The sequence below is a fragment of the Centruroides vittatus genome, unplaced genomic scaffold (genome assembly GCF_030686945.1).
Source record: "Centruroides vittatus isolate TY-2023 unplaced genomic scaffold, ASM3068694v2 contig_941, whole genome shotgun sequence".
In the NCBI taxonomy this organism is placed as follows: Eukaryota; Metazoa; Arthropoda; class Arachnida; order Scorpiones; family Buthidae; genus Centruroides; species Centruroides vittatus.
The window spans coordinates 394056-530009 of NW_027122625.1; the positions used below are offsets into that span (position 1 = coordinate 394056).

The 135954-nt window shown below is 32.3% G+C and overlaps 12 protein-coding genes and 1 non-coding gene across 17 annotated transcripts; 7 read left to right on the forward strand and 6 right to left on the reverse strand.

The window, feature by feature from the left end:
• The first annotated feature begins 265 nt into the window (after nucleotides 1–265).
• On the forward strand, nucleotides 266–12612 carry LOC136984932 (adhesion G-protein coupled receptor G6-like). Of its 2 annotated transcripts, none has more exons than XM_067282073.1 (22): nucleotides 266–300; nucleotides 378–425; nucleotides 1930–2121; nucleotides 2201–2282; nucleotides 3988–4151; nucleotides 4530–4718; nucleotides 4790–4996; nucleotides 5074–5358; nucleotides 5437–5611; nucleotides 5692–5876; nucleotides 6411–6512; nucleotides 6802–6929; nucleotides 6998–7123; nucleotides 7184–7290; nucleotides 7358–7742; nucleotides 8042–8203; nucleotides 8285–8409; nucleotides 10546–10808; nucleotides 11456–11525; nucleotides 11599–11795; nucleotides 12233–12342; nucleotides 12416–12612. In XM_067282073.1, the coding sequence occupies exons 1-22, from the start codon at nucleotides 282–284 to the stop codon at nucleotides 12536–12538; spliced, it is 3444 nt and encodes a 1147-aa protein (XP_067138174.1). In that variant the 5' UTR covers nucleotides 266–281; the 3' UTR covers nucleotides 12539–12612. The 2 variants fall into 2 exon arrangements, with proteins under 2 accessions (XP_067138174.1, XP_067138175.1); XM_067282074.1 differs by having other exon boundaries at nucleotides 8042–8161.
• Nucleotides 12613–21105: 8493 nt separating this feature from the next.
• LOC136985001 (uncharacterized) lies at nucleotides 21106–33068 on the reverse strand. 2 transcript variants are annotated; one of them, XM_067282166.1, is made up of 26 exons: nucleotides 32969–33068; nucleotides 32584–32904; nucleotides 32323–32506; nucleotides 27271–27473; nucleotides 27076–27180; nucleotides 26902–27006; nucleotides 26647–26832; nucleotides 26495–26576; nucleotides 26267–26424; nucleotides 26005–26196; nucleotides 25717–25929; nucleotides 25207–25494; nucleotides 24955–25126; nucleotides 24698–24882; nucleotides 24522–24612; nucleotides 24319–24457; nucleotides 23578–23718; nucleotides 23419–23513; nucleotides 22939–23350; nucleotides 22552–22719; nucleotides 22360–22484; nucleotides 22030–22292; nucleotides 21890–21959; nucleotides 21625–21824; nucleotides 21443–21552; nucleotides 21106–21369 (listed from the first exon to the last, which is right to left on the reverse strand). In XM_067282166.1, exons 1-26 carry the CDS (start codon nucleotides 32979–32981, stop codon nucleotides 21220–21222), a joined length of 4371 nt encoding a protein of 1456 aa, XP_067138267.1. In that variant the 5' UTR covers nucleotides 32982–33068; the 3' UTR covers nucleotides 21106–21219. The 2 variants fall into 2 exon arrangements, with proteins under 2 accessions (XP_067138267.1, XP_067138266.1); XM_067282165.1 differs by having other exon boundaries at nucleotides 24319–24446; nucleotides 24511–24612.
• A 102-nt stretch (nucleotides 33069–33170) lies between these two features.
• On the reverse strand, nucleotides 33171–35466 carry LOC136984937 (uncharacterized). The gene is made up of 6 exons (XM_067282082.1): nucleotides 35064–35466; nucleotides 34932–34991; nucleotides 33909–34085; nucleotides 33743–33824; nucleotides 33483–33649; nucleotides 33171–33388 (listed from the first exon to the last, which is right to left on the reverse strand). The coding sequence occupies exons 1-6, from the start codon at nucleotides 35077–35079 to the stop codon at nucleotides 33171–33173; spliced, it is 720 nt and encodes a 239-aa protein (XP_067138183.1). The 5' UTR covers nucleotides 35080–35466.
• A 287-nt stretch (nucleotides 35467–35753) lies between these two features.
• Usp39 (ubiquitin specific protease 39) lies at nucleotides 35754–53805 on the reverse strand. The gene is made up of 14 exons (XM_067282178.1): nucleotides 53669–53805; nucleotides 51628–51691; nucleotides 50692–50786; nucleotides 48309–48445; nucleotides 48140–48236; nucleotides 44656–44711; nucleotides 44343–44568; nucleotides 42171–42316; nucleotides 40271–40316; nucleotides 36832–37055; nucleotides 36687–36748; nucleotides 36482–36623; nucleotides 36314–36400; nucleotides 35754–35960 (listed from the first exon to the last, which is right to left on the reverse strand). The coding sequence occupies exons 1-14, from the start codon at nucleotides 53751–53753 to the stop codon at nucleotides 35931–35933; spliced, it is 1497 nt and encodes a 498-aa protein (XP_067138279.1). The 5' UTR covers nucleotides 53754–53805; the 3' UTR covers nucleotides 35754–35930.
• LOC136985012 (zinc finger protein 488) lies at nucleotides 53669–77107 on the reverse strand. Its single transcript, XM_067282179.1, has 7 exons — nucleotides 77001–77107; nucleotides 76269–76395; nucleotides 74916–75171; nucleotides 68783–68945; nucleotides 68452–68665; nucleotides 66834–67854; nucleotides 53669–53839 (listed from the first exon to the last, which is right to left on the reverse strand). Exons 4-6 carry the CDS (start codon nucleotides 68936–68938, stop codon nucleotides 66977–66979), a joined length of 1248 nt encoding a protein of 415 aa, XP_067138280.1. The 5' UTR covers nucleotides 68939–68945; nucleotides 74916–75171; nucleotides 76269–76395; nucleotides 77001–77107; the 3' UTR covers nucleotides 53669–53839; nucleotides 66834–66976.
• Nucleotides 56044–58019, forward strand: LOC136984938 (uncharacterized). The gene is made up of 3 exons (XM_067282083.1): nucleotides 56044–56681; nucleotides 56860–57177; nucleotides 57254–58019. The coding sequence occupies exons 1-3, from the start codon at nucleotides 56044–56046 to the stop codon at nucleotides 58017–58019; spliced, it is 1722 nt and encodes a 573-aa protein (XP_067138184.1).
• On the forward strand, nucleotides 65549–66529 carry LOC136984940 (salivary glue protein Sgs-3-like). The gene has a single exon (XM_067282084.1). It carries the CDS (start codon nucleotides 65549–65551, stop codon nucleotides 66527–66529), a length of 981 nt encoding a protein of 326 aa, XP_067138185.1.
• Nucleotides 77108–82114: 5007 nt separating the features above from the next.
• On the forward strand, nucleotides 82115–82231 carry TRNAL-CAA (transfer RNA leucine (anticodon CAA)). Its single transcript has 2 exons — nucleotides 82115–82152; nucleotides 82186–82231. It is a non-coding gene; the product is annotated as a tRNA-Leu (tRNA).
• A 1766-nt stretch (nucleotides 82232–83997) lies between these two features.
• LOC136984923 (bone morphogenetic protein 10-like) lies at nucleotides 83998–88957 on the reverse strand. Of its 2 annotated transcripts, XM_067282063.1 has the most exons (5): nucleotides 88793–88957; nucleotides 88585–88702; nucleotides 85192–85332; nucleotides 84611–85119; nucleotides 83998–84548 (listed from the first exon to the last, which is right to left on the reverse strand). In XM_067282063.1, exons 2-5 carry the CDS (start codon nucleotides 88664–88666, stop codon nucleotides 84315–84317), a joined length of 966 nt encoding a protein of 321 aa, XP_067138164.1. In that variant the 5' UTR covers nucleotides 88667–88702; nucleotides 88793–88957; the 3' UTR covers nucleotides 83998–84314. The 2 variants fall into 2 exon arrangements, with proteins under 2 accessions (XP_067138164.1, XP_067138163.1); XM_067282062.1 differs by lacking the exons at nucleotides 88585–88702; nucleotides 88793–88957 and adding an exon at nucleotides 85439–85705.
• Nucleotides 88958–89542: 585 nt separating this feature from the next.
• On the forward strand, nucleotides 89543–106588 carry LOC136984995 (microsomal triglyceride transfer protein-like). Of its 2 annotated transcripts, none has more exons than XM_067282157.1 (19): nucleotides 89543–89768; nucleotides 92170–92196; nucleotides 94219–94409; nucleotides 95290–95517; nucleotides 95719–95835; nucleotides 95913–96058; nucleotides 96398–96486; nucleotides 96563–96639; nucleotides 96721–96881; nucleotides 97875–98037; nucleotides 98250–98360; nucleotides 98592–98804; nucleotides 99791–100005; nucleotides 100555–100652; nucleotides 104093–104214; nucleotides 104293–104487; nucleotides 105459–105613; nucleotides 105717–105887; nucleotides 106350–106588. In XM_067282157.1, exons 1-19 carry the CDS (start codon nucleotides 89726–89728, stop codon nucleotides 106492–106494), a joined length of 2667 nt encoding a protein of 888 aa, XP_067138258.1. In that variant the 5' UTR covers nucleotides 89543–89725; the 3' UTR covers nucleotides 106495–106588. The 2 variants fall into 2 exon arrangements, with proteins under 2 accessions (XP_067138258.1, XP_067138259.1); XM_067282158.1 differs by having other exon boundaries at nucleotides 94222–94409.
• A 227-nt stretch (nucleotides 106589–106815) lies between these two features.
• LOC136984998 (uncharacterized) lies at nucleotides 106816–109384 on the reverse strand. The gene is made up of 7 exons (XM_067282160.1): nucleotides 109342–109384; nucleotides 108934–109038; nucleotides 108741–108858; nucleotides 108621–108670; nucleotides 108486–108548; nucleotides 108181–108339; nucleotides 106816–106969 (listed from the first exon to the last, which is right to left on the reverse strand). Exons 1-7 carry the CDS (start codon nucleotides 109342–109344, stop codon nucleotides 106889–106891), a joined length of 579 nt encoding a protein of 192 aa, XP_067138261.1. The 5' UTR covers nucleotides 109345–109384; the 3' UTR covers nucleotides 106816–106888.
• Nucleotides 109385–115873: 6489 nt separating this feature from the next.
• LOC136984997 (peripheral plasma membrane protein CASK-like) lies at nucleotides 115874–117540 on the forward strand. The gene has a single exon (XM_067282159.1). It carries the CDS (start codon nucleotides 115936–115938, stop codon nucleotides 117283–117285), a length of 1350 nt encoding a protein of 449 aa, XP_067138260.1. The 5' UTR covers nucleotides 115874–115935; the 3' UTR covers nucleotides 117286–117540.
• Nucleotides 117541–130843: 13303 nt separating this feature from the next.
• LOC136984919 (glutathione peroxidase-like) lies at nucleotides 130844–133134 on the forward strand. Its single transcript, XM_067282059.1, has 3 exons — nucleotides 130844–131231; nucleotides 132388–132531; nucleotides 132605–133134. Exons 1-3 carry the CDS (start codon nucleotides 130926–130928, stop codon nucleotides 132806–132808), a joined length of 654 nt encoding a protein of 217 aa, XP_067138160.1. The 5' UTR covers nucleotides 130844–130925; the 3' UTR covers nucleotides 132809–133134.
• Nucleotides 133135–135954: the final 2820 nt, after the last annotated feature.

Sequence of the window (135954 nt, forward strand, 5' to 3'; positions counted from 1 at the left end):
TAAATTATGAAAATACTGTTATGAACAATACTGTATAACACGCGCTATAGGAACTAAAATTAAATTTCCTTGCGGTTTCATAATCTTTATTGAATGTTTATTTATTTATAAGAAATTAAAAATATTCAACCGAACGCAGTTTTCTCCATTCTCAGAAAATGTACAATCAAGCGGATTTGGTTTTGATTAAAGCAGGAAGGAAATGAATCCCCTGTCATTTATTCAGACTGCTACTTGTATACAAGGCATTTTAAACAAGATAAATATTAATATTTTAAGAAATGGAATTTAAACTGAACCGTAAGCAAATTTATTTTAATATTTACATTGCCATTTTTAAATTTATGCTTTGTAAATAAACCTGTTCTCGTCAACAGATTATATTTCGATAATATTTCTATATTATACCATTGACAATACTTCAGGTAAGTGTGAGATTTTCATTATACTTAATCTTTAATCTCGAAAACCCCAAGAATCTTTCGTACAATATGTCGGGCCCCTCCCTCATCGTGGAAAAAAAAGGCCCTCTTAGTGCCCACAGGGCGGAAAGAGTTTTAAAATATACCTTTTTATATCTATTTTCAAAAGATTATTAATGAGAATAAACGTGATATTATTAAGACTTCTTTAACATAGATGGACGAATGTGCGTTATTATATATTGCGTAACGGACAAAACAATTACAATAGATTCAACTTCAGAATAATTTAAAAGGAAATAAAGAATATTGAGTAGAAGATCAAGATCAGTAGGCTGGCTAATGGTTCCAATTCTGTTATTGGTGAGGACTGAAATATATTTGACAACACGTAGAGGGAACACAATAATAAAAGGAGGTACCACGACGGGATAGTTCGTTTGATTAAGAAAATACAACTTTATGCCACTTGCAAAATGTATGGTAAATGCAGAAAAATACAGTAATGGAAGAGCCATGATTCATCGTTTGACTGTAACAATGATTTTATCTTATTCTGAGATTAGATAAGAAAACAGAACTTCCTTAAATGACAACTAAAGCCCTAATGTTATCGTTTATTCGACAAATACAGGATATACAGTACAATACAATTAATTAAATTAAATAATTTAAAACTATCATTAAAATTTAACAAAATAAAACGAAGAAACTCACCCTCGCTTTTATAAAATTCTTTATTACAAATTATTTTAAAACATACGTTTAAATTAAATACATTTTTAAATATTAACGAAATTACACAAATTTCTTTCTTATTATTTTCTATTTATTATAATTTATTTTTATTAATTTCAATATTAAACTAGAGAGACTCGGCGACAGTCAAGCCAAGTAAGTGCGATTATTTTCGAATTTTAATAACAACTTCTTTCAATATAGTGTAATGAGGACGTCTTATTTCAAATTAACATTAAAATGATTATTAATTAAGATTTATTTACTTATTACGTGTGCAATAATGTAACATAATATGATTGTACTGGTACTGTACTGTACAACAAGAACATAATTTAGAAATGTTCACACAAAATAAAGATGTTAAAAATATTAAAAAAAATAATCGAATCTAACAGAAGAACTATCAGAAAAGCACGAATTTTAGCTTACGTCCTCATTCAAAAGTTCTGATTCTTCACAAAATCTCTGAGAAAGCGATACTGTGAAGCACCTTAAATCGGGATCATATGTGAAAATTGTTTATAAGATTGATCGGAAACGTTACTAAGTAACTTATTCCGGAGAGGACAACTCGCATTTTCTCCGGAAATATAATAGGAAATTATTAATATCTCTTACAACTTACACATCAATTAAAATGAGATTAAGTCAATCCACTCTTTAACAACATAACATCAGAGCAACCTTCTTTATTCGGTCTTTTATGATTGACAATTACACTACCTTTTACATTAAAACTGACCAGAAAAATCATTACGTTATGCAGAAAATCAATCGTTTAGTGGTTGCATGCCAGGATACAGAAAGTGGGGTTATGACATTTGCATCCGATTGTATACAGAGAGCAAGAACTGGTTTGATGCTTCCGAGGAATGTGGAAAAGGACGTGGATATTTATTTACTCTCAGTATTGATCCCGATATATCCATCCAAGATTTAAATTCTTCATTTGATTTTGGTAAAATAAATATTCCCTTTTTCTTTAGTTTTGAAAAAAAAAGAAAATGATTTTGTAAAGATATTGTTGCATTTTACAGAATTTCCAGAGATGTGGCTCGGAGGATATCGAAATATGGGCCGTTTTCAATGGTTAGCTTTCTATCCAAATATTATAAATACGTAAGTAATTTTGTTAAATTAAATAAATTATATTTTATATAAGTAAAAAATGTATAAGTATTTAATAATTTATAACATTAATGTATTGTATTCTTGAAAATTACACTCCATTTTTAATTTATATATAGAAATCCTCGAGTTGGGAATAGCCACGATTTACTTAAAATTTAAATTTAGAATATCATATATAATTTTATAATTTATTTCTAGTGTCACCAAATAGTCTTACCAAACAGTAATATGGTGCTTTAATAGAAACTGAGGCTAGTCACTGTAACCAAATATAACTAAAGCTATTACCATCCATTTTCAATCAGAAATCTGAAGGATTCAGCCGCTTAAAGTCGGGCTCAATAGGAATCTGACTCTAATTACAGTCAAATTAATTCTCTTTGGCAGTGTTGATAGTTTTTCCAAACAAATTTTATCATTTCAAACCTAAGCTTGGATTGAATACTCTATGAATATCCCAATAAGGATGGCCTTTGCACGGAGGTGCCATTTACGTGAAGTTGCCGAATTGGTGAATTAACTACTTCGAAATTAACTACTTCGAGTAAAGGAAACTAAAATACATAAACGAGAATTGATAATATTTAGTGCTTAGTCAATGAGTTGGATCCCTCTCGATAGAACAGTTCCATATCTATAAGCGTAGAGCCATGATTTCATTATTCTGTTTGGCTGAAAATACAGAGTACTGTATTTTCAGCCAAACAGAATATGTTAGCGGTTTCGCATCGCTGTTTAATTACTAAAGTTAGTGTAGTTAGGCGCAAAGAAGATGAAACTTAACAAGATTTGTCAATGTCCTTCGAACGTCTCGAGTTATCAGAGTACGAGTATTCTCGGTTGTTCATTGCCGTTTTCAGCAACGTATTGAATTTTTGAACCTAAAAATTAAAATATGGCTTCAGAAGAAAACAAAAGGGTCTTTGTGTCCGAAATGCATCCTACTAAAAAATATGATTGCGGTTAATTAAAGGCTATTAAATTTAATCTATTTGCTCCATTCCAATTTATTATAGCCATATTTATGAAGCTAATTAAGTTAATCTTAATAATACGTTGTTAGAGACTTGCATAATACAAAATCATGACGACAAAAAAATTTGATGGTAATTATAAATACAAATATGAATAAATATAAAATTACATTCATCCTTACATAATGCAGTTTATGTTATGAGCAATGGTAAATCTCACATGGAAATACTACTTTTCCTACGAGCAAAATTAATTTATTACGAACAGCTCTTGATAAAATATCACGATGAATAAATCCTCTCGTCAAATAATTATGAGCATCGAGTGATTTCTATGCCTATCTGATCCAGTGTGACAGCGTTAATTGTTAGAACCAAATAATTTACTGTCTCCATGTGACCCCTAAATCAAATTCGCCCGGGATTCGTGAAGCCATAACACGCCATAACAATCAATTACACTTTATCTAAGCAAAGTACTGTTTCTCCACTCAAGAAGATAAAACGTGAATACCAAAAGTCTGGTTATATAGAAATAAATTTAATGAAAAGAGCTGAAAATAGTTTTCACGGAGACCAATCGAATATATTTTTCTACCGGTAATTAAACCTATAAAAAGTGCTCGTAAGTTAAAAAAGTGCTAAAAATTTTTTAGCCAAATTGCCATTTTCTTCCGGATTATGTTAATTGTTTATTACATTACAACATTATATTACAGATCAAAAGAAGTTCGGATACATTGGGCCAAAGAAGAGCCTATATTAGGTAATGATTGTTTAAGTGGTGAAATGAAAGAAGGAAACCTACTAATTTACAGCAGACGATGCCACGAAAAGAAACCGTTTTTGTGCATGCACAAATTCTTCCGCAAAGAATATTTACGTAAGTAATTTGTTATCGAGACGTAAATAATGTATTATTGACAGCATTATCATTTCATTGAGAGAATTGAAATTTTCGGCACAACAGTGACGGAATCCTCTTAAAATTAAGTTGAAATATTGTAAAAGATGGTGTACGTTAGTTTTTCGTATTTCGCTGATTCACTTGCTTTGTTTCCATCGACCACGATAACCTTTCATTCTATTCAGAGACAGTATATTTAATACGGAACTGTTAACTCAATTTCGACACCAGAGAGGTTAATTTCTTAAATTCTATAAGTTATTTATTTAATCTAAATGAAAAATAATTTAATCTTATCCATCATTATCATTAAAAATGGAAACTGTAGCTAATAAATTACTGTTTATTTTATAGCACACAGGTGTCCAAAACAATGGAAGAGCTGGCCTTCCGTAAAAAACTGTTATAAAAGCACAAATAATTTAACGACGTGGAAAGATGCTGGATATTATTGTAAGAATCTAGGAGGAAGATTGGCCATTTTGCATACACCGCAAGTAAATGCTTTCGTTAAAAATTACATATCACAGCACGGCTGTAATGGTACTCAATTATTTTATTAATTCATTAATTGGTTAACAGTGCCTTAATAATAAAGAGTTTTTTTTTTCAAGATTGGTGGATCGGACTTCGGAGAACAAAACACGGATTGATTTGGGAAAATAACGAGATTGTCCGACATGTAGACTGGGATAGAAGCACAAAATTTGATTTTAACAATACAGCTGGATATTTGAAATGTAATGACTACAATATGTCGTGGTCATTAGACAATCCCAATAAGAAAAAAATGGGAATTTGTGAGATGGAAATGAATAGAGGTAACACTTATAAAAACACATCTTAATTTAATCTGTAATTATAATTAAATACTAATAAAATGAAATTCATTAAAAAGGAAGAGTGTGGACAAAAGTGGAAAAGGTTTCGGATGGTGTTTTCAAGTGTTCTTCTAATAAAAGGTTTTACAAGAGTGTTACCTGGTATAAAGATGGAATTATTGTTAGCGGAAGCCGAGGATTAATGAATATTGACGACGATTATCTAAATTTAACAGAAAATTTACTTTATACAAATAAAGTTTTAGAGAAAGGCCTACGTCAAGGTTATTACTGGTGCGAGATATACCAAGAAGATCCATTTGTATCTGTTGCATCTACTAAAATGCTTTTTACGTACAAAAGTATTTGACTTAATACAGAAATATATAATTTGTTATGTAACGTAATTTAATATCTTTTGTCAAATTTATAATTTATAGATATATGGACCTTTAGCGGAGAATTTATTTCCTTGAAGATCTTCAATCACTTGGATCCCAGCACTTCAGAATATTGGAAAGAAGCCGTAAAGATTGGAGAGAGAATTGGAAAATATCTGTTGTCGAAATTGAAATTTCAGTCAGCTGTTTATGTTCATAAACTCTCGCGTGTATCGTAGGTATTTGAATTAATACACTTTAATAGTTTCTTTAATATATTACGGCATAATTATCATAAAAATTACGATACACTAGGCAGAAAACGAAAGTAGAATTCCTAATATATTTTCAAGTTCCTACCAAAAATAGTGGTACAAAAAAGATAGATAAAGAAATATTTATGAAGAAGTTACGAAATTTTATGATCTCTAACATAAATTCAACTTTAGTAATGAAAAATTTTAAAATATTACCCGAGAGTTTGAAAATCAGAAATACAGGTAAGTCCTATTCATTTGTATACGGTAAAGTGAGCGATCTGCCGAGGGGAGATGCCTCTTCGGAGGACTTTCTACGGGAAACTGGGTCCTATTTAGGTGTTAAAAACGCGAAGAAAACTCCATGTTGGTGAAGTGCGAACCCGCGACTAACTGCCAGTGTTCAGTATCTTTATCCACTCGACCACTGGTGGGAAATTAGAAAGAAATAAACTATCTTCAACTATGTTTACTTCCGTAGCCATATTTCCATTAAAAGTTCTTTCAATCGGTTTTATTGAATGGCTTGAATTGGAATTTTTAGGGTAGGGACCCAGCTGGAGTCTGCTTTAATTAGCCGTTTTTAAAAAGTTTGACTTTAATTATATTGATATATTGATCAGCATTAACGATTCCAGGAATCCAGTTACAGGAGTCCAGATAGTATTCGAATACTTCTTAGTTACTCCGATAAGATGAATTTTTTTACCACGAAAACCTTATAGTGTTAAAAAAATCAACTTATAATCATTATAAACTATTTTTTAATGTTGTTAGATGGTTGTTTTAGAGAGATTACTGAAATAGAAGGACAGACTTTAACTTGGCCAAGAAAATATTTCGGCGAAATTGGTCTTCCCGAAGAAAATTGCGTCACGGGTAAGTTTATATTTTGTAGATTTTTGGGGCTGTAATTTTAAAATTTGCATACCTATGCAAATTTGAAAATTACTGTCCGTGCTTTTCTTAATTTCGAGATCAAATGTGGAAAGCTTAGAGCCCGAAGGCCCAGATTAACTATAAACGAACTTTCCGGTATGGAGCGGAATTCGCGTAATTTTTTAAATAAAAATATAATCAAAAATTGTACCTCGGCATTGTGACGATGCCACAGTAATTTTTCGATTTTTTAAATTAATTTTATCAAAATAATTTATTACGTATTTAGAAAAAGGAGAACCTGTCGTTAGAAAATGTCTGGGAAGTTTTACCGAGGGTACCTATTGGAGTCCCCTAAACACAACTTGTTCAACGAAATTATCAAATCTCACTTATCAATTAAAGGATTTAGCTGAGGTAAGGAAATCACTTCTGTAAGAAATAAGTACCATTGATTAAAGAATTATGTAAATTTTACGTTTTAGACTGGCAACAAAATTATTCTTCAGAGATTGAGTAGACTTACGAGCCACCCATCTCAGATGAAAGCTATAGACTTGCATTACGTGGCTCTCGCCATGGAAAATCTCGTTTTTCAACAGAATAAACAAGTACGTAGACATAAAAAATATTAGGTTATTTTAGTGTATTTACAATTATATCTTAAACAGGATCGACAGATCTCGCTTAAAGAAATCATACCGATTGTTAATAACTTAATGGACGTAGATCCTTCAATAACAATGTCGGCTCAGAGAAGAGTTAATGCTTCTTCGAGGTAACCATAAATTTAAAGTACCATTAAAGTTTTATCGCATACGTTCACGTTAACGCTTCCATTTCAGAATAACTGCTTCTTTGGAAACAATACTGGAGAATAATAAGGATCCCGTAAACATATCCGAATCAAAATTGATTGTCGTTTCATCTCCTTTGAATGCAACAGGAGTTTTGTTAACTGCTTCTGATGATACGCTGAGGCCTATAAATGAACAATTCGATTTTCTGGAGACGAAATATCGCGCAGGAATACGATTTCCGAAAGAGCTAACACAAAAGAGATCTTTAAATAATTCTTTAGTTAATTATATTGTTTACAGAAATGGCTCTCTATTTCTTACCGGTCGGCACCATAAAGCCATTGCTAGTTTTATACTTTATGCACAAATTACTGGCGAGTCCGTATTGTTAGAAAACGAAAAGATTGAAATATTCTTCGAAACTTTTCGGGTAAATATTTTGATGATAAATCTCATAGAAATGCCGGTAAATGTTACCCTAGGAGCCAAGATGGCGGCTCGTCTCTGATTCCAGCAAGGAAACAGTGGGACGCACGTTCTAACCTAACCTAACCTATTATAATAAATTACCATAATTATTAGCAACCAAATTATTAGAATAGGTTAGGTTAGGTTAGAACGTGCGTCCCATTGTTTCCTTGCTGGAATCAGAGACGAGCCGCCATCTTGGCACCTAGGGTAACATTAATTGAAATACCAATTAATATTAAATTTGGAATTTTATTATAGTTTGATAATTATAAAAATGGAAGCGAGAAGTGCGTTTTTTGGGATTATTCCTTAGATGACAGAACTGGTGGATGGTCGACGGTTGGCTGCGAATTAAGAAACCGGAGCGAAAATCATATTGTATGCTATTGTGATCACATGACTAATTTTGCTATACTTATGGTAAATTAAACATTTGTACTAGAAACCCAGAAAAAAAAATTATATTCAATTTTATCACGGAATTTTCTACCTATATTATAGGACATGGATACTGACATCGAAGAAAATGTAACTCACGGAGTTATCTTAGACGTGTTGACATATTTTGGCTGTACATTGTCTATAATTGGACTATTGCTGACATTAATTACATTCATTTTATTCGAGTAAGTTAAGTAGCGATTCTTCATTGTTAGAATCAATGTAAATTTATCAATTTTTTTAAAAATAATTTTTCAATTTGTCAAAAATTTTGCAATATTTATTTACTTTTAATATTAATCTTTTAAAGAAGAATACAATAATTGAATATTTATTATAAAAGTATTGATGACTCGAAGTTTACAGTAGGTTTAAAGTTAATTTTTTTTAAAAACTTTTTTAACTTTAAAATCTGGGAGTTTGTATATTATACATATTAGAAGTTCTTTACAGCATAAAGATGACGATGCCCGGATTGTCGAGGCCAGCGAGCTAGAATATTCTACATAGAGTGGCTGTAGCGACTCCATGTTTAAAGAAATTGAATACACGTCCGCCATTTTATTTTTAGTCAAGGGGCGTGCCATTTGTTGTGTGTAAAGGCAAACGAGCTAGAATATTCTAATTAGTTGTGTAAAAGTGTGCAAAGGAAAGGAAGAGCTTTAATCTTTAACTGAGATGGTGCGTGACAAAATGATCCTACTTAGATTTTTTTTTTTTTTTGAAAGTAAACAAGACGTTTCTTTTTTTAACCCTTTATTTCTATGTTTCTAAACAAGACAAATATAATATGACGATTTTAGTCTCTGTAATCCAAATTCTTGGTAGACAAATCTCACAGCAATTATCAATTGCTGTGAGATTTGTCTACCAAGAATGTGATCATCACATCACAACAGCAATCTCGATTACTGTTGTGATGTGTTGATTGTGGTATACTGATGTTAATGATGTCAAAAATTTGTAGTGCTTTAGAATTATCTATACAATTGTTTGTCAAAAAATTGTTTTAATAATTGGATGGTTTTAGTATGTTTATTATACACGTGTGTGAAAAGTTTCTTAAACTTGATTCCTATAAATGTGTGCAAAGTTTACCACCCTTACATATGGAAATATCATTGTAACTACCACCAACGGTTATTCACTGAAGAGGGACTGGAAGATATTACACCAGCCCGAAATGCATTTGATGTAGTCTTTACAAAATAAATTTAATTTGCCAATAAGTTTTAAATTGCTGTGAGATTTGTCTACCAAGAATTTGGATTACAGAGACTAAAATCGTCATATTAGCTAATACACAGCAAACCATTTATATATATTTTGAAGACAAAATATTCCGTAGCGATAAATTAAATGCATTTCTAAACATTCTTAATTTTACTTTTCCAGCTGTTATAAACATAATAAGGGAAAGCATTGGAATTGTCTATAAGGAGCATTAACGCTATTAAATTTTTATGGTTAAAGGTTGAAGGGGTAGGGAGATAAAGGGGTCATGTGTCATATCTCGAGAGAGATCGGACTTAATGAAGAAGCTATTCGTTATTAACATTTACAATTTTTTTTAAAAATAGAAATCATTACTAACCTCAAAATTAATGATGCAGTTTATACATATTAGTCTCTTTCACTTACTGGCATGTTTTCTTTGTCTATTTTTGATGGGCAAATGCAACATTTATTCCATTTCCCCACAATTATTAGCTCTTAGAAGGGTTTTAACTTCAACAATGTGATTCGTAACACGAAAATGTAGTTTTAATTGTAAATATTTTCACAGGTTGAAACCAAAATTTTCACAAATAAACCATAATTGTAAAAAAACACAAGAACACTACTTATATTCTGTAAAAGTAAAAACACTGTCCGAAAAAAAAAATCAACAACGCACTGAGTATAGTACGGATCAGAATAACCTGAGCACACTATAAATAAACAATCATATGGCTGAGAGTAAAGCCATTCAAGATCCTGCTTGTACTTAGATTATAAAAATATTGGTATATTGACGATTAAATACTACACTTACCACTTTAAACTCTAATCTTACCTTCTTTATAATAATTAAATAAAATCTAGAAAATAGCTAAATTCGACATGATACAATCTAGATTTAGACTAGAAAAATAGATTCTATGACAATCCTGCCCAACACGTGGCACAGATTTTAATGCTTTGACTTAAAACAAAATGGCGATCGATAGTACCCGTCGAGCTCTGTATCTAAGGTCACAACCACTTTATGCAATATTTTACAGTTTTAATAAATTAATATATTAATGTATTAAATATAATATAATATAATTATTTTCCAGAAAACTGAGAAAAGGCACAGTAAGGAAAGTTCTGTTTAATTTGTCATTATCTATCCTCTTCAGTCTGATAGTGTTTGTATCGGGTATAAATCAAGTTTCCTCAAAGATTGGATGCATCCTTGTTGCCGCACTGCTTCATTATTTATTGTTAGTTTCTTTATGTTGGATGTTAGTAGAAGCCTTCCAACAGTACCTGAGATTAGTCAAAGTATTTGATACGTATGTCCCGAAATTTATGTTAAAAGCAACAATTTTTGCTTGGGGTAAGTAAAAAATTTTTTAAAAAATGATTTTTACACTATTTAAATTTGTTACATAAAATACTTATCAGCTAGCCATTACTAAATTTATATTAATACTGAATATATACTCTACTCGAAATTTAAATATACATGGTTAAGGTTAATACATATAGAGAAGATTAGTAGTCACTCCGTCAGTAGTAGTGGAACCATGAATTTTTAAAATTTCATAATTGAATTAAATTAATGGAATAAAGCAATAGATTTGCCAAGGAGGCTGCTTCACGGAAGGGCACTCTATGGTAAACTGACCACTATTTAGGCGTTAGACACATGAAAAATACCTGGAAAATGCCATATGATCAGAGGCAAATACAGATCAATTATTAGTGTTCAACGATTTTATTCATTCGCCCATTGGTGGGCCCACGATTGGGTCATGACTTCTTGCACGCGATAGAGGACTATGAATAGAACTACCTGCCAATAAAAAACCAGCATAAAAGTTACTTCCATATTAATGTCTTCTAATTAATTCCTAAAATGCCTTTCTAGTGCCAATTGGTGATATGAGGATATAAAGAACAGAGTTTTAAATATTCAATTAAGTTAGTATGTATTTTGTAAGGAATTTTGTAGTTAATTTTTATATTATTATTTTTTTCAAGGGTTTCCTATTATAGTTTCTATTATAATCGTATCAGTTGATTATAATCTGTATTATGGAGGAAAGAATTAGTAAGTGATGATGAGCTATAAAATTCTAATTGCAGTTTTATTGCTGCAGTGGATTAAAGTAATATGATTTCAGTTGCTGGCTTCGGATAGAAGCGTTTCATTATGGATTCCTTCTCCCGGTTGCAGTCATCATGGCCATCAACATAATAATATTCTGCATGGTTATATACTCCATCACGTGTGGGAGGAAAGCCGTAAATCATAATCAATCTGAAAAGAAAATGATCCTTGCCAGGTTGAGAGCCGCAATATGCATTTTTACTCTATTAGGTAAGCATTTTCCTTGTTTGTTTATTTGTATCCGGCAACTTCATCTGCCGAGGGGATGCCTCCCGGGAGGATTTTCTTTGGAAAACTGACTCAGTGGAGTGTTATCCTGTGGACAAAAAAAGCAATTGCCTGGGCACCTGCAGGGGGCCCCAAACCAATTTTTTATAAGAAAATTTTTCTCAAAAAAATTCCCCCGAAGAAAAATGTCTGAAGTCATATAGGCATCCTAATTCAAATTTGCCTGGGCCTCAAAGATATAACGCGCCACTGAACTGATCTACTTAGGGGTTACAAACGTGAGAAAACCCAAAAAAGGCGAGGGGCGCGAATTCGCGACCAGAATGTAATAGTTTTATCCATTTGGCACCGGTAGCGTTTTTATCTGCTGATAATGTTTTATCTTTACAATTATTACAATGAATTGGTCTTGTTTTCAGGATTATCCTGGACATTCGGATTCTTTACAATTAAAAGTGCCCAATTAGTGTTTAAATACTTGTTTACCATATCCACTACTCTTCAAGGATTCATCATATTCGTATTCCACGTAAGTCTTATTTTCTAATTAAAAATACACTGAAAATTATTTTTAATTTATTGAAATATTTGAAATATTTCAGGTAGTAGACGATAAATCCGTTATGGAATTATGGGAACAATTTATACGCCGTAACGTAAAAGTCAGTATTGAAGTTTCGTATCGAACGAAAGATTCGTTAATAACTACAGAAAAAGTGTCATAAAATTTTTCTTTAATATAAAATTAATAAAAGCAATCAGTTTAACGTTGCTATTTACACTGAATTTATTTAAAATACTATAATTAAACTTGTAATAAGTGTGTATACATATTTATTCCGAGACCGTGTCTTCTTTTTATTTGTATTTATATTCACTACTAGGTGTATTAAGAGACACAAGGCTTTTTTACATCTTTATGGAAAGAACCATATGGAAGAACCAGAAATAAAGATGTAAAAAAGCCTTGTCTCTCTTAATACACATAGTAGTGAATATAAATACAAAGTGTGTATACCTTACGACTTTTACTTTCCTGGCTGTTATGTATACAATAGGGGAAAATATTGAAAAATACGAAAAAATATAATATTTTTTGAGTATCTTTAATCCTTTTCACACTACCATAGAAGTAACCTCTAATGAAAGGCTGGCACTTGATCGTTTTTAACGTTGTGGAGTTTTTACCTATTTTTTACCTTTTTTGTGAAAGAAGTTTATTCTTCTAATAACACCATTGTAACTGTTACTTTTATGGTAGTGTGAAAAGGATTAAAGATAGACTCAAAAAATATTATATTTTTTCGTAAATAGTCTAAACTTCAAATTTGAAGACAAAATATCCTGAGTCATCATTGAATATTAAAATATATATGAAGAAAAGATTTCATTTCATCCATTTGTGTCTAGTCAACGTTAGAAACATAAAATGGCGTGAAGGAGGTAATGGGGCTCAACCAAAATCAAATGATAATGAAGACATAGATGCAAGCAATACTAATAATACTTGCATCATCTGTGGAAAATTTGATAAAAACAAAGAATTGTGGTACAGATGTACTGTCTGTGCTGCTTAGGCACATTCTGAATGTAGTGGGTTTGATTCTCCAGATGATTACATTTGTGATTATTGTATTGAGTGATTAAAGTTTTTAATTTAAAGTGCTTAAACTTATCATTAAACACACAAACTATTTTGAAAACAATACATATATAAAAAACTAATAATTCATATGCAAAAACTTCAGTTTTCTAGTTTTTAAACAAACATTTCTAACGTTTTAGTTTTTTTTTCAATGTTTTTATATGATAGTTCCCATTACCCCACATGGTTGGTAATGGGGCTCAATGTAATGTTTTTTGTTTTTTATAATTAAAATAATATGGAGAGGAATACTCAAGTTTTGACACATGCACTTTATTTCTTAGAGTACACTGTTTGCACCATTAAAGTAACTTCTCACAATATTGTTAAGTTTTCTTAAAAATATGCAAAATACCTTAGGTGGGCCCCATTCACCTTCTCTCCCCTAACACTGTCTGAACTCTTTCCTCCTTCATTTACTTATTTTATTTGTCATCCTCTAACATAACTCTAAGTTATGTGTCTGTAAATATGTTGAATATGTTGTCTAAATAGTTGGAATTTTCTCTTTTTTCTCTAACAACTTATATTTGAAATCCAAGAATTAAATCTACTGACTTTTAATTTCCTTCTCTAAGCTGTTTCTAACTTTTTTGGCTCAACTTTAATCTTTCTCTATCTCATTAATAAACACAATATAAATTGTGAACAACATATATCATAGCTCTTTCCTTACTGCAAACTACAGTAATTCATCTAATATTAATAAATATATATATATATATAGACTTAACCTTGATAAACTCCAAAGCAACCCTAAATCCTAAATCTCCTTTTTTGAAACACTAAATTTTGGTTATCTTAACACATGGTTTAACATTTCTATACATTTTTATAAATTTAATGTATATAATTTTCATCAACTCCTTTTCTTCCTGATTCAGAGTTCTCGGGATCCCGCAGGCATCCCATATTAATAATGTATATATAGGCTTAACTATAAATTTTTTGACTTCGTTTTCTTGCCCTTAACGAAAACGCCCAAAAATATTTAAAAATGAACACAAATTGTAAGCAAAAAACAAATAGTCTAATCAATTTAAAGTCTAAAATCGTGAAAGTGACAGTTAATAGAAATATAAAGGTTAACGACATTTACGAATAAATAATATTCAAACCGAATTAAAATAGTATTTATAAGCAGTCCTTTAAAAAAGACAAAAAAAATATCTGAGTTAAAAACGAGAAAATTTCATATATTAAAAGAATTTCGAATGTTTACAGCTGACTCTCCCTATGCTGCAGACGCCTTTAAGCGATTGAAGCTCTCGGAGTGGCAGAAATATTTATTATGCCAGTATCGTAGCATCGTAGCATCGGAGCTATTGGCAGCGTAAGGACCAGTACATCTACTCTATACTGGTCCTTGCGCTGGATATCTTTTAATAAGCTTTAAAAATAACTAGACTATTGAATAGTAAAATTAAATATTCGAAAAAAAAGTAGAAAAAGATTATTATTAGTTGATATTCCGATTAAAAATTGTTATCTTTTTACAGTCGATAACATTTAGGCCTAACTACGAACATTACTAATCTTAAATTTAGAAAGAATACTCACTAAGATATTATATAATGTTATAATCTTATATAACAGGGGTCGCCAAACTTTTTTCACAGCGGGTCAGATAACTAAGAGAATGACGAGCGCGGGCCGTATAACCATTTTGTTCAATACAGCACACTGAATACACAAAAAATAAATACAACCAACATACAGTAAGACCCCGCTTAACGCTGCCTCACTTAACGCTGATTCAATATAACGTGGTCTGCTTGATGCCTAAAAAAAGCTCAAAATTTACGCAGATTCAAATTAATTCATTAATTCGCGGTATTTCATTAATTCGTATATAATACGATTATTCCCAAACACGAACCAATCAGCAAAAGATGGCAATTCGTCGTAGCGCTGTACTTCCCTTAAATCTGTGTTTGTTTTGTGCAATTTTGGAAAAAACATAACATCATGGATGCCATAAGAAATATCGACTTCGCTTGGCAAGAATTAACTGAGAAATGCGCATGAGAGGAGTGTGGAAGAAGTTATGGTTGAAGGTATCCAAGAATTCTCATCGAGAAGAGCCCATCGCTGATCGTTAGGTTGACAAAATTCTCAACTTAATCGATACAGGAGATGTAGACGAGCAGGATATTGGGGAGTTACTGCAGGTTTCTGGCGAGAGCCTTACCAACGACGACCTTCAAGAACTGGCAGAACAAGAAATTTATATAGAACTGAAAAATAGTGATTCTGAAAACGAAGAACCCAAAAATATTTCTCTACAGTTTTCCTTAGTAAAAGTTTCATAACAATAACCGAAATCATTGATCAAATTGTACCGAATGATCCAGATTTTGATAGGATGCCAAAGCAAACCCAGGCGTTTTGGATGCGGTCTTCTGCTACCGATATTTGCTTAAGGAAAAAAAAGCGACTGATGAAACTACACGACTTCATCGCAAAAAACAAAGAATTTCAGAAGAGCCAGACCTTCGTCACAAAAAATTAACTTTCCATTTCTGTGCGCATATGTTTGTGTGTTATTTAACATATACTGTATTATTATGCAAAAATTTATATAAAAATAACTTAAAATTATAGTAAAATTTGCTTATTTTTTGGTCGCGTGTTCCCCTATCCCTATTTACTCTATGTTAAAATGGTCTCGTTTAACGCTGTTTCGCTTAGCGCTTTGTCGTCTAGGAACGCATCCCCCGCGTTAAGCGGGGTCTTACTGTACTAGAACTGCAGTTTTTAGTCGAACGGATGTAGTCAGATAAACGCAGGAAGAGATTGAATTTTTTAAATTTACTAGCAGAATTTAAAAAGAGTACGGTATATGTTTATTCTAATATAAAAAGGTTAATGTTACCCTTGGTGCCAAGATGGCGGCTCGTCTCTGATTCCAGCGAGGAAACGGTGGAACGCACGTTCTAATCTAACCTAACTTATTCTAATAATTTGGTTGCTAATAATTATGGTAATTTATTACAATAGGTTAGGTTAGGTTAGAACGTGCGTCCCACTGTTTCCTTGCTGTAATCAGAGACGAGCCGCCATCTTGGCACCAAGGGTAACATTAACCTATAAAAACTCCTAATGAGTACAATTCGCTTATTTATTTATAATTACAGGTGTTGTATTTTAAATCTAATGATTATCAGAGTTAGCCAGTATCGAATTGCTTATTGTAATCAGAGTTTCCGTTATAGTTATCATTACCTTTATGTAAATTTACTAAAAATTCACTTAATCTACTTAAATTATCGGTTATTTATTGTTATCAGTAGGCTATACGTTAGTACAAAAGTGATAACAATGAGCGGATTCTACTGTACAGAGTGGGTGTAAAGTAATGTTACTGATAAATCGCTATAATTTCCATATTTCTAAAGCAATAATGATAAAAATTAGTTGACAAGTACCTTATATAAAATGAAAATTTGAATGTATTCCTTAAATCAATGTAGGCACAATGTAGACACGTTTTCCTCAAATCGTGATGTGGATGGGCGGCCACGTTTCTGTACAGTACGTCCTCAACCGCACCTGTGGTCATTTTAGCTTCGAATGACAATTCTCTCTATTGTTTCTGGACGGATTGTGGCATGGTCTCCCTTCATTGATTTCCATAACTTATAGCGTGCAGCAATTTGAGCTCTCTCCCGAACAGACAATTGATCGGCCATCTTTCTTTCCACTACGCATGCAGCCTCTCTCGGTCACTGCCCACATCACCGATGCAGGAATTATAAAATTCCACTAATAGTTGTACACGTACACATAAATTTTATTATTATTGAATTGTTATTGCAAAAAATTCACTGCATTTCTCAATGCCTAGTTACTTTACACCCATCCCGTATAACTCGTTTCGTGATTAAGAAATAATAGTATTTCTCCAACAATCACCTAATTTACATCCCGTGATTTGATTAACTAAATGTTTATTTTTTACAATCATATAATGCCCTTCAATTCTTTTAATAATGTTTTCTCTATACAATCTTTTAATATTTGTTTTACCGATAATTTACATTTATTATTTTTAACATGTTCGTACCAAGAAGAATCTTTATATTTCAGCCTAATGGCGGCTTCATGTTCTTTAATACGAGTTTTTACCATCCAGGACATATTAAAGATGTATAACGAATGCACTTAATATTAAAACAATTCCAGCAACGAGTTGCGTAACGTTCCGGCAAAAAATTTAAAATTGCTCGTGACGGCATCTATGTTCATAATAATATAGAATGTTTTTAAAATAAAGTGATTATTATAAAATGGCAAAATGCTTAATTTTGAGGGTAGAGACTAGTTTAAAAAACCTGTGAATGCTAATAATGAGTAAAATTGTCATTAAGTCGAACCACTCGAGGTACGATACGTGTGACCTATCTCCCCATACCCTTTACCTTTAACCACCAAGATTTAATAAATAGCATTGATCCTCCTGCTACACGATCTCCCTGCAAAATTTCAGAAATTTTCGACAAACAGGCACAGGAGTTATCAAGCTTCAAAGTGGGTAAACAAAATCGTACTCACACGCACAGAGAGAGACTAACATTCATAAATACAGAAACCTCCTGAATTTCTTTGCATTTCTCGACGTTTCGTGGTCCCGAGTTCAAAAATGTAAAATTCTTCGGGATCATTTTTTCACCAATCGCCATACTTTCCCTCTGTTACACATAACAGCCGGGAAAATAAACATACTCGAACATTAAAAAAAAAATATAATATTGCATTATAAAAATTCTCAATGGAGTTAGTTATTTTGTACAAAAAAAGGTATAGAAGAATAATTTTTAAAAACTATACAAAAAATTTTCTCTTCGAGTTAAAACACTCGATCGTTACCAACTTTGAGAACAAAGACGACTTTTAAAAATTCACAATAAGTAAATTTATTTAAACCTTTAAAACATCCTCCAAATTAATCTTGCCTTTTATCGAAGCCTCATCAGAGGAAGTGCATCAACCACTTTCTGGTGGAATTTTATACCATGTTATCTTATCCCAGCACGAATCCAGCGCCATCTCTTATCCCAGCATGCATCCAGCGCCATCTCTTATCCCAGCATGCATCCAGTGCCATCTCTTATCTCAGCGTGCATCCAGCGCCATCTCTTATCTCAGCGTGCATCCAGCGCCATCTCTTATCCCAGCATGCATCCAGCGCCATCTCTTATCCCAGCATGCATCCAGCGCCATCTCTTATCTCAGCGTGCATCCAGCGCCATCCCTTTATTTAATTAACAGAGGGAAAGTATGGCGATCGATCAAAAAATGACCCCTTTAGGATTTTTACATTTTTGGACTCTGAGACCTTGAAACGTCGAGAAATGCAAAAAAAATTCGAGGTTTTTTCTGTATGTATGGATGCAGGTGTGTTGTAGTGTATGTGAGTGGCACGATTTTGTTCACCCTCTTTGAAGCTTAATAACTCTTGTGTTTTTTGTCGAAAATTTTTGAAATTTTGCAGGGAGGTTTGTTTATTAAGAGGATTGATGCTATTAAATGTCGGTGATTTAAGGTCGAGAGGATGGGGAGATAAAGGAGGTGGTGCGTATCTCCAGTAGGGTCGGACTTAATGACAATTTTACTTGTTATTAGCATTTAGAAGTTTTTATAAAACATTCCTATCCTCAAATTTAATTTTTTTTTCTATTTTATAATACTGTAATTATAAATATAAAAACATTTTAATAATAAAATATCATAACAGATGGCGCCACACACGAAGTTTCAAATATTTCCTGGTAAGTTAAGCAACTCGTTGCTTGCATTTCTCTAACTTCCATTTCGTTTCACCGATATAACATTTTGGACGGCCGGATGGCCGAGCGGTCAAGGTGGCAGCCCACCGCTCTGGGGGACCCGGGATCGAATCCGAACGGGTCGAAAATCCCCAGGAATTTTTCGGGGGGTGGTCCGTTCGGATATGTCGGGCCCCGTCACTCACCACCCGGTCGCCCCATTGTGGGCCTGGCCGAACCCATAATGGGCCTTCTAAAAGAGGCCCTCTTAGTGCCCACAGGGCGGAAAGAGTTAAAAAAAAAAAAAGATATAACATTTTGATTGGGTGCATGTACAAATGATTCTTTATACGAAGCATTGTCTCTAAACCACAACAAAAAGAAAAAAGACGAACTTAAAACTTCAGGAGTGGTATACAAAACGAGAAATTATTTATTGTGACATGGTCACAATGCCGGAATGTAAGTTTTTAATCATATTTTTAATTTATTTAATTTAAAATATATGCTCTCCGCCTCAAATTAGTAGTGACATGTCCCTGTACATCATACTTTTCATTTAACAATAGAGTCCTGTCGATCTTCTATTAACTGCTAAATTTACTTCCACGAAAATCTTCCTTCCAATGCAAACCGGAAAATTTTTGAATTCAAATAATGTGACTTCCGGTTTGCATTGAAAGGAAGATTTTCGCGGAAGTAAACAATACAATAAATTTAATATTTCGTATTTCTTTTCATTACTCTAGATCTTATTGAATACACGGGGCGTTGCATAATCCTGGAAACAAAGGAGTCATGTTCATAGTTGTTTGTTCTTTTACAGGTAAAGGGCGGCGCTAGATGAGAAGGAACGAATTGAATTTGAATTCGTTCCTAATTTCTCAGCGCCATGATTTACTTGTGGAAAGACAAAGACCAACACAATCCCTACGAGTCCAGACTATATATTGTGATGTTTTTAAATTTAGAAAACTAATTAAATAGACTGTTTAAGAACAAAGAGGAACGAGAATTAATATACAGTATACAGTATAAATCAAAATCCCTCTCCCGTTAATTACGTATACGATAGTTTAGACCTCTTTGGTATTGAAGAAATGGCTTACGAAAGTTCTAAAAATATTTTTTAACCGATAGTTTATTCACATGACTAATTATGTCCCAATCAAATATGACAAAAGTAATGTGTTGATACACCTTATATCTACTGCATATAATATACACAAATTTTTAAGGGGGTTAATTAAAAACCGATTAAGGATGCATTCTTATCAGCAACTACAGGAAATTAGTTATCGAATTGAGTAATAATAAAAATAAATAAGTGCTTAATTATAACTAAAATCACGTGCTGTATAGAACGAAAGTTACTACATGTAACGTTTGTTAGAAATAAATCTTATCAGAAACCACATTAAGTAAAAAAGTAAACTATCAAATTTGCCATCCATAAATAAACGATTTGATAATATTTTTTTATCTGATAGAATATTAATAAACATTTAGAACCGGATGTTTAATTAATGACACTAACGTTTCAGTTTAGAAGAACACAGACAAATTCAGATATATGTTGTTATTATTATTATTTTATAATTTTCTCAAAGAAATATATTGAAAAATAAATTAAAATCGTGTAAATTTTCATCAGATTTTAAATACTACAACACTAATATCGAAATATTTTAAAACACTTTTATTTTTGTCTGCCGAGTTTATTTATAAAAATTGCAAGGCGAGTTGAAATGGAGATAGCAGTTGCTAAATCAACTATGGATGAAAGATTGGATAATATACAGCCATTCCGAATGTCGTTAGATTACCACACACGTCAGTTATGAAGTAGAATGTTTACTATAATTCGACACGATAGAAATAAACTATAAAAATTCTTTATTGAAAGGTTTCTTGTGCGTTAATGATGATGGGTAATATAAACAATAAACAGTGAATGAGATTCTTATACAACAGTAATACTAAAAAGTCTAACTTAACACTTGTTTCTGCTAATGGAATTGGATGATGTGGTCGTGTCTTTGGCAGTTGATGTGTCTCTGGTTGCAAATGTTTGCATTCCGTGCTCCTTTTTCGGACAGAAATATTCGTACCATAAATCCCGAGTTGTCTTCTCTTGAAGCACCTGTAAGGATCAGTTTATAAACCATTATTAACCATTACTAAGTCGAGAGTAATAATTAAACTGGTGTACGTACGTGGAAAACGAATATAAAGAATCCCTGAAGAGTGGTGAAGATGCTGAACAGATACTTGAATATGAGTCGTGCATCACTGATAGCGAAGAACCCAAAAGTCCAAGATAATCCTACAATGTCAATTGAATTCAATGAAGTGAAATTCAAGCGTTAGCATCAATATTACGCATATAAACGTTTACCTAATAAAAATAAGATGCAAAACGCAGCTCTAACACGTGTTATTGCTAGTTTTCGTTCGCTTTGATTAGTTCTTAATCCTATCTGGCGACCGCATGATATGGAATAGATGACTAGACAAAATATGACGATATTCGATAGCATAATAATACCAACGGGTATGAGAAATCCAAAATAGAATGGCTTGATCTTAAGCCAACAACTGAAATAACATTTAATGAATTTAACTGAAATTTTTCATATTTTAACACTCGAAATTCAACTTACTAATTCTTTCCTCCGTGATACATATTGTGATCGATGGCTAGAATTGTCAAGGTAATTAAGAGAGGAAATCCTATAAAAGAATTAAAGAAATGAATTGGAAAAATATCAAATTTATTTTCGAATCCAACAACAAAACTTACCCCATGCCCATAACGAAGCCTTCAACATGAATTTTGGTATGTAAGTTCCTATCACTTTGACAAATCTGAGGTACTGCAACACGGCTTCCACTAGCATCCAGCTGAATGATACCAATAATAAATAATGAAGCAAAGCGGCAACAAATATGCATCCTGCTTTAGAAGATATCTGATCAATTCCCGTTAGGAATACAATCAGAGTTAGAAGCAGAGAGACGGCCAAATTGCAGAGGACTTTACTTCCCAAACCCTTTCTCAACTTCCTAAAAATTGAAAATCCGTTTAACTGTTTTATAAATGAAGCCACTTCAGAACTGATTCGATACTTACTTGAAGATCATGAACGTAATTATGGTCACTAGGAGCCCAAATATAGAAAGGGTACATCCAATATACGTAATAATGTCCAGAGCTATTGCATGATTCTCTTCTTCTACGTTTCCCCCGTACAAATCCTAAGTATAGGTTTCAAATTATAAATCCGCCACAATGTAAAAGTGAATTGTAATTGCGGTAACTTACCACCAAGATGGCGAAATTTGTCATGTGATCGCAGGAGCATCTAACGTGTTTTTCGTCCTGAAGATCGATTTTCGTCTCGCATCCTTTATCGGACCAATCACCTTCACCGTTATCCATGGAATAATCCCAATAAACGCATTTTTCGGAATTTGGAATCTGATTCGATACCTGGATTAAGAATTAAAGTTAAGTATGCTAATGATGGGGTACAGAAACTCAACACATGGGTCTCTCTCGGGAGATCCGGATCTTCTATGAGAAACGTGAAGAAAACCCGGAAAGCTTGTCACACGAGAACTCGCGATCAGTGTTCAGTGATTTATTCACTCGGATACCGGTGGGCCATTCTATTTAGGATTTAATGTAATAAAAAATAAAGAAAATCACCTTAAAAGTTTCCAAAACTATTTCGATGGTCTTTTTTTCTAACAGCACGGGTCCACCCGATACATGCGCGTGCAAGACGGGTGTAATAATCTTGCTACTTCTGTTCCTGGTCAGGAATAACGAATCATTTTTATAGATTACAAAATCTATCGATGAATTTTTAAGACTCCTTTCTACCACCAAATCGGGAGGGAGAAGAATTCCAGCTCGACATTTCTCGTCCGTTAGCCCCTTTTTCCCGATATCCATAATAGGAATCGCTTTTCCTAAACTGTCACCATCGGAAGACATGACCATCATTCCCGCCATCTTTTGGTTTCTTAGCGACCACGAGTACACTATTAAATTCGGTCTCTTCTCCAGAAGCATGTCTATATTATTCTCTAAAATATTCTCCAGAGAAGCTGTAATTCTTTATAAACAAATTACGTGAGTACAGTCGTATGACGAAATAATTACTTTTTCATTCTTATTGATTACCTGGAAGAAGCATTAACTTTAATCTTGCTGGAAACTATAATTTCCGGATCCATATTCATTATGTTATCCATAGTTGAAATCACATCTTGGACATCCTGCCACAAATTAATTGTCATTTACAAGTTATTGATTAATTACGTTACATAAGAGATTACATACATTTCTCTGATGCACTTGAACTTCCGCCAGATTCTGCATAGTAATCGCCACGTAATGCAAATCAATAGCTTTCAGTTGGGATGAATCATTGGTCAGCGTTTTTAAATTCTCCGAAATTTCTTTTGGGCTAATCACGGTTTCCTACAAATTAATCAATACGGTTAATGTTACCTATGGTTCCAAAATGGCGGCTCGTCTCTGATTCCAGCAAATAGAAGAAAGGAAACAGTGGGGACGCACGTTCTAACCTAACCTAACCTAACCTATTCTAATAAGCGGCCGGATGGCCGAGCGGTCAAGGTTACCAGCCTACCGTCCTGGGGGACCCGGGATCGAATCCAGACGGGTCGAGAAATCCCAGGAATTTTTCGGGGGGTGGTTCGTCCGGATATGTCGGTCCCCGTCCTTCACCACCCGGCCGCCCCATTGTGGGCCTGGCCGAACCCATAATGGGCTTGCTATAAGAGGCCCTCTTAGTGCCCACTGGGCGGAAAGAGTTACAAAAAAAAAAAAAAAAAACCTAACCTAACCTATCCTAATAAATTACCATAATTATTACGAACAAACTTATTAGAATAGGTTAGGTTAGGTTAGGTAGAACGTGCGTCCCCACTGTTTCCTTTCTTCTATTTGCTGGAATCAGAGACGAGCCGCCATTTTGGAACCATAGGTAACATTAACCATAAATACTTCAATAAATTCATTTTCAATGTATAAAACAAAGCACAAAACATCTCAAACCTGAGATAAATTCTTTAACTTCTCGCTAATGTTTGACAAGCGACCAGAACACGTTCCTTCTACAGGGCCCCAATAACTACCGTGAGTAAAATTCCCCAAACATCTTCGTACCACAGGATCTCCCTTCTCTAAAATACAAGTTTAATTAATAAATTAAATTCTAATTATATTAATAATGAATTAATTACTCGCCTGTTACACAGCTTTCGTTTGCAATTGTAAATTTTCCAGCCATGGTCTCGTTCCACGTTAGATTCGTTCCACCCACGTTTGTCGTTTCTCTGTTGCATTCTCCTAATATTTAAATGTAATTATGAAGATATATTCAATAAATTAGCAGTAAGTTCGTCGTTTCGAGCAAATAATCTTAAAATCATACCCGAATTCCTAATTTTGAGACTTTCAGGTATCAATTGTAACTCTTCAGCAATGTTAGAACGACGTAACTTTGATTCTATGTAACTTTCTAACTTATCTCTATACTTTCTTCTGTTATCATTCTTATCTGTTCTCTTATTCCTTTTTCGTTCGATGTAAATATAAAACATTAACTTTGTCTTGCCGCTGTTTAAGGAAAACGTCACAAATCATTAATAATCCGTATGCAAATCATACGTTTGCAATAATCTTACCCACTTCTCTACACTCATGTTGTGAATGTATGCAGACGTTGGGTATTCTCTGGGCAGCATCTGATCTTCAATTTTTTTAGTTATTTCTTCGATTTTACTCCAGAATTTTGAAGTGCTCGGATCGAAAGGATTTAAAATCTTTCTAGACAAAAATTCGCCAGAGAAAGTCCAAAAATCTGTGTCGAAATAGTAAATATGAGGCGTTTTTTTTTTTTTTTTAATAAAATTACAAATTATCTACGCTTGATTCACTTACCTTCTGTCACGAAGAGTTCTTTGTTGGAAGAAACCGGTATAAATGGTGTTTCCTGATCGACTTCGCACCAATAATATCCTTGAAGACGTGAGAGAGTTTTAAGATGTGGATGTTTGGAGGATAACAGCTTGTAAACATCCAGAAATTCGTCGTTGGTTTCCATTAATCCTCGAGTTCCATTCACGACTAATCCATCCTTATACCAAGTTATGCTTTTGTAATATCTGCGATCGGATGTGCATTTAAATATCCCCGTTTTGACTTCGGACAGTTGAACCACCACCCTTCCTGTTTTTCATTTGTTTAAAATAATTTAAATAAATATAAAATCTCGATAGAAAACGAGCTGAAGGATAGTAAATTGATTAAAACTAGATAATCGACACCAGCGCATCTCATTGTAAATTAAAAATCTTTGTGTCAATGGGGAAGGCCTTAAAGCCCTTGTGATCCACCCCTTATTTTGGACTTAGAGATTACAGAATTATTACAGTAATATTTTTTTCTTACCTTTGTTTGCCTTTGTCTCGCAGATGCCATAGTTTTTATTACTGGGATTATTTAGATACCACGAAACGTTACCATCAAATTTTAAACATCCAGCAGTATTACGTCGACTGAAATCTGTCGAAGGATCCCAATCCACATAATTTATATAAGAAATTTTATCGTCCCACATAAAATTGTTTTGAATTTTCCGAAGTCCAATCCACCATAAAGAATCTTTAAAAAGTTTTCATAGTCATCATCGATTTTAAAGAATAGAATAACTTTAAAAGATGACAGAACATTTCTTACGTTTAATATTAAGTTGTCGTACGTAATTTCTTGCAGCAATATATTGATCGAAATGATGAAGAACAGCTAATTTTCCACCTTCTCGTTTGCAATGATGCTGAGTTTCTTTCCAATTCATCTTTACTTTTGTACGCATGTAGCAATTGTCTTCGGTAAATTGCCATTTCTTCCAATTATCCGGGCATCTAGGCGCTACGAATTAACACTATTTTAATTGGAAGGAAAGTTTCCCAAACGAATTAACGCAAAACATTCAACTTACAATCATAAAATTTGGGATATAATGCTTTATGCATGCAAACGAAGGGTTTTCTTTCGTGGCAAGACCTACTGTAAAGCATCAATTTTCCTGCGAAGGTTTTCCCGCTTAGACAATTATTATTAATTCTCGGTTCTCCGTGACCCCAGGAAACTTCGCTCCTACAATATAAGCATTAAAAATTAAATAAACAATACGAAAACTTAAAATATAATTAAAATAAACACTCACGTGTTAATAATCCCCGGATAGAAAGCCAACCATTGAAACGTACCGAAAGTTCGATATCCTCCCATCCAAATTTCTCCAATATCTGCAGAAAATATTATTATTTTTAAAATAATTTAACTGTATAAAGTCTCCCCAAACAACATTTCACTTACCGAAGATAGGGTCAAACTCCCAAAAAGACGTATCAGAACTCAACTTGGGTGAGAAAAGGTAACCTTTCATCTCCCCGCATATTTTATGGGCACGAAACCAATCTGTGCTTTCCCTGTGCACACTTACACACGTGTCATGCTTCCAATATACGTAACTGGATCGACATTTATCCATTGAAAGATTTACTATAAAATCGATTAACGTCAATTAATTGGCTGACAACGTAATAATTATTACGTAATTAAAAAATTCACCTTTCATTTCATTTCTTCTAGAGCACTTGGAGTAATCGAACTCGCTCCACTTCGAACCCGTCACGTATCCACCGTGACAAGTTCTAGTTACAAGTTGCCAATTACCTAACAATTAAAAAAGAAATTAAATACCGCATTCGTAATAATACATTATTAAAAGATTAATTAACTCACTAGTAATGCACGGAGGGGTGGAAACAATATATTTCCCACCGTAACTGTCGTGCCAAGTTATGTTTATATCGTTACTACCAAGTTTAGTTTCTCCAAAACATTGACCTGTAAGGAAGCCAAGACATCAGAAAGTAATACATAAATTAATATATATTGTATATTTTCTAAATAGAGGGCTAAATTACACGCACTTACCCACTATTTGCAAGGTCTCTATTGACACATTCCAGTCGGAAAAAGCCATCATCCTGAATTTATTTTTAATAAAATTGTGAAGTGGTATGTAAACATCACTTCTCTCGTCTTTGGGCCTTATTATTATTATTGGGCCATCTTTCGATTTTTCGAAAAAATTGAGGTATAAATATATGTGAAGGGTCACTTCTTCTGGAGTATCACTAAAATTATTTTAAAAAATAAGTTAATAAGTGACGTTCGTTAGCAGATGGTGGATGAAACTAGCATCATTCTAAATTTTAATCCGCGATAACGCCATTTTTAGAGCTAGTCGAAGTGTTTTTCATTCTGATAACATTAAATTCCAGTCAAAATTTTTGAGTTATGGTACCATTAACCTAACCGAGGTGCGTAATCTGCTCCCGACAGATTATTTCAACAATATATTTTCTTTAAAATGATTTTTGTAGCTTAGCTGAAATTTAATCATAAAATATCCAGCAACGAGTTGCTTAACTTTCCAGGTAACACGAAGGATCCGTTTTTACACCTGATGCAGAAGAGGATTCGGTCTGTCTCTTAGGAAGGTTGACTAAACGAGGAGGTTGGCACGTTACAACAGTCCTGGATAATGTTCCGGGTCAGAGTCGATCGTATATCCGTTTCGGAGATGGCGACGACTTCCGTTATAGAACCGGGTGACGACTTATCTAGTCGGGGATTACTTCAGTGGGCCGTCGGTTCCGATATTAAAACGGCCGGGAGGTCAAAGGATGAACGTGCAAACTGACAAGTTGTCAGGTAGTAAAGGATAAACAACGTTAGTTGTCAAAATATGTATGAAGAAATCGAAAAGGATTTTTGTTAAAGTCCGGTTTCTCACAAAATTAAACTTGTTTTTACTTCCCCGGCTCTGTTATATATAACAGAGGGAAATTATGGCCATCGGTCAAATAATGATCCTCACAATATTTCTACATTTTTGCCCTCGGGGTCTTAAAACGTAGACAAATACAAAACCACTGCTATTCTTTCTGTATGTATGGATGTTAGCGTGTGTAAGGGGCACGATTTTGTTCGCCTTTTGTCGAAAATTTCAAATTTTGTGTATTAAGTGTGTATTTTGGAAGTTTGTGTATTAAGACATTCTGGTAGCATTACCTGGCGTGCAAAGGGCCACAATCATTACAAATTGCTCTCTGGATTTTCAAAAATACATATTACACTACTTTAGAATAAAGGAATAATTCGACATTTTTATAATTTTATTTATTAGAATCAAGATTATTTCAACTTCAAAAAGTTTTCTAGTAAATATTATTTTAACAAAATAATCCTTTCTGAAATATTTCAAACCCATCAATGTTTTTACGTAACACATGACTTAAAAACATGACGGAATCGTAATACGTCACGGGTTGTTAAAAATATATTCCAACAATACGTAACAAATTGATAAAAAGTACTGTTGGCTTTTTCTATTGTTAAGTAGCTATTGTTAAGGGTAAATTTGTTCCAAAGTTTCACATTTTTTCTTCCTTTTTTCAGACTTGTCGGAAATTTTGTCATTAAGTATACTTCAAGAATGTATGGAAGGCAGAAAAGGGTCTCTGTGGCCCGTTTCTTGAAAACACGATCGAGCGAAAAGGCCGACGGGAGATGAAAAGGGCTCTTTGTGTTCGCATCTATATTCCAACTATATAAGAACTGGGATTTCAACAACTGCGCGAAGACTGTTTTATAATAACTCTGCACGGACTTCTCAATCCGACAACTATTCATTCGCTTTTCATTATTTATTATTCATTAATTGTCTGTAATATAATTCATTCAAACTCTATGAAAAATGTTATGACAAAAAACATACTCATATCGGGAAAAAAATTGTAATGCGGCTGCGACCGCTCCAAAAATTGTAAACTCCTGCAAAGCTCGGCCAAGCAGGATATACTGGAATAAAACAGAGCACCTAAACTCCTGATGCGGCCAAGCACCAGGAACGAAGGAATGCTCTATTAAGTGTGTGTTCGCATCTATAAAACCCCTGGAGAGAAGACAGGAGACGTCGACGAAAGTCGGAGAAGGCTCTCTGTGTCTGGCTTATTTAAGGCTACCTTGGGTGAAGACAGAAGACGCGGACGGCAAATATTTTCATTGTGTGAAATTCGACAAGTGATTCCAATCACTCGGAGAAGCATTCTTCCCAACTCTTGGTGGAACTCTGAAGCAGCCACCTCCACGCGGCGAGTTCTGGGTTGTCGTTCGTCTAGAAATGACGAAGGCAAGCGAAGAGCTGCTTGTTCCTTTCAATAGAATAAGGAATAAAAACATGCCAATAAAAGCAGAAATTACAAAAGTAATTAAAGTGAGGAGAATTAAGTGCCTAACTTTGGTATAAATCGCTTTAAATCCTTTGTTTTAATCGTGATGGCGAATTTCAATTGACCCTGATTGTTAGGTTTACGGCAACATATTCGTGCCATGGTTGACTACAAAATTATAACTACGCGTTCGATACAATGAGATGATCTTAATGGCAAAATTGTTGACTCGCTAATAAAACAACGAACCCACGACCGCCATTGTTTAGTGATTTTATCCATTCGGCCGCTGCCGGACAGCTTTCTTACGCCGTTTGATGTTGAAAGCTAAAAGTGTTTTGGCGTTTCGTTGAAAAAGTCGAGTACAAAATAAAATTTGTGAGAATTTATTATAAACTGCTGATAAGTAATTTACAATTGTCCCTCCTGTGGTTTATTAATTCTAAAATTGAAATATTTTGTTAAATATATTCTGTTATATTAATTCCGGTTTCCCGACGGGTCGAAAGTTTGCGGGAATGGCTAAAATATTTACAATTTTACACGTTTTTCTTGCTCTTAAATAAATGTAGGAAGACGTCTTTTAAAAATTATATAAGAGATTATGGCATATATATTATATTAAACAATATTATATTATATGTATTGGAGTCGTATCAACTTTCACCCTCCGAGATTTTTGCCAATTTCCACGTTGAAAACGTGGAAATTGGCAAAAATCAAAAAAAAGCCAAAAAACGCCAAATGGCAAAAAAACCCAAAAAAAAGCCAAAAGAAATTCCTACAATGGGTTACCTAATTTTCCCGTGTGTTATTTTAAAAGTAACATTTAATTTGTATCTGACGCCACTTTTTATGAGATTTTGTTGTTTGAAAAACGTTTTGATATTATTAATTATTATAAGATGAAAAAAACCCCTTAATTTCGAGGGTAGTAATTGATTTTATAGAAAAAATCGTAAATGCTAATGACAAGTAATCTTCGTTAAGTCCGATCTCTCTGGAGATATGACACGTGATGGCCCACTATTTCCCCACCTTCTCGATCTTTAACCACCAAAGTTTTTCATCATCAATGTCCCTCATAATCAAGTAACTGTGCCGTACAGTGCCGAATTTTGTGTCTTCATCTTTAACCCGTCCTGAGATATTAAATAAAATAGTGGCCAAGATTCGCGCTGGAATGCCACACGCATCCACAGAATTTTTTCCCGTTAATAACATTTTCAATTTTTTTTTTTTTTTCTTTTATAAAACTCATCCCTACTCTCAAAATTAAGATTCTTGCTAGTACAGAAGGATAAAACAAATTTTAAAAGGTTAGGAACAAAGGATTACTGTATAGCAGTGTTTTCCAACTTATTTGCTCATGGAAGCATTCAAAACGCACTTTGCTGGAGAAATCAAAGGCTTACGCATATTACGAAATAATATACATTTGCAATAATACAATTTTAATGACTACATAAATGTTTATTTGAGAACAATACTTTTTAACTATTATAAATGGCAGTAAGGTTAATTTTGAGGATAGGGATGGGTTTTATAACAAAATTGTAAATACGAATAATGAGTAAAATCGTCATTAAGTCCGATCCTACTGAAGATACGCAACCTACCTAATAAACAAACCTCCCAGCAAAATTTCAGAAATTTTCGATAAAATTCACGGGAGTTATTAAGCCTCAAAGAGGGTGAACAAAATCGTGCCCCCCACACACTACGCACAACATGCAAACATATAGAAAAAACGTTGAAATTTTTTTGCATTTCTTGGGGGTTCCCTCGGGTCCCCATGTCCACACTACTTTTCCTCTCATATATAACAGCCAGAAAAGTAAAAATTAAGTGTTTTTGTTTTATTTTTAAGTTACAAATCTGATTACTGTTCAATATAAAGTTTTATGTTTAAAAATTAAAAATGAAACCGGAAACTAGACAAGGCTCATTGATAGAACATTCGTTATATTACTGAAAATCATGGGTTCAGTTGTTATCCGGGTCATTAAACCCAGATAAAAACCAAACCCATCCGCAGATAAGCTTTTAAGGTTAATTGCGGTTTATAAATTATTTTTCTTTAACAAGAAATTAAATTAATTCTCAGAAATTAATGAACGAATAGTTCCAAGAAATGAACGTATCCGGACTTCCAGAAGAACTGTCGCAATTGTATGTATATAAATGCATTTGAAATACGTGATCTAGAGCAGGTGATTTCAACCCTGTGGCTCCCTGCCCCAAACTTTACTCACAAATTATATATAACTTATGTATAAAGCTGTCGTTTATATAAAAGAGTCTTACACCTGTGGATTTGACAGGTAAGAGAGGAAAAAATACAAGAGGAATATTCTTGAAATCGCCCAAAATATCTTTGTTATTATAATGTAATTTCAACAATACGAAATAAATATCAAACATTGAAATGGAGAGCAGGGAATTCTCCCCCTCCACTCCACTGGTTTTAAACACACAGAGTTCAGTTAATACCCAGGTGTATTGAATAGCAAAATATATAATGAATTAATTATTCTATATAATACCAAATAATATAGGGTTGGTAAAATAAGACAATGCAATAACTTGAGAGATCTGCAAAGAGGTGTCTTCTATAGGAAAATATCCCTATTTAAGTGTTAAATACGCGAATAAAACCCAAAGTACTCCAAGCTTTTGCATAATTAATTAAATGAAGAAAAAAACTACTCCACATACCTAATAATAATTAATATAAATAAGTACTTACGCAATACGGCTTAAATACCAGAAAGGTTGAGGTAAATTAGGAACGGAGAAATTTCGAAACAAATTCTTCATTTTTTTATCCACTACTTGCCTAAACTCAATAAAATCGGTCTTACTGTAATCGTGTATACGTCTCTTGTATGGTATGCTCCTTCCAGTTATAGTAAGAAGATACGTAGACACATCTACAGCATCGAATACGTACTTATATATAACTTATAAACAAAGTAATAATACACAAAAAATAAATTTTCTTGTATACCGGATAGATATATCTCGACAGCATTTGAATATATTGTGTAAGGATATCCAGGCATTATGACTGATGCATAGTACTTTCCTTGCTTGGTAACGTTAGGGGTATTCACGTACAAAACCGGTATACACGTGTCATCCACACACCTCTCTATAGGTTTATTGTCTTTCCACCATATTATCTTCGATAGGCTCTTAGTATCGTACTTCTTTCCATTGACTTTAACCTTCAAAACCATTATTATATCTCGAAATTTCGAAAACGGAACGACAGGGATCTCATCTTTGGTATAACCATCCATTGTTATACGTAAGATTACTTCTACGTCTATAAAAATAATATAAATTTATACGAGTTTTGTATCTATTTTAAGGTATTTTAACTGACTTACCTAATTTTTTCATATCTTTTTGGCAAATATACTGAAAATGCTTATTGCAATTCGATTGAGACTTATGGACGGAGTTGCCATTCCAGGACACGACAGAACAGTTATTGGATGCAGTCGATACTCTATGGGGCATGTAAACTAATGAAAATACGCGATAAAAATAGGAGAAAATTGATATTTTATATCATCCGACGTTATAATATTAATGGATTTTTAACATACTTCCGGTGTTTTTTGTCGAGTGAACGGCTTCGAATAGAAATTCGGGCTCTAGAGCTTTTGAAGTTTCGTAATTGATCAGTTCGCCATGGAACTCATTGCATTTTCCTTCTGCTGCAGTATAGTTAACTTTATCAATCGATTTTTTAATACAGTTTCCAGATAAATACGAAAACTTCCAGCCTTCATCACACACCATAGCTACAAAGTTTACAACAATAATCCGGTGTTAAATATAGGCTTAAAATATAGGCCTACTTATTATTTTTTTTTTAAAAAAAGAAACAATACTTACGTGGGTCTGGTAAAACGTTTCCAACGCAGACAAAACTATGGCGGCTACCATCGCAAGACGTAGTGTATAAAGTCTTTGTGACGAGATTCAAACCTACACAATCGTCACGCGGTTCGTCCTTCCCCCATAATAATTTCGATTCGTTGTAATTCAAGACATTGTCGTGACTGTTATAAACAATTAAACATTGTAACGATTGTAAAAACCTATAAAAAACGGCCACTCATAAAAATGGCCGCTATTAGTACGTAAATTCTTACCTAAATTCTCTAGGATCGGGATCGCTCCATAGATAAATCCCGTTTATCCTTTTAATACCAATGTGTATTTTTTCGGTTTCATCTAAATTACATAAAATAAAATAAAAAAAAAAACATCAGAATTTTTTAAAGCGAGAGTTTAAAATAGAAAAAGTAAACGACTTACTCGAGAATTTTTGAATTTCTACAACATCCGTCGCTTCGTGATAAAATAAATAAGCAGAATAATGTCGACATACATTATATGCCCTCTCCCAATTTTCGGCCGTTTTAAAGAATGCTACACAAAGAGAATTTTTGGGCATGAGCGACTCGACGTACTTAAAACCTGGAGGACACATACCTAGAAAAATAAATTTAAAAAAATAAATCCAGCAACAAGTTGCTTAACTTTCCCGGCAACATTTAAAACTGTGTGTGTAGTGCCATCTGCTACGATATTTTATTTAAAAAACTTTTTATATTTTTAACTATTATAAAATGGCAAAAAGCTTAAATTTGAGGATAGGGATGAGCTTTATAAAAATTTATAAATGCTAATAACGAATAAAATCGTCATTAAGTACGATCATACTCGATATACGACACACGACCCTATGTATCTCCCCACCCCTTCGACCTTTAACCACGAAAATTTGATGGCATAAAACTCCTTAATACCCAATCCTCCCTGCAAAATTTCAGAAATTTTCGACAAAAACAAAGAGTTATTAAGCTTCAAAGAAGGCGAACAAAATCGTGCCACACGCACACGCATCCATACACACAGAAAAAAAAAACCCGAATTTTTTACATTTCTTGACGTTTCAGAGTCCAAAAATGTAAAAATCTTGAAGATGTGGTAATTTTTTTAGCCATACTTTCCCTCCGTTTTGTATAACAGAGCCGGGAAAGTAAAAGTACAACGAATGTTAAAGTACTAACATGTTTCTCGTTAAGAAAAAAAAAATAATCACAAAATGCCGACAATGTGGGCGTTGTAGTGGTCAACTTTTGGACTTAAGCCACAATTACCAGACACCAATCTATTATGTTACTTAATACTAGCTTTAAACACTAACAAAACAAAAATCATTGAAGATTTTATTACTATAGCGGACAAGGTCGCGCGTTTTTCTTTAAAAGCCAGTTCCTGTTCCGTAATGAATAATAATAATAATAATAAATTAATAAATATAAAATTACTTACCACTAGAACGAACATTTCCGAACAACACGGAACAAAAAACGGCACAAAAATAAATACAATCTGAAAGAGAATTGTTTGTTTTTATAAAGGAATCTGCTGGAAGTAGTTAGAAAATGTTCAAAATATTCTTACCTCGTCTCGACGCCATTTTGTTTTTGGTCTTTTTTTTATGATGATGAAACGATCATCGTCACAGTTTACGCGACTTTAGATGAATAAAAATCTATTAAGACGAATGATGTCCACTTGTAGAATACAAAAGGTTTGCCTTAACTTCCTGTAGTTTTTATCTAACTGACGTGGAATGACAGCCACATCCGCTAAAATTATACATTCTAGGAAACAACCGAGTTAGATTGGAGTTGTAAACGGATTTCCAGCTACTTGCACATCCTTAAGAGTTTTCTATCCATCTCGCAGATGTTCTAACGGATGCTAATGTTTATTATACATTCGACACTGACGAGGTTAAAGGTTGTACTGACGCGTTCTTTGGAACTACATTGCAAAATCACCCCCTTCGAGGCGTGGTTAAGAACGTCCTAGCTCTGTACAAACCCAGTTTTACTGGATGATTGTCTATTAATGACTGTTTGTGGGTGGTTCCGAGTTTTACGATTAATCTTACTCAATATTAAGTGATGAATAAGCGCTTATAAATCTGTAATTTACTTAGAAATTATATAAAGTAGGTCGTTAAATCTCGAATTAAACTAATTACAATTTATGGAATTTTTTTTCTCTATTAGTAGTTGGAAGTTTAAAACGGTATATTTTCTCTGTTGTGTTAGTTAAAATTAATTTAAATACACGCCGTGCTGATGATGATTTAAAATAATTTTGGCAAATAAAATTACAATTTATTAACAATTAATAAAAATCACAAATACAGATGTAATTTATTTTCCGTCGTTTAAATTTTACATAAAAAATATGAGGACGACGATGAGGATGTTGATGATGAATCTGTACTGTACATGAAAAATATACTTTTCCAAACTATTTTGGCTGTCTTCTTCTTTCCCAAATCTGAAATTATAAACATATATATATATATATATATAAACAAACAAATACATACAGATACATAATAATATATATACTACACACATATATGTATTATCATATATATATATATAAGGATATAAGGTAGAGGTAACAATACACAGAACTACATATACACTGTATTTATTGATAATGTATACTATAAAGGAAAATATTCTTCCATTTACAGTTTAAAATATACATTTAAAGTTTCTATAACAAAATTATTTTATTTTACTTTATAATTTGATTAATAATTTTTTAAATTTCAATTTGATATTTAAAAAAATATGTTTTTAATTTAAATAAATAAAATTATTACAAAATAATTAAATAACCTGAATATATGCTTCAGATAATGTAATCATCTGTGGTAGTATTTCTGTTACGTGCAGATCTTGCATTTCGTACCATTTTCCGCTGCCCTGCGGAAGTATAAAGTGTGAATAAATTTGAAATGCTTCCGATTAAATCTCGAAGCAAGTTTTTAAAATTTTCAAACTTACGCGGTGCAAAATGTGAATGCGGTAAGTGCCCTTTCCTGCACCCGGTTCTCCGTCGTGTACGATGTTAGCTATCAGGTCGTACACGCATTTTGGATGCGTATTGCGTACGCTGGGATGAAGCAATTCTGTCATGTCTACGTTCCTAAAGCATATTTGTTAATAATCCTTGTTATAAATATTACTTGAAAAATAAAATTAAACTTACTTGATTGGAAAGTTCACAATAGTTGGATTTTTTTCAACAAAAAATGTATTTTTGGTAAATCTCTAAAATTTTAAAAATAAATTTTTTAATTGATTTTATAAGATTTACATTAGCTTTTTATATTATACTTAACACGAGTCCTTACTTTGATATAAAGTATTAAATAAGGAGGTAATTTTGTTATTTCAAATCTTTTCATTGTAGAATCTTTATAGGTCCTATATTCTTTTTCCGACGTACCATTAAATTTGGCTAATATCGTGAATAATGGTACTTGAGGAATGATTTTCTCTTTCAGTTCATCTTTATACAATGGAGGAGGAGGTAGATCCACAGTCAAGTACAGGAAATTTGATTTTTCCATTTTTTCTGAAAATATAAACATTTAAAATTTGGCATGAGATTTTAAATTGGTTTTCAACATGATTTTTTGGAAAGCATATGTTGAAAATGCTGTGGATTTTGAAAAACCTTTATAGAGGATTTTAGGCTTGTTTTTGATCCTAGAATCTATCCCTAAAACATTGGCAGTGAGTTCAGTTACACTCTGTATAACTGTGCAAGTACAGGTAAACCCCCGTATAACACGGCACTTCTATAGCACGGATTCACTCTAACACGATTCAAGAATTGGGAACATCTCCCGTATAACACGGTGCTTTTATAGCACGGGTTCACTCTAACACGGTTCGAGAATTAGGTAAAACCCTGGTACAACATGAAATGTATTAAAAACTGTTACCAGTTAATGATTCTCATGCTGAGATCATCATATAGGATGAATAATCTCTGGTAAAATATTTACTTAAATAAGTATTTTACCCATAAAAAAAATCTACTATATAAAGCTGAAAAACTGGATTCTATCACTGTATGCCAAAAATAGCCACTAGGGGTGCCCCTAGCAATTATTTAAATTAATTTAAATTAACAATATAAATTATTTTATATTTTATATTTTTACAGTATAATATTTATTTTTGCCCCGATGCCTGCATTGGCCTTTTGTGAATCATAGATCCGATTTAAAGAAGGATTTAACAGCATGTTTTTTTAATTTCGCACTACTTCTTTGTTTGATATAACGCGGCAATTTTTTGGAACCTAACTCCCGTGTTATACGGGGGTTACCTGTAACTAATTTTCTCTTATTAAATAAACAGGATTATTGTAATTAAAGTATTCCTATTCAATACCCTCTGGAGAAATGCAACCAAATTTTGTATGCTAATGTTTCAAGACATGGGAATCAATTTTCACACAGAAAAATTGATTTCCAAAACTCCCTACTATGGAACTTATGGAATTGTGAATGGAAAAAACACATATGCATAATTTACATATGCTGTGGGAATTTTTGTGCATGAAAACTGCCTACAGCATGACAGGATCACCACAATGATCACAACCTTGCCAAAACAAGTTTTTAAACAATGGTAATGCTGAGTGCACTTCAAGAGTTCCAAATTCTTTAGAAATTGTATCAAGGTCTCTTTTTGTCACTCACAGCACAAGTCCTATCCACAGTAATGAATTTTTAAAGTATTACTTCCATGTCCAGAAATGTCTGTATATAAAATTTAGTTGCATTTTGACAGCTATTTATTGCACTGAATAGGGATACCTCATGATAAATCTGTATAAAGACAAATATGGAATACGGATAATCATGATCACACTAGATTATGATTCAGTAAAACTGAAAATTTCTGAAAGTTAAGGGTATAATTCCACGCATGAATTAGGGATTTTAAACCAAAGTAATATTGTTCAATTAAGAAATAAAAGTTAAATAATTTATGCTATTGAAATAAAATGATACAGAATAACAGTGCGCAAAAATTCAGTTAAGAAAAAGCTAGAAAATTGATAATTCGATAAATCAGAATGAGAGCGATACCAAAATTATCAGATTCAATTCTGTTATACCAAGATTAAAATACCAACAAAAAATTTAATTAAAGTATTCCAATAAAATAATCATACGTAAGTAGTTCAAGAATGTATTGAAATTTTTCTGATTAAATTATAAACTTTTTATAGTAATGTTTAAATAGTGAAACTTGCATATGCACTAAATACAGCATTGTTTATTATCTAATATAAAATTTTTCTAATTACTATTCAACTAATTGAAATATTTGAAAATCGTTTGGATAAATATCAAATACCAATATATATTTTTTTCTGTATAAATCATTTCTTAGTTTTTGTCAAATAAATATTCTTAGAATTTTTTTTTCATAAATAATTTTGGTATAATTTTAAAATTGGCTAAGCATGAATTTCCAAATAAACTTTCTACTGAAGAAGAGATCAAAATAGATATTTTATTCTCATAAAACTGACAACTTTAATACACTACAATAAATCCAATTAATCCACATTGTGTCAATAAAAAGTACCATGTAAACAAGCAAATGACCTTTTTAATAATAAAGATCATTCATAAAATTACACAAAGAGGTCACTTTCGAAGTTCATTTCATTAAAAATTAATAATCATAATCTGTGTGACTAATTTAATATTAAATTACAAGTTATCAAGTTATCTGGTTTTCTTCTGAAAACATTTGATATCTATTGCAAGGAGACAGATTAGATCTGTAGAATTTCTAGAGGAACAGGAATAAAAGTCAGATTTAAATCATCAATCAAGCCTACAACTTCCCATCCTACTCTATTATTTTATCAGATGTTTTATTTCAAATTAGATTCTGTTCAATTTGTTATTATTTGGTTCCATGTGGTTATTAACAAATGTACTTCTCTCAATTCAATAATTGAGAAATTTGTTTTATTTTTATACATTTACAAGATTTGATTTCAACAATAAATAAATTATATAATTAAATTATAATTTCATAAACTGTTTAAAACAGAAATATGTACAAAAATACTTTCATATGAATTCAAACAGAATATAAATATTTTGTGTAAAAGCAGAAATTTTACCTTGTAAATTTTATCATTATTAAAAATGTATATAATTAATATATTGATGTATACAGTCCACTCCGTATAAGTCGACACCCGGATAACTCGTCACCGTAGGTAATTAGTCAGCTTTCTGCGGTCCCGGCGACTTACATAGGCAATGATGTTATTAATGTTAAAAAACTCGGTTTACTCGACGTCGTTTAACTCGCACCACTGGATAAATCAACATACTTTTTCTGTTTCACACTTTTTTTGACGTCTGATAAGTTGCCTCCCCTCCTGAATAAATAAGTTACCACCATACAATAAGCTGTGTGGTGTGAACTCATTTTTCAGGGGGGAGTTGACTTATCAGAATTCTAAAAAGTGTGAAACAAAAAAAGTATGTTGATTTATCCAGTGGTGACGAGTTAAACAATGTCGAGTAAACCGAGTTTTTTAAGGTTAATAACATTAATGCCTATGTAAGTCGGCCGGGACCACAAAAAACTCACTACGTAACCAACCAGTGACAAGTTATCTGGGTGTCGACTTATGCGGAGTCGACTGTATATATATATATGCACACACACACACAAGTATGAATATAAAATATAAGATCATATTTTTAATAAAATAATAGTGCTTAATTTAAAATCATTTACCTCTATAATCGTCACTCATCAATAACTGTTGTTTTTCTTCTTCACTCTAAATATATAGAAAATTTATTATATTCTCTTAATATAATTAAATTAAAATGAATATTTATCTTAATATTACATAAAAATAACAAAGAAATTGTTATGAAAAAAAATAAAAAACATATTATAAATGTATCATCAAACATTTAAAAATTGTTATAAGTATAAATGTATAATGTTCATCATGCTACCAAATGAATTTTATGATGTATTAAATTCTAACATTATTTAAATGTTAGAATTTAAAAACAATATTTTTTTTTTAATAACAGTAAATCAACAAAAGTTTACTACATACCATAGTTACAAAAAATATAATTGAAACATAAAAACTATCAATTCAAATAGTGAAAAATGATTATTTACTTCATTTGGAAAAATTAACTATAATTTAAAAGAGCAGAAATGGAAAATTAAAAAAAAAAAAAAAAGTTTAGATTCACTAAAAACTAGAAAAGACAACTCCATGGCTACAAACATTAGAAAGAAACTCAAACTGTTAAAGAAGTCAAGATATTTATTGAATTTAGTGCGTTTTGGGATTTCTAATTCTAAATCCTTGGATATGGCTTTTCTTTCCCAGTCACAAAACTGTCCTTGAAAACTCCAGGTTAGGCTTCTCCCCAAGTCTTACCTATTTATATTGTACTGTACAAACTTCCCTAGGTCAGACTGACATTTTGCATTGTGTTTTAACACTTTCAAATTGTGCAAAATACTAAATTATTGATACATTTTTATTTATTGTAATTTTATTCTTAATTTTGTTTTTGATCTTTTCAGTTGTTATGTTATCTTACCTCCTTTTATTTTAGTTTTATTAGTATTTTGTTTTTTATTTTTGTTTCTTACTTTATTTATGCATGGATAATATAATAATTTCATTTTTATTATAAACCTTAAACATTGTTAATTGGTTAAAGAAATGTTTGAATTTGTAATGTTGATTGGTCAGATTCAGTGTTTTGTACAAAAAGTTGTTGTTTGTTACTTGATTGCTTCTTGTTCTCTTTTAGTTAATAAAGTCTGTTTGATCAATTCTTGGAGTTTCAAGACAACTTTCAATAACAGTTGTTTTATTCAAACTGTAAAAACATTGTTCTAAATCTTCCCAAAGCTGGTTATATGCTATTAAACAACACCAACAAAACCTTCAAAATGTACCAGCAAATATAATTTAATATAAATACGTTATGACAAACATTTTTGATCCCAATAGGAAATGCATCATATTGGAATCGAAAACGTATTTATATTAAATTATATTTGCTGATATATTTTGAAGGTTTTGTTGGTGTTATTTAATGTAAGAGCATTGAATGTTGCAGGTATGAAGATGAAATTGAAAATCCCGAAAAGTGTCTAATCCAATAAATATCCAGACTGAGTTTATTTCTAATGTTTGGATTCATTATCAATACTAGCTTTAATGTGTAATTTACCTGACAGCTACATTAATTTTAAAGTAAAAATAATGTAAACACAGATATCAGTAACAAGAAATTGATCAAAAAAACCTGAAATTTTATAAAATCTTAGTATTCAGTATGAATTCTTCATACAAAGACATTATGGCAAAATTATTACATGCGATATAAGTGCGATATAAGTGCTTACATTTATTGAAAAGTGTACAGAATATTCAATCTTTATATCAATATAAATATATTTAAATATTCATTTGCCCATAAATGTTTTCAATACAAATATTTCTAGATGATAAATCTATAATCACTCATAATATAAACTTTATTTACGTTATTAAATAATATTTTCATCTCTGTCACATATTATTTTATAATTATTATTTGTTTTTATTATAACCATAATTAAAAACAACTTTTAAAGTTACATTACTTACCTTATCAATAGATATAATTTTTTTGGAATACATTCTCATAGCACCTCTAAATGCACAATAAACAATACTGCTTTGATCTTTTTTACTTCCATTTAAAGCAAGATGCAAACTATTTAAAAACCACGACATAAATGCAATAGGATCACCTGTAAAAAATTGAAACATATAATAACAATTAGGATTAACCAATTCTAATACTTCAATCGATATAAAATTTAAATAAACTATCAAACTTTTAACTTATGTATATAATGTTACAGCTAAGGCCCATGAATCAGATAAAACTAGGATTAACTGGCTGATGCTAGCTTTATCCAAGCCTTTTGGTTAAAGCAAGTAATTTATTCATTTTGAACTTATCTTTACAAAAGTCACAAGTGGATAAAGCAGACATTATCCAAAAACAGATGGATGAAGCAAAAATAAAGCTTAAAATTTGGGCTTTTTTTGTGGCTAATGTAAAGCCTATTTATCATTGTATGGATCTTAGGGATGAGTGTATCACATCCAAATGGTAACTTCAGTCTGTAGATCAACATTGCATATACTCTGCATCTTTTGCTGTAGAAGATGTTGAGTATATCCACTATCAATCTATAAGCTGAAGTTATCATTCAGATGCAAATGTATGGACTGAGCTAAATATAGATGTTTCTATTTCATCAGCAAGAGCATTTTTTTTTTAAACATTACATGTATAGTGTAAACAGAGAAATGAGATTCTGGTAAAATACATGCAAAATTTATTACTGTTCACCTCATTTTTTAAGCAGTAGAAAAATTAATGAATTCTAGTTGATTTGAAAACAATAGTCTTTCTTTATCCATCATTCTGCATTGGAAGCATCACAAATTATCTGGCTAAAGTAAAACCCTAAATTCTCTCCTCTTTTTATCCAAAATGATTTGGATAAAGCCCGAATTTTAACTTTTGTTCTTGTTTAGTACATCTGTTTTTGGATAATGTCAGCATTATCAACTTGTGACTCGGATAAAGTTAGCATTAGAGCCAGTTATCCTAGTTTTTTCTAATTTATGGGCTTTAGCCATAATATATGTATATTTTAAATTTAAGTGACATAATATGAAACTGAATAAGTAAGCATAAAGTTACTGGATAATTTTCATACTACTGGAACATAAATTCACAATATGTGACATAAATACATTAATTGTTAATGAGCAAAAAATGGATTATGATTTTATGAATTTAATATTTATTGTCAAATAACCTATTCCAATTAGACAATCTTGAACTATTTCATTGCTTAATGCAAAACAGGTTGCATTAAAAAAACATCTAGCAATGCATTGCATAACTTACCCAGCTTTTATGAGATTTTATTTTAAAAATAACATTTATATTATTAATCAAAATAAATAACTAAAATTGTATGTGGCACCATCTGTTATGAGATTTGATTATAAAAACTTTATATATTTTTAATTATTATAAAATAAAAGAGGATAGAGATGAGTTTTATGAAACACTGTAAATGCTAACAAGTATAATCTTCATTGAGTCTGACTCCTTGTGAGATATGATACGTGACCACCCTCCATCTCTCCATCCACTTGACCTTTCACAACCAAAATTTAATAGCATCAATGCCCCTTATATACAAACTACTGTGCCAAATTTCATTTCTTTATCTTCACTCTGTCTGGCAATATTAAGCAAAACAGACTCCAACACACACATATCCACAGAATTCTTTTGCTGTTTTTTTGACTTTTTTGGGTTCATGGGTCTCAAAACGTGGAGATTTGCAAAAATCTCAGAGGGTCAAATTTTACATTATTCATTACTTTCCCTTGTTATGTATACATAACAACCGGAAAAGTAATAAATGTATCATCTCTACTTCATATCCATTATAGAGATTATTTGTATCTAGTTGGAATATTGTTTACAGAATAATAAGCATGTTCCTTTTTGCTAAATTAATCAATGAAGATGGGGCACGTTAAAGTATAAACCAATGAAAGTGGAATCTCCATTCCATTTTTGTCTGTCCACACCTGAGAATGTAATTAGTATTCTTTCAACTTTATCTGCAGCTAAAGGTACATTGATTAATTAACAAGGTTAACTAAACCAGCTAGTTTAAATTTTATTATTTAATATTATACTGTACTTTAATTAGTAAACACACAGTTTATTTAAAATACCTTGTTCTGTAATTTGAAACTTTTTCTTGCTGCAAAGCACCACGGCCTGTAACATTTCATGAGGACTGACGTGCGCCTTAAAATTCCGAGGATTCCATAATTTTCTTAACAATTCACCAAATCTTTGAACTAATAACACCATAATGTCACCGGGTGGTCTTGGAATTTTACTATAATTTTCTTCTCTTAAGAAATAGTTTCTGAGGGGAGGCACATGAGAGAGTGCCTAAAATATTTTAAAATTTGAGTCAAATTTTTATAATAATAATAACACTCGTAAATTCTCATACCACAAAATTATAATACAACTTACCTGTAATATAACATTACAATAATCATTTGCTTTAATGTTATTCAATCCGACAATACCTAATAAAAAGAACGAGATGACAAATTAAATAAAAATTTAATGAATTCAAAAAAATATTCAAGCATTTGAATGTTATCAAGATCATTTTTAATCTAAAAATATCTTTTCTATTAATTAAAATACAAAAAGTATGTATACTGAAGACACAATTTGCGCAATTTTTTCAGATGCGCAGCCTCAAATAAAAGGTCGTTTCTATAAGTGAAAATTGTTTTTTGGATTATCACTGGTGATTGTAAATGACGAAAGAGAAAGATGAAGAAAATTTTGTAGCTTCAATCGACATATTTTTTGTATTTTAATGTAAATACCTTTGGCTAACTTTAAATTTTAATGTCTTTTCTATTATAAATATCTTTTCAATATCTCCACAATATATTAAGATATAATCTCTAGCAGAATAAAGAAATTGTAATATTAAATATTGCAAATTTTAAAAAATGGTTTGAAAAATTGTATCAATCAGGTTTATGATGATTATATTATTATTATTATTATACTATTCATATGCAATAGTAAATATATATATCAATGATAGAAATTAGTTTTTGAAGAAAAGTCCAGTAGTAATCATATTGGGGAATGTTCATTTTACAAACTTTTTCTTAATTTCTTTTCAATAAAACATTTAAAGTATAATAAATTTTATTTTTTACCAATATAAATACATTCAGAACACTTCAAATTCATATATCATTTGTATCGTCAAAACAAGTGTTTATGCTAAAAAAAATGGTACACTATGGCAAAGAAGCTTAATATATGGCTGCATATCAAAGATAAACTTCTAATATAAAAATATTACCCAGCAAAGTAGCATTGAGTTTCACCGTGGTGGTGTGCCGAGGAGCATGATAGGTAAGATGAAAGATGCACATGAATTGCAGTTGTATGCAACATTGCAGATGTGAAATTGTTTATCCTTAAATTAATGTGTGCAGTTATTTAAATATATATATATATATATAAAATTATAATTTCACATTAGTTGTCAGGAAAACTCAATTAATATAAAAGTTTTCTGATGATATTAATAATTTATAGATCTATCATTTGTGATATTTTTAACTAAATTTTACAATGGAATCATTTTGCAGACTTTCTCATAAAAGTTAATATAAAATTTTATTTGTGTGGATTTAAAGTTGAATAAAATAATCCCACAATAATATAATTACCAAAACATTAAGAAAAACCCATACTAAATAATTATGTTTATAATTTAAGATTATAAAATTTAATCATTCATTACTTAATACTATTTTTTAATAGTAAGAAACTTTCTATAATTAATCTCAATCATAGTTAAAATAACAAACAAATCTTAAAATTTACTGACTTTTCAATATTTTGGCACCTAACGCCTACCTCAAGTGCCAAATTTATTTATAACCTTTAATCGTTTATGATTACTTACGACAGTTGATGATGTAATGGATTATTTTATAATATATATAAACTAATTGTTTATTACATGCTATAGAGATCTTATACAAAATAAGATTATAAATTTAATCACAATTTATAAAAAATCTGAGAATTTCCAGAAAATTATCTTACAAATGTTCTTGAGAATTATCAATTATTCATTTGAATTCAGTATGAAAAATAGAGCAATGGTATTTTAATAGCTAAGTGACACTCATTTCCTGATTCTTATCTCCTATATCTGTTAATCATTTTAGAATGAATTAATTCACTGACATGAAAGTTATACCACACACATTATTTAATTTATATAAATTTAATAAGTTATAAAACTTATAATACCTTAAAATTTCAGTAATATAACTTCAAAAATATTTTAGAAATTATAGTAATAAGTAACATTTCTATTTTGTTAAAACTAAATTTACTTTAAACAAACTTTAATTAATACAACTAGATTCAGGTCAGATTAGCTATTAGCAATTCTCTACGGCCAATAATAAAAGATCAACTTCTTCCTTCATCTTTAAAATGACTAGTTTTCTTCTATTATTATATAACACTACTAATAAGCATATTCCTTACACTTGAAAAGTATATATTATACAGAAATCCAAGAATCTTGAATGCATAAATTTTTTATCTAGCTCTGGCTAGATTATATGTTTGCCATTTGAAATAGTATAAAAAAAAAAACACTTCATTTAAATTATATTAAAATAAGTATAAAATGGACACGAGGTTTCCATATCTGGTCTTGTCTTTCTATCTATCTAACTCCATTCTCGAGATTAAGGAAAGACAGATGGACGAACAGATGACAGTGGGAATTTATAGGTCTACAATTTTTTCAAATTGCAGCCCAATGACTATCTTAAAAACCTATGTTATGACATTTTTCAATAATATTCTCAGAATATGAAACATAGTTACATCAACTGACTATCTTTGGATGTAACTTTAATGTTTGGACAATAAATAACACAATACAACTAATACATTGCAAACACTTTTAGTAAAATGAAATTACATCTTAAGACAAAAGATGGAATATAATTAGAATTAAGTATTAAAAAACTTATTTCTTATACTTGTATTTAAAACTTTTTATACTTAATTTTAGGTCAAGTTTTATCTTTTGTTTGATAATAGTAAATTTATTAGACTAAAGCATTTCCAATTTATTAGTTATATTGTGTTATTTATTTATTGTTCCAAAATTAAAGTAAAACCAAAGCCAACTTTTCTGTTCTATTTACTGAATTCTTGATGTTTGTTATTCTTTCCTCTTATACACTACTTGATAATAAACAAGTAGAAAAATATTAAGTCAATAAACATTTTAAATTAATATATTGAGATCTTACTCTTTACAATTATTAAAATCAAAACTCGGAAAATAATCATTTTTCTGTATACTTTAATTCAAATTTCAACATTAAGTTTGTTTATTTATATTTTTAGGTAGCTATTACATATTATTCTGCTACAATTTTTGTATATATTATGCATTTGATTATTATAATTCACTGAATTCCATCAAATGCTGCAGGATGCATCATTTTTTTGACGTATTACTCAATGAAAGTAAAATGCAACGACAAAAGTTGTTTATTTAAAAACTCAGAATAAAAATTATCAAAGAAACTAGTATACACACATCCACATTAATATTTTAATAATTAATTGAATAATATAAAGATTTATAACATTGAATATAAACAAATATATTTACAGAAGTTTCTGAATGTCTATACCAGTTGCTAGTATGGATTAGTTCATGATAAAAATACAAAAGAAATTGTTCAAAAATAATAATCACTTTGTGATGTGATTTATAACATAACATATTTTCATATTTTTGCCTGCTATAACAATTAATTCTTCTCCATATTTGGCATTTTTATTATTTCTTTCAGTCATCAATTATGTTTCCTATTATAGGAAATATTTAACAACCTGAAATTTTAATTTCATTCAATTGAAAAATCATACATACCCGGCATATACGTAGTTCCGTCGTACGCTCTTGATAATTTGTTATTTGATTCTAGATGAGCTATTTCTTTTAGAGTAAAAGTTGGTTTCAGCACGTACTATTAATAAATCAGAATAATATTTGTTAAATATTTTTAAAAAACATTAAAAACATAAGAAAACTATTTTACCGTGATATCGTCGAGAGACGAATCAATAATTTCATAATTGTCTGGAAGGCAGTAAAAACGCAGTGTTGACAGATTGAGGAAAACGTGATGACCCGCCTGAACACTATGCATGTAGCAATGAGTGTTAGGACCTCGACCTAAAACCATTCATCATTTTTGAATTAACGATTAATAGCAATGATAAATAGATTTAAAGAAAAAATTTTTTGTGAATTTTCAATCAATTAGCAAGTAATCTTTTACATGCACCTCTTCATATTTTTTATTTCATTAATATAAAAAAAAAAATTAGTCGACGAAAAACAATCTTGTTTCGATTTAAATGATTTTAGCAGTGGCGTGCGGTGACATTTGATGATAGGGAAGCTGTGTTTCTGTAAGAAGCCGACTTCCAGGGGCAATCAGTTAGTTGCGCGTCAGCGACGGCCTAGGTTCCATTCGTACGTGCATGGTGGCGGAAGAAAAAGACTGCAAGTATCTGATAAAAACCGTTTATTTTAACATAAAATAAACATACACTATGTACGAAATAGTTTCCTTTAGGACAATCGGCCGTTTGGACATTCTGGGCGTCGATGTAGTTCTTCGATGGTTGATCGAAGGTGGCTTCGGGACAGTGGCGTTGATAAGTCTGTAAGGCACGGGAGACTTTCTCTGTTGGAGTCAGGGACACGGTCTAAATCCGAAGTGGCACGGGTTACAGGTTGGCACAATAAACGAGAAACTGTTTTTTTTTTTTTTTTTTTTTTTTTTGTGCGTTGACACACGGCATTATGGTTATTCGGAACGTTAACCGAGTGCCAGGTGTCCTCGATTGTCGGGGATTATATCAATCTCCGTTCTTTCTTTCGTCCATTTTGATTGGTCGTTCTCCCTCAATCACGCTTCCCGACTGGTTGGTCCCTCGTCATTAAACGTAACGAGACTCTTACCTGGAGCGCGAGAAACGTCAAAATCGAAGACGAATTCGATCTTCCACTGATCATAGGACGACTTCCTTCCGCGATTTACGGTTTCTGCCTGGCAGTTTGATATAAACAATGGGTGTCCGACTACAAACGACTTTTAAACTAATAAATTTTTCTTTTAAATTAATTCTTTTAAATTAATAAATGTTTTTTTAAACTAATAAATTTTTCTGTAAATTAACCGTTTTATCGCGTCTCTCGTGACGGGTCAGACCTGTCCGGTACATGACATTTCCATAAAAGTTTTAAACAAATACTGGAAATGACAAAAATAAACAATTTATGTATTTTAGTTCTAAAAAACAAATAATACATAATACAAATTGATACGATACAAACAATGATAGAAAAACTTGTTTTTTTAATTTTTTATACACTAAGTCTATTCAGCGATTTTTTCCGCAAAGTCGTTAATTACTTTATCATACAAGTCGCTGGTTGTCGACTCCATCAACGTATTTAAAAGTATTTTTCTATCGAAAGCCACGCTAGGACGATAATTTTTCCTCTGGCCGAAAAACTGCGCTCAACAGACGCACTGGTAAATGGTACCATAAAAATTAATGATATTAAATCATATAATTCTTTTAGTACATCTTTGTTCGGATCGACATTAATTATAATATGTTTTATGTTTAACAGTTACTTGTCAATATAGTCCGGACACGAATATAAATATTGCGATTTGCTACGTAATTTAGATAAATCAAAAAATTTCTGATATAATTTACTTAATTTAAAGAATTAAAACACGCTTGGAAAAATTGTTTTTCATAATATTAAAATTATTAACATCTAAAATTGATAAAAATTCTAAAGACTGTCTGAAAATCTGTCAATATAATTACAGTATAATTAAAAGAAAATAATAATTAATTATAACTTTGCAAAAAAACGTACATAAAAATAACATTGAATACTCTTTACTTTTTAATTTTTAAACAATTCACTTAGTCAGATAGCTCCCAGTGGCTAAGGGTCGTTGGAAACGTTACACATGTGTAGCTTCCATCAGCTAAACCGGCTGAGTTGGTGCTCTGTAAAGCGCATGCGCCAATGCCCTTTCGCTGCTTTACACCATTCAGTTATTCTCGCCGTGGAAGCTGACCCAGTTTCGACATTCCTTCCGCCACTGATATTCGAATATACAATAGCAATCTTATCGTTTTTTTCACATGTAGTATAGAAATTTGTAATAGGATACATAATGCAGTTATAATATAATATTAAGTTTAATTAATACAAAGTACTGTATGTTAAAACATGAAAATTTATATTTTAGAAAATACAAAGGAAGGTCATTGGAAGGTGGAAGCGGCGCTTCCACCGCTTCCAATGACGGCACGCCACTGGATTTTAGTCAATATATATATAAATATAATATATTTTTAAAAGCTAAATATATAAGAAGTTACCTTGAAAGTATTTTCCACAAACCATACAAGCATAAACATTAATACGCGACAAGGAGACTGAACATAATTTTTCAAAGTCGAAATCTAGAACGTGCCTAAAAAGAAAAATATTTCAGTATAAGACTAAATTTAATACATAAAAAACGACTTCATTTATATCAGATTTATTCATTAAATTTATTGTTTTTTCTTTTGAAATAAACAATATAAAACTTTGTATAATTATAATGGCAATCATTAATAAGAAAAAAAAAAAAATTATGTTAAAATTTATAAAAAAATTGAAATTACAAAATACATGAATTTAAAGTATATAAAACAAAATGTTTGAATTCGATAAGAAAGTGTGAATCAATAATTAAATTGTCTTTTCCAATGGAGAGTTTCTATTTAGTTAGTTTTATTTAGGTTCTGTTTTAGACAGTTTAAGCATATGAATTTCTGGAATAATTAAAAGAACTGAAGCTTTTTAAAGAATATATAGGTTAATAATGCCGATGTGTTTTTGAAATGTCTAACCATTCTTCCTCCTTTAAAAACTAATAAACCATGTAAAACCTATTATTTTGTTTCTACTATACATCAAATATTTGGAATAATAAACTATACAATATATAAACAAAAGTGTTATTGTTCATTGTATAAAAGAAATTTCAAGACAATGATTCTATTATAAAATTCATTCTGCAACCAGATACAAGGAAATATTATTTAGAAATATTTTACATATCTATTATGAAAGCATAAACTATTTTAATTATTGTTTTATTACTAAATTTACATATAATTACAGTAACACAAAATTAAGTATTACTTCAATTTATGAAATTTTGCAACAGTTCCTATAATTTTATACAATACAATTTACTACTATTTTTAATTATTTCATCAAGAAATGCAAAAACCGTTTAGCATTTAATCTATAATTATATATACCTGTTAATGGTGTCTAGATATGGACAGTTCCTACTTTTATCCCTTGAAGGTTGAGTAATTCTTCCTGAATAACCGAAGGAAAAATAAGTTATATTAGAAAATATTGTGTCTTATAATAGTAAATGTATCTCTATCAAATTAAAAACATCAAGATCTCAATGCGGTAACAGAGAATATATTATCTCCTTAAAAATTTTTTTATTACAAAATATTATCACAAACAGCAAAGATGGAGGAGTATCATGAATTTTAAACAAATATAAAATACAAAAATCTTCGATTTTAACACAATAATATACCTATTCATAATTCAAAATTAACTTTAGTATTATGCTAACATAATGTAGAAGCTTTAATGTGAAAAGCATAAGTCTTAGTCTTATTCTTATAAAAAACATATGAGCAATTATGAACTGGTCAGTTTATATGACAAAACAAATGAATAAAAACTAAAATAAAAATCAATAAAAACACAACTATCAAATTCAATTTAATAGAACTAATATTTTCAACCATCGTCATCAGGCAATGCTGTAGAATAAATAAAACACATATGATCTGTATTCCCAAATTGAAGAAATTAAGAAAGCAATTATTGAAGCACAGTAAGAAACTGAAATAAAAACTTTGCAATAGTTAACCAGTAGTCTAATACAAAGAAAATAATTACAAATTAATTGAAAAAAAATGAAAATACAGTAAATTTATAAATGTTACTTTTAGATTATAATTACAAATACAAAGTGCCTAAAAGTAACTATTTCCATTCCATTCTATTGGAGAAATATATACTTGCCAACCATGCATATTTTGAGCCGAAAATCGGCTGTTGGAAGCAACCGTCGGCCCAACCTTTTCGAGATAACTAAACATCTTTAACGTATCGTCTTCACAAACATAGATTTACGACAATACTAAAAATCCCAAGTTTGCTCGTATGGGAGTGTTTTAGAAAACGTCCACTCGCCAACATTATCACTATTTTTGACTTCGACACTGTTCTGAATAAATTACAAAAAATTAATTTTTTTCTAAAAATCTGCTACATACAAAATCTCATCTCAAAATTTTATAGATATACAAAATCTTCCACTCTTTGGTACAAGAAAACAAACTTAAAAGTTCTCATAAATCCAAATCCACGTTCTTCAGGTCGTAGGCTATACAAAATTATTGTTTTTTGTAATTTTTTCTGTACATAATTAACATTTTATATAACATTTATATATAAAACCAGACCAATTGTCATATAATATTGAGCCATATTATACAGCAGTGCACGTGGCTTTATAGTAACGAATCGGGTTTCAGAAGACGTTTATATCTGTTCTTATTATACGTGACGCAATGTACTATCACTCTGTATTCTACCAGTAATCTGTCTTGAAGGAAAAGCCAATATTATAAATGTATTATTGAAATAAAAAGAACGAAGAACGTTCAAAGTATCGTTCAATTTCCGGTCGAGAGGATCTTCTTTGTACACCAGGAGACGACGTCTTTGTTTTCTTCTATCGCTAACCGGAGACTCACTCGTAACAATCTTATTCTACAGAAAGAAAAATGCAGAGAAGATCCTCCAGAAATAACTAAGACGAGTCCTCTCGAACAGAAATCGAACGATACTTCGAAGAACGTTGCTGTAAAAGCTCAGAATTATCTAACAAGGATGAGTCAAGAATGGAGACCAAATGGTTATAAATGTTGTCTACAGTCTTTCTACAAATTGTACAAATTTTATTTCTCAGCCTTTGCATTGTAAAATCAGCCTTTCATTGCTTTGAAGTCAGTCTCATATATAATGTAAGGTTGGCAAATATGGAAATCGATTAATTTATATTGAAATTGACAACCTGTAATAAGAAGAAACGATTAGATGGCAGTGATCACGTGTTTAATATGATATTCTACGCACTTTAACATTATTAAATTATAGACAGGATACGAAACAAAGTAAACATGTAAATCATTTAAAAAAATTAGATATTTATACTTTAAAAAATCATATTGATAAGCATTGAGAACTTATAACGAAACGAACTTTTCGCTTCCGGTTCATTGTTTTCCACGTCTTCCGATCTTCTTTTCAAAATTGAACTTGTCGATTTCTTTACCTCAGCCGCCATTTTCTACGTGCCGCTAGTTACAATTTATTCCGCCAGATGTCGCAAGGTTAACAAAAACTTTTAAAAAATTACATCTCGTCTGCACTCTTTCTAGATAAAAATTAAATATAACATGAAATAAAAAATATATAATTAATTATTACTGTTGAGATTTTTATGAGTATTAACACAACCAACGTCGTAAAAGTTTATCTTTTTTTTCGTATATTTGTTTTTTAACCCTTCCGCCCTTTTAACCGAAGGGCCCTTTTAGCCGCCCACCAGTGGCCCTGTGGACAAAACCACCAAACACTAGTTGTGGGTTTGCGCTTGGTCAACGGGCGGGCCACGTGGAATTTTCCGGGTTCTCTTCACGTTTGTAACACCTAAATAGGAGCCAGTTTCCCTTAGAAATTCCTCCCGGGAGGCATCCCCTCTTTGACAGATCGCCCACGTGTCGTGTGGCCGTAAACAAACCACGCCATAGACTTGGATCGGTTTATTCATAACCATTCGTTTATGGGTTCGGTTTACAATAGCGTGACGACCTTATGATCAACGGGGCCCCACATTTGCCGAAAAATTACTGAAATTTTTCGACCCAATACCGTGGGCTGCCATCTTAACCACTCGGCCATCCTGCCTTGTCCGCGTACTTATTTTTTAAACCATTCCTCGCCATGGACATCAAGATGATCTTTCTAAAATCACAACCATTGCGATCCACAACGGAGCTGTGAGGAACGGGGCCCGACAAATCAGGGACGGATCGCCCACGAAAAATTTTCGAAGTTGCTGGTCTGGATTCGATCTGTGGTTCCCCAGAGCGGTAGGCCGACGCCTTAACTCCCTCGTCCATTCGGCCTACGATTCATTCGCGTTGACTCATGGCGTTCGGGCTATTCGATCGTATCGAGGGTCGAGTAAACTTTAAGGGATAAAATTGAGGCCAGGTAGTATTAGAACAAAAAATTAATTGCGTTCTTTCCGTGCATTTAACTTTTCACATGCGAAGTTGACAGCAAAGCGAAAGTATTTTGTAGCCATTCAGATACGTTTGATTCATTATTTAGTTCCTTCATGCACAACGACACATTCAATCTTTTTAATTCTACCTTTTATTTCATTCCCATGTTTTCACTCGAGAGAACGATTTCAACTTCCGCTGCATAAGGGTAGGGGCATTCGCTTGTCTTGTCTTTCCCGGGGAGGGAGCAACATTTAAATTGACAGATCGATACAAAAGTTTCCTTCGAATGCACCAGATGGCGGATCATTGACACCGGAAGAGGACACACGTGACTGAAGAGTTTAACACATGCGGCTTTAGCCTGGAGCCAACAACTTATCATTTTCGACCGATACAATAAACTATTGTCATTTTTTTTAAAATAATAATTACGCGTTGAATAAGTCGTCCGCTTGTCTTCGATGAATTATATAAATCGGCATTTTGTTATTTTTATTAAATGCCATTTTAGTGTCCTTTGCGTGCATTTCAGGGGCAAAAAATAAATAAACCGAATTGACGTTCGCACGCTTAGTTCGCGGCGAATTAAATATAGAACGGAACGTAACGAGCCTATTTACTAATTTTGGAGAATAAATTTTGATCATTTAACATGCAAATTTGGCATTAAACTCGCTACTATAACGGCGCGTGGTGAATTCGTGATAATGTTCAACACGAAACTCCATTATGGAAATGCCCCGATTTAAAAACATTGCTTGAAAATATCGCCTAGTGAAGAAAATAACAAGAAAAGGAACGTGTCTATGAACTCGGGGTTAAGAATTTTATTTAAAAATATTATTTTTACGTCATTTAAGAGACACAACTCAGTCGCGGTGTCAACCGGGTTAATGATGAACGGATTAGTGAATAAACGGCCTTCGAATGTCGTAAAGATAACCTTAACCCCCGTAACATTCTAAACAAAGCCAAAGATATGGTTTCAGTGCAATAAACATAATTAAAACTGTAGTTTATAAATATATTATGCATCTTCTCGGTTTAGTGCTTTACGTGAATATGGAAAATTTTGTTATGGTTGGATTCTATAAAAAAGTACGAACAAGCAATCAGAACGAAAAAAGAGGCTGACTGAAAACAAACAGGTCTTGAGTGACCTTCTATTTCCAGTATCTAGAAGGTCAGGCATAGCGTTAGATTCTCTTCACTTCCCGGTTGCGTTACTGCCTCGAGGGCAGTAGAACTCTCAAGGGTGAGGATCTATCATGAAAATACAAATTTCGATCGACCTGTGAGTGATATCGTTCCACAATTTTATCATTATCTCGCCGCTTAAACATGCTGTGGACGATCGCCGTGATATCTGCAATAGGATTTATACTCACCGCAGGGAGTACAGCAGATTTTAGAAGGCCACAGTTTGATAAACAGGTGAATGCGGCAAAACATAAGAATGGAAGTGACTCTTCGGTGGCAAATCTGAGCCACGTGAAGGCTATATTAGCCAAGTTGATATTAGCCAGCATGCTTCACAAAATGGGATCGAACAAGACCCTTCACAATAATTCGACCGCCAGGAGATTGAACTCGGAATTTCGACCCTACAGGAAATTAGTCAACTTCAATAGCCCTAACCGAATTTCTCCTTTTTGGAGCCTGAAACCAGAAATCGCTCCCGTTGCCGCTAATTATCAGATCGAAAGATTCCCGTCTTTGAATTTGGGTGAGCAGATTCCAGTTTTGACGGCACCTTTCCATCAGGAGGACTTGAATGGTCTTCAACTGTTATTACTAGACGAACTAGAACCTAACAATATACCCCCCGACGTTCTGTCTGCAGAACAAATGAATATCAGAGAGGAAGAGAAGAACCCTCCTGTGCAATCGATAATCAAAACTTCAGCCGATACGTCGGATAATCCTAGATGTGATAAATTCACCGAAGATATATGTTTAGACGATTCCGAATATCCCAGGTTAGTTTTAATTTTATAACAGGAAACTTTTGTAAATTTGCTGAAACTTAACAGTCGAATTGTTTTACTACTTACGCTTCGTTTCGTACGTTTTTCCGGTGTTTACGACGGTTTAAAATATGAAAAAAAAAAAAAAAATTAATGTTTGCATAGAGTTATATGTTCCTTTATCCTTCAGATCTGCCATCATGAACACAATTTACAGAGAAAGAAGCAAATTCGATCTTATGTACGCGGAAAGTAAAGAAAGAGAAACTCAACTCGAAGGGCTGACCAGGAAGCAAGAGGAGTCATACACGTTTGAACATTATTACGGTCCCGTGAGTTACGGTATAACTAGATCGGAACCGATGGATTACGGTGTTCGAGGAGGGTTTGTTTGCCCTTCAGAAATCACATACTCCAAACCGCACCGAGCGAAAAATACCGAAGGCAAATGGAAGGTCATCATCAATGTTGCGGAGTTCACGCAGATGTTACGATTGGAAAAATGCCTGTAAGTGATATTCACATCATTTTTCTTCGTCAAAAAATGTAAAATTTTGACATCAAAACAAATCTTTTTTTTTCAGTCGTCCGGGTGGGAGTTGCAACTACGTTTCCGAGCAATTTCAATCCACTTGTTCTCAGATTTACAGTTACCATAGATTAATGGTATTTGATAAGCAGAAGGGACTACACGTCGACGTTTTTAAGATGCCTACAGGATGTTCCTGCTTCATAAAAGGCTCTAAATACGTTTTACCCCAGCCTCAACCTGTCCTTTCGCAGGAAAGCAGACCCGCTAACGTTCCTAAAAAGGCTACTGGTAAATTAACGGATGCTCTGGCTTCCATTTTCCACAGCAAGAAACAAAAACCGCATTCTCCCAATCCTCAAGTCCTTAACTATATTCAGAAGCAGTTAGCCTGGTTTCGATATCTAAATCAGAATCCTCAAATGATGGATAGTATATCGCCCTCCAACGTACTCCAGCAACTGCTACAGGAAGATCATCAGGTACCTTCTAGACAACCCAGCAAGACTAATCATCCGAACAGATGGGTTGCGGCACACCAACCGATACCGGCCCAGAATATGATTCAACATCTAAACAAAATCAATAGGGAGAAGACGTACACTTCCGACTTGATACCCGCCGACGACAAGCCGTTTTCCGAGCCTCTAAACGTTAAATCTGGGTTCAGACCCCTACGAAAACCCATAGCATCCGCCTCTCAAACTCAAACATCGGCAACCGATAGAGGTGAACCGATAGAATCTCAAGAAATCGCTGATAAATCTAAGGAAGCCAGGATAAATTTCTCCTATCATCCCATCTTGGAATATTTATCGTAAAGAGAGAGACGTTATTTATCGAGATTTTATCGATGTAATGATAATTTATTTAAATTTCGAAATTAAAATATGTGATATTTTGTACATTCGTCAATTATTTAACCAGAAAATCCTTTATATATTTCCAATTTTAAGAAATATATCGAGCAGCTTCGTGTCTTACTACGAAAACACGGGAGAAACTTGGGGAAAAACTTAAGAAAATGAACAATTGGGAATAAAAATATATTGTTAAATTGAGCAGAGGTGCTTTATCTATGGACAAAAAGGAAAATTGCCTGGGGAACCAACAGGGAGCCCAATCTATTATCTATTACAGGGAAACCAATCTATTATAAGAAAATACTTTTCCCCAAAAAATTCTCTCAAAGAGCAATGTCTGAAGTCAACCCGTACGTGGGGCCCCTAATTAAAATTTTCCCAGGCCCCACGAAGCTACAATGCACCACTGAAATCGAGACATTCTGGCAAATTTTCCGACTTACTAATGCAATGCAATGAAATGACAACAACTAATTTTCACACGAAACAAATTTCATATTTACGGTAAAAACTTCAGTTGCGACCGGGAAAATACAGTTTTCGACAGCGATCGACCTAATTTTTTTCCATTCTAAACTGCATTTTACGATATTAATGAACATTCTAATGCGGTGAATATGTAGAATTTTTTTTTTTAGGGAAAAGTCGAGAGTAGTCCACAACAAACTGACGATAACACTCATCGATCGTTCTAAATTCCCTTTAATATAATCGATATTAAATTTAGGTATTTTTTTAATCTTATTTTTTAAAAATAAATGCTTAATTTCGAAGATTACACTACAATTTTTTTCGTCGTCGAATGAATTTATTTAGGTCTCTACACTTTAATTCAAAATTTCGCTTTTTTATATATATAGCCTATATATAAATAACATCCTACTCAGTTACGAGGCCGAGAATATTCTACCCCGGGGATAGGTTATTGGTTAGAAATTGTAGATGGGTATTTAAAAAAAAATCCGTGTCTTTATAACTATCGAGAGGAGATGACTCGTTTCGGTTATTTCCTTGATGGAGTAAGAATTGAGTGCAGTGACTTCACCTACAAACACTTCTACGTGTCTACATTGTGTCCTACTTCCATTACGGGCGATGGAGTCATTTTCTCACTATTTTTCTGCAATCTGACAAGAGTATGTCCACTGTCACGTCTTCTTTTACCAAAGTAAGTGGCTAATATTATTTTTCTTTATATTTTTATATACGATTCCAAGTTTAATGCTCTTAACAATAAGTAAGATGCGCTACCGACTCGTATACATTTGACACTTAGTTACGAATGAGTGGCGTATTTCTAAGTATTAATTAAAATTAAAGTCGGTTATTTCTTAAATTAGAGATTAATTTTATAAAGAAAAAAAAAACATTTAAATTTGTCGCGCGTAGCTATATTTACGCGCAAAAAATATCAATTTTAAAGTCAAGTAAATGCGAATAAATTCTTCTCCCCCCTTTTACAGAGAGTCGTAGTGTTGTTGGCCATAGTCCTTACAAGTTTTTGTCAGGGAGGACAACGACGCGGAGACGAAGCAACCTTGAAAGTCAGTCATGTCCAACGTAGACGAGACGACTTCATGCCTTTCCAATGGGTGGTGGAAATCAGAAAAAGGAAGTCGGTTCGAGCAGAAACTGGCAGAAGAAGAGAAAAGTATCGAAGTCGATCGTACACTCACACGAATTACAGGAAAATAGAAAGACTGGAACAGACTCACTTACACCACGAAGACTATGAAAGAGAAATTTATTCGCAGCATCCGGAAGGAGGTGAATCTGACACAAAGCCATCCTATTATTCTCCCTTTCCTTCTCCCAGTTTCCGCGTCAATCGACAGTTTCGGAAGTGGGTTATGGGTCCTGTCGGTATAAAGGAACCGTCCACAACACTAAATAAACATGGATGACTTAACTCGTCACACCGATTGTGTGTATCTACGGGTAAAAAAAAAAGAAGAAAAGTCGCTCCAAATTTGTTGAGAGATTTTAATTTTATTTTTGGTTTATATTTTAATTTTTTTAATTGTTTTTAAAGCATAAAATATTTTTTAAAAATTTCTATTAAAATTGTAATTAAATCGGCTCTAAAAATATAAATTAATTTACTTTAAAGTCGTATTGTATTGTCGTAAACTTCGTACGGTATTTTCCTTAAAGATTTTCCTGTAAAAAAAATTTAATTACCCGTTTAAAATTATGTAAATAATGTTAAATAAAACATAATTAACAATTGAATAAGCTTGAATATGATTTAAAAATCGAAGAAAATATGATGCAATTAGATCATAAGAGTGAGATAACTTTACGTCACGTGTATAGGAGAAAAGAAGAGTCTCCCTGACCTACTTGAGATTCAAACCCTGACCCACATGTGAAGCTCACCTGTATGGCACGGGATCACCTCCTATCTTGTATCGTGACGTATTTTTTTTATTTAAATAATAATAATAATAATGATAATAATACGTCACGCACCTATCATGGTAGGAAGCTGAGAAATTTGCAGGTAATCTCGATTACTCGTCAGATATGGAAATAATTGTAAAGATAAATTAAGTTTTATGACGTGTGAAGTGTTTATAACAATGAAGATCATTTAAATAATGTCATTATTTTATCGTGTAAATAGTTTTAAGCTCTTTTATGGAGCTGATACGAACCCGAATTTAACGTTATAAAGTTATCAACAAGTTCTCTTTTAAAGCATTTTATTTAAAAAAAATAAAATGCTAATAATATTTTTAATATAAAAAAACCGAATTTTATAATTAGAATAAGTTGTTTTTTCTTAAAAACAAGTAAATTTATAGCTTTCCTCCTCCATAAAATAGTTATAAAAATCGATAAATGGCGATGAGTGATGGTTTAGGAATGAGAGATTTTTTTAAAAATAAACACAGTTTTTTTTAAATTAAATTATTAATTATATTATATTATAAAGTTTAAAATTTTAATAATAGATTAAAGAATAAATTTAAAGAATTTTTTTTAATAAAGTTTTTTAATTAAGATAAATTCGGCTAGCAAAAGCGCGATTAAAAAACAAGTTTTAAAGAAAAAAAAATCTATTAACTCGGCGCCATTAATGAAAAAAAATGTGTCTTATAGTTTATTATAGAACAGCTTCTTCCTTCTAGACATTCTTTTCTACACATTTTCTTGTGTAAAACTCGTTTGGATGCAGTAAATTCGATTGGGGTCAAGCGTGCTATATGCGGCCTTGAGAGAAAAATACCAGTGCAAGGATAACTTTTCCGGTTTTGGAAGCGAAAAATCGTAACATAAACACATCGATAATAAACATAATTAATCAATTGGTCCCCCCTGATAGTATCCCGTTAGCTAATTACTTCGAAAGAGAGATCACTCAATCGGATCTACTGCACTCCACCCCCTCTGAGAGTGCTTTGTAATTTTCCGGCAGAATGACCACATCCAGCAAACCACCTGCCAAATACTCTCTTGATCTCTTAACCCCCCTAAATAAATAAAACCTGACGTTAAAGACCCTTCTCTCTCCCTTCTTTAGTTAGAAATTTCTGTATCGTACGTATCCTTGATTGGTAGATTTTTATTTTTCAACGTTCACAGGAACGAGTAATTAGTACAAGGTTTGAAAACTAGAATATTTCAGCTTTTTTTCTTTGTTTTTCTTTTCTATTAAAATCCTGCATGGAATATAATTATAACAGATTACCTTGTTTTCTACTCAAGTCCAATGACTTACGCTAAGACATTTTAAAACAATTATTTTTTGGAGTCTTGCACCAGCAACTTTCTCCCGCTCCGCCACTCACAATTCACTTTTGTTGCATTGTGAAGAGAGAAGAACATCTTACACACAGGCCTGGCCTGCTTCCCACAACGAAAGTTTGACCTTCTATAAAAGATATATTCATTGGACGAGATTACAGATCATGTGATGTCCTTAAGATCTCCTATATAGGAGTGAATGAGATATCAACTTTCAGGATTCGACAATGGTAAGTAGAGATTGTCCATTGGAAATGTAATCAAAGGTTTCGAGATAGAAAGCTTTACTGATAGTAAATAGACTCTTTTTTCTTTCTTTTTTTCGCATATATATATATATATATATCCTTTCCCCCTTCACTCTGGATATTTTTATAGGAATTTTTTCATTCCTTGCGCAGTTATGTTAGGTTCTGTTAGATGTTTCTTCGATATCATCTGGATAATTGATAACCGAACCAGATCCTTTTCTGTGCCATAAAAAAGCGAGACAGGCCAGCTGGTTTTTGTCAAAATTATCCGATAAAATAAGGAGCAAAAATGTTTAGAACTTAACGAAGCCGCAAAAACCGTTTTGTCGATGCGATAATTGAAACCTAAATGTTTTTCTCGGTCTGCGATTCATATTTTTAATTAAATTCCTACTCTTAACTTTAGTTCCGGTGAAGTTTTTTAAAATTTGATTCGAATTAACGGCGTTTATTTTATTTTATTTTTTAATAATTAACGTGTTAAATGAGCTGATAAGATGGACCCCGCTCTTGTTTTATGGCACGTTTCTGCTGTATAACGATTTATCTAATATTCTTTGTATCTTACAGCATCTTCTGCTGCATCTTTCATCGTTGTTCATTTTTCAAAGTATCTTCTACTTTAAATATTCATGTGTAAATGGCCATATTTTCGACAACGACATCGTTCACCTAGCAACATCGTCAAACACTGAGCATAACCGACATTCTGTTGCATTTAAGGAATTTTATCATGACTTATTTTATCGATCATCGAATCAAAATAGGAAGAAGCGAGAGACAATCAGATTGCCACCTCATAAAGCCTTTCACGAATTTAATTACGAGCCGGTTCAGCCGAAAATTGTAGAAGAAAGTCAGAGCCCGCCAAATCGTAGAATTCCTACCACATCTGGGATAACTCCGACAAGAAAATCTGGTAAACCTTTACGTATTCGTAACGGAAATCGCCGTGGAAGAAGGAAACCTACTCCTGTAACTCGTAAGATTACCGGCGTGCCGGAAAAACCTTCAAAAAATCACGATGATGATCGACGTAGACATCAAAGGCCAAGGCCTACATCCCACGAACGTACTAGTTCTACAAGAAATCCAATTACCAATACAAATCCTCAGAAAGGACGTCTACCTTCCCACAAAGCTTTTCACGATTTCCATTATCAACCCGTAAACGTCAAACATCCTGGTGTGACTCCTGCTTCTAGGATTACTTCAAGACCAAGGCATGATCATCGAGTGACAACCGAGGCTTACGAAATAACTCCAAAACACGGAATTTCCCACTTTCCAGAATCTGATAATGGTAGACCGATTGAAAAACCTAAACAAATTCACGATTCAATAGATTCTTCGAGAGGACGGACTACTGTTTCGCCTTCCACGATTCGTTTACCGCCTCATAAAGCCTTTCACGATTTTCATCACGAAACTGTAGGTGCTAAGCAACCCAAATTTACACCTAAACTCGATAAGGAATCGAGAAAACCTAGTAGAAATCGTTCCAGAACGGGAAGACCACGAGTTCGCGTAACACCAAAAATACCATCTCGGTTTCCAGATGGAGACAGAAATAAGGCATCTCAAAGACCATCCACTCATAGACCAACTGATGCTGTAACTAGAAAATCGACTTCTCCACTGCGACTACCCCCTCATAAAGCATTCCACGATTTCCATTATGAAAAAGTCAAACCCCCAGATGTTCAAATATCCACGTCCATCCCTTCAGTTACTTCTAAACCGGGATATCCCGATGGTGATCAACGTATCGTAACATCACACCCCGAGAATCGCAGAACTGCAAGGCCTAGGAATCCATCTCGATTTCCAGATGGGAATATTAGAAAAGTAACTCGAAGGCCTACACCTTCTCGCGAACGAGTTGGTCATACAACTAATAAACCAGTCGTTCGAGCAAAGCCTGGACGCTTGCCTCCTCATAAAGCCTTTCACGATTTCCATTATCAAACAGTAAAAACATCACCACCAACTCCTGTAACAACTTCTAGGAGACACCCTGGAGAGAATACTAATGCGGTGACAGAAAAACAAAGAGTCACTGGAATACCTTCTCGATATCCTGACGGAGATCATAGTAAGGTGACTCATAGACCAACAAATGGTAGAACTGACCATTCAACTGCAAGACCTACTTCGATTCGCATTCCTCCTCACAAAGCCTTCCACGATTTTCATTTCCAGACCGTGAAAACTCGTGATTTTACATCTAAACAAACCTCTAAACCAAGATATCCTGATGGAAATCATCGCGACGTGTCAGAAAGACCACAAACACGTAGAAAAACCCCAAGACCGGGTCAGTTTCCGGATGGTGATCATCGTAAATTGACACAAAAACCAAGACCCACGTCTTCGTATAGATTAACCGATTCTGCTCTTAGAAGATCGCCCACATCAAAACCTTTAAAGCAGAAAGTTCGCATACCTCCTCACAAAGCCTTCCACGATTTCCACTACGAAACAGTCAATGCCCAACCTTCAGATGCTCGAAATGTAACATCTTTAGCTGAAAATCTTACCGATATCTTTAATAATTCCGAAACATTTTCAACTTACGACGACAATGAGAAACCAAAATTTCCAGACGGATATACTGAATCTCCCATAAACAATCACAGCGTAGACGATTCTGAAATCTTGCCCCAAAAACCGAATCGTAGGAGAGGAAATAAAAGACAAAGATCTAGAGCTTCTTCTGGTAGAAGACGAATTAAAATTAAATCTAAAAAACACCTTTTGCGGATTCTCACAGTGGCGTAACAAGAAATCCTACTTCTTCAACTACTTTTCTTGAAAATTCTACGCTAAATCCCCGTCCAAATATCGAGTTATACGATTCAAGACTCGCTCAGAGAAGAACTTCTGCATCCGGAAACCACAAATTTATAGACGGAACGCATATTAATGTCGATAAACCAAGATTTAGTTCGGGCACGGATCATCGATTAATAAAAAAATCGCCAAGCGTGGGAAGAGAAGAATCTGTTAAACCTCCAATTAGATTTCCTCCTCATGAAGCCTTTCATGCTTTTCATTCCGAACCTGTTCGACCAGTCAGATTCACAACTCGATCGTACACCGATAAAACGACGCAGGGTAGAAGAACTACAAAACCGACCTACGAAAGAACAACAAAATCTCGTGAAAGAACGACAAAACCAACTTACGAAAGGACAACAAAGCATCGCGGAAAAAGTACTAAACCTACTTATGACAAGACAACAAAACCCATTTTCGAAAGAACGACTAAAACTCGAGAAAGAACTACAAAGCCTAGCCGTGAGAGAACAACGAAGCCAACTTACGAAAGGACTACAAGACCGAGCTACGAGAGAACAACGAAGCCATCTTATGAAAGAACGACAAGATTTCGAGGTAAAACTACAAAACCGACCTATGAGAGAACAACAAAGCCAATTTCAGAAAGGACAACAAAGATTCGTGTGAAGACTACAAAGCCAACTTATGAGAGAACAACAAAACCGAGCTACGAAAGAACAACGAGACAACGAGAAAGAACAACGAAATTACGTGGAAAAACAACAAAGCCAACTTACGACAGGACAACAAAACCCATTTACGAAAGAACTACAAGATCGATATACGACAGGACAACGAAACCATCTTACGAAAGGACAACAAGACTTCGAGAAAGAACTACAAAACCAACCTACGAGAGGACAACAAAACCAGGAAAGAAAACGACGAAACACAAACAGGAAAGAAACGACGAAACCAACTTACGAAAGAACTACAAAACCCACTTACGAAAGAACAACAAGATCGATCTACGACAGGACAACGAAACCATCTTACGAAAGGACAACAAGACTTCGAGAAAGAACTACAAAACCAACCTACGAAAGGACAACAAAACCAGGAAAGAAAACGACGAAACCAACTTACGAAAGAACTACAAAACCCACTTACGAAAGAACAACAAGATCGATCTACGACAGGACAACGAAACCATCTTACGAAAGGACAACAAGACTTCGAGAAAGAACTACAAAACCAACCTACGAGAGGACAACAAAACCAGGAAAGAAAACGACGAAACCAACTTACGAAAGGACCACAAAACCCACTTACGAAAGAACTACAAAACCCACTTACGAAAGGACCACAAAACCCTCTTATGAAAGGACCACAAAACCCACTTACGAAAGGACCACAAAACCCACTTACGAAAGAACTACGAGACCAATATACGATAGAACAACGAAGCCTTCTCGAGAGAAAACGACGAAACCAACTTATGTCAGAACCACGAAAACAGTAAAAACCACCCCAGATAGGAGGTTAACCGATCAACCGTATGATGGTCGAACAAGAATCGTACCACCGGATAGAGAAAAAACAAGTACAACTCGCACGATTCGCTTCCCTCCACATAAAGCTTTCCACGAATTCCATAACGAGCCAGTAAGATACAGATTCGGTTAAGCATAGAACACACACGCCACTGCAAGTGGGCATCAAACACCCCTCTAAACACACACATATAGATATATATATATATATATTTTTGTTTTCTCTAAATACAGGAGGAAAGTGTTATTTATAATTATTGCTTTTTATAAAGCTTTTTTTAATAATAAAATTTTAAACAATTTTTTTACGCTTTTTGTAACGAATTAACAGGGAAAAAGTGTACTAAACTCGGTTTAATCTGATTAATAAAAAACATAAATAAAATAATAATTTAAGTTTTATCTGGATTTATTTTTAATTTTTCTCGAAAACATACCTGACAGCACAAACATAGCAATAATCTAGAAGGTCAGGTCACAACAATACTCTCTTTTTTTTTATTTTATGTACAAAGCCACAACACAACAGAGAAAACAAAACACTCTTACGATTTTTGAAATCAACCAATCGAAGTTACCGTCACTGGTGTGACGTCATGTGTCTAGTAAGATGGTGACGCTCGCGGAAAGTTTCGTTACAGATATTACACTTTAATTTCTCCTCCCTTCTCTGTTTAGTGGCATCCGCTTCCCTCTTGTGATGGCTCCTCATGTGATACACAAGGTCACTGGTCATCCTAAAACTGGCGTTACACTTGGCACACCAGTTTTGGGCAGGAAGCGTCAGCGCCGCCAGTGAGGGTGGCAAGAACGAAAGCAAAGCCGAAGGTAGAGTTTTATTAGTGAAATTATCAACCGGCGAAGGAAACGGCTTGGAGTATGGTAGATGCAAACTGGTACTTCTGGTGCTGTAGGGGTTGGGTATCAGCGATCTACTCTCGTATCGAACTTTCACTTTATCGAGTGGTTCACCTAAATGTGCCGGTACGAACGCACTGGTCAGCGATGTTACCAGTGTGGTACTGTCTTGCGGAGAGCTGGGAGCCGGATAGGGTGGAAGCGGGTAATTGGTGGTAGTTGGCAACACATCGCTGGGTAATCTGGGGAAAATGGAGAATGGTTGAGATTTATCCACTTTTTTGAATGCACTCAGATTGGATTCCGTGCCCAGGGCGGGGATTTTAAAAGAATTGGATGAAACTTCCATCTGTTGAGGGCAATCGTCATACTTGATGGGTGCGGAGGAATCTGTCATAAGTCTCTTAGCGGGTCGAACGTCATTCTCGGTTGTTGTTAACGATGCTATATCGAAACTTTTCACTTTGCTTCTGGTTTTTGTTGTCGTTTCCATAACGGGTGGCAAGTTACGTCTCTCGCAACGATACAGCAAGTGGGAGATCACAGAATTCGGGTATTTGAATAATTTCTGGCAGAGTATACAGTAAAAACGTTTGTTACCTGTAACGAAAAAACGGTCTTCGACTGAAAGAAATGTTCGTAGATAAATTTATTCAATTATTAATAAACATATTTGATTTTTCTTCAACTTTTGTATACTTAAAGGGCCAACACTTCAAAGTTTAAGCAGAGAGAACTATAACTTCGTGGCGTAAAATATATTTAAACGGGTTTAAACTTTCGCTGCTTTCTTTATAAAGTAGAAGAAAAATTTAAAAATTTAACTGCTTTTATACAATTTAAAAAGGAAATTTACGTATTAGAGAGGTTAAAAATCAAAATCGAGTCTATAAATTACAATTTTATAATAAATAAATAAATAAATTCTTCTGTACGCTTTAAAATCTAACTTTGAAAATGACAGTAAAACCTATCTAGAACGGAACCAGAATTAAACAGAAACCTGTCTAAAGAGGAAAACAATTCATCGGAACGGAGCAATTTTCTACGTTAACAAAAACCCGTTTAAGACGGAAACCCGTCGAACCGAACCGTACAATTCCGGTTTACACAGGTTTTACTGTACTTTTCCTTAATTACAAAATTTAATAAATTTTTCTGTTGTAATTTTCTTAGCTACAAGTTAATGAAACTCACCGTCCACCGTAGTCGAAGGTATCATAGGAAGTTGCAAAATGTCATTTAAATCTTCACCGAACCAGACAAAGAGTTCCTCTTCTGCCGAAATATCTCGAATGGCACGATAATATAAATGTCCTGATTTGACAATTACTTCTAAATTTTGCTCTTCGCCGTCTCGAGCGGATTGCACATGAACCAACCAATCGTTATCTTGGTCTCTAGGATATACCTTCAACAGATAACAAAAATATCCTTTGCCTTTAAGAAAACTTATTTTTATCTCGGCAACCTGTTAAATGCGGACACTTTTTTTTAAATTTTATGTATGGGAAATTTACTTACTCACCTTAATCACGTGGCGAGTATCAGGGAATTGATCTTGGCATCTCCATGCTAGAAGAGCAAGTGGATCCACGCTTGTAGGAGACAACGAAAGAGGGCCTAACAGTGTGCCCTTGCTAATAGGCTCCTGAGTCAATACACTTGGCAAAGATTCGCCCATCTTGTACCTAAATTTAATTAATATTTCTTTAATTATCAACAAAATTCGGGTTTTTTTTTTTTAAATCGCGAATTTAATTTTTGTTGGCGCAGTTTTTAAGGCTAGCAAAGATGAAATTGACCCACGTTGTGGCTGTAAGCTGTAATATATAACGGGCCCTTCCCCCCGCCGAATAACGATATGTGTAAGAATGCGAGGCCCTAACACTAGGCCCTAAGCTGCTGAATTAAAATATAAGGTCCCCTAAACGTACGTGCAAACCTTACCTCGATTCGGTGGTGCGTTATCCTACGGGCAAAAAGAATAATTGCCCGGGGCCCTCACTAACAGGAGGCCCCAAACCGATCTTTTATAAAAAGAATCTTTCCCTCAAAAAATCCATTGAACAAAAATATCGTAAATCAACACTGTACGTGGGGCCCTCTAATTAAAATGTGCCTGGGCCCCATGAAGATATGCTTAATAAAGAATTTCTCATCCTTAATTTAATTTTAAGGATGCTTGTGGGAAATTATCCATATAAATAGGGTTTTAAAATTATATATATACATATTTTTTTTTTTTTACAAAGACTACTTGATATTAGGCAATAGAAGATTGTTGATCATAAAAACCACTTTAAAATACAAATTTATAAAAATATTAAGAACTTTTTAAGAAAATCGCTGGCGTGGAAGGTACGGGACGTTACAGCGTATTAATATTTACAATTAAACTCTAAATTTCGAAATCATTCTGTCATGGAGGATGTTTAGGAATTTTAAACCGCAATATATTAAGTAATTTAGCCGTGTAATGGGTATTAGACTTTCCGAGCCGTTTTCCTTTCCTTCTATTACCTAATTTGGCCCTATAAAGTTACATAATGTCGACAAGGTTTCTCGTAGCGGGATAATCTCCAAAGTTGTTTGGAAACTTGGTACTCGCTTAGATGACTTGTGGGCAGATTGAATGAATAAGATTGTGTTTACGTTTGAAAATAAAACAACACCGATTGTGTCAACAGGAGTCTAGTGGAAGGTTTAATATTTCCAAGGATGCGGAGGAAACCCGAGTGTGGACGAAATGTTTTCAGTCTATTACTCCAATGTCACTCTCTCCTCTCCATTAATAACTGAAGCAGACAGCTGGAACCACATAGTCCGTTATCAAAATACTCCGCCTACATCCCGAGTCTGCTTTCAGACAAATTACTCGTCAGATTCGACTCTATTTTGTGTGTTTATACTGCTAAAAAAATAAGATAAAAATCTGCTCTCCGGTCTAAAATGGCCAAAGATTTCATTTAAATTGTCGCACGAGATTCAAATTCTTATATTTCTTATTCAAGGTACTTTGCAATGTTAAAAGATGTAGGGAGGAGAACGTGCATCCTCCCATCCAGACGTATCAAAATCTGTACTTTTTGTCGCCTGCTGAGAAATGGAGAGTAGGAAATATTATAATAAAAATCGTATTTTTCTAGTTGATTGATGATGACGAAGCTGTAAAAGATAAGAGAGAGAACAATGATCCGGACGTGTATTCATGTGTAAAAGTTGCAAAGGTCGTGGACTAAATCTTATATATTTCAAACCCCAGCTAGTGAAGATGCTATGCAAGAAATTAAATTCGTATATTTTAACCCCGCATTGAGCCAAAAAGTAGAGAATTTATCATCTAAACTCGATTATAATTAAAGGATTTAGACCAAAAAATGCTCATTTTGTCGGAAATGTACGTGGGTAAAGTATCAAATGACTGTTCGAACAAACACTTGTTTAGCAATGATTTATAAATATATACGATTCGTTTTGAGTAAATCGCTGGTAAATTAGGTGCTAAACATTATAATATACGCATCAAATATATTAAATTTTAAAATATATAATAAAACGACAATATTTCAAAGATAACGCAAGCGTACTCTATACGCATCTTTATAAGTAAAAATTACAATAAATTTTTACTTTCAACGTGTATTTTTCTATTTAAATAATGTTTTAACGAGGTATTTTTTGCATTAATTTTTTATTTAAAGACGTTTCGAGTCGAGCAATTTCATTAATCCTATACTCGAGAGTGATTAAAAGGTAGGAGGATGAATTAAAAAAAAAAAACTTCGAATTTGAAAGATTAGAAAGAAAATGGAAGGATTTCACTAAGTTGGCTGGAAAATGTAGCTTAAACGTTGCTTTAAAAAATATATTCCCTGTAGATTAATATTATCAGATTGTTCAGTTCGAGTGAGTTCTTTTGAATGCCTTTGATATATAAAAAAAATCCAGATTTGGTTGAAGATTTTAAGAAGATTAAACAATTTTAGAAGTAGTGAAGTATACAATATTTTAAATTATGCGATTAATCGCTTGTAGGGATGCTATTTAGACAGAGATTAAAGATTATCATTTCGAAATATACCGAAATTTTCTATTTTTAAATCACCTCTTTCTCTCTCTCTCTCTCTCTTCCTTCTTGCTCCTCCTCTTCTCTCCTCTCTCTCCTTCTCTGGCAAGAAAATAATTTCTTTTTTAAACTTTTCTAAATAATCTAAAGCTTAGAAACTTGACCCCGAAAATATATAATTTCTTAATGTTTTAGAAAAACATTATTTAAAGCATATAATCTTACTATAATTTGCGGTACTTTACGTTAAAACCCGTATAGGTGGATGAGGTTGGCGTGACTCGACACTAGTTGCGACACACATCGTGACGAGATATCGTGACTCTAACAGCATCTACGACACGAAAGAGAAGTTACTATCGATATTTTAAGAAATTATAACATCATTTACCATTTTAAATCTTCTAAAAATGCTTTAAAAAATGATTAATTAGAGGGCGAAGTATCCTGGAATCTATACAACCCTTCGTTAAGAAAAGCGAGAAAAACATAAGTTGTCCTGTGAAATTCCAAGATTTTATGTCGTTTAAGAGGTTTATAACCTTATCAATCAACAGAAAAATAAAGAAAAACTAACACAGTCAAAGCTAATTAGAAGTCTGTTCTCCCTGGGGCTAGTCAAGTACGTAGCAGTGATATTTAATTGCTACGCATCGTCAATTAGCTAACACCTAAACAGTTCAAAAATCCAGAATAACATCTCGAAAAACCTGATCTAACTTAACTAGGACAGATGATAATTCTTTAATAATATTTAAACACTTAGGACTGTAGTTTAGGAAGAGAATGATAGAGGTTAATAGAGTTTACTTCCTTAAATTTATAAAGAAAAACTAAATTTATTTATTGTAAGATTTTGTAGAGAAGAAAGATAATTAAATCCGTTATATATATATATATGGTTTGATTTAGAGTTAAAGATGGAGGGGATTTAGGCGACAATTTATACTGTTTAAATGCGTTAGTTATAAATAAAATGGAGTTTTATCTGTTTATTTATTTTATCCATTATTTTTTTGTTTGTTCGGTAATGTTATATAGAAAGAAAAGAAGTTATATGATGTAGTATGTTAGCTGTTCGTCCCTTATCTGCTATTTGAATTGAATTAAGTCAGAGATGGCCTAAACAATAGATAGGAGTGGTATAGGCGATTTACTGCATTTCTCCGCTTCTTGCTGAATCTGATCCACTTCAAAAGCAGATATATTAGGAGAGGAATGGCCGTGGAGCCAAAAGAAACGTCCCTAATGGAAAACATCTCTCAAATAAGTAGAGTTTCTGTCACCGACCTGTCTCCGGATCCGGAAGAAACAAAGTGCAGCGAGTCGGCTCTTGTAGACTTTCCATAATTCATCGGTCGCATATGTTGTCGACTCTGACAATCCCGAAGAGAAGGAGGGAAAGTTCTGATCCCGTTTTAATTCACAAAATTGATGGTTCTCTGACTGCAGCCCATTAGTAAGTGGGTTGTTATTGATGAGCAACGGGAATAGTGGAAAAATTCCTTCATTGATTTGGCGTATACCCCGCAGAGTAAAATCTCATAAAATATGTAACAAAGCCAACAATAATTTGATTATATGTTACGATTATAAATGTACGATTGAATGATCGAAGACTAGCAGTTCAGATAACGCTTTGTGCAAAGCCAACGCCATTTTTCATTCTTGGAAAAGAAGATCTCTCCCACCCTGCCAGATAAATGATGTCTCAGTCAGATATGAATTTCAAATTGTTTTCCAATTCCTGTGATTCACAAATTGCGTCCATTTGCGAACATCTTTCTCCCTGTTGGAAAAAAAACCGTTCGCTTCTTAGTAGTGACGACACTAGTGCTGTCATATGGAAAGGAAATGATATATAGCAGGCAAAAGCCGATTCGCTCCTCTTGCCTGTGATTTGCATGTTAATACACGACTCGTGCTTCATTGTTGAGAAGTTTCTCTCGTGTTGTGACAGATTTAATGTTACTGACGCCAGTCTCTGTTACAGTCTGGTTGAAACTCTTTTAATAATGAATTAAAGAATAATTTTATCTTTACCCATACCTGTTTCTCGGTTAAAGTTACTTCGCGTTTTAAGCCATTATTTCGTCAATTAAACTAAATATTATATGCAATTTTAACACATTTTTAGTTTCTAAATTTGTTTTTAAAATAGTTTTCCGACTTAACTGCATAAAATTATTGCAAAAAATCGAAGAGAAAAGCGTTAACGTTTCGACCGCTTTTTCTGTTAAAAAAATCAAAATTTTAACCTAATTAATAATCAAAGTTTCAAAAATATTTTGCTACTGTTTTAAGTGAGAATCCTGTACAAAATTTGAACCAAATCCCGGTCGAAAAGTAAACTTTTCTAGCATTTTCCCATTGTGGAAATAGGAGAAAACCGCATCCAAACACAGATTCACATAACGACGTCGTTACGGCATTCTTTCTTACGAGGACCATCAACAACTACTGTCCATAAGTCCGGACTATCTACCCTGGTTTAATATAAGAATCCCCACCAATAACGTGATGAAATGACGCAGGAGACGATTTGAAAGTAGCGACAATGTTGCGAAGCCCAATTTACGATCGGGCTCCGGGCCATTTTCTCTGATAGCCATAATTCACGGCCAACCAAGCTGTGTGCAGAACAAACATACCATCTGTCTTATCCAATCTGTGGCAAGCAGCAGCGAAAAGCACTTTACATCCAACCCCCAAAAAAGGTGTCTATGGCAGACGGGACGTCCCCACTCCGTCAATTATAAGCGATAGAACTTCTCCCTCTGTTTGTCGCTCCCACTGTATAGAAGATGGCAGTAATGAGATTGACAGTGCATGGCGATTGAAAATTAATCCATGTAATGCTCTCGACGTGTAAAAATCTTATTTTGTAAAGCTTTAATTCTACAGGTAAAAAAAAAACACCGAATAGGTAAAAGTTACGGTGATTCGGTAGTTTTAGCGTAAAAAAAACTGCTTAAAATAAAACTAAATCGAGACATTTAAAGCTTTTCAAAGTTCCTACCCTCTACGCGCTGTATTTTTTCCTTTTAAAAAATATCCCAAAGCGTTAATCATCAGTAAAGTACAGATCTTGCGATTGTCAAGATATAATTGAAGATCAGGGATCGACAGATGTCAAGGGTCGCAGGACACTTAGCGATGACAAGAGCTCTCTCCCTATGATCTCTCCACTCTATTTTCGCTGACGTCATCAAACACCTGCTTGCCAATTTACGAAATCTGTCGTGGGATGAGAAGTCGGAAAATCGCAACATCTGTTGTCCTTAAGAAGTGCAAGGCGTTATTTTTTCCCGCAGTGAAGAAAATTGCATAATTAAAGAATAATACGCGACACACACCCGCAAAATCAGTCCGGTTCTATAAATTCGAACAATTAATTAAATCATTTCCGGAAAAAATCTACTTAACGTTAATTAAAATCGCTTAATTTACGGGGGAAAAAAAGTAAGGATGCTTCCCTGCAAAACTACGAAGCCCGCGGGAGAAGCACGCTTTACAGGAGTCACCGCGTATAAAAATACGAGAAGGAGAAGTTATATAAGTTTCCGAAAGAGTAGAATATTGTCGAACTTACCTGTTCACCCCCGAATAGCTAGACAGAAAGCACGTGTAAGCCAAGAGAACGTTTCATCCACATCCATTCTAGCGAGCCGACTGACGTGCTGCAGTCAGGACCGGATTCATTAGAGAACAGAGTGAACCTCCAGTAATGTTGCAGTTGTCAGACGTCGTTGGATAGTGATTGGTTGGTTGTCGTCCGCCTTTCGTTCTCCTGACAGCGGACTGTGTCAAGCAAGATGTGGGAGTCTTGCAACTGTCGCTTGGCTTCACTGCAAGACAAACTTAGAAAGAGTTCTCAACAATTTTTCTTTTTTCTTAAGGAAAAAAAATACCATTCACATTTACACCTTTCTTTATTTAACATTAATAAATAAATAATTAAATTTTTAAAATATTTCGGAATGTAGCGAATGTATATATGTGTATATATATATAATATATTCAATATTCCTCGGGCAATGTTTTTATACTTTTTTAAATATTAAAAATTGATAAATTTATATTTTATTCCTATAATAACATTTTTATTCAGTTGGAACAGTCTCAATTACCTCGAAGCTAGGAGAAATCTCTTATTCACTTTATCATAGAGTTGCATATTTTCTAAACTGCATTTGTAACTTTTTGCTGACGGAGCTGCAAAAATAAGTTGAAAAAGCGAGTCAGAAAGATCAACGGAAATGTGTGTCCCATTATTAGCTCCTAAGGCAACAGTTCTACAAACAGTCAAAAGGCTCAAGGCTATAAGAAAAGTCCCTATAAGTGCAAAGACGAATCCCCATCAATTTCCTCCTATCACAGTCGCCAGTCTGTGTCGATGTAATTCTGTATCTTGTGGTCGCACACGGTCTATCCCATATGTCTAACAGCCCGAGGGCCGTTGATCCCATCCTTTGGAAATTGCCGTATCAACATTTATATTACAGAAATATTGAGGTTGGAAAATGTCCGGCCAAGTAATGGAAAGATGTCCAAAGACGTTTTCTAACGCGATCAAACTCTTCTAAGATCATAAAAATTATTTTCTTTCTAAGAAAAAATACATATATCATTTTTTTATATTAAATTTTACGCATTTTAAAATTATATCTTCATTTCTTACAACGTTTAAACGTACGGATTTTTATCATTTTTCCCATTAAAACGCGTGCACAAAACATATTATTATTGCATTATCCGGTTAAAGTACATCGATTAAGTTATGACAATTGACTTAAACAAAAGCCAATATTGTTATCTCTTTAAAATTCGCGAGAGATTATCATCTCCTTAGACTCTACTCCTTTGTTTAGAAAATCGGAAAAATCCCCTATAAAACAGCATATTTTCCTATTCAAAAGGGAGTCAAAAGACATAATTTATTTACCTTGTCGGTTCCATGCAACCATTCCGCTAATGTCAAAAGTAAATGGACTTTGTCGCCCGGACTGTAGAATGTGTTAGGACATCAAGAAAATAGCCTCGCCTCTATCGCACTCTCTTGACTGGCAGACCTTAAAAAGAACGTTATTCTTATCAAAACTTTCTCTGCTCTTCTATCATAAAACTTCTAAAATATTGTCTCCGGTGTGTGTGTGTGAGTGTGTGCGTGTGTGTGGAGAACGATCGATACTCCCCCCCGAACAGGGGACACATAAAAGTATGAATGGAGGAAAGATATTCGGTGAGGGGCAAAGAAGCTGACGACAAGAACCATTTAAGGCGAAACAATGCGTTCTAGGGTTTCAGATAAGAGCTTACGAGCGCGAGTATCAAGCCTCATAACGTTTGAAGATAGTCAACATCCTGCTTCTAGTGACCATGCAACTGATAGACAGATGGTGAGACCGCAACCCGCGGATGATAGAAGAACGACGTTAAAAAAAAACAAGCGGATTTTGGGCACTCGGCCGTGCAAAGACTGAATTTTTATCAAACAGAGCGTAAGTTAAGAGCGTTGTCTACTACAAAAATACACAGTTAATAAGTATTTTCTGTTGCAGGTGAAGAAGAAGACTGGACAATTTTTTAAAGGAATTTCGAATTAGCAAGCGGGTAAGAAAGTATATTTCGGTCTTTATATGTGGATGGGTCAGAGAAAGCGAGCAGCTGTCTTTACCGAAAACAGCAGATTCGTCGCTTGTGTTCGGTTGATCGCACTCTCCCGTTTAACATTCATCAGACGATATTCATTAGGAAGACATTCCTTCCTCTACTTTGTCCCTTCGTCCCTACACATGTCAGACTGGGCGCTTACGAAATAGAAGGAAATGGTTATATCGATTGCGCATATATGTTTGTCAAATGAAGGAGCAGGTGATCGCTCTGGCATGAAGATGTTTCCGCTTTACTACGTCGATCTTTTCCACTCCTCATCTCGTACAAACGCAAATCCATTTTGCTTTTAAGTTTTCAACGACTTCCATTCAGGCCGAAACATTGCATTTCACGCTCGTAAATTCCATCGGACACAACTCTTCGCCGTCTGAGGAAGATTAGTTGAAGGAAGGAGAAAATGATTCTTACCCACCCCCTTTCTTCTCTTATGCATTCTCCTCACCCCCTGCAGACGATGGGAAAGACGTAATGTGCACTGGATTGCTCTGTCTATATTCAAATGAGAAGAGGAATCTAATGTTTTCTATTCTTGTCTCCTCCCTTCAATTGCATCCGTTTCTGCCCTGACCAAATTTTGACCATTGTATATCCCGGATAACCTTAAACGAAGTGAGGCTTTACTCTACTCGAATTTTATCGCCATCACCTATCTGCCGTAATATTATAATCACGAGAAAACTGATGCGTTTTACTCCACTAAGTTTCCACTTTAACAATCTTTTAAACATGCAAACTTTTATTAATATAGAAGATGGAAAACTTCTTTCATTAGTTTTGCATGCAAAACTCTAATTGCATTATCAATCTTTCTCCATTTTTGTTTACTTTATACCCTAATTTTAGCGATTTTCGACCTATTTCATTTCATTTCTAAGGGATAAATCGCTATAAGACGTTACTTTTACGCTTCAAAATTGCCAATTATCGACTCATTTAATGGTTAAAACGTGTTTATATTTATCTCCGGCATAGAATTTATTAAGTTAATAGTGTAAACATTAACACTACGCACGAATCGATACTTCGATAGGATTAATATCCTGTCGGTGCCGTGTTTTTTCTCTCCCCATACTTTTTAACAGCAAAAACTTGGCTGAATCTACAAAATGCTAACTCGCAAGCATCGTCACTATAATCCGTTCGATCCAATCGTCTGTTGTTATCGGTTTTGCACAAATGACGATCTTTTTAACACCAAAAACAATTCACGTTAATGACCTGACTCATTAGCAACAACGATTTTGATTGTGTTTTTTTTTCTTCTTTCATTTTTCCTCCTTCCACCAACTTTTGCTCGGCTTGATATCGACATCCGACAGATCGGAAGATAAGGGAGTAGATAAAAGACAAAAATATCCAAAAAGTATCAGAGAAAACACTTGTTTTGAAGCACGACTTCGTTCTCTCTCTGTCTCTCTCCCTCCCCCGTTTAAATCTATATAAGGAATTATTTCCGAAATATAAAACTTCTGCCTCACGTATCGCCGAAGACATTGTATAGATTCCCAAGTTTTCCATCTTGTCAGATGACATAAAAGTAGAAATATTCTCGGAAACCCAGTTGACAGACGCCTAAAGGCATCGGAGACTGTTGTATTATGTATGAGAACAGAGAGGGTCCTGAGGGAACCGCTTCAATACGTCAATGTCAGGGCGAATGGCTGAATCGCTTACCCCCGAGCTACATATGGTATTTATCAAACATAGACTTCACTAATTGAAGCCGGCAATCAGGTTAGACGTAAACGAAAGGAGATAACTTTAAGCAGAATTGCAGCGAATTATCTAAAAAAAAAATAGTTTCTAAAAAGGTCCTAAATAAAAATAGATTTTTGTGTAGTGTTAAAAAACGAGAGAGGGGGCGGAGGAGGCGAAGAAACTTCTTCAAAGTGGAATAAGAAAAAGAGAATCGAGACGAGAAGAGAATCCCTTCATCCGCGTAACTGTCAGGATCTATCAGAATTTTTCTTAGATCCCAACACCTTAGATCCGCCCGCCGTGCTATTGGAGAATTCGAGGATAGCTTAAGGTGGCTCTAGCTTCCAAAAACTGTCGTCCGTCTACGAACAAACGATCGACGAGTTCCTTGCAAGAAATCACTTAAGCGATAGTAAAGTCTCCGACTTGACCAATACCGTGGGATTCTTCTATCGACCGTCTCTACCCTAATACCAAGCCTATATGGGCTCACCAAGGCAGCAGCTGGTATACTCTGACAGACCCATTCCGTTCTATTACACTAAATTAAATTCCAACTATTTGCAGGAGACAGCTTAACCTAGATACTCTCTCTCTCCTTCAGATTCACTCAAGACTGTCTCTCTAACACAATTAATATCTCAGACGGTCTACCCTACAGTTCCATTAATGGAATTTACATCTTGGCAACTGGATTGGAAAGGTTTCTCCTGACTCACGGAATGACGTCAGTAAAACGATGACTCACACCCATCCATATGGCTATAGGTTGGCCGACCTATCTAAAATCCCACCGTATATAAGACAATATTCGGTATTAAGTGCGTCAAATCTTTACCATCTGTCTGATTTCACTTGCGGATGTGTCGAGCGGCGGGGGACGACCAAGTGTCATTCGTTGCATTCAACCATACACTTGACGTTCAACCCCAACACGGTCCATCTGTTCAAACTCCAGATCGGCTTTCAACTGCGACTGCAGCTGTGTTCCTTTGTGAAAGAAGCCATTGCCCAACTCTCTCTCTCTCTCTCTCTCTCGCTCATTTGCTTTAATAACTTACTCGCAAATGGACGTCTTATCGAGCCGGTTTTGTCTTTGCAAATCGACCCTCTAATCAGCATTATCTAAAGCATTGCGCCTTTTTTTTAACCAGACAAAAAGCCGCTGTTGTCTCATTTGTCTTCTTGTCTCTCTTATCTGCTTTGATTCTCCAAAAATCATCGACTTTGTCTTATCTTTTTCAATTGGCGTTTAAATTTGCGAAGAAAAAATTGAAAGGTCTTGAATTACTACTTCGTATTAATGTCTTTTCGTTTGTAATTCGTTTTTACCGAGCGGTCGATAAATTATTTTTCTCTATCTTCCCCCCTCTTAAACACCATCTTTAAATGCTCAACACCCATACGTATGCCTGCTTGCTAGATACAAAAGTCGTTGAAAAAAAACACCTTTAGATTATATTACGTATTATAATCTCATCTGAGATTTTACAGAACCCTCAACCCTTTTTTCAATACGTCCCTTCCATCCTTCGCTAGGAGCCATTGTTTCTTATAAATAAGGAAATAGTATTTAACTTGTGCATAACCGAGAGGAAGAAACACAATTTCTCTTAGGATCATATATGTTTTTAATACATTTTCTACGGAGGCATAACCAGGGAGGAAGCTAACACCTTTACGCACCTGTATCTAAGAGTTTACTCTTCGCACATAGCGTTATAACAAGGATGAATCACTTCTATTCGGGCCCCGTTACACTTACGTACGTTTTTAATTTTCTGGCCGGCATCTTCTTCACCCCGACATCCAACTAGTAGTAGGCCTTAGGTATATGTAAAGCTTTAAAATAAAGAAAAAAAAAGTCGAAGGAAGGGGGAAAAAATCAATCGCGAGTAAAGAAAAAAGGTGGAAAAGTAAAGTTAGAAGAGAAAGCCATCAGTGGATTAAGAGTATCAACAGCAGTCAGTAAGAGAGCGAGGATAGTAGTTTGTGTCTTTACAGTAACTACTCCCGAGGGAGGAAATAAAACACAGGATGAATGATAGGTCTTTAATTGCTCCGATTTGAGCCAGACTCGTGTCGAAGATTGATGAGTATTTTGGGAGTTGACTGTTGGATGGCTTCGGCTTTTGGACACCGCCTATAGGACATCCCAGGGCCAATGTGGGACCAAATTGGCTTTAGGGTTGTGGGAAATGTTCTCGGTGTCATTTACAAGTCCCGGATGCCCAAATCAAATTAATCTGTCGTAAACAAGAGCCGCCCCTAGACAATAACCGGCCAACGAATGGAACACAGTTTCGTCACTTAATAAGTCAACGCGCTTTACTTATCAATCAAACTTTTTCTCCGCATATGCCGCCTCCCGACTCGTTGGCCGCGCGTGACAAAATTGAAAGAGTTCGTAAATCAAAATCCAATTATCCTGCAGGATAAAAATTATTTATTATTATTATTTTTTTTAAAAACGCGATATTTTTCCATAAATAAAAATCGCATCCTATTTAGTTTTATTAACTAAAACTCCAAAGCTTTTATTGAAGTAAAACTATTCAAACTTAACGTACCTCGGAGCGCCATCTATTGATCGGTACCACGATTACTCGGTGGCCATTTTGACCTCCGGGCTGTTAACGTTTACTCTCGTTAAAAGTAGAGATTATTGTTATTATTATTATGATGATTATTATTATTTTAAAATGAGAAATGTATCAGAAAATATTTCCTTTTTGAAAATAAATAATAATAAAAAAATTGTCAAACATTTTTTGTTTTTTTTCTGTTTAAATATACATAGAATTTACAAAATGAGGCGGTACCCGAAAGGTCTTACTGTCATAAATCTTTATTTCTGCTTCATTTCTTTTTTCCTTCATGTAAATTTAGTCCACAATAGAGTAAATGGAATATTTACAAAGTTCAACGTCCTTCTGATCAATGATTATATCACTCAGAAGCTAAATCCTAAATTTTTTTTCTTATTTTTTTTCGTCCCCGAAACACATGGCGGCAAATTTAATTCGATTTTTTAATAAGAAAGATCGATTTAAAAATTAATTATTATTATTATTATTATTTATTATTTTATTTTATTTTATAAAATTATTATATTTTTTAAATATTTCTTTTTTTAATCATACTTTGTTTATAAAAAGTAATTAAAAATTAATGATATCTATTAATTACTATTTAAGTTTAATTCCAGAAAATGCCGTCAGATGGCGAGGCTATCTGCAAAGAAAAAATACTTTGATTTGCTTACATAAAATGCTTTTTATTGGTGGATTTTCTGTTTTAACTTGTAAAACTGAATAATTTCGTGTAATTTATATTGTATTATAATTTCTAAACGTGTTATAAGTAAATTTGTTATTAATTAATTATTTAAGTGCTAATTTGTGACTTCTGGCTCGTGTCAGGATGGCCGAGCGGTCTAAGGCGCCAGACTCAAGGTTATTACCTTCTCCACCAGGTGGCGACGTGATTTCTGGTCCACGTATGTGGGCGTGGGTTCGAATCCCACTCCTGACATATTTTTTTTTCTACTTTTATTTTATTAAATATCAAGAAGTTTTTAAAAAAAATAAATTTTCATATTTTTACCTTTATAAAAAATTTTATTGCTCGTGCATGAAATCTTTATTAAAACACGTATTAAGATTTTATAAACCGTATCGTGATTGGTCAATTACTTTTCAAATTGAAATATTAACAGAACTAAATTCTTATTAAATTTATTTTAATATGGATTGTTTTTTAATTTAAAAATATTTAATAATATATATACAGTATATCATTAGTTTTGAAAATTTAAATATTAGAATAAAATTATTAAACATTCAACTAGCTTTATGTAAAGGCGTTTACATTAGGTGCATCTAGGTGGCAGCAGCGTAATAAAGCCAATGACAGAGTCCGTTTCATATGAAACGAACTATGTCATTGGATTACTCACTTAGTTGACTATTGTTTATTATACTTATCGGTAATATATTGATATTCCTGTTTTCTTTTAAAAATGTCTTCAAATTACTCAAATTATAATAAAATTTAATTTAAACAGAAGTTAAAATATTGAACAAATTTATCGTTTTATTTGTCTTAAAAAGCAAAAAATAAAATTTTATTTTTGTAGATACTATACGTCCTCCTTTCTCCGGATGTCTTCTTTTGGAAGAAGCATTTTATGATTAAAAAAAGAAAAAAGAAACGGAAAAAAAAGACATTCCGATGTCTTTTCTTTCAGAGTAAAAACATGTTTTGAAATGTACCACAATATTAAAGAACATTGTTTATAATAGCTCCATTTTTTGACTAACCCGAGGCGCCCTCTAACCCAGTTATGTCTCTGATTGCTTCTTATAATTAATCTTGTATATATATATATATATATAATTTTATTTATTTATAATTAGATATAAAGGATTAACCTAAACTAAAAAAAAATTATTTTATTAAACTCCTATTTATAATTTTTATTTATGGATTCCGCTCATTTACTTCACTGGCAATACCTTAAAAATGGCGCCTTTATTAATTAATATATCAGAATTTTTATATTATTTGAATTCCTAAAAAATTATATTTTTTTCATGCAAAACATTATTATTATACTTTTGAATATTAATTAAGTTTTAGTTAAAATAATAGCTTCATCTTTTTAAAATAAATAAAATATAAATTTTAAATTCAAATCATAGCGTTTTATAAGTGTAATTATAAATAATGTGCAGCTTATAAATTAAATACTAAATAAAACTATTGCCAGATAGCTTTGAAGAGAAAATAGCTAGGTAAATAGGAGAATATTTTGGAAAATTGTATGGATTACAAGATGTATTTATAAATACAGCCGCCATTTATAGGTGACCCTTCAATAAGAGCCACCTCTAAATGGCAGCCATTTTTTTGGAAACGTTTTCTTTTTTGAAACTTATATATAATAACCCTGAAACAAGGCCATTATTTTACGTTCAGTGGCCGTCGTTTAGAGGTTTGTCTGTATGAATGATATGCCTTAATATGTATCATTATACAGTAACAGATAAATATATTAATTTAAAGTTTGCATTCTTGTACAAGCCATTAATTAAAGAAATAAACTAAAATACCTGTATTTATACCAGAAAGTGAAACTTAATTGTAAATTAACTAGTGATTAATTAATTATGTTTATGTGTTGAACTTAAATTCAAATGTTCTCTAAGTGTTACATGTGAAAGAAATTATTTATGAAATAGGTAAATCAGTTACATTTTTATTAACTTTTATACATAATTTTCTGTTATAATGTAACTGAATCTTCACAGCTAGGCTTATATTCTAATTATATTATCTATTATAAATGTACAAAAGAATATATATTATACAGATAAGCACATATATTGTATTCTTAGATATGAAATTCTCAGATATCCATTTATTTTATAGTATTTACTGTATTTTATATATAACATTCCTATGTAATGCCTTCATCTTTGAACTATGTAAACATTAAAGCTGAATGATTAAAATAAGAATAAACTTACTTCGCTTTATGGAAACTTCATCTGGAACACTAACTTTACAATCAATTATCAAATAAAATTATATCATAGTATTATAATTGCAGTTCTTATCTACAACCACATTCCGTCACCACCATGTCTTCGTATTCGTAGTTATATGTAACACTTCCGTCTTCGTCTAAGTATAAAATTGAAATGGGTGCCAATTTGGTGGGTACGCAACACGATCTAGATGCGGATTTTGGATTAGTCTGATGCATCAGAGTCTGGATGATGGCGTGCTTGGTGGGAGTTAGATGGGCACTCATCGGAAAGTGACACTTACCAGCACACTCGAATGCCTACATTAAATACATTAATCAGTTGATTTATCGTTTAAAAATTTAAAAAAATTGTAACTTACATCGTAGGATTCGGGAGCAATTATCCAAGTATCGTAGTTTATATCGGAGAACTTGACTTTCAACGGTTTTCTACGACAAGGATTCTTCCTTCTTCTCACTTTTCCTCTCTTCGTTACTTTCTTTCCGAGCTCTTCTACAATATAATTAGTCATTTCTTCTTGTTCTTCGTCTTCGTCCTCACTTCTTTTCTCGATTCTGTGTGGTACCAACGATCTTCTCATCCTCTTCAATACGCCATCTACTACGGATTTATTTTCTATTACAGAATATACGAGTAGTAATGGTTCCGTCTCTCGATACGGAACAAGGCTAACATCCAAATCCTGTTGATCTCCTCCTTCTAAATAAACTTCGAGCCGATGATCTTGTTTGGGATGCTGGAGCCAATTCACCACTGCATCCGTAACATTAAAAGTTTCCCACGAACTAGAGATCCCATACAAGGACTTTTTCGCTATTATTTTTCTCTGGTCGTTCGGTAAAATATCGAAAATAGTTATTTGACTTTCTGGAAAATTTTTAGGAAGATTCTGTAATAATTTTGTTCATTCTACAATAATTTAATAAATCAACCACTTACCACCCTTTCCGTCATTTCCTATTTTCGTATAAAGTCTCAATTCAGCTAGACCAATTCTTTCGTTGGGAGGAGATTTACTTAAGTTAAAACCCAAAAAGTGATGGCGGTTACCTTGTACAATGTTTTCATTTTCGTATGGATCTGAAATAAAATTAACTTTATGGTAAATGTTTACTTGTATAAATTAATTTTAAAGAGTTACATCACCGTTAAGTATCCCTACTTTAGCACAAAAACATGAACAAACCTCCAAAAATATTACTGTAACTTCTGACAGTGTCAAATGCAAATGAAGGCGCTTTGTTTTGGTAGAGATCTAGCATATACTGAGGGATGTAAGGCCTTGTTAGGCTTCTAGTGCAGGGTACGCGATATATCCACAGGAGGAGGAGGGAGAGCAAAATCAGTCGCATCTTCCCTCTAGTCGCGTCCGTCCAAAATAACAAATTTAGATCCACTTGAACATCCGAAGTATATATAGGCTTGAGATAAGAATTTTTCTTCTATACCGATTACTCAGCCTAAATTTTCTAATGCAGTATTTTCATATGTCATTACTCTGTAATCATTTGTATTGCTCCGTAATTATTTTTGTGTCGACTTTACGAAACAAATGTGTATAGAAATTTATAGGCTAATTTGTGAAGTTTCGTGTAAATTAAATGATTTCTTCTGTTGTGGCACCATAACGCTATCGCAGAAAACACCAGAAATTGTCGCATTCCCAATATTTCATTGAATATTTCGATAATAAAAGTTAAACTTTTGATATGATTTAAAACTTCTTTCTATATTCCTGAGTATTCGCATTATATTAACAAGAGAAACTTGGTGAAATCTACTTCAAACCTACTCGAGCATGGTCATTTTTGGTGAAAGACATGTTTCCGAGATACCACTCGAGCAGATTCTTATTGAATGCTGTATAATTAAGTAGAACAATAAATTAAATATCTGTAGAGGAAATTAGATAAAAATTTCAGTGTAGTTGGCACTCAACCTCAAGTATAGGAAAATTATAAAATATTTTCATTATAGAAACGAAAATAGTCGTCGAATGGATAAAACCACCGAACACTGGAAGTGGGTTCACGCCTCGCCAACGGGCTGGCCACGTAAAGTTTACTTCATTTGGCTAACGTTCAAATAAGAGCTAGTTTCTCATAAGAGTTCTCACTAGAGACATCCCCATTTGGCATCTCGCCCATATGTTGTTTTACCCAAAACCATCAATCCTACAATGCAAAAATCTTAATAATGATTAATACAAATGTAATACGGGTTAGGGCGCTCTGAGGAACCGGGTTCAAATCCGGGCGAACCCCAGGAATTTTTCGTGGGCGGTCCCGGATATGTCGGGCTCCGTTTCTTATCACTCTGACTTCACTGTGAGTGGGAAAAATTTCATTCCATTTTATCCTGTTTATATCAATTATGGACTCTTTATTGGACTATTATGGACTTTATTGGACTCTTTGATTTTATTATTGGGCTGTAATTTGAAAAATTGTAGACCTATAAATTCCAACTGTCTGTCCTTCCGTAATCTCGAGAACGGAGTTAAACAGATGACCGGCACGACTCCATTGCTAACAGGAAAGGTATGATGTACAGGGGCAAAACACTACTAATTTGAGATGGAGAGCATATATTTTAAATTAAATTAATTAAAAATTGCAGCCCGGCAAACTAACAAGAATTCAATTAAACAGCATTAGTAAGTATTCAAATATAATTAGTTATAATAGGATGCGCGAAGGCTTTTACCCTTAATATGCTTTAACTTATAGCTTGCACATACAATATTCTCATATTATAGTGATTATTATATTTATAATCAATAGAGCTAGGGCATTAGGCATTTAAAAACTATGAAATCATTAAAAGAAATCGTACATGTTCTAACTCTAATAACCAATAAAAATTAATTACAGTATTATTAAATAGTTTTTTAATATAATCAAAAATTAAATTACTATAGACCTTTAGAATTTATTCAAATTTAAACGTCTATAGTAAAAATTACATATAGTATAATCCAACAAGGTCTATTACACTGAAAAGTGAACGAAATAGCATAAAAGAGTGGAGATATTTTAATATAAATAATATTAGTTAATTAATATTAAATATAAATAATAGCTTTTAATTAATCAATTAATTAAAAGCTGAATTAATAGAAATTTCTGTATTTCTAGTGACTGACTTTCTCATATTGCCAATAAAGCCTTAAGATGTGAATTATTATTATAGTAATTGTAGCTTATGGCTAAGGCTAGTGCATAAAAGTCAATAAAAATCATATAAATAGTTATAAAAATTATAGCTTGTATGATTTTAGTGTTTAGATGTCCTAGCCTTATGACTTAGAGACTGAACTTAGAATCTATTGTTAATGACAACACTACAATTTAGATAATAAATAAATTACCTAAATTATGATTGAATGTATGATTAAAATTTAAAATATAAATAACAATTTGTGATAATTCATCTTAAAATTGAACAAATTGTACATTTTATTATTATTGTTTTATCTACAGCTCAAATGGATTACTTATATGCATTCAACTCTACCTCTTCTTACATTGAATACCTTTAATATTAACTATTTCTAAATCCTGTAAACATTTATAATTTGAAATTCAATTTCTGCAGTATTTCCTAGTGTAAACACTTCCTCAATCTTGCCATAGTTAAATTAGAAACCAGTATTAAAAAGTTATTCTTAAGCTATCTAAGCTTCCTACACACATATTTTATAGATTATGCAGACTTCTTCCTTCATTAATAAACCATTTTTCTCAATTAAATTATTTTTAATTAGTGACTTTATTATCTAAATATTTAATTTATTAACATTTAAATACCAAACATTGAGATATTTTTAAATATTTTTCCTTGAAAACAAAATGCTAGAAAGGAAAAAAAAATATTAGTTTAAATATCAAGAAAAGTTATAAAATTAATAAAATTGTTATTGTGTTATTATAAGATAATTAAATTTATTAGAGTAATAAAAGTAAAATATAAGAGTAAAAATGAATATTTGAAGATTTATGTAAGAGTTATTGTTGGAAACTATAGTTTACCAATTGAAGATAATTACTGTATTTTAACTGGTGGAATTGGGCTAGGGTAAAATGTTATTGTTTTGATAAAATTATGCTATAGCAAGTCGGATATTTGCAGCATTTCATCAAAACGACAGTCATTAAAATTATTTTAAGAAATTTCGGTATCAGTACGGATGCGCAAAATGCATTCTCCGTCATTCATTATCTATTCATAAACCAATTCTAGTTTAAAATAATATTATTTAGGTGACATGAATAGGGCCAGAAACTAGACAATGTGCTACTCTAGTTGATAAACATTATCATCTACACTTACCACATGGCTTTCTTAGAATTCTATCAGAATACTTAAGTGGCATAGAGCGTCCGTTGACATGACGAGTCGTCTCTTTCGTCATTATTTAAAATGCATTCTTATCGGATATAAATTCTTTCTTCTATGATTTAACACAGGTAAGAGGCGATCGCAGAAAAAAACAAAATAATAATAATAAATAAGTAATCCACCGTCGCGAAGTACTTACTGCCATCTGGTGAGAACGAACTGAACTAAAGTGAAAGGCCGGAACGGTTCTCATTAAAAATCTATTTTCGTTCGAAAATGCATAACTTCAGTTTGCTTCTGAATTTATGCGATGATTAAATCGAGTAAAACAACGACGTAGCTAGGTATGACGTCAATAGGAAGGTAAAAATCTTCTCCACGTTAAAAATAATCCCATCCATGACGTCATTTCTGTGTATAGATTACTTTTGAACCGGAAATTATCGAATTTGATAAGATGTATTTTAAGAGTTTTTATAATTTTATACGTTTGTTTTCAATTGTATATCGAAATCGTTGTTTTAAAAGGTAATGCGCGCTACTCGCAGCAATCGAGACACTTCTTTTTACGCCTTAATTCTTAAAAATTTCTGTTCAATGTTATAAATTCTTAACGCGAGACCCTGGCACACGGAAGTAACAACGAATGATAAAAAAAATAAACTTGCTTTCTACATCGTAACTCTTCTAAAAATCTTTTAAATTTTTTTACAATGGGTTTAAAAAGAAAACAACATAATAAACAAACATTGTCAATCGAATTACAACAAAAAGTTATGTATATTTTTTCTTAAATAAAGTTAGTATCAGTTCATAGCCCGTAGGAAATAACAAGAAAAGGGTGTTCGGGGGATGAACAAAACTGGTTTCGTTTGCTGTCACTGACCCGATGATTGGTCAAGGTCATACATACACCGAAGATATTACCTTCAGAAAATATATGACTGGATGGTATTTTACCAGTTCGATTGTTATTAACCATTATCTACAATACTTAGGACTTTGAAAGTAAACAAGATGGAAGGCCGAAAACTGATATATGTAGCACGTATGTCATCGAACAGCTCTCTTTCGAAATTATCACTTTGTTGAAGACTTTGATCAGTTATTGAAATTGTTCTGCCGTAACTTTATGGAGACGTACGCTTTTGTAGCGATATTATTCTGCCTGGCAGGTAATTTTTTTCGTTACGATTCGGTGTAATGTGTCATTACGTAGATTCTTATACCGTACGGTAAATATTATATCGATGTATATAACTTATGAGCTGTATAGAAATGTTCAGTGTACTTACTATTGTACGGGAGAAATTGTATAATCTGTAGTCTGTAGTGTGTTTAATTAAGACATTCGATAAGTTCGTGAAGTTAATACAACTTAGCAAGAGATTAACTTATTTTATAAGATAAAATATAAGTTATTGTAATGTATATAATAAAGATTTATATAATTTTATACATTTTTTAAATTTGAATATCCTAAACAGATACGTAAATTAAGTCGATAGTGAGCCCGTTTATGAGGCCTTGCGTATAGCTTCTACTCGAATCAGAGCAATTTCAAAAATATGCGGATATCGAACCTGGAATTTCAATTTTCTGTAGAAAGTCTTTTGATTCTCAGAAAAATTTTATTTTTTAGAAAATTTATCTTTCATTTTGACGATAACAGTGTTGCGATTTTGATAAGTGTATGATTAGTAATAAGTGACTCTGTTTATCTATACAGATCAATAATGTTGCTTCATGTAGGCTATGCAACGAAATACGACATTCAGTAAAGCCTTATTATTAATACAATTATCTGAAGTTTGCCATCTTCGATCTAAATTGTTCTAAATTGCATTAAAATCTAGATCTGTAGCTATTTTCTCAAACTTTTTAAGGCCGCGAACACCATTTTGCTGAGCATTTGCTGTACTCAAAAATCGATAAGCAATTTCATATATACCTTTCTCACGAAACGATAAAGCAATAAACTAATAAAGTGTATTGTGTTGAATAAAATAGTAAACATGGAATTACCTACGAATAATGTTGTACTACATTGGAGTAAATTTGCAATAAAAACTTTAAAATCAATTTTTTTTTGTGATACACTCTGGGGCAAGTTTGTGGAAAACAGGTGTTCGGAAAATATTCCAGTAGTTCTCAATCTGTGTTCCGCGGAACACAGGTTGAGAACCACTGATCTAACCTATATACTACATAATGCACGCTTTCTTCTCTTGAAAATCAATGCTAGTTATGGCCTTCAGTAACTCAACACATAATATTTTTTTTTAGTTAAATTATTAAAATGAAAAGTTTTTTGTAAGTTAATTTAGAATAGCGTTTCAATACGAGGAAACGCGAATCCGTGGTAATGTATTTCCAATGGAAGTCTATTCGTCACGCGATCCCGTTCGGTTTGTACTGAACTTTTTAATTAATTAATGCCGTTTAAATTCAACAACAGTGGACTTTACACTCACAATAGAAAGCAGGACACTGTATAACAGGAAGCAATTATGTAGCCTATGTATAAATCTGTTATTCTTTTCATTAATACGGTAAGATTTTTGTGTAGATAAATCTGTTTAATTCAAACTGGCGTAAACAGGTTCGGTTCTAAGAAATTCGTTCGTAGATAATATTGATGTAAAAGTAAATATTTCATTTATTAAATATAGAAATTAGATTTTATATTTTTATGTAGTTGCAACGAATTGTTAGCGATAAAAACAAATAATATATATATGAATTTCATTCATTCTCGAATTTATTATCGTAGCGTGACGATAATAGACGTAATGTTTTTTTTTATTAAAATGATTTCTACATTCGTGCAGACTTAAAATAGCTCAAGATGTTCCATCAAAACAGGTTAAATATTAAATTAAATTTAAAAAAAAAAATTAAATTTTCATAACTTTTAACGATACATTCCTATTTTATTTAAACAAAAGTTGCAAATTTAATCAAAATTATAGACATAAACAATACTTATCACTAAAACGGACTTTGCTTTAAACACGGGAAAATGATTAAATTTCAGCTTAAAAGTGTATATTTCACTTGATTTCCTTTGACAAATGGCCCGTTTTATATCTTGTTGTTCAGTTTTATGGCGTTGTTGAATAATTAAATCATCATGGATGGTAAATAAAATTGGAGAGAAATAATAATAAAATACAAAACACATGTAGATAACTTTTTCTAAAATATTTTTCCAGTTTTGTAACTTTTAAGTGCAAAAAAAATGATCATATTACATATTAAATATCTTGATATTCAATAATAATCTCCATTCTTGCTAAAATATTTATATATTAAATGATAGAAACAGGTTTAATTGTAAATAGAAGAGGGTCAATTGTTTCAATAGCTTGATTTTATATACATTTTTGAAAGCTGTACATAAACACTATTAAAATAAAATTCATTTTGATATAATTTATGTAATTTGTTAAAGTTTTCTGAATATTATAAACTATGTAATGATGATGTATATGTTTTTTTTAATGTTTAATTTACTGTAAATGAGCTGATTGCAATTAATTCAAAAGAATAAATGTTATTAAATTTTATTTACAGGTTGGTTGTCTGCTTTACCATCACCAGGTAAATTCTTTCTTATTTAAAATCTAAACTAATTATTTTATAAGAAATACGAATGAATTGTTAATTAGGTAATTTTAATCTTAAAAATATCATTATAAAATGATTAAAAATATAAAAAATGAGAATCAGCAGTTTGGAGATCAAGGTTTAATTTCAAGGTTTTTAGAAGGTCACTGTTTAATTTTAATAAATTTATTTAAAATCTCAAACAAGTCCAAAGTTATTTATAAATATTTTAAATAATAAAGTAATAATAATAATAATTTTTTTCAAATATAAGATTTTTTGTTATGTAATTGTCTAGAATTCTACAGAAGTCTCTGTTTTTATTTATGAATAAAATTGTAAAGATTTGATCTTCATCCAATAAAATATAGATTACAAGTGATTTTCATTCACTTTTTATGTTATTTAGGGCATAAGTTTAGACAGTTGACTAAAATTATGTTTAATATTTTTGCATAATATCTTACATTTGATGACCCTCAGTGGCAAAACTGCAACTTGCAAGCCTCGTATGGCTCTTCTAGACCCTTACGGTGGTTCCCATATATTTAATTATAATAATTAAATATATGGGAATATGTATTTATTATATTAAGTACTGTTTCAGTAAAGAATGTGGTTCTCGTATTTCTGATAGGCCATATATGGCTCCTATCGTGAAAGGTTTGGCTAGTCGTGACATACACCATCACGGTGGTGCACTCAAAGTAGGCCAATGGGCCCTGGCACCACCCAAAATAAAAGGAAAAGAAACAGTAGTGAATTTTCCAAAAATATTTTCCTAATTAAAATTTATTTTATTATTTATATTGTGTCTTGCGTTCTGTTTCTATATTACTTATGAATTATCGGTCATGTAAGGTGAGAATTTTATTGAATATGCATTAATATTTTTTTTATCTGTTCGAATCGGTTCCCCCGAGATTAAATCTCGAGCGTGCCACTAAACCATCATAATGTTTTTTAGCCAAATAAAGTGATATAAGTCACATGAATATAAAAGATATATATCATATATCAAAGTAATAAATTTAGAACTTGTTTACATTGAGTAAGAGTTTCTCTAGTACTTTTAAGCAAGCCCATTGTTAGGAGATACACAAGTTAATGAAGCATCCAATAAAGCAGAATTTTCTTATTATTTGAATAAATTAAGGAATTTTGTTCACTTTTCAACTACTTTTAATTACAAAAGAAAATTTAAACTGAAAAGAATAAATATTTGAAGGCTTTAAATAATTATTTTATCATCTTTCAGTTGTTTGATAAGAAGATTCAATTATTTAAATAAATAACCTTTTATTAAAACAATTAACAACTGCATACAATTAACATTCAGTAAATAATTTTAAGATGTTGATTATTTGTTTTGGATAATTGTTTTTATTCACACAGTTACATCCATTCTAGAAAAACTTATTTTGTATGCATATTTAATTTAAATTATAAAAATAGAAAATTTTAAAATATTTACCAATGAAAATAATTATAAGGAAACAGTTTTTAAAATAAAATAATTAAAACAATAAATACCAAAATCAAATAAAAAAATTCAAGTTCCAGATCATATATTTTAATTGTGTTATTTGATTTTTGTTACCAGCAAAAGTATATTATATTTTTTCAAACCTATACATGTCATTTTGATTGGCTGAATGGAGTAATACCCAAAAATTTTAAAATGTGAGAAAAGTCAACTCCGATTGAATGAAGAATACACAAATTCAAAATTTTCCTGCAGATTTTTGATAGTTTTTATGGCAGAAACTTTCAGAAGCCCAGGCAACATCATGTCCGTTTGATTCACGAATTATTTTTGTTTCTTTTTTACTTGTTTTTAATGTGTTTGACATAATTTTCAACATAAATTTTTCTACATTATTTTTATAATATAATTCAAAGTTTTAAAACTTTTCATAGATTTTAGTTTACAAAATATAATTTTATACTAATTCTATATATTGTATAAGTATTAAATTTAAAAAAAAATTGTTTTTAATAAATTTTTATATTTAGCAGCTCGACAACCGTACGAACAAGATGTTACTTATCATTATCAATATGAATTTCAACTAAATCTCAATGATAACACAAATCAAAGTACTTCTACGGGAAGAAGTGTGGGTTATAAAGTTACAGCAAATGCATTAATATCAAATGTGTGGCAGAGCAATGAAAATCCTGAAGAACTTTTACTTAAATTAGAGGTAATTTATACTTTTATCTCATAATCTTTCAGTTAGAAAACAAAATACCGTTTCAAATTTAATCTTTTATTGTATTGATATAATGAAAAATAATTGATTACTGGGATCAATTTATTTATTCAGATTTACTAGCTAAATGTTAGTTAAAGTAATAACAAAATGTTATATTTATTTTATATGAGATATATGAGGGTTGGAATTTTAATAGTTAGAAAATTGCATTTATTCAATATATACAGTTTATTCTGGATATCTGTTATTTACATTCCTTCAATATAATTTCCTCTCATCTATACGACCAAATCCATAATTTTGGAATCTTTCAATGCCATCAGCAAGCTTAGTTTAATTGACACTGTTACTATGTGGCCTGTTGCAAATAGAATTTCTCTTGATTTAAAGAATTACCTGAAAATTGCACCCTTCATTTTGCAAAAAAGATTTAAGTTATATGGACTGATTTCAGAAGAGTGTGGAGGATAGGTTTGCCAGATTCCCTTATATACAGGATTGTCCCCTTTTTTAAGAAATGTCCTGATATCCTGGCAAATTTTGTCCGTATTTAGCAAAAGAAATGACAAATTATAATTTTTTAAGTCATTTTATACAAAATAAGAAATAAATAACATTTTAACCAAATTGGATATCCTTCAATCCTCATATATCAAAAGGAAAACTATGATAAAAATTATTTATTTAAGAATTTTAAGCTTTAGTATTCGAAAATATATTATATATAGAATAACAAATGAAATGATATTGGATTTAAATTTCTAACAAATATAAAAATATAATATACATTAAAAAATTATTTATTTTTGATGCATATTGAACAAAAGGTTTAGCAGAAAGAAAATTTAAAAACTATTTAAATTTTTAGATTAACAAACCCAAGCTTCATGTTTCAACAATACATTCAATGCCAATGAAACTTCAGTCTCACATGTCTAAATTGGACCAAATGTCAGATAAACCTATTTATATACATTGGATTTCTGGACATATTAAATCTGTATATGAATCTGTTGAAACTGTTTCTATTTCTAATTTAAAAAAAGGAATTGCTAGTCTTTTTCAAATTCAACTAAAGTCAAAGAATTCTACAGAGGTATGAATTTTTTAATTATTAATATTATTTTTAACAGCATACACATTTAGATGATTTGATAATTATACCCACCTATTATATTATATATATATATATATATATATATATATATATATATATATATATTAATTTTTATTAATAAAAAATCATTAGAATTTAATTTAAAATATTTATTAAATAGTGTATTTTTTGTTTCGCTAGTTAGACGCTTCTGGATACTGTATCGTATATTACTATCCACAGAAAAATCATGTAAAAAAAGTTAAAAAAAATTGCCGGCATTCTACAAAAACGAAACAATTTCGACATCCAAATCAGGTAAAATGAAATTTACTTGCTTTTTGTTTATTTTAAAGCAACCTGAAAGATTTAAATATAATTTTTATTCCCTACAGATTCAAAACCTAGCATTACAGCATGATAATGAGATTGGGTATGAATTAGTTAAAAATTATTATGTTGTGAAAACAGCTCTTGGAAATGAAAAAGTGAAAATATATTTAAATGTCTGGAAAAATACATCAGTAATTATATTATCGCAGTACGTACACAAATTTTATTATCGATATTCAATTTTTATGAAGAAATCTGCTAGGGTTAATGTTACCTATGGTTCCAAGATGGCGGCTCGTCTCTGATTCCAGCAAATAGAAGAAGGGAAACAGTGGGGACGCACGTTCTAACCAAACCTAACCTAACCTATTCTAATAATTTTGTTGGTAATAATTATGGTAATTTATTAGAATAGGTAGGTTAGGTTAGAACGTGCGTCCCCACTGTTTCCTTTCTTCTATTTGCTGGAATCAGAGACGAGCTGCCATCTTGGAACCATAGGTAACATTAACCTCTGCTAGATTGTCATAAAATTTTCTCAAACTAGATCAAAGCTCACTCTTAAACAAGAAACACAAAATAACAACAAAGTGAAAGCTTTCAATGTAGATAAAGCAATATATCTTTTATCAAAAGGTAATTTTAATATAAAAATATTTTACTTAATTTAAAAAATATAATAATATAAATAAATTTTTAATTATATTTTTAGCTGCTCATACTCAATTTATTAAAGGCACATTACTTACGGAACCTGATAATCAAATCTGCATAGAAAACTGTAAATCTGTGAGTAAATAAAGTGCTTAATAATTATTTTTTAAATTTAAAACATGTAATTTTTAAATATTTTATATTATTGCTTTTTAGTTACAAAATGTTCTCAAAGAATATCAACACTATTTAATACAAGACAATTTAGCTTCACTTAAATCAACAGTTGCATTTTTAAAAGTTCTTGAACAATTTCGAACTGTTTCTACTAAAGATATAACAGATGCATTGAAAAATACTAAATATAAACAAATACTGTAAGTATATTTTTTAAATTTTTGTAGATACTATGATTACACAAGAACAAATAAGTGAATATTTTAGTCATCCACACTTAAATATGACTTGTTATGGGTCAAAAACGTTAGTGTTCATGAAGCATCTGTTAGACTGGATGTTGCTTTTCAGAGATTAGGAAAAACTGGTTAGACTCGCGTAACTGGTTATATAACAAAGGAACAATTATTACACAAAAGATAACACCGACTTGACTCGCGGAAGGTTGGCACTGAAAAGGGGATAGTAAAATGAGGTCACATCACCATCACCAACGGCTCCCCAAGGGGTCAACAGTGCCACCAACCTTTTATTATGTCATGGAAAAATGTTTACAAAACATCATTGTAACACAATGCATTGTACGCATCAATGTCATATAATATTTAACAATGACGTCAATCGTTGATTCCAATAGCATCATCCACTGTTAAAAGTGTGTTGATTAATTCAGCAGAGTTGTGTCCTCCTGCCATTATTGTCAAACATATAGGCTATGCATATTATTTTTGTGTGCATATATATATAAAAAATGAGAAGAACAAAGAAAATTGGGTGGTAGAGAGAGTGTCTAGAAGGAACAAAGATACTGAAAAGTTTTGTAAATTTAAAGGTCCGAAAAAAAAGCATGCTGAACTTAGATCCAGTGGCGTAGCTAGGATTCTCCGGGCCCGGTGCGGAGCCAGATTTGTGGGCCCCGAAAAAATTTTTTGGGTCTTTTTTTCGTGATTTTGGGGCTCCCACGGGCCTATCGTTTTCCAGGAGCCCGGTGCGAACCGCACCTACCGCACCCCCTAGCTACACCACTGCTTAGATCAGTTAAGATTACTCTGCTAACAGAGTATAAGAATTTTCGAGGGGAAGAAATATAGGCTCCAATACTTTTTGGATAATGCTTTTTATCTAAATTTTATTTCATCATAATTAAATTTTTTTAAATATATAAAAATAATTTTATTTATTGTTTGTTCTAGACCTCAGCTAATTGATGTTTTAGCAGCAAGCCAAATAGAGCAGTCAGTCAAAATTGCTAGAGATACAATGAGCTATTCTAAAGAAGAAGATTTACCAGAAAGATTTTTACTTAGTCTTTCAACTGCATCCCATCCAAGTCATAATTTATTGAATGATCTCTTGGTATGAATAACCAAAAGTAAATATTTATATATATATATATGTATTTTAAAGTTTCTTATGGTATATTAATATTGTATTTTATTATTAGCTTGCTTAATTTGTAATAATTTAAACAGAATTACCTAAAATATTATACCATAAATTTCAAATTTTTGTATTAAGGAACAAATAATTTATTTTGAAAATGATTTGAGTAATTTTTTTTTTTTTAGGAATTTTCAAAAACTAAATTTAAAAATGATAAATTAAAGACTTCAGCATTAATGGCACTGGGTGCACTAACAAAATCATTTTGTAAAATGCACAAAAATAATGGAGATAAGGTAAAGAAATATTATAGTTAACTGATTTATTACTTTTGATATATTGCCAAATAATTAAATTTTAAACATTTTAGCAATTACTAGACATAATTTAAACATAATGCACAACATATTAGTTTCTGATATTCACTATTCCAATAAAAATTTGAAATAAAAAATATTTAACTTAATATTAATCAATCATTAATTTATCATGTTTTATTTAACTATATTAATTTATTTTTAAACTAGCTAGTACAAGAAATTCAAGATTTTCTTACAAAGAAATTACAAGAGTGCAATGATGAAAATTGTGCATTGATGTATCTCCATGCTTTAAAAAATGCAGCACTGCCAAATACTATACCAATTCTTTTGAGATATGTTATGAGAAATAGTAAAGCTTCTTCAGTAGCCATGATGGCTATAAAAGCTGCTGCTGAAGATCACATTTTGAATGATGAAGTAAGATTTTTCATTTATATTCAGAGTATCGTTAAAAAAGAATATGTCACACATGTAATAGCTTTTGTTTTAAAATCAGAAAATCTAATTTCATTTGAATAAAATATTTTAATGATTTTATTGTCTTTAAAAAAACCCTAATGTATTTTATAAATATTGCATGCCCCAATAGCAATTCGAGTATTTTTCTGCCAATTCCCCATCCCTGCTAGTTACCCTTTACGATGTTACTCTGCGGTACTTAGTGTTGCAGAAAAGTTTCAATCTCTCTGCTCTTCAGCTTTTGCAGTGTACAATAGTATCAAGAAATGTAAGTGAACCTTACATTTTTACAGAAACGTAAGGTTCTAAACAGTGCCATAACTAGGCGGTGCCCAGGCACAGGGCGCAGATTCAGGGGGGTGTGGAAATAACCTGAACCAAATTTTGGGTCATAGTTTTGGGGCGTAATTACAGATACTTGCACCGGGCACATAAAAGGCTAGTTACGGCACTGGTTCTAAAAGTAAGAAGTTGAAAAGCAATGAGATTAAGGCTCTTCTGCAGTGCTTAGCAGTCCTACAGAGCAGCATCTGAAGAGATAGCTGATCTGAATTTTAACTTCTATCAATGAAACAATGCATTTGAAAGGCTATGTTTATAACACATTTTTGGATTCTCTAGGTTTCTAGAGCACACTGTAAAAATATTGCCTCTTTCCCACAGAACACCTTATATATATTATATATATAAGGTGTTCATAATAAAAATATATTTTTATTATGTAGTACAGTATATGCAAATCAGATCAAACAATAAAAAAAATAGATATACCTTAATATTTTTTTGAAACAATATTTTGTGTATTATTTAAAATGAAGTATTCTGATTTCAAAACAATTTATCATATATGAATTGATCTTGATCTGTAATAATTATTTAAATATATATCCATTAAAAATAATTTGTTTTGTATCACATTTATTTAAAACTTTTTCTTTTGTTAGAATAAGTTGCTGCTAAAGAAAATCTATCATCAGTTATGGAAATACCAAGACAGCACAACTCGTATCATTGCTGCTGAACTTCTTATTAAAGGGAACACAGGAAAGAGTGATTTAGAGGAATTACTTTTATCTTTAGCAAATCAAGATAATCCCGAATTATCGACATTTATTCATGCAAAATTAGAAGAAATTAGGGAAAATAATCACACTTTAAGGTAAAATTAAAATGTATTTTTAATATACTCTTTTTTACATTTAAAATCATACTTTCTTAATCTTATTTTCTTAGTATTATCTTATCCACATCAATGTTCTTCCAAAGATAGTTTTAACTAACTGCTAAAAATTTCCACCAACCAGTTAAAAAATATAGCTTTCAAATTACAATACACAACACTGGGAAATATGTAATAATGAACACAGAACCAATACAGCATTCGTATTTTATTTATTTGTACGCTGAACCCCCATGCTCTTGAATTTCGAGTTCCATTTTTAATATTAACAATGATACACTACTTTCAACTTTTCACTACTGTCTTCTGTTTATATGACCATTCAGAGGACACTTCTCAGCCCACTATCACTCTGATATTCTAATCATTTGCATGTCATACCTTCCTTTTCATTTCCTGTTATTTCCATGATTGTTCCATGGTGTTGCAATTTTTACAAACATGAGTGTATATGTAAATTGATATAATATATAATTGAGGTTTAGTTTTAAATATTGATTAATAATTTAACAATTTAATTTTTTACAGAAATTTATTGAATGAAATTTTGAAGAATTCTACAATAAATAATTATTATAATATTGCACAGAAAGGATCATCTGCAGCTTTTAAAAGACTAATTGCAGGTTAGTTTTCTTGAAAACAAAATATTTTCTTTTCCATTTTATTTTCAGGAATAATACAAAGGTATTCTTTTCAAACTGAATTATGATTTTGTAAATTATTATTACAGATTGAGAGAAAAATGGGCTCCATATTTTCATTGTAAATTCTACATAAATGTTAAAATCAATACATTTTTATTAGAGAAATTATATGTATAATTGATATTAGGAAATTGTATAAACAAAAAGTTAGATTTAAACATTTATGTTAAAAATTATTGCATTATTAATTAATTGCTGTTATTGCTTTAAATCTTCTCAGAAATCAAACAGATTTTATCATATTCTTATTCAAGTTAATCACTAAGACACCATTAAAACAAATAAAATTAAAAAACATTCCGAACATAAAAATTCATGTAAAACTTACTTTATTGGAGTAACTATTAATAAATTTTGTATTCCTTATCACTTTTGGGTTGACAAAGCCCATCTTTTGTGTTTGTGCAAGTGTTCACAAAATTTAAAATTTTTGAGTACATCCGAACAAATTAATTCTCGACACAAAAATTTAAAGTTCTCAGAACTGAAATTCAAACTTTTTCAATGCATCCAATTCTAAGGAGATACTCATAGTTCAAAGCAGACAGTCTTCCAATGTCTCTTGTCAAAGCTCTCTAACAAGATTCAAAAATTTATTTAAAACATAAATTCTTGACAATCTTCATTATTTATTTTACAAGCCATACCAAGCCTTCAAATTAAATAAATTTATAAATAAAATTAAGAGCAGAACCTTAAAACCTATCTCTTTTTCAATCATTATACATCTGTTTCTTCTTACCATGTAAGAACCATCTCCATGCTACCGGCATACCTTCCAAACCTCTGCTATTGCTTTTAACGACTTCACTTTGTAAATTCTTCTAAATCTACATTTTCTTGGTATATTATGTATTATATTCTTCCTCGTCATATCTTTTATCAGGGCCAGCTTGATGGGTGAGATGATGTGAGCTGACTGACTCAAGCAGCAAAAGCTGCAAGTTTCCATTGAGCTGGCACTGTCTTTCGTGATCTTAGCATCTCACTTTATGATAACTTCCTTTCTAAATCTCTTGACTTAGCATTGCATAGTTCTTTATTCTGTTCTGACATCCATTCTAAGTTCTTCCAATCCAGTCCATAGTATCCTAATATTTCCTGTGTATAACTTTTGCTTTCTGTTATCTTCCATTATGTTTTTAAGGCTGACTGTAGACACCAGCAGAGCAAGCATCTACTTGGGTCAGTAGCACAGTACATTTTCAGGGTGATATTTCACAAAACATAATTAAGAAATTACAATTAAGATTTAAAAAATTGCATTTTGTGTTTAAAATAATTGATATACTATTTTTCTTATCCAATTTTTAAAAGTAAGGAGGCAGCAAATAAAACTGTTTTGCTTGGGATGGCAAAAACATCTAGATTGGTCTGGATAACTCCTCAACAGACTGAAAAGTGTATAACTTTTGAAAATAATTCTCCTTCCTGTAGTCTTCTCTAATTATATGTAAAAGTGTTTGCTCCACTCAGCTACACAAGACAAAATGGCTAACTTCTCATTCTCTCTTCCAAATTTCTCCAACATGAAATTTACTAATAGTTACTCCAAAAAATAAGCTTTTCATGAATTCAAAACAAAATTTTTAGATGATGTTTTATCATTTTTAAATAGAAATTAGATAGATATTTTTGTTTTCCTTAATTTACCCTTTCCATGCGGAAAACCTTTAGCATTAAGTAAATAGGTGGAATTCGTTATGCGGCGCATTTTTGCGTTTTTGGGTAATTTTTTGAATCGCGATATTTCGCTTCAATATCGCGCTATATTCAATCTGTTTTTCGTGTTTGATTAAAAACATATTACAGTTTACGATTGTATAATTTTTAGTTTTACACATATTTAAAATAATATGAAGTTTACGAGCAAATTTGAAGGTTACGAACAAAAAAAAAAAATTAATTTACAGAGAATCGCTGAACTTTGTACATCTGTTAGATAGAAACATCTGTCCTCTATTAAACAAAACAAACCGCAGCTTTCTACCTAGAGCGGGGGAGAAGTTATTGCCATTATTCACACTATGTCTCTAATTACTTAGCTGGGATAGTCGATTGTTATGATTAGTCAGCTGTACGACTGTGTCAGTCGTAGAGCTTTGCTCTTACTTTTGTAAAATAATTAAATGTATTCAAAATATATATGAATTCATTTGACAAAAATTTTAAAGCCAAATTAACAGTGCGAACACCTTCCATAGATTTACTATAGGAAGGTGGAGTTTTCCGGGAATATTTATCGCTAGATAGTTTTAAAAACCTATTTACTAGCCTAAATATTGTCGAATTAGCTAATTTAATGTCTAAGTGCATTAAATTAGTTAATTAGAATTAAAAATCGATTTAAAAAGCGAATTTACAGTGATTGTTTACATTTTACTTCGAAGGTTGGAGGCGGGGCTTTTCGCGGCAGTTTTTTCGTTTCATAAGTCTGTGATTAGTTAAAGTAACGTCAACAAAGACAGAAGAGACAATAAAACTGTAGAAGGAGTTTTCCTTTGATTGTTTTCAGCCAACTGTGTAGTTAACTGCGAAGATTTACTGTAGAATAGTAGGGGATGTATTTACCAAAATATTTATGGCCCAGGGGTGGTAACAAAACGTTTATTGGCTTAAACAAAGTCAATCGACATACAGAAGAGCGAATCAAAGCTAAGATCTCTGGAAAACTCGAATATAGCGCAAATTAATCGAATTTTTTAATTGTTACCGATCGGTAAGTTTCGCATCACCGATAAACGAAGAAGTCACGTGATACACACCGATCGGTAGCTAACCGCATGGAAAGGGTTAAGCAAAACAAACTAAAATTATCCATGCCTAATACTCTGAGAGACCAAATTAAAATCCATCTCAGGTCCTTAGGAATTTTTCTAAGTGATCTGGTCTGGAAATATCTGGATGCTAATCTTGAATCATGTGAGTAACCACACAAGTATTGAGAATATCACATGGCATTCACTGAATGAGTTTGTGACATGATACTCTGAGTATATTTGTTGCATTCACATAACTTGAGACTAGGCATCCTGGTCTGAAAAATTTCCTAAATATATCAGGTTCATCCTTCACTAGGTGACCATCCCATTGTGGATTTAGTCAAATCTTTAATGGGCCTGATATGAAAGTCTTCCTAGTGCCCACGAAAAGTGATATCAGAATATATTGCAATAGATTTATTATATACTGTTAAATTAAGTCTCATTATATATGTCAAACTCTTATTTAAAAGTATTAAATGAAGGAGGTAATTTAATTTCTGTGGTGTAAAAAATTAATAAATTTCAAAATTTATGATTGATACTTAAGAATGTAATTAAATTACAAATGATGAAATATATATTTTAAAATTTTAGTTGGGGATACGGCAAATTTTACATTTGGCGTCAATATGGAAATGATACCAGGAGGTATGTTAAAGAGAAGTACATTTGATTTAATTTTAAGCACTTATGAAGAAGAATTAAAACTTCTTAGCGTAAGTAACTTTGTAATTGTATAAATATTGTGTGAATTACACTGTAGCAAATTTAATGACGGTTCTTAATTCTACTAGATTGGATTATTTACTAATGGATTTGGAAGTAATTCTGATGATAATGCAGATATTCCAGTAGAAGATGAAACAGCTGGAATGGAATTAAATATATTTGGAGTCAATCTTCGTCCTTTCACATTTTTTACTGGTAGAGGAGAATTAATGTCACACGTATGGTCTGGCACTGCAAGTGAACAGACTCCTATAATTCAGGTAATTACAATACTTAATAATGATCTTCAAAACACTTTACAAATATTTTATATAAAACATATATTTCTATTAAATGTTTATTATAAATGATTAGTAAATTGAATTGACTAATCAAACAAAGAGTGATAAATTTAAATTCTCAGTCTAAAATATAAATTATGTGGTCTTTTCAATATACCAATAGCTGAACATTAATTAGTTGCAGAGCCTTTCTAAGCTCATCTAAGTATAGGGCCTCATGTAAATGCACAGATATGAAATCCATGCATTCACATGTTTATCAAGTATATCATGACTTCAAACCTCACTTCACAGATTGAATCATAAAGTTACTTCACAGAGTCTTTTCATAAAAATTGTCTAAGCACATTAAGCATCACAATAGTGGTACATAAAATATCACACTGGACCATGGTCCTTTTTACCAACAAAATAGAACAAATATGATGGTTATTTAATAGTACATTGAAATTTAGAAAATTGATTAAACTATATTATATGGATTTGGGACTATCTGCTAATTACATGTACAAATTTCATTCACTTTTGACCCCTTTCTCCCTGTTTTGTATTGTGATATACTTTTAATGAACCTCTTTCCTTTAATGATTGCAAAGTTCTGTAAATATTTTCTGAGTTTCTTCACTGGTAAGTACGCTTACAAGAACAAATTTGTATGTCATTAATACCATTAAAATAAATCCCTGCAGACAAATGTTCTTTTCTCAACCCTTAAACTGTACACTAGTGGATGGCCCATTCAAATGTAATTTGTAAAAAGTATAATATTTACTTTAATTGTCTAGTATCAAAATTGTTATAACAAATAGAAGTTTTATATGTTAACAGTTTTGAAAAAAAACGTGTTTTGCTAACCTTTATTATAAAGATTAGCAAAACACGTTAAGAATATAAAAATTTGTGATACTGTAGAATAAAAATTTAAAAATTTCTTAATCATTTTCTTTTAGGGAAATTATTTATTTATGGATTCATCTGAATTATTTGGTCTTCAGAATGGATTATTAATTGATATAAATTTAAAAGGAGTTCTTTCACTTGATTTATCAGGTTCTATTCAGATCTCATTATGGAATAAGAATGCTCATTCAGTACTTTTAGTCAAGTAAGTTTTATTATAATAATATAAAATTAAATTTAAGAGAAAAATGTATTTTATTTTAAATACAATAATTACGTAATACATAAAATCACTTCAAATTTTGTAGTGCATCTGTCTTGATGATTCAGTCAGTTCAAGTGGATACGTCTTATGCCAAAAGTCGTATAGATTATACAATGGGAGGAGAATCTTTATTAGATATTACGACTAATTTAGATTTCTATGAAAAACCATCGAAATTATGCATTCAAGTTCAACAACCACATTCTACTTTCAGGTAAAAGGTTTTAAAGAATTAATACAAAATATTTTATAAAAGATAACATAAAATTCTAACAATTTAAGATAAAATTTTAATTTATTTTCTATTATATTACTAAGAAATTGTAAAATTAAAAAAAAAAATGATATTGAAATCCTTTATTAAATATTCAAAAGACTAATAATTTTTAAGTAAAGTTTTCCCAATAGAATTTACATATTTTTCCATTTAATTTCATCCCCCTCCATTAATATTAAATTCCATTGGGAACACATGAATGAATTAATTACATATTGATCTTCAGATAAATCAAAGATCATTAATTATTCATTTTATAGCATTTTAGAAAGTTTATTCCATTTAATAATTGCATATATTATTTTGTTAATATTTTATGTATTTCCATTAGATAAATATAATATATATATAGATTATAATTTACATTATAACTTTCATAAGAGAAAATAATGTTTTTAGGCAAAACATCCGGAAGATGGAGAGCGTACCAGGCAGTCAACATCTCATAAGGACATTAAGAAAGAAGATATTTTACATTCCCGGAAAATCATTTGCTTTGCACAAAAAGAATTATTTAGCATGTGCAGCTATGTTAGAGTCTTAAATATGTAAATAATTATATTAAATGAAAAATAATTTATTTTTGAAATATGTTGTTATAAATAAAGGCCAGTGTTTGTCATTATAAGCATCTTGTCGTGGAAACTATTACATCTCTTTAATCTTATCACTTCAAATGATTCAAAGAATGATAAAAAGACTATATAAAAACTCATGGTTACATAAAATATTAAACTTCATAAATACATGGTAATTCAATAAAAAAAAATTAAAAGTCAAATTCCTAGCAAAAGTTTTTCAGTAGTCTGTGACCAAAATGGCTTATAAATTTGTATTTTTTCTGCTGAATCTACATATAATTATACCAAATAAAAATAAATAGGTAATTGGTCCAAAAGACAGTATTCCTTTAACACAAAGAAAGGAAGTTATGAAATTTATAAGTATTTTTGGTCTACTTTTCTTAGCTTTTCCTTCAGATAGTGCAACTTGAGTAGAAGTCGACAAATGTGCTTGTCCTGAAAAGAAAAAGTGATTTAAAATGTGGCATTTTCTGCTATATTCATCAGGTTTATAATCTGTTTTCAAAAACTTTTTTAAAAAAAAACTCTAAAAACATAACGTTAATATCTTCATAGAAAGTACAGTAATTAAAAAATATCTCCTAAACGGTCAATGAAAGTTAATCTTGTATTTATAATGGGACTGTAAAAATTAGTTGTGGAAAGTCTTAAACAATCTAGGCTTTTACTTAGGGCACTTTCGGGAGTCTCGGACATACACAAATATATGTTTGTGGATAAGCAGTTTTAGTCCAAAATTCCAATAGCTAGAATCCTTAGTTTCATACTATCAAGTATATCATAAATACTGGCTTTACAAATTTTATAATATTAATAATATAAGGGGTCTTTGCAAGTTCATTCTCACTTATAGCCTTACATAATTTGAAATTGTCACAAATTTTAATTGCAGTGAAATAAGAAGGCTGGTGCAATAGGTGCATAGGATGTTCCTATGAGGAAGCTTCAAAATGGAAGCTTCCTCATAGGAACAGAGGAAGCTTCAAAATGGAAGTACAAAAAAAACTTGTCAATGGCGTTATAGTTTCCTGATTGAAACTTCATTGAAAAAATACAGAAAATGGGAATAATAAGTAAAAATTGACTATAAAATGATGTGGTGTAAAATTATTATAAGAATGTGACAAATGTTTACATCAAAATAATGTTTGGTGGCTTTTAATTCTAGAAAAAATAATTATCCGTAAATATTATTTCAAAAATATTCAAATTGCATCCTGGATAATTTAATCTTTTAAATATTTATATTTTTCACAAAAGATTATTTTTTCAAATGTATTAACATATAAAGAAAGTAAAAAATTTTGTACTGTATACATTCTTTCATATAATAATAATAATAAAGTATTATTATTCCATTGTTTTAAAATCTAATACACCCAACTTCCTTTTTGCTAGGCATCAATTTTGTACAAATTGAATATCTTCCTTGTCTTCTTTGCTATAGAATCCAAACTTCTCTTAGACGAAATATACGTTTCAAGGAAATTTCCTCCATGAAAGAAAAATCTTTACTTTTCAAAATTGGATAATTGTTTTGCTTACAGTTGAATGTCTTTTTGAAAGTGGAATATTTATTTTTCTTTTAAAAGCAATCTCTGTATTCAAATTTAATGGATCCACAGCAAGCTATACGGAATTCTTACCTGACGATGATGTTTGTTTTGAAAATGTAGACTGGTATTACTATATTCTGTTTCCCCACAAGCGATTCTAGGAGAATGGCATTGGTCTTTTTTTGATACTTCTTTATCATCCGTCCATTTCCATTCATCTTTCGATTGCTTCACCTCTATTTCTAGAGCCTGTAGAATATTTTTGATATTAATTTCTTGCTTAAAAAATTCGAATATCATAGTTTCCTCCCAGTTGAACCAAAGTTCACACAAATAATTCTTATTTATTTACTCGCCAAAGTTAGATTTAGCGCAAAATGAAAGTTTCGGTTCACCTGTTGGTCTTTTCCTTCTCCTCCTCCTCCTGAATTGACTCGGTGATATCGTGACTTTGATTCCTGGAAGAGACTGGTGCTATTTAAATCCGTATCCATTAAATCAACCCGAATTAAAGTTACGTGCCTACTTACGGTCTTATTGGAAATTTTAAATGGTGTGTATCGGGTGGTCCACTGACATTCTGAAAATAAAGAAAATTTCATGGCGATCCGTTTTGTGGTTTCGACAGAAAATATAAATAAAAATCTCACTAGAGCAAAATAAGTTCGCATTTTTCGTTCGGAGTTCGAGTTCTCGTTGCAGGCGATGCTTTTCTGCTGTCAGTTTGCAATTCTCTTCGGCCAGAAACACCAAATAGCGATCTCTAGCCTAAAAGTTAAACAATAAAACTTAGATGAATCAATAAAATTGCGCGATTAGACTTTAAATAGCGAGAGCACCAACTCTTATAATCAGATCCTTATCTCTTGTCAAATGCTGGTTTGGTTCTTCAGAAGAATGCCGATGTGAGTGGCAAAGAATGGAAGTAAGGGAGTTTTCCATTAGGATCTAAAACAAAAAGAAAAATTTTAAATATATATTATTATTAATTGGTTTTCTAAACTTTTTCTCTGTGGGTACTATAAGAGGGCCTTTTTATTAAAAGCCAACCCATTATAGGTCGGAAGTTCATATATAGTTAATCGGGGCTTTCTGCCCATAAGATTTCCGGATCTGATCCGGATTTCATCTATCTAACTCCGTTCTCGAAATTAAGGAAAGACAGTCAGACAACGGACGGCCGTGTGGATTTATAGGTCTACAATTTTTTCAATTGCAGCCCAATCAGCCAAAAAAACGTTTTCGAACTACCATGGGCCTTCTTCGGTTGGAATTCAAACTTAAAAAAGATCGAAAAGAACATTCGAAAAACATACTAAACGTAACGGAAATATGGGAAAAGAACGTTCTAAATCAATAGAACATTTATTACATGGAACACATAAATGAAAAGTTAAGTAAATATTCCATATAAATTTATATAGAACAAAATTCAATGGTATAAAAATAACAATCAACAATAATCGAAGGACCACATCGCCTCCCCCTTTCTAGTGCGGACGTCCTTTATGGACAGTCCATAAAGAAATATTCTACACATTTTGTCTGTTCAAAATCGGCAAATAAGGCTCCCTAAGACGAAGAGTGACTCCGTACAAGCTGTCATTGACACTTATTGTATTTCCAGTGTAATTCCAACACTGAAGATAATTACATACTGTTAAATACTGTACGGCGCGTTCGCAATGTTATCATTTAAAAACGTCGAACCTATGCAGAAGAAAGTATTCTCTTTAACATTATCCTAACACGGTAAAGATATACATCAACTAATTTAAATATATTAAAAATAACATTTTTAAAATCCACTCACAGCTTTCCGTTTTCACAAATTAGAACAACGGTCATTTCTAGAATAACGGTTTTCGAAGTTTTAAAATTAACTACTGAAAATGAATATTGTTTTTTTGTATATATTTTTCTTAATTGATAAAGTTTTAAAAAGTTAATTTATATGAAAATATATCCTATTATCCTGTTAATTAAAACTTTTATCGTTAATTTCCTAAAGCCCTCTGGTGACCACGAACTAGTTATTGATAATTAATGTTTAGGAATCTTCAACAGGGCTAACAAGTTAACCCGGTCTTGCATCCATGCCTGCTCCACTGTGAAACACCCTACGACCATTGAGCCGTCATCAGCGAACAATCAACGAGATGCCAGGGTGGTAGCGGCAAGTCCCAAAAACATAGCGTTATTGGCTTAGCCCGAAGGCTAAGCTAGGGCAAAGCATATAGCCAGAGACCTCGATCAGAGGTAAGGTGCGGAAGTTTTCCAGGCCCTAGAACCTGTGAAACAGACCGTTTACAGGTTTGTTTGTTTAGTTATGGCAATGCAACACTTGGGCAATCTGCCTAGAGGGGATGCCTTGCGAGAGCTCTTTTTTTAAAGAGCTGGCTTCTATTTAGGCGTTACAGACGTGATGAAAACCCGGAAAACTCCCCATGGCCAGTCCGTCCGAGCGAGGCGCGAACCCACGACCGAACTCCCACAATTGATAATTCGATCTTACACGATTAGGCAGAGTGAGAGGCATGTTTTACCATTTTTTAAGAATATGGGTATACATTTCCGACACTCAACTTTATATCTCTACCTGCTGGAAAAAACGATTTATGCGACATATTCTGGGACTAAATATTTTTCGCCTAATCTCCCCGCCTTGAATACTTCACGTAGAAATTTTGGTGTCATTCTGCTTATTCGTTGAAACTACAGAATGCTTTAAATAGACACTCTTTAATTGCCACCACCTTGTACACGGAAGCAATGGGGTAATGCACACGTGTGAGACTCCCGAAATGTCCCGGAACTCCACTAAATTCGTTAATATTTATTACATTTTTCATATAAAAGGAACAAATAATAATAATAATAATAATGAGAAAGAATACCTTTACTCACAAACATGACAAAAGACTAGACAATGCAAGTCCCAAGATATTAGGATCAACTATCTCCGTTTGGGATAGAATTAAATGTCGATTTTGATGCATCCCAAAGTTGAGATCTCTCTACACTTATTCAGTACCGGTCACACCCACATACAATTCTCACGATTCCCAATCCATTTATAAAGCTTATACAGTAGAACCTCGCTTAACGAGCATAATTCTTTCCAAAGTTACTCGTAATGCAAAACAATTTTTCCCATAGAAATTAATGTAAAATACGATAATGCGTTCCACGCCGAAAAAATGCTCAAATGTTTTATGTATAACGTTTATTCAAAAAAATTGTACAATATGCACTGTTAAGGAACGTGAATCATCATCATAGGAATTTTTATAATTAATTGCAATTTCGACTCGATTTTAGGAATCTCACATATTCTGGTGGTGGAACCGTCAGAGTGATACATGTACTTTTTTTTTTTAACTCTTTCCACCCTGTGGGCACTAAGCGGGCCTCTTTTAGTAGGCCCATTATGAGTTCGGCCAGGCCCACAATGGGGCGACCGGGTGGTGAGGGACGGGCCCGACATATCCGAACGGACCACCCCCCGAAAAATTCCTGGGGATTTATCGACCCGTTTGGAATAGATCCCAGGTCTCCCAGAGCGGTAGGCTGCCACCTTGACCGCTCGGCCATCCGGCCGTGATACATGTATTGTTTCTACTGTACAATTGTGTTTCACAACTAAGTAGAGGATTCCTTAAGGTGTTTCTATTGGTTCGAACACACGGATACTGATTAAAATCGATAGTAAAACTAAGTTTATTTGAAGCCATCTTACCAGAATGCTTTATTATTTTACACTCTTCCGACTGGCTGAAATGTTTAAGGATCCACTAATTTCAAGCATGACTTGAAATGATGCAATCCGCGTGATTTTACACGATTGTAAAACAATTGCCAAAACGGAAAACTTGTGAAAGCGATGCAAAACCGTATCCACTTGTTTTCTACGTTGCAAAGGGTGATTGTGAAGTAGGCTTTAGTCTCCAGAAGAAAAGCTGGTAAACTCCATGTGGCCAATCTGTTGGACGGGTGTGAACCCACGAATGATTGACACTACTTAAACAGTGTTCAATGAATATACATTCTGACCAGCACCAGTTTGGGTGGGGAAATTCCATCTGGTGGTTTCCTTTACATGTAGTGATAAAATTACAGTAGATATTAGACTTAGTGCAGTTTTCAAGGCTGCGTTGTACTGTACATGGTGATAATGTGTTGGATGATATCAAATGGAGTACGAGGAAATCACAGATATGGAGGACCGAAATCCTATTTAAGCATTAGGTCAAGGACTGCTTTGCGGAATATTCTGCCAAGCTGTTGTCACTTGGGTTTATTTTTGCGTAGAGAAAAATGAGAATTATATTGAAGGGTAATTTCTGTAGAAGACACATCAAAGATGACGTGTCACATTTCAGTCAAACAGGTATTACTTTTTGATCCAATGCATGGCTTTAATATATTCCCAGTACAGTACATAGCAAGATGAATTTCAAGTAAAATGATTTCATTGTCTATGTAAGGAATCTATTAAACTCTGAAATGGAACATCTGGGAGAACAGAATCACTGCTGCGATAGAATTCTAGATCACCTTCGAACATGGAAAAACATCACTACCCTCAGTTGATTTGTACATTTATTTATTTTTAATATTTTCAATATGAGAAACAAAACGAAAATTAGTCTTTTTCTCTATTCTTAATATAAAATATAAACTAATCACTTTTGTGATGTTCAAGGTCATTTTTAAAAAAATGCTAGTTTTCGGGAAATTTCTCTATATTAACTAAAACATATCAAGTTTTAAAATAAGTCTACAAGTTATGTATGTATGAATTTCAAATAAAACTGATTCATATTTTAAACAATTTTTCAAGGAAATATCACATAGAAGTATGAATGAATTTTATTTAAATTTCACTCTTAGATGCATTACTGCTGATTAAATTACTGTATCTCTCAATATCAATGTTGAATGAATACATTTAGCTAAAATAAAAACATTATGACAGGAAAGTTACAATATGCCAGAGAAAACTTATTCTATTGAATAATCTTTAAAGTTATCCATGTAAAAAAAAAAAAAAACATTTTATTCTATTAATATTAATATAAAAGAATTTAACAATAAACATTTACAATTTTTAAAAAATATTACAGTTTATTTTTCTACAACTTTCCAGAGTAAATGTTTATTTTTCTGCTAATGGGAATGATATTTGGTCCATCAAATCATCAATTTTAGTTTGAAGTATTTCCAAAATCTCCACAGCAATGAAAACATGAGTTTCGTCCAAATCTTGTATGATAAATTTCTTTCCTAGAGCATCCGTCTCATCTAGATGGAGAAGAAATTGCTTCATTGTTGGATCACTGAAATTAAACATAGACAAATGAATATCGTATATACGAATCAAATATACAAATAAATATCATCATAAATAAGAAAATGAGATAATCTAGAAAAGACTCATTTAATCAGTTTATCAATTATTAAATTAAATAAATCAAGATATAATTTTTTAGTTGTTGTATGTTATTACCAAATTTTACAGCATGAAAGATGCATCTTCACAAAATATTTTAAAAAGTATTTAATATATTAAACAATAACATTCTTATTCAAGAGGTTTTCTGTAGCCAGGCAGAGGTTTTCTGTAGCCTACTAAAGACCATATGGAAAATTCATTAGGCTAAAGAAGATTGCAACTTCACATAAAACGATAAATTTTTGGATTTTTTTTTTTGAACAAAAAAATGCATCTTACAAGTCATAAAATACAGTACATTGTTTTACAATAATAATTTATTCAACAGTTGAATTTTAATTATATAAAGTGCCAGATTGATTAACAGTATGTCAGCAGCATAATATTGTGACTGTTAACAAATTTGGTGAAAAAACTTTAACTATTTTAGATGGCATGGTAACCATATTTTGTGTTATTATGGATAATGGACTAAAACAAAAATCTGTTATATTTTTCATAAACTTTGTTTTAGGGATTGCTGGAAAAATGAAAGTTTTATTAATATAAATATAAACATCTAAAACAAGATAGTTATATATTAAAGCCAAACAATTACTGAATTATATTAGGTTATATTACTATTATTATTAATTAAATTCTAAGTAATTATTAAAGCCAGCAAGAGACGGCACCTAACGCTAACCTTGTCGGCTCTTTTAAATACATTATTTTGAGATTTTAAAAATCTATGTTTTTATAACAAAAAAGGCACTATGTGAAAATCAGTAAAGGGATATTAAACTCAGTCTGACTTTTCAAAAGGTTTGGAAAAGGCCACAGGAATGTTTAATCTAATGCAACAACCATTATTACAAATAGCAATTTGTCAAATTATATACACTTCTTGTTAGTTTTTGTTCTTTGTTAATACTTGTTGACATTTGTTCTATGTACAGCTGTTGTTGTTAATGTATTTTGTATTTGTTTATATATCTTCTCATTGTTTTAAATTCTATTTACGATGTTATTTATTTCTTTATGTATTTATTAGATCATTTGCCAACCATGGCAAATGGTCTAATAAAGGCTGTAACACACTAGGTAATTTCTTGCTCTGGTGACATGTCTCTGAGCAACAAAAACCTGTTGACATTTAATGATATTTGGGCACAAGTGGAGACAAGTTGCCCAAGTTACACGATCAACATTTCTTACCTGATAATCATAAATTTTTCACTAATGTTACAAAAGCATGTATCTTTGAGTCACTTGTCGTGATATTCTTAAATAGTGTGGTTATAAATTGATTCATACGATTGAATTGATGATGAAATTAATTGTCATGTTCTGTCCACAAACATCGTCCATTTTTATTTTCGTGCTGTGAACAAGAGCTGTAATCATGTGATAAATTTACTTGTGCTCATTAGTTATAGTGAGTGATAGGGAGACTTTCTGTCTTCCAAAGTCAAAGTGATTTGACCCCCTGACAACTGCCTGAGAGAGAATATTCTGTCTACCAGAATAATTACCTAGTATGACATGGCCTTAAATGTAGTGTGAGGACCACCATTTCCCCCCTCCAAAAATACCTCAATGTTAACATTTTGTGAACTACTGTTTACAACATTTGTAATATAATAATATTTACTTAATCACTTATTTTTATCCTTTTTTTTTGATAATTATGTATTCGCGTGAAACTTTAATTGTATTTTAAACAACAACCGAAGTTGTAAGAGAAAATTCGCCTATTTTACCAATCTAGGGACCCCCCCTTTTCTAAATTTTAATATTAACTTAAAACAATTAGAATAAAACAGTTTATTATCTAAATCTCACAACATGCCAAGGGAAAAATGACAAAGCAATCAATGAGTAATGATGAGAACTGCCCCATAAACAAGATGAGTCACATCGACTCAATGATGACTCTACAAAAACTAGATGTCATTGCCAAATAAAAACAATAGAAAAACAATCATCTCAGCTGTGATGACAACACCGCAAATAAATCGTCATCCGATAATGACATCACAGATATATCATCACCGGATGACAAACCATTTCATGCTGGAAATATTTAAAAAGGAGAGCTCCAGCCCGACAAAAAGCAGTATAATTCCCATACTCAACACAGGCAGTATTGTTCTCATACTCAGAGAGACAGAGATTCCTACCAGAATAGTTCTCGTACTCAAGACAGGCAGTAAGTGAGAGCAGACTCAGGACAACAAACAAAAGAGAATAGACCAGAAGCGGGCAGACAGACACAGGACTTAAGCAGCCAGAGAGTGCAGTCCAGTCCGGACAGTACCAGAACAGAACAAGCAAGAAAGAGCGAGAGTGAAACAGGATCAAGAGATTGACCAACTGTCGAAATAGACGAAAGAAGACATCTTGTTTAAATGGCACTTCTACAAGCCTATGATGTTTTGGCACATGAGTTATATGGGAAAGATGCAATTCATGTGACTCCACAACTTATGTTGCCTTATGTGAACGGTACTAAAGAAATGCATGCTGAAACTAGCATTGATACGGAAAATGTTACGAGAGTACGACTTGTGCAGTTTCAGAAAAACACGGATGAACCAATGGGAATTACCCTGAAATTGGATGAAGAGGGAAGATGTCTAGTAGCTCGTATAATGCATGGTGGAATGATGCATAGACAAGCCACTCTCCATGTGGGAGATGAAATCAAAGAAATTAATGATGTTAGTGTTGCTAATCAATCAGTAGATACGCTTCAAAAAATGCTGAGAGATGCAAGAGGCAGTGTAACATTCAAGATTATTCCTAGTTATTATAGTGGTCCAGCATCTTGTGAGATTTTTGTGCGTGCCCAATTTGATTACAATCCAAACGAAGACGAACTCATACCCTGTGCTCAAGCCGGCATCCCCTTCAAAACGGGTGACATTTTGCAAGTGATCAGTAAAGACGATCATGATTGGTGGCAAGCAAGAAAAGAAGGAACCGATTCGATGGCCGGTCTCATTCCTTCTCCGGAATTACAAGAATGGAGAATAGCTTGTCTAGCAATGGAAAGATCTCGTAACGATCAAGTGAATTGCTCAATATTTAGTCGAAAAAAGAAACACTTTCAAGATAAGTACTTAGCAAAACACAATGCCGTATTCGATCAGTTAAATTTAGTTACGTACGAAGAAGTGGTAAAATTACCATCTTTTAAACGGAAAACTCTAGTTTTACTTGGTGCTCATGGAGTTGGGAGAAGACATATAAAAAACACGCTTATTAATAATCATCCTGACAAATATGCATATCCACTTCCATATACTACAAGAAAAGGAGAAGAAAACGGAAAGAACTATTATTTTGTTACTCACGAAGAAATGATGGAAGATATATCTGCTAATGAGTATCTTGAATATGGAATGCACGAAGATGCAATGTACGGTACAAAGTTAGAAACCATCAAACAAATTCATGCAAATGGACAAATGGCTATCCTCGATGTGGAACCTCAGGCATTAAAGATACTCCGTACGGCAGAATACGCTCCATATGTAGTGTTTATAGCTGCTCCTTCTTTAACCAATGTTCAAGATACGGACGGAAGCCTTCAGCGGTTGGCAAAAGAGAGCGATCTTCTAAAACAGGCATACAGACATTTCTTCGACCTGATCATCGTCAATAACGATATTGAAGAAACGATACTGACGCTGGAAAAGGCATTAGACAACATCAACAACACACAGCAATGGGTACCCGTCAATTGGGTGTATTGATCTCTCCTCCAAACGTTTTCTTACCGGCACCTTTAATGTGGATATATCTAACGTTGATTGATTCGTATATATTTTGATTGCAGTGTTTTATGTTTATAAAAAAAGAAGTAAAAATGTTATTCATATTTGTGTAATAAGAATTGTTGAATTTTGAAAGAAATATCATGGATTTTGTAATTATAAACAATAAAAAAAAAGGGTAAAAATAAGTGATTAAGTAAATTTTATTATATTACAAACGTTGTAAACAGTAGTTCACAAAATGTTAACATCGAGGTATTTTTGGAGGGGGGAAATGGTGGTCCTCACCAGCGCCGGATTAAGCCTCTAGCGGGCCCTAGGCAAAATTTAAATTGGGGGCCCTATTTAAACAAGTTGCTTCTAAACAAATCTTATATAATGTGACATTAGCGTAGCTAGCATGGGTGACACCCGGTGCGGATATCGTAGTGTCACCCTTTTAACTCTTTTATAAAACACTATTGAATTGTAATATCTTCGCACTCGGGCAACTTGAACGCTATATGGAATATGCGATGTCGCGAATTATAAGTTTAGATTTATAAAATAAATCATAACCATACATCAGTACTACCACAAGAGGCGGCCTTAGGAATATTTCTAGATGGCGTGAGAGATCTCGTGGCGTACAGTACATTACTTCTGATGCACGGGTGGCTGTTGACCTTTTTTTTTTAGGTAATAGCTAGTCAAGCGGAGCTTAGTAGGAATTGTTAGATACAGCCTTTTCTGTCCTATCGAATTTCTTACACAACTTTTAACTCGTTTTGAAACAGAGAAATTTTCTGCACTGAAACCGGGCCCACCGAATTACGGGCCCTAGACATTTGTCTACTTTGCCTATTCGATAATCCGGCCCTGGTCCTCACAGTAGCTTGTATGACTTTTACATCAAGAAAAGCCAATCAACCAATCTAAAAGTGCATTGAAACTGTTTTATTAATAAAGTTTGTTAAATATTAAACAATAATTTGTAATTCAACACAATCATGCAAATCTGAAGATTCAGACATTTAAAAATATCTTTATTATAGGGTCAATGTGGGTAAATATGAGACAGTCTGTAAAATATGAAAATTGTGAAATTTGACTTAATCTGTCTGATCTGTCTTGTACTAATACAATATTAAGTTTATTTAATGCTTTTTAACATTATTTTTCTGAATGAAAATGACTACAGTTTTTTGAGTCTCTTTAATTTTTAAGAAACACAACAAAAATTGGTGCAAAAACTTTTGTCAGTTCAACTAACTTTTGTTCTGTATATGTCTGCAAAGGACATAAATATTTAATTAGAAATTTGTGTGTAGTATATAAATGCAGCTTTCAGCTGCTAGTTGTTTTTATTGCATATATCATCTTTTGTGTGAGTTTTGTGCATTTCAAAATGAGATAGAAAGTGAGACGACAGATTTTATTTACTAATTATTAATTTCCATGAAACTTTTTTTTATTTAAGTTTAGCCTGTTAATATTTTTGAAATGTAATAAGATCTACACCTAATTTAACCTTAATGTTAATACACAGAAAACAGTAGGGCTATAGTTTTATTTTCTTTATTATTTTTATTCCATGCTAATTGAATAAATAATCAATTGTTCCTAAAACATTTTATTTTGGTATAGGGCCTATTTTACTTAGACTAGGCTAGATATGTAAATTTTCTTTAATTAGTGGTAGGCTTATTACTTTTTCTATGTTAATATCTCTTTTAATAGGCCATTGAATAAAGCTTTATGTTTTTACTATTAATAATTCATTATAGGAGAGGAGAAAGGGAAGTAGTTTGTCTTCTGATGAAGGAGGATACAATGCATCCAAAATATTTCTGAAAAAAGCATATTTACTAATTTGTGTTATGCTGTATTGTTCCTTTTCCTTCCTTTCCTTTTTCTCCTTTCCTACTAAATTATTAACCTAGTTTAGTTATCTTTTTATTCTTTAAACATTTAATTTAGGTCTATAGCATATGTATTTACTATCAGTAATATAGTTGGTATCGTAATATACTTTGTTCAAAAAGGTTAATAAAATCACTTAGGCCTAGGTTTATGTCTTTAAAATTTTGTTTTATTTTACACTTCTATATTGTACACAACTACAGAGTAATTTTCAATAATGAATATTTAATCTTATTTACTTACTTCAATTAAAAAATTTCATGTGAAAATGTCAAGAAAATTAGCTGAACAAAAAATCATTTTTAAAAATTATATATCTTGAGAACTAAACATGGAGCAATGTTTTATACAAAAATGTCTTGCATTTAACCTGTAGTACCTGATTATTAACCTCCCTGTTGGCATAGGCAAGTCCTTATAATGATATAATGGGTGTCTCATTTTTCACTTCCCAGTGTCTCATATTTTAGCTTTTAAAGGTAAAATATTATACAGGAAAAAATTTTTTGCTCAACATTTCTCAAACATATGGAAAAAATGAGATTAGATTTTAACACCATCTATAGATCTTGTCATTTATTTCTCATTTAAAATACTGATCCTAACAAATGCTGTTACAAAAGTTTTGAAAAGAGTCTCATATTTACCCACATCGACTCTACAGTTTGAATGTGCTCAGCAGAGAATAAATTACAAGTTTACGATCACCTATGCATTTGCCAAGAGATTATATCTTTATTATTCCAATCTGACCATTACTTTAAAGCATAAAATTTCACAGAGATGTATCAAAACTAGTATAGAATGAATTAAATACCTACAATTCATTCAAAGCAGCTCTTTCAAAAAGAGGATGATTGAGGCCCTGAGTGCAGAAAAAATATTGGGCCCCTTAAAAAGAAGAAAAAGACAGGGAAAATAAAAATACATGTTAATCATATTTTTAAATAAAAAATATTATGCACTATTAATGTTTTATTTCCAATAAAACAATTTTACTGCAGATTGTAAACTTGTACGTAATTAAAATTGCATATACGAAACCAAACTTTGTGTCATTAGAAAAAAGTGCATAGTTGGGGTTTTGCAGGACCCAGGGTGTACCCGCCATTAAACCTGCCTCCGAAAAGCAGACAAAAACCAGATTATCTTAGCTTTTCTAGAACTGATTTTCATAACTTCCCCTATCATATAGCCACTGATAAATAATTATATCTGTATCTTGTTTTCCAAATCTACCTTCTTCCCATTTATTTGAACAATCCCAGCAGACAGATTGGCAATAGATTTTTGTAGTGCCATTTGGAGAAATGTCACCAAAACACTACAAAAACCTGTTTGCTGATCAATCAAAAAGATTTTAGCACGATATTAAACATTAATATTACTAAACAAATATCAATAATTAAGAAAAACAAACTAGATTGTAAACTTCTATCTCGATTTATAATAATTATTAGTTAATTAATACGAAAATATCCTATTAACATTTTGTTTTTTGTTTAAAGGGAGTAAAGGCCTACATTTACCTATTAATGTACAAAGATAAAACAATGAAAATGAAAGAGGAAGTGAACTGTCAAGCTTAAAGACTGCACTGGAATTCTGTGATAAAAATAAGCAACTTTACAAGTAGAAAACACCACTGAAACAGATAAAAACAGGGTAAGATTGTAGATGTAAATGACGCTGTTGGGACCTTAACACAGCTATACAGCATGTCTATAGAAGCAAAACAAGTCAAAAGGAGCCTATGGACATGCTCTGTTTCCGTTAAGGTTCCAATAACGTCATTCATGTCTGCAAATTGTACCGAAAAGAGGCACTGGAAATGGATCACTTTGTAGTGCACATGTTAAATCTTTCACGTGCTTCGAAGAAATTCGTGTTATTTATCAAGCAAAACACTATTACATAAAAAGCTATACCATTCAATTAAAATTCCTCTAGTAACGTGAACCATTTTCAATTTAAGCAATCGCTTTCATATAGAATCCAAAATTTACTCCACATCAATGCATCGACCATCCATTCAGTTACTTGGTAAGCAGTGTTGCCAGAAGTTGTTAAACTTAAATATTCCCTCTGGCGGAATTTTTAAAAAATCGAATGTTTGTCACATTAAATGTACAGGATGTCCGTAAATGATCGATACACTTTCGGAGATAAAATACTATTAAACTATAAAGCATATTCGTATATAACCAGTATTGGTGCGAAGCCAAACACTCAGAGATTCAATACTGGTGGCATATCTCCGTATTATCTATATTTACTATCTGAATCCTCTACTTCCATAGAGAAAATGCTTTTGCTCGATTGTATATGCTAAAATAATTCATGTATCAGTGTTCAGCGAGCCCTCGGAAGACCTCTGAAGCCGGATCCTTGTGAAACAGCAAGGATCCAGCTCCTCGAGCAGCGATACAGAGGTTAAACAATCGGCGATAGGAATTTAAAAAATCTATATATGTAGGGGTGCCGTTTCCATTATGGAAGGTATGGAAGACTTCATACCTCACATTTTTGCAGGTGTGGAATTTCAATACATCAGAACATTGAAAAAATTATTTATAATTTAATGCAAGACAAGCCAAGGCACTTGCTCTCTGTATAAAAACAAACTTTTTCCTTGGAGGTTGACCAATCGAACTCTTACATAATCCAAAGTACTGTATCAAAATTTTACTAACTCTAAAGCTTAGTTTACACTGAACGCGATTCGCTAGCGAAAGCGAAAAACAGAACGTCAGACATGACGTCGTTTCCGGCGAATTTTACAATTTCGCGAATCGCTATGAAGTTCGGAACCATCGAGCTTTTTCGCTAGCGAATAAATTTCGCACCAATCGTATTCCTGCTAGTTGTCACGTGGTTATTGTTGTTTTCAAGAGGGCTACAGAAACTTTCTCACGCAATAGAGTAAATGTTGTAATTACGGATTTTTAATATTTCTCTCACCCAGCATCGTTTTCTTTTCGTCTTATCTTTCTTTCTCAATTAATAAACAAATGTGGTTAACGACAGAATATCGGAAGCGGCCATTTTGTTTTTCGAAGATGACGTTTTCGCTTGCTTGTAAATGATTGGCTGCTTAAAATTCGCAATCGCTTTTCGCTTTTGGTTGTATGGGTCAATTTCGCTAAGCGAATAAAACTCGTTTTTCGATTTTCTCGTTCGCTTTCGCTATTCGCTCGGTGTGAACTAAGCTTAAGCAATTCATCACTCAGTAGGTAGCTCTAAATGCGATTTTTTTTTAAATATTCAATTTAAATAAATTATTTCTTTATTTCAAAATACCAATCATCTATTAAGCTATGTAGTTTTAAAAGCTTAAGTTATTGAGTGGGGGTCCTGTTTTCACAGAATTCCATACCTCAACTTTAAAAAACCGACACCTCTGTATATATAGTCTATATATAGCATTCGTTACATAAATTATTGTGTATACTGTCATAATGTTTAAAAAAAATTCAAAATTTTCCATAGCTGCAGGAAGTGTATTTGAATTATTAAAATATAATATATGTCTAGAATAAAATGTTTGATATTACTTTAGAATAAACGAATAATTGGACATCTGTAAATTTCATTTTTATAATTTTATTTATTAGAAAAAAGCATTATCGTTAAAAAGTTAAAATAATCCTTTCTGAAATATTTCAAAGCGATTAATGTATTTACGTAACACGTGACGTAAAAACATGGTGTGATCGTAAAACGTCACGCGTTGTTAAAAATATATCTTAACAATACCTAACGAATTGTTACAATGTATTGTTTGCTTTTTCTATTGTAGATGACTATTGTGAAGACAGGACACGCCGACGAAAGGCGGGGAAGGCTCTTTGTGTCCCGCCTTTTTAAGGCCCGCTCGGGTGAAGACAGGAGATGCCGAAGAAACGAGAAGGCTGTGTAACGCTTTATTAAATTTCGCGCAGAGCGAGTATTTTTTGTTTTTGTTTATTAAGATTCTGTATGAATTTGAAGTAAATTTTGTGGTCTTAAAATTAACGTGCATTTTATTATGACTAGGGATTGCAATCCAGCAGTGTTTTCAATCCAGCTGGATTTTTGCTGGATCAAAATAATTTCAGCTGGATCCAGCGCGGATGTATTTTTGGTGCAATAAAGTGTTATCTGCCTATCTATCTATCCATCCAGAAATTTATGTTTTTTTAATGAAATAAAACATTTTTTAAAAATACTTAAGAAACTTTTATTATTTAATTAAACTGGTCACTACAAATCAGTAAAACTTTTTACACATTTAGGTAGTAAACTTAACTTTAGTTCGGTTTAACACTTACGCCTTGCAGATTTCCAATCTCTCAAGATGTTTGACCGTTTGCCTATTCGTCGTTGTTTTTATAATTGCCGCTTAATCCCATTGGACGTTAACATCCTTCTGTCTTGCGTATGATGCCAGCGCAGTGTTGTCAAGGTTCTTACCGATTAAATATTTGTGCTCCTTGAGCCTTTGTTTTAAACTGCGCATCGTTGCACCCACATAAACAAGCTTGGAATTGAAACGTTGGTCGTGTAAAGGCACCGAATATATACCCGTTGTTGAATTTCGATCCTCTTTCTTTTTATCGTTTCTTAAAAGTTTGAAAACAGTAGGATTACGTCGGTATACAATGCGAAAATTATTAGACCTAGCAGTACATCTATGTATCTTGTTTAAAAATGGGATGTAATTAAGCACAATTCTTTTTATATTTATTCCCAACACATTTTATGTACTATAGTTAATGTATTTTTTTGTAACTGAGGAAGATCGCTAAAAGCGATTGAATACGTTATTATTTTATTAAATTTTACTGGATTGATAAAGGTATAGTTTATTTATAAGTAATTTAATTATTGGTGTTAATGAAGTAATGAGTAAGTAATTAGTAGCAGTCTAGTAGTTAGCAAAGCGGCAACACCGACAACGTAGACTTTTGCGCCATTATTTAGAAAGTTAATTGAGTATTTGCGGATCCGCAGCGCTGGATCCAGCACCTGGTGCTGGATCCAGCAGGCTGAAGAATACGCTGGATCCAGCTGGATTGCTGGATGAGGGATCCAGCAGGCTGAAGAATACGCTAGATCCAGCTGGATTGCTGGATGAGGGATCCAGCAATTGCAATCCCTAATTATGACCTGGCACTTAGTGGGTTTCTATTTTTTCATTATTACTAGTTGTTGTAATGTTGCATCCATTAGTTTAGATCAGTGATTCTCAAACTTTTTTGATCCACCGCCCCTTTGTTCCATAAAGTTATACCCAACGCCCCCCGTGTGAGAAAGGATTGGAAATATTCTTAGGAAAACTTTTCTATGAATCTCACACTTTGTGCTCTTACCGTACATTGTTCTCGACATCTGGAAACCATTCCTCAATGTTTCCTTTTATCCGTTTGACAGAGGAAAGGGAACTTTTACCTTTGATCACCGTTCAGTACCTGCCTCCAGCGCCCTCCTAGATTTACTCACCGCCCACAAGGGGGCATTATCGCCCACTTTGAGAAACGCTGGTTTAGATAGTAACAATACGGTGAGTTTCGAATAGTTGAATTTGAAGTATTCAGAGGAAATTATAAATATTTTCATTGTGTGAGTTAGGAAAAATGAAACTCAACAAGTGATTCGAATCACTTGTGGAGAAGCATTCTTTCCAACTCTTGGTGGAACTCTGAAGCAGCCACCTCCATTTAGCGCTTAGGATGAGTTCCTAGATGACAAAGCGCTAAACGAAACAGCGTTAAACGAGGTCATTTTAATACATAGTAAATAGGAAGAGGGGAACACGTGACCAAAAATAAACAAATTTTACTTAAATTTTAAGTTATTTTTATATTAATTCGCATAATAATATACATTACATAACACATAAATATATGCACACAGAAATGTAAAGTTCGTTTTTTGTGACAAAGGTCCTGGCTCTTCTAAAATTCTTGTTTTTTGCGATAAAGTCGTGTAGTTTCATTTGTCGCTTTCTTTTTCTTTTCTTAAGCAAATGTCGGTAGCAGGAGATCGCATCCAAACTCCTTGTCTTGTTTTTGCACTCGCTATAATTTGATCAACGATTTCGGTTATCGTTACCGAACTTTCACTAAGGAAATCTGTAACAAGTTTTTGGGTTCTTCGTTTTCAGAATCACTATTTTTCAGTTCTACACGAATTCCTTGTTCTGTCAGTTCTTGAAAGTCGTTGTTGGTAAGGCTATCACCACAAACCTGCAGTAACTCCTCGATATCCTGATCGTTTACATCTCCTAGTTTTGCTGTATTGATTAGGTTGACAATTTGGTCAACGATAGACTCTTTTCGCGAGAACCCTTGTATACCTCCAGCCATACCTTTTTTCACACTTCGTTCATGCATATGTCAGTTAATTCTTTCCAAGCGATGTCGATATTGTCGTATTATATTATAAATAATCACAGAAAAACCTTTAAACTATTTTATATTACCGTTTTATATTCTATTAATTATAAAAACCGATAATATAAGATAATTATTTCGGTTTTCTCTAGTTAGATGTCAGTGATGAGAAACCTTTCGATACTAGTGTGATCGATGAACGTTACTTTTTAATTAATCACGACGATTTTTTCCCTGGTTATCAGTGATCACGGCTTCACTGTCACACATCCAATTCGATTCTAAGTCTGTTCTATGACACGTGATCTATATTCCTCCATTCATAATTAGGATCGTGGAGAAGGAAAGGCCGAGGATTTTCCCCCAACCGGAGAAAACTGGGGCCGTAGATTCCTACCACTATAAAATTAACATTATTTTTCCTAACAGAAAATAAAATCTTTAAGTCTACTCTTTAATAAAGAAGCACTCCATGTATTTTATTTGTATAAAATGCGATAATCTTGCTAATACTTAATTTATACTTTAAAAAACAAAAATATTTCTTATTCTGGAATAATATTAGAATGTATTTTTAGCTGCCAATTTAATATGTCAACACAGTTTTAATTTACTTAACGAGCATTTAATGAGTTACAACAGATACGTTGCGTAATTTCGCATGACTGTTCACGGTTACACTCGTATACTTGTTTATTTTTGAAACCTAATGCTTTATTGCAAATATAAAAAATTAACTTATTTAATTTTAAAAAAAACTAATTATAACAGAAATATCTCTGATAAATCGATTACTTAGCTCCAAATAAATACTAATGTCTTAATATGCTAATAATTGGACTGAATAATATTTATTATTAATACAGTTTCGATATTTTTGAATTCTTAATGTTATAAAATATGATACGACATTATGTGTCGTAATCAGTCTGGTTCGATTATATTACTTTAACGTATAGTCCAGTTGAGAGTAAAAAATATATATGCAAATTTAATGTTATTGCATAGATATAATTTATCTAATTACTCGTGTATATATTTCCGGTGAACCTTCTAGAGGTGAAGTTCACCTCTAGAAAACAAAGAAATTGTCTACACCAATGGTATTCAAACATTTTAACAGTACGACCCCAATAGTAATTTTCCGCAACCCCAAATGGGGTCGCGACTCATAGATTGAATACCACTGGTCTACACCATCTTTTTCTATATATTTTACATTGTATAATTTAACACATTCTATTTAGGGACGGCCGGATGACCGAGCGGTCAAGGTGGCAGCCTACTGCTCTGGAGGACCCGGGGTCGAATAATCCCTAGGAATTTTTCGGGGGGTGGTCCGTTCGGATATGTCGGGCCCCGTCCCTCACCACCCGGTCGCCCCATTGTGGGCCTGGCCGAACCCATAATGGGCCTTCTAAAAGAGGCCCTCTTAGTACCCACAGGGCGGAAAGAGTTAAAAAAAAAAACACATTCCATTTTGTGAAAAATGTTTTCTAAGATTTTCTTCACGTAATATCCAGATTTCTGAAGATTTATATATAGAAAGTGGTCCATTTTAATCATTCCTCTGGAATAACTCGAAAAAATACGCATCTTACAAAAAACCATTGAACCATAAACATTAGACTTAGAAAGAGCAACAAGATGACACTATCGGCGTTATAATGAATGAAAATGTGGTGAACTGAATTTTCTTAAATGAAAACTCTCATTTTTTTTATTGGATATTCTGATTCTACATCAAAAACAAAGATATTTTAATCTAAAACATTTATTTATAAAGATGCAATTATCAGAATTTATGACCATTTGAAATTTTGCGAGGCCACCACATCGCGTCTTCGAGCGTTTGTGGATTTGTTGTTTGTATACGGCAACGCAACTCGTAGGCAACTTGCCGAGGGGGATACCTTTTGGGACTTTTTACATAAATTGGCTCCTATTTAGGTGTTACAAAGATGAAGAAAACCAGGATAACTCGCGTTAACTAAGCATTCAGAGGAATGCTTAGTTAACGTGAGTGCTTGTCACAGTTTTCTCCTGTGAAAAAGAATGTTCAAAGACATCTCCATTTTGATGAATGCATGTCAATCTCTGATGGAAATGTCACAGATTTTAATAAAACGTTTCGTGGTATGTTTGAACAAACTGTTCGAATTCTTCCGTTCGTATCTTATCTGGTTGTTGCTTCCCGTTCATAGATTAAATTCTTTAAATATGTCACAAATAAAAGTCAGGCGAAGTCATGTTTGATGATGATGTGGGCCATTGTATTGTCCACGTCGTCCAACCCACTTTCAACTAAAATGCCAGTATAAATAATTTCTTACAGTTCGTGTATAACGGATTCCCACCTAATTTAATTGAATCCACATTCTTTGGATTTGTAGTTCATCTCTCACAAAGTCTAGAAAGTTTTGCCCGTTCTTCATTTCTGTGTAAAAATATGAACCTATTAGATAACAATTGTAATGTTTTTTTTTTATTTTGCTCTGATGTTTTGTATCAGTTCATTATCTGAAGAAAAAGAATGGTCCCTCAGAATAATAATAATATTTATAATAATTTTGTAAGCATTTTCCTTCCTTTTTTGCAATGAATTTTCCAGATATCTACAGACGCCCGCGACGCGAGGTAAAAGTTCAAACACTCATAACTTCTGATAAGTATATCTTTCAAAAAATTTTTTAAATAAAATTCGGTTTATTTTTGAGATAGAATCATAATTTGCAATTAAAAAAAAATGAGGTTACCATTTAAGAAAATGAAGTCGATCCGTTTTCACCGATTATAGCGCCATCTATATGAAACCGATAGCCTTCTCTTGTGGCTCCCTCGAACTCTAACATGTTTGGTTCAATGCAGTTTTTTGTACGATGCATATTTTGGTAGTTATTCCAGTGGATTGATTAAATTAGGCCATCTTGTATAATTTTCGTGCATGATATGCTTTATTTTTTAAATCCACCCTGCAGACGCTAAGAAGGTCTTTTTTATACCCATCGTGGATTCGACCAGACCCACAATGGGGACATAGGATGGGGATTTTATGTATCCGAAACAGACCGTCTCCATGAAAACTTCCTCGCTCGGGTTAGATTCCGGATATCCAGATCAGTAAATGTTAGCCATCCATTATCCAGTGTCGGCCATCCATATTTTGTGTATTAAATACAATCTGACTTTAAAAATTAAATGTTATAACCTATTCGATTTAGGATGTACGTGTTCAGGATATCACTTCAATCGTATTGCTATTTATATGCTATTTATACTTGGTAATTTTCTTAACCTGTAGGCACTAGTCCACGGTAAAAAGTACCAATGACTTTTTAAATCGTTATTATAGAAATGTGGATTTCTCAAAAATAAACAGCAGTTGAATGGCAAGCTGTGTAGCTTCTATAAAAATTTAATCGAACTTGAAATGATTTCACTCTTATTTTGTATAATGTCACTTGACAATAAGCGCAAAGCGTATGATGATACTTATTAAAAGCCTGGTCATAGTCAACTAAATAAAGGTGGAAAAAGCCATGTGATTGTTACTAACACGATCTCGTGTTCAACACTTCTAAAGAAAATCTAGTACAACACGGTTTCACAACAAATGAAATATGATAAATGTTATATCTCTAAATACTCTATGCCATAAAAATAATTGTGTACTGTTAAAAATACATGCGAGTTCGAGCCTCGCCAATGGGCTGGCAAACGTGTTTTCTGGTTTTTCCGTTAGTAAAACCTAAATAGGAGTCAGTTTATAGTCCTCCCGGAAAGCATCCCTTTTGAAAAACCGTCCACGTATAGCGTTGCCGAAAACAAATAAACCAATAAACCAAACTCAGTCAGCTTTATAATTATAATTTGTGAAATCTTTTACTCAATCAGTAGCCCTACCAAGTACAGCTGTATTATATCCTAGTAAGAAACAGAGGAGAGTGAAAGGTCAGCTGCTCAGTCATGGGTCTATGGACAATCACGAGATCAATTTAAAATATAAATTTACGCCAGAATTTAGAAAATTTTAAGAAATAATTTTTATTTTTCTTTCTGTACATCTAATCTCGTCTTATCTTTTTGTTTGAAGCGATCTATGAACTTTCCATTTCTACCTCGTGATACATAGCCCTATATTTATATTGTACTATATTTTATTATTTCACTGTTTAGCAAAGATGTATTTCCTTCAGCATATTTCATCTTTTCATAAAGTTTTATGATTCCGACGGGCGCCTGTTATTTATTTTTATTTTATATAATGTAGGCTTAAATTAGCGTATAAATACAAGAATCAAGAAAAGATAAATAGTAAAATGGAAAGAAATTAACTCAAAAAATGTAAGCTATACCCACAATAATTTGCAGATTCATACATTTTTATATCTTTGAAATTTTGTAATGTGACTTATCTATATTAATAGACGATATAACCATTTTAATTTACTGTCGCAACCTATTAATTCAAATGAACACGCTGTTAAGGCCTCTCTCTCATTGTGGATGCCTTCTAAGCGTGCTGCTCTCATTGTGGACCTATTCCTCTTAGTGCAAACAGATGAAAAATGGCAAAAATATTTAAAAAAATTAATTTAAATGGTTTATTTCTTATATTTTAATCTATATTAATTGAATTATCTATGTAAAAAAATAAAATAAAATAAAATTTCTTCCGCTAAGTTGACAATATATTAAACTTCCTTACTTAGCTGTAGCCTATTTTACATTACTTCAAGGTCAATTTTCATCAATGCATGATTCACTCTACAAAAAATTTTAAAAAAATATAATAAAATGCTTTGTTTAGGAAACACTCATTTAAAATTAACAAATGTAGCTAAAATACGTTTACTTTCATTTCCGTTATCGCTTTCTCTCCCATTTATTTATCTATTTTGCTCTTCGTGTCATACTTAAATAATGATTAATTAGTTACGTATTTAACTATTTAAATAATTAATAATTAAATATTTACTTCAAAAATTATGTAACTTAAACAGGTTTGTGAAAATTGCGCAATGTAACCTTTATAAGAACTTATAAAAGTTATTAAATATACTTATTTGTGAAATTATTATCTATTACACAGAAAATTTTTTTAAATAAACGTATTTAAATTTCTAAAATTCTTAAAAATTATATGATCGGTATAAGAAATATTCGTGAATATTAATATTTAAACTTCATTTTTACTCATGCGCATTGGTGTAAAGACATGATAAGTGACACGTGTGGAGAGTAGAAAACACTTATATAGGCGCTACCAAGTACAGCTGTATTATACGTGTTGCAGTTCTAGTAAGAAACAGAGAGGAGAGTGAAAGGTCAGCTCGCCCACTCATGGGTTTATGGGCAGCTTTCCTATCCTGTGCGGTCCTAGCGGGACTGGGCTACGCGGATAGAAGGGTTGACAGTCGTTCGTGTTTCCAATCACCTTATAGTGAAGCTTCTATTTACAATTTCACAATACCGAACCTTCACGAAACGAAAAACGTAAGTTTGTCGCAGTTTCGAGGAAAAGTGGTATTAATCGTCAATGTGGCCACTTACTGAGGTTTCACTTGGCACTATACACAACTGAATGCACTACAAGAAACTTACAGTAATTTCACCGTTTTAGGGTTTCCTTGCAACCAATTCGGGATGGTAAGTTTTCATTTTATTTTAATATAAACTGTAGAATCTATCTTTAACTTCTGTAAAGGATGTTTATTTCCTGTAGATGTTTCCTCCGAACGCTTCTTTCTGTTGTTTTTAAATAATGGTTTAACAACTCGCTTGTTTTAAGTAGACCAGTTATAAACTTTGCGATAAAAAATAATTAATAATAATAATTTTTAATTTAACTTATTGGAAAAACTTTCAACTCTAGAAGGATTTTTAACCTTTTTTCATAATTTCTAAATAAATAAGAATTTAAAATTTGTAAATGGATATAAAGTCGAACCTTCGAACAACGGCCATTGGCTGCTGTTTGGAGGTTATTTTATGTGTTTCTTTATTTAAAAAAAAAAAAAAATAATAATAATAGAAGTTGGGAAATCCTCGACAAATAGATCAATGCCGAATAAAAGATAAAATGTTGAACAAATCCGACCGGAGAGAGTCGAAACGTATTAAATTACCACATCATGCTATAGAAAATTAAAATTTGCGATTTATCGAAAATAAATTATAATCAAACCAATATTTACATACTTTAAATTGACTTTTTCGTTATTAAAAATAAGGAAAAAGTCAAAAATTTTTAATAATTATAACTTATTGTTGAGAAATCCTCTAGAATTTTGGTATTTAATGTTACAATAACTAAATGTTTTGCATTTGCTATGAAATTTATAACTGAATTTGTTTTTTTTAAATATGAAAAAAATTATATAATAATTTATTTTTAGATTTTATTGAATTAAAAATAGATGCTTTCCTGTTTTTTTTTTAAATGTTCAAAACATATAATTAAACTTAATAAGTCTTATTAGACTTTTTCGTCTTGGGGGCACTAAGAGGATATTTTAATCATACCTTTTGGGTGTTTAGCCAGGCCCACAATAGGGACAACTGGGTGGTGAGGGTCGAGGCCGATATATTCGAGACAAACCCCCGAAAAATATCTGGAGATTTTTAACCCATCGGATTCGATTCCGGATCTCCCAAAGCGGCAGGTTTTAATTGCCTCTTAAATTACTAAAGTTTTTGGCATCAAATAGAAGAGTCTACTAATCCATTGTATTTTCCAAATAAACTTCCATTATTATAATCTTTTGCAATACTGTTTAACTCGGTCATATACATATATTTTTAGCAAGAACCCGGAGGCGATGGCACAGAAATTTGGAACGGGATACAATACGTTAGACCCGGTAACGGATTTACACCTAATTTTCCAATCTTCACGAAGATCGAAGTTAATGGCGAGAAAGAGCATCCACTTTACACTTATCTGAAGGTAGAAACTAACGGATTTAAGTTATTAATAACTAACTAGCGATTGTTGAATTAAATTAATGGTTTCTTTGCAGAAATTCTGTCCTCCAACTCGAGATTCGTTCGCACCTAAAGAGAAGCTTTTCTATTCTCAACTTACTAATAAAGACATTCGTTGGAATTTTGAGAAATTTCTAATAAATCGCCATGGTAAACCGGTGACGCGTTACGATCCAAGCGTGCAACCCCAAATAATTGCTAGGGACATCGAACATTTACTCTCTTCCAATATACTATAAGTCATTCGAAGAATTAGAGTGCGTGTCGATGAATATTTCGCTTCTTACTTCCTATAATGAAGAATAAATCAGCACCTGTCTTTCAAACAGTTGGTTTATTTGGAATGTATTTATATCCCGGTTTGATCTTGTGCATTCAATCATTCTGGAATTGAATATTACGGAAAGATTTGAAGTGGAATATTTCAAGTTTCGTGTCTTTAAAAAAGAAAACTTTAAAAGACAATATGAATCTTCTTTTATTTTTATTATTTTTGGGAAACTTTTTGATGATTTATAAATATAATCGCTGTTGTACTTTTTTAAATAAACCATTCACGATTTAATTATATTTAACCATTTATTTATAAACAATTTTTCTACACAATAACATAATTTGTGGTAAATAAATATAGTTGTACATAATTTTTAATCTTATTTATAACGTACAGATCATAATTAAAACTGGAACTCTGTGCAATTAAAAGAAATACGTGAGATAATTTACAAATTTTCGTTAAAAATATTCTCTTCAAACATTATTTAAACTCGTTTTATTCGATTTTATATTAAGTACAGATTATTTTGTTTACTATTTGTTAAACTATTGAAAACTTTTGTTTGATAAGACCTTCACCTAAATAACTAACTAAGAAACAAGGTCTTCTCGAACTGTAGATACTAAATAATAATGTTTAGACGATTGATTTGAATCAAACTAACGATTTCTTTCGTTAAATAATTTTTTTTTCAATTAAATGATTTATAGAGAAGAATATGTAGTTAAATTATCCAAGGTTATTAGCTGTTAATTTTCCTATAGATACATATCAAACTACAGAAAAAGTTGGTTTCATTTGACATGGTTTAATTACAATCACAAAGAAAAAGTTTATATATCCGGTGATCTTAATTAAAGTATGTATTCAACGTTGTATTTAGCAATTTAGATGCGATCCAATCAGGTGTGGTAACATTTCAGAACACGTAGAAGACTTCTGTAAAAAAAGAATTAAAACTCAATACTATGGCACTTTTAGCGCTGCAAACAACGGAAAAGCACACGTTTTGGAGCCAATTTCTGGGTATAAAAGTAACCACAACTATTGAGTGGCATTCTTATTAGCTAAGATGGTCAACTTGCCAAAACGCATATTTTTTGTGAAGTTTTATGAAAACGACTGCAATGCCGCGGATGTACTGTATTTTGGGAATTTCGCCGCCTTAAGAATTTACGCCGAGGACCACTGACTTTACAAGAAAGGATAAATGATCACTCGATTGAAGAAAATTGGACGTCTAGTCGAGGACATAAACCTATCATTTCACAAGTTGTTGAAGATGTTACCACAGCTATTGGTGAATAGTCAATAAATAGTCGAGCTTCAGTAGAGGACGTGCAATGTCACGGCAGTTGGGTGCATCCTGTGGCATAGTGTGGAAGATACCGAGAAAATGTCTCATTTTCCGTATCTCATTCTCTTTAAAGCCTATAATTTCTTCTATGAAATTGTTATCTGTGTAAGTAGCAATAAAATGTTAAAAAAAAATCTTTCATCGGAAGAGACGATACCCAGTAGAATCAAAATACATTCACGAAATCTCGAAATCGCACTCTTCGTGACAAAAAGAGCAAAACGATATAAAGTCAATTGTTAAGTTCATTTGTTACGCTATTAATGAAGACGAAAAAAAATATTGTATGTCATGTCCTTCGGACTTGGCACAAAGTTGCTGTTGGGAACAAATCACACAGAAACACTCTTTTTTGATGGAAAAAATAGATTTATTTTCTGTAATTTAGAAAGGATACGCATTTCCCGCTTTATGCCCCTCTTCAGACCTTACTTTATTAAATATATCGGCAAAACACTATGTAAGAAATTACAGAATGTGTTAAATTATATTTAACGTACGCGTACAAAAATTTTAGGCATCGGTTGTTTTATTGTGTGGTTATGTAGCCATTTGTTAATTAATAATTTTTTGGGGGTAGTTATTTAATTGAAAAATGCGTAATTTAATTTTGTTTATATACATATTGAACATGTTCTTTTTTATATACATAGAAATTGGTTACTTTTCCGACGTCACGTAGTTTAATCAATTTCTATTCCGTAGAAGTAAAACTGTTCGGCCTAATTTTAACCCTAGATTATAAGGAAAAATTCCAGCAACGAGTTGCGTAACTTTCCCGGCTGTTAATAACAACTTTTACAGTATATTTTTATTATAATAAATGAAATTTCTGTGGCGCCATCTGTTATGAGATTTTATTTTAAAATACTTTTTATATTACTAATTATTATAAAATGTCAAAAAAAAGGTTTAATTTTGAGGGTAGGGACGAGTTTTATTTATTGAAAAAATATTGTAAATTTTAATAACGAGTTAAATCGTCATTAAGTCCGACCTCATACACACCATCAACGCTCTCTCTGTCCCCACCTCGACCTTTAACCACCAAAATTTAATGGCACCAATGCTCCTTATATACAAGTTATCGTGCCAAACTTAATTTCTTAATCTTTACTCCATTCTGAGCTATTAAACGAAATAGATGCCAATACACACACACACACACACATTCCGGGTATCAGTTTTATTTATTTATTTTTTTGGTGTTCAGAGGTGTCAAAACATAACGATTCCAAAAACCCGGAAGGGCAAATGTGACACGATTACAATATTATATTATAACAGCCGAAAATGTAACCAGCGTTACGTTAAAACGACCAGGAATGTAAGAAGAAAGTAAAATTTTCGGATGATTACGATACTTTCTCGTGTTATAACAGCCGGGAGAGTAAAATTTATTATTGCAAAATGTTTATTTATTTAAATATATATTGCCAAGGTGTGGAAATTTTTAATTATCTTGTCTTTTTTTATTGTTTTTGGAAACAATGCTTTCATTCAATAAATGTTTGGCACAAATTCAAAGAAAATATCTTGACCTGATAACTTTATTTACTTTAAATTAATGAATGTCTAGACTGTTTAATCAACAAAGACAGTATGTAAACACGAAAATTTCCCTACTATATAGTAGGTTTACTGTAGGGTAATTTTCTTTGCTAAAATTCTTTGTAATCTTTCGGTAGTGACATCTTACAAAAATATCATCTTGTCCTCTTATAGTCATTTTTTAAAGCTCTTTCCTTCTT

Excerpts from the sequence above, each read along its gene's own strand:
- LOC136984932 (XM_067282073.1), top strand. Across the intron at positions 426-1,929 it reads TACCATTGACAATACTTCAG|AAAATCAATCGTTTAGTGGT; the intron begins GTAAGTGTGAGA and ends TACGTTATGCAG. Across the intron at positions 5,359-5,436 it reads AATGCTTTTTACGTACAAAA|ATATATGGACCTTTAGCGGA; the intron begins GTATTTGACTTA and ends TATAATTTATAG.
- LOC136985001 (XM_067282166.1), bottom strand. Across the intron at positions 27,007-27,075 it reads CACCCCTCCGTGCATTACTA|GTAATTGGCAACTTGTAACT; the intron begins GTGAGTTAATTA and ends TTTAATTGTTAG. Across the intron at positions 21,553-21,624 it reads TTGCATCTTATTTTTATTAG|GATTATCTTGGACTTTTGGG; the intron begins GTAAACGTTTAT and ends TTGACATTGTAG.
- LOC136984937 (XM_067282082.1), bottom strand. Across the intron at positions 33,825-33,908 it reads AGAAATTCAAAAATTCTCGA|ATGAAACCGAAAAAATACAC; the intron begins GTAAGTCGTTTA and ends TATGTAATTTAG. Across the intron at positions 33,650-33,742 it reads CCCGATCCTAGAGAATTTAG|TCACGACAATGTCTTGAATT; the intron begins GTAAGAATTTAC and ends TGTTTATAACAG.
- Usp39 (XM_067282178.1), bottom strand. The coding sequence starts at position 53,753 with ATGGCGGCTGAGGTAAAGAAATCGACAAGTTCAATTTTGAAAAGAAGA. Across the intron at positions 50,787-51,627 it reads TATCTAGACACCATTAACAG|GCACGTTCTAGATTTCGACT; the intron begins GTATATATAATT and ends TTTTCTTTTTAG. Across the intron at positions 40,317-42,170 it reads AAATTATATCTATTGATAAG|AGTGAAGAAGAAAAACAACA; the intron begins GTAAGTAATGTA and ends CTATATATTTAG.
- LOC136984938 (XM_067282083.1), top strand. The coding sequence starts at position 56,044 with ATGCTGTGGACGATCGCCGTGATATCTGCAATAGGATTTATACTCACC. Across the intron at positions 56,682-56,859 it reads GACGATTCCGAATATCCCAG|ATCTGCCATCATGAACACAA; the intron begins GTTAGTTTTAAT and ends TTTATCCTTCAG. Across the intron at positions 57,178-57,253 it reads TTACGATTGGAAAAATGCCT|TCGTCCGGGTGGGAGTTGCA; the intron begins GTAAGTGATATT and ends TTTTTTTTTCAG.
- LOC136984940 (XM_067282084.1), top strand. The coding sequence starts at position 65,549 with ATGAGAGAACAACAAAACCGAGCTACGAAAGAACAACGAGACAACGAG.
- LOC136985012 (XM_067282179.1), bottom strand. The coding sequence starts at position 68,938 with ATGGGCGAATCTTTGCCAAGTGTATTGACTCAGGAGCCTATTAGCAAG. Across the intron at positions 68,666-68,782 it reads ATACTCGCCACGTGATTAAG|GTATATCCTAGAGACCAAGA; the intron begins GTGAGTAAGTAA and ends TATCTGTTGAAG. Across the intron at positions 67,855-68,451 it reads ACCTTCGACTACGGTGGACG|GTAACAAACGTTTTTACTGT; the intron begins GTGAGTTTCATT and ends TTTTCGTTACAG.
- LOC136984923 (XM_067282062.1), bottom strand. The coding sequence starts at position 85,604 with ATGCGACTGATTTTGCTCTCCCTCCTCCTCCTGTGGATATATCGCGTA. Across the intron at positions 85,333-85,438 it reads TTACAGTAATATTTTTGGAG|ATCCATACGAAAATGAAAAC; the intron begins GTTTGTTCATGT and ends ATTTTATTTCAG. Across the intron at positions 84,549-84,610 it reads TTGCTCCCGAATCCTACGAT|GCATTCGAGTGTGCTGGTAA; the intron begins GTAAGTTACAAT and ends TATTTAATGTAG.
- LOC136984995 (XM_067282157.1), top strand. The coding sequence starts at position 89,726 with ATGGAGACGTACGCTTTTGTAGCGATATTATTCTGCCTGGCAG. Across the intron at positions 98,038-98,249 it reads ATTTATTGAATGATCTCTTG|GAATTTTCAAAAACTAAATT; the intron begins GTATGAATAACC and ends TTTTTTTTTTAG. Across the intron at positions 98,805-99,790 it reads ATCACATTTTGAATGATGAA|AATAAGTTGCTGCTAAAGAA; the intron begins GTAAGATTTTTC and ends TTCTTTTGTTAG.
- LOC136984998 (XM_067282160.1), bottom strand. Across the intron at positions 108,549-108,620 it reads TTAAAATTTCCAATAAGACC|GAATCAAAGTCACGATATCA; the intron begins GTAAGTAGGCAC and ends AGTCTCTTCCAG. Across the intron at positions 106,970-108,180 it reads AAAACAAACATCATCGTCAG|GACAAGCACATTTGTCGACT; the intron begins GTAAGAATTCCG and ends TTTTCTTTTCAG.
- LOC136984997 (XM_067282159.1), top strand. The coding sequence starts at position 115,936 with ATGGCACTTCTACAAGCCTATGATGTTTTGGCACATGAGTTATATGGG.